Genomic DNA, 144,179 nt, shown 5'->3' with positions numbered 1-144,179 from the left:
GAAACAGCACTACAGATTTGTCCATCTTTTATACACAGTCTGTTTCAGGCTTTGACATTGTGCTCTCCGATTGAAATTCTGGGTCAAAAGTACCAAACACTGTGAGACGGTGCCTTGCAACAGCACCTTTCCAATTTGTTTGTATTCTGTATTATATAAAAATATATTACAAAGGATCCCTGTGTTGGATTAAACAAGCCAGATATCAGTTTCAAGATTCCTCTCGGTGCATTCGCTCTTACATGAATAACCCTGCTGTGGCGGGTAAAGGGAATCCCAGTCACGATAAGGAGGAGCCACGGGGGATATGCTGCACTCCGCAGTGAGTAATCATCTCTAACACCAGCAGGGGTCCGTCATGTTTCTCAAATAGCAGCTGAGGCAACAGGCAGAGGCATCTCAACCATGAGGCCCACGCAGGGCCACACACCCCTATCAGCTGGCTGACAGCCAGGTCAAACTCAAGCTGATTGGCCGGCTTAGATTTCCACTTACTTCCCATTGGTTGTTTCAGGAACCATATGACTGAATATGCTAATTATCTCTATGTGGCAGTTGAAATCCCTGAGTGCAGAGCAGCACAGGCACTGAAAGGCAGGAAGAGAGCGAGACAGTAGGAAGAAAAGGGGGAGTGACTGCAGCATGCACTCTTAGGAAAAGCTGCTCTGCAAACTTCAAAAGTCAAACTGAGAACTTTTAAAAACACTTTTTTTCCTTGGAGCCTTCTATTTTTATTCCATGAGTGCTACAAGGTAAGCCTAACTGACAAACAACAAGGAAAACATAAAAGAATCTAGGTTTTGCAAAAGTAGGTCACGCCATCCTTGTGAGGATTAAATAGATGCGTCGCTTTTTTCACTGTGCATAAAGTAAAGCTATTTTGAAACTGGATGGATTTTACAACCATTTTTGGCGACATGCTAACGAGTTTTATCAAACTAGAGCTGAAAGCTGATAAGTTAAGCGATATTTGTTTGGATTAGCCATCATTCTAATGTCGCCTGTCTTTCTCTTTTCATCTCCCTGAAACTTTCTCTAAATTTCTGAACTTTTATCCTCTCCCTCATCACCTCTCTTTCCCCCTTTTCCCTCCGTCAGTGTGCTCAGATCTTTCAGTCCATCAGCGATGCCCGGCCCAGTAATGCCGATGGATGTGGCTATGCGGTTCTACATCAGCCATTCTCCGCCTCCTCTTCGAGGCTTCCTCAGCCACTATGAGGACCTGCAGAGGGCCAAGAACCGGGTAAACCGGTCCAGCACCCATAACCGCAAACAGCAGCTCTACAAACCTCTGCGACCCTGCCTCAGCAACCAGCAGAAAGATGACAGTAACTGCGTGGGCTGGAACAACAGCAAGGCCGGCAAGAAGCGAGTGGTGTTTGCAGACACAAAGGGCATGTCGCTCACCGCCATTCACGTCTTCTCCAAATTCGATGACGAGCCATATCAAAGCAAGCACCTGGACGCAATCACAGACGAGCTGCAGTTCGACATGACAGACCTTGAAACGGCCACAATGGATCTAAAGATCAGCTCGGTTCGCAGCCTGGCGTTAGACTTCAAGCAGCCCTCTGCCGACTACCTGGACTTCCGGAACCGCCTGATCCAGAATTCGGTCTGCTTGGAGAACTGCTCCCTGCAGGAGCGCTCGCTCACCGGCACCATTAAGGTCAGAAACATCGGGTTTGAGAAGACAGTGCAGGTGCGCGTCACCTACGACTCGTGGGTCAGCTTCACCGACATCGACTGCACCTTCATGAACAACGTGTACAGCTCCCAGGACAACGACACCTTCGCATTCGTCCTGGAGCTGCCCTCCTTCATCCCGCCGCATAATCGGGTTGAGTTCTGCATCTGCTTCAAGACCCAGGGCCAGACCTTCTGGGACAATAATGATGGCAAGAATTATGTGCTCAAGCACATCGGCTGGAACGGAGAGAACCTGCACACTCGGCCCTCCCTCGGTTCTGCTGAGCAGAAAAAGTCCCCAGAGCAGAAAAACGAGGGGGTCAAGTTAGTGGAGCTCGAGTTCGATCAGTTTGGCAGCCCACGCATGTCCAGCGGACTGTTTCCCGGCTGGCAGAGCTGGGGTCAGATCGATAACACAGTGCCTTATTGGTGAAACCTGCAGCATGTTTGCTGAACTGGCAATAAAGCGCAATAAGACAAACAGACGGTGACAGGGCATTCAGTACGAGTCCAGCTGTGGGTTGACTCGCAGCCAGAGACTAAACTGAAGCTGTAATGTTCTCAACTGACCTGGTTTTTGCTGTAACGATTGAGGACGATGATGAATGATTGATGAAATATGAGTGGAGAATGACGAATATTTCGGGTTTCCTGTTGTAAAATATTCATGTGCCTTCTCATTGTTCCTGCCCACTAAAATACAAATTATTTGTACAATCCAAGAGAAATGGGGAGCCCCCTTTTGAGGGCCTGATGGATTGGGTAACATAAGCACTGATTGAGATGTCCCTAATAATGTGATATCTGTAAATGGAGCTGATCAAGTCCTTCATATTGAAGGGGGAAATATGGGGAGTGCATGGCGCAATGATGCTTCTCCACTACAGAAAACACAGTTGATTCATTGCTAATGAAAAATGCACACTAAACGTTTGGACATTAAAAATGGCCTAAACTGTAATATTTAAGTCATGCCGCCCTTTCTTTCCCTCCATGTAAATTGCACATACTTGTCTGCTAAAATGTTTGAGTGGTGATATGATTATGGAACTGAGCTGCTATTGTGTCTCAAGAAAAGTCGCTGCATGTGAGTGGTTGCTTCTAACTGGGAAGAAGTTTGGAAACGTCTGTGGTTCTGGTATGTCAAGAAAGAAATGATGTAAGAGCGAATGTTTGCTTTCAGAAGTGCAATTCTTGAAGATGAGTGTACAGTATGTGTGGCTGGAATCAAGAATTTTCTGTTTTGAAACAGCTTATGTTTTTTCTTCACTGAAGAAAGCTGTGTGCCCGGCATTCTGTGTATCACTTGAAGGCGTGTGTCGCCGACGCGCACCACGTCGTTATGTATTTCCTTTTTGAAATAAATTTCTATATTTGTGCTAAAATGTTACAAGTCCAGACCTGTCTTTGAAATAAACGCTGGTAGCTTTGACGTGTGTTCGGGAACAAACATAACCCCAGTAGCTTCTCTGTGGTTTCGTTTACAGTCAGTCTTTCATGCAATTACACTGAAGACTCCTAAAAACGAGGTTTACATGCAAACAAGTGTAAAATATAGTCTGCTTGTGAGCGGCATGCACCACAGGAATTCAAACCCTCAGCTCGTCAAAATGATTAATGGGCTGGTTTTAAATATCTCATAAATATTATTAATAGTTTAATACTCTATTCTTCCAATTACATAACTGATGTTTGTAAACACAGCAGCGAAAACAAGCGTGTGTTTACAAACGTTTGAGATGAATAATTTACGTGTGCCTATACCGGGAGTGGGCGGGGCTTTTATTCAATCAAAACAAGAAGGGAAAGTACGGCAAGACTTTATTATATGCAACATCGTAAATAGTCATGCTGAGTTACAGATTTTCTTCTATAGTTTTACTTTAAAAATCCATCTCTGTCACATCAGATGGATTTAACACAGGTCTGAAGGGCCTGAAGGCTTTTAGTCTCTGGTATCATGTCCCCTGTATACACTAAAAATCTTCCCATAGATGCAGTTTAGCTAAAGCCGGCTTAATCACAATGACCAGTCAGTCCTCACTGATCTACATAATGCATTCGTCCATGCATTATATCATACATGCAAGTTTCAGTTTCAAATAACAGCTTCCTTAATTTGATCAACTGCGTTCAGGACGTGTGACTCGCTTCACTGACTTCAGATGAGTTTCTTGTACATTCGGAGTGACTACAAACAGAACACGCCTCAGCTGCCTGCAGGAATTTGGTCTTTATTTCGCTTCCCTCCTTTCACTTGTCCGTGCGGCTGCTCGTGCTGGATTCATATTCAGCAGGAAGAATGGTGACCGGCTGGCATGCACAAAGGAAAGTCCTCAGGCTGGATCAGGATGAAGCCGGAATATTCTCTCTCTTTATCACGCTTTAACTCTTGGGGTGCATCTTTAGCTTTCATGTGTAGCTTTTACATAAGAAAACACATTACCGTGACATACCGTGGATGAAGGCAGTGATGTTTTTATCCCATGACTGTGTTGGTAAAAGCAGTAACTCAGAGCAGATTCAGCTCATCAAATTATTGTTATCCAGTTGTACAACTTATTTTAGCTTGTCCTCCTCAAAAAGTATCCAAGCGTTCCTCAGACTGTTACTGGAGGCCAAGGTGATCCTATCCGGAGTGAGTTTCTGGTTATACACCATGTTTCTGAAGTGTTCAAGGCCAAATGCTTTACATTTTGTTCTAAATTTAGGAAAAAATGCAACTTTGTGAAGTGTGAAAAACTCTTTACAAGACGTAGTTTATCAGATTTCTTTAAATCCTTTCTGTTAGTAATGAAACAATCTGAAACAAACTGAGTGGACGTGTGAACTCAAGCCCACTCTGCATGCACATGTACTGTGTGGAGCTTTCTTTTTCTTTGTGCTGGGTGATCTGTGCAGATTTCACTTTGACCTTCACTGCTGCTCCTACATTTCTCACTGTGGGGTTTACTGCATAAAAATTGAAAAGCTGATCCAGTATCAGCTTGAGAAGACGCTTTGATCGTGAAGTCAACCTGGCTTTGGGCTCCAGCTCTCCTCCACCTGCTGGCACGTGGATCCACATTCCTTTTAAACCTGTAATTTCCTGAAGGATCATCACAAAAACTCTTTCTGCCCATCAGCTTTTCATTCCGTTTGTGTACATATGTAGGTTCCTACGCTCGCTGTCACTGTGTTCCCTTTTATTGCACGGCCTACTCTCATTTCCTTTTCTTCATTTGGTTTTCCTGTTTACATTCCTCTGCACTCTGTCTCGACAGAAGTGGTAAATTCAAGCGAGCAAATGAAAATGAAAGAATTTTTATGAACACCGCGTCTGCACTTTATTATGAGTCTTTCTCCATCATTTCTAACTTCTGTGATAAATTTTGACACACAGTTACAGCAGAGCCCAAACAGTAAGTCCAGCTTATAAACCAAATGGCTGCATAACTTCTCTATAACACGTTTATTACCCTTCGGCACTAACTGATTACTCACTACAGCTTTGCATCATAGGTTTCATTGTGAGCGATGTTCTGACTGGACAAAAATCAACCATGTATTCAGGTGCAGGAAAGAGTTGTGATCAGATAGTGACTTACCTCCCAGAAAAATGCAAAGTAGACATCAGAACATGTCAGACAGAATTTGAAGTAAAGGGGAAAATGAAGCACCTATAGATTTTTTTATGCATTTGTTGCCAAACAATGATATAACTAAGGGAAGTAGCCTTCAACTGGCAAGGTGTTGTCTCTTTCCTCTTTCTCCTGTTGTCCCCGCTCTCCGGAGGTCCTCAGTGTCTGTCCTCCTGCCTTCTTTCAAAACATGGTACTACTGTCTCACCAAATATTATCATCAGTCTGTTATTCAATTCAATTCAATTCAATTTTATTTATATAGCGCCAAATCACAACAAAAGTCGCCTCAAGGCGCTTTATATTGTACAATAGATCGTACAATAATAAATACAGAGAAAAACCCAACAATCATATGACCCCCTATGAGCAAGCACTTTGGCGACAGTGGGAAGGAAAAACTCCCTTTTAACAGGAAGAAACCTCCGACAGAACCAGGCTCAGGGAGGGGCGGGGCCATCTGCTGCGACCGGTTGGGGTGAGAGAAGGAAAACAGGATGAAAGACATGCTGTGGAAGAGAGACAGAGATTAATAACAGATATGATTCAATGCAGAGAAGTCTGTTAACACATAGTGAGTGAAGAAGAAACACCCAGTGCATCATGGGAATCCCCGGCAGCCTACGTCTATTGCAGCATAACTAAGGGAGGATTCAGGGTCACCTGGTCCAGCCCTAACTATATGCTTTAGCAAAAAGGAAAGTTTGAAGCCTAATCTTGAAAGTAGAGATAGTGTCTGTCTCCGAATCCAAACTGGAAGCTGGTTCCACAGAAGAGGGGCCTGAAAACTGAAGGCTCTGCCTCCCATTCTACTTTTAAATACTCTAGGAACAACAAGTAGGCCTGCAGAGCGAGAGCGAAGTGCTCTAATAGGGTGATATGGTACTACAAGGTCATTAAGATAAGATGGGGCCTGATTATTTAAGACCTTGTATGTGAGGAGCAGGATTTTGAATTCAATTCTGGATTTAACAGGAAGCCAATGAAGGGAAGTCAAAACAGGAGAAATCTGCTCTCTCTTTCTAGTCCCTGTCAGGACTCTTGCTGCAGCATTTTGGATCAGCTGAAGGCTTTTCAGCGAGTTTTTTGGACTTCCTGATAATAATGAATTACAGTAGTCCAGCCTGGAAGTAATAAATGCATGAACTAGTTTTTCAGCGTCACTCTGAGACAGGATATTTCTAATTAGAGATGTTGCACAAATGGAAGAAAGCAGTCTTACATATTTGTTTAATATGTGCGTTGAAGGACATGTCCTGGTCAAAAATGACTCCAAGGTTCCTCACAGCATGGGTCAGAGCATCTCCAGAACTGCAGCTCTAATGGGGTGTTCCCAGTCTGCAGTGGTCAAGGAAGGAACAGTGGTGACCCAGCGACAGGGCTCACTGATGCACGTGTGGAGCGAAGGCTAACCTGTGTGGACCGATCCAACAGACGAGCTACTGGAGCTCAAATTGCCAAAAAAGGTCATGCTGGTACTTATAGAAATGTATCAGAGTTCACGGAGCATCACAGTTTGTTGTGTATGGAGCAGCATAGCACCAGATCAGTCAGGGTGCTCATGCTGGCCCCTCTCCACTACCGAAAGCACCAACAATGGGCATGAAAGAATCAGAACTGGACCACGGAGCGATGGAAGAAGGTGGCCCGGTCGGATGAATCACTTTTACGCTGATGGCCAGGTGTGTGTGTGTTGCTTACCTCGAGAACACCTGGCACCAGGATGCACTAGAGCCATCAGAGGCAGTGTGACAGTGTTACCTGGCCTCTTTCAGCAGAATAATGCACCCTGGCACAGAATATTGGTTTAGGAATGTTTTGAGGAGCACAGCAACAAATTTAAGATGTTGACTTAAATCTCGGTCCAATCGAGCATCTGTAGGATGTGCTGGACAAACAAGTCCGATCCACGGAGGCCCCACCACTCAGCTTACAGGACTTCAAAGATCTACAGCACATCTTTAGGGTCTAGTGGAGTCCATGCAACGATGGATCAGGGCTTTTTTGGCAAGAAAACCTTTGTACCAGGTTGGCTTTTAGTGTCAAAGGTGACCATATCTGAGATTTGGATTTACAATGATAGGCTGTATGGGTGTAACACAGATGTTTGCCAGGAAACATATACCCAAGTTTCATTCATTAAAACTGTAGCACAAACCGCTTCCATGGTCTGTTAGTAACCTCACAGCAAATCATTTTGTTTGTCAGATATTTCCATTTAAAATTGCACAAACAGTCAAAGAGTCTGGTTGTCAGTCAGCCTGTGTCTGTGAGAGCAGCCACATCTCTGACTCCAGTATCCAGGTGGTGTTACATCACCATCACCCCTTTACCGGTTTGATGAAGGGACACCAAAGTGTTTTTGTGTCAGGCTGTAAACATATTTTTCCTGCTGTAAAGTTGGGCATTTTAACATGGAAGTCAGTGGGGAATGATTCACTTTTAGTGACAGCATCAAGTGCCCACTCAACGAACTCCAGTTTTGGTCCTCCCACACTTGCGGGAGGACCGGCTTGGAGCAAATATGCGACAGGGCTACTAAACACTTAGTATGAGACGACTCTGTTTCACGAGAATGTACTCTCTGCCAGTGCAGAAGCAGCGTGGGATGTAACGTGTTTTATTATTGCAAGGTTAGAAAACAGCCAGACACATTCATAGGCTTATCTGGAGGTTTCAGCCATTCCTTCCCTTTGTCTTTCTCTGCTCCTGATAACATTTGAATGGTTGCTAATGGCGCAAGGAGGGGAGACAAGGCTCTGGACCTTTTATATGCAAATGTAAAAAACACATACAAATTGGCTTCTATCCACCCCGCCTGCAGGGTTTTTGTGCTGAAGACAAGTCAAAGGAGTTTGCAAAGAAAAGCGTCTGGACTTCTTTAAGTTGCTTGAAGACGTTTCACCTCTCATCCGAGAAGCTTCTTCAGTTCTAAGGTCAAATGGCCGAGAGTCCCAGATTTAAACCCAGTGGGAGTATCCCCAAAGAGGGACAAAGGACCCCTGGTGATCCTCTAATCACATGCGCCCAGGTGAAAGCGGGTGTGGGACCTAATCAGCCAGGGTTTCGGGTGAGCTCATTGTGAAACCTGGCCCCACCTTGTCATGTGAATTCCTGAGGTCAGATGGCCCAGGATGTGAGTGGGCGTTAAGGCGTCTGGGGAGGGAACTCAAAACTGGATTATAGATGGCAGACAGTTGGTGTCGTAAACCACCGCCTCTGTTCAAAGATGGTCGCTCACAGTGGACATAGATGGCCTCTTTCACTCCTCTTTCAAACCATCTGTCCTCTCTGTCCAAAATGTGAACATTGGCATCCTCGAAAGAGTGACCTTTGACCTTAAGATGCAGATGGACTGCTGAGTCTTGTCCTGTGGAGGTGGCTCTTCTATGTTGTGCCATGCGCTTGTGAAGTGGCTGTTTGTCTCTCCAATGTAGAGGTCTGGGCATTCCTCACTGCACTGTACAGCATACACCACGTTGTTCAGTCTGTGTTTTGGAGTTTTGTCTTTCGGGTGAACCAGTTTGTGTCTGAGTGTGTTGCTGGGTCTGAAGTACACTGGGATGTCGTGCTTGGAGAAAACTCTCCTGAGTTTCTCTGATACACCGCTACATAGGGAATGACAACGTTGTTGCGTCTGTCTTTCTTATCCTCCTCGCTGGTGTCTGATCTTCTTTTCTGTGCCTCTTTGCTGACTTTATGAACGCCCAGTTCGGATAACCGCATGTTTTCAGTGCTTCCTTTACATGTGTGTGTTCCTTCTTTATCCCTTCAGGCTTAGAGGGAACAAGTTCTGCCCGGTGGTGTAGGGTCCTAATTACTCCAAGTTTGTGTTCCAGAGGGTGATGGGAGTCAAAGAGGAGGTACTGGTGCGTGTGTGTGGGCTTCCGGTAAACTTCAATGTTGAGGTTGCCATTCTCTTCAATGTGCACAGCGCAGTCCAGGAAAGGCAAGCAGTTGTCCTTTGTGTCTTCCCTGGTGAACTTGATGTTTTTATCCACGGCGTTAATGTGCGCAGTGAAGGATTCCACTTCTTGTATCTTGATTTTGACCCAGGTGTCATCTACATATCTGTACCAGTGGCTGGGTACTCTCCCTTTAAAAGAGCCAAGAGCCTTTCTTTCCACTTCCTCCATGTAAAGGTTGGCTACGATAGGTGACACAGGGGAGCCCATGGCACAGCCATGTTTTAGTCTGTAGAAGCCTTCGTTGTGTCCATCTGCATCTTAAGGATAAAGGTCACTCTTTCGAGGATGCCAATGTTCACATTTTGGACAGGGAGGACAGATGGTTTGAAAGAGGAGTGAAAGAGGCCATCTATGTCCACTGTGAGCGACCATCTTTGAACAGAGGCGGTGGTTTACGACACCAACTGTCTGCCATCTATAATCCAGTTTTGAGTTCCCTCCCCAGACGCCTTAACGCCCACTCACATCCTGGGCCATCTGACCTCAGGAATTCACATGACAAGGTGGGGCCAGGTTTCACAATGAGCTCACCCGAAACCCTGGCTGATTAGGTCCCACACCCGCTTTCACACCTTGGCGCATGTGATTAGAGGATCACCAGGGGTCCTTTGTCCCTCCTTGGGGGATACTCCCACTGGGTTTAAATCTGGGACTCTCGGCCATTTGACCTTAGAACTGAAGAAGCTTCTCGGATGAGAGGTGAAACGTCTTCAAGCAACTTAAAGAAGTCCAGACGCTTTTCTTTGCAAACTCCTTTGACTACGATGACCTGGATGAATGAGAACCTTCACAGACGTGCTGAAGACAACTTTACTGTTCACTGAAACTGGTGTAAGCCTTGGGTTATAAACAACACGAATGCCTCGTTCAACCAGGTGCAAAGCTTTTCAAGGACAGTGATTATTCAATAGTGCTACAGGGGAAGGGAGAATGAAGACTAAAGAGGGGGACTCGGGCCAATCCGCATTACTGTATTATGTCTGAGGCCTCATCGTCCACCTGGTGAAAGCGCAGAAACTATTGTTCCTAATGATGCTCATTTCCAGCTTTTGGTTTTTAGGTTCTCCCAGACGAGAGACAGTTCATAGCTGATAATAATCCTTTTGTGGCTTATACCTGACATCATCTACATGAAACAAGTAGTTTTAGTTTCTGTCTCCTTCCTTTAGAGAGTGATGTGTTGTCTAGTTAACTAGACATTTAAATCTTTAAACATTGGACATTAAAGTTGCTAAAGATAAGAAATACTAGTTGGTTACACAGATTCATTCCTTTGAATTCTTCATTCTTTTACTAAAATTTTGATTTTGTTAATTTTGTTAATGCCACTGCGTAACTTTGTGTTTATTAAAACTTAATGCTCTTGTTACAAAATCACTTTGTTTACATTATCATATAGTTTCACTAGCAGCTAAGAAATGTGTGGCCGAGCTCACGTGCAGCTCAGAGTCCAGTGCTGGTCAAATATGAACAGAGTCCATGCCACATCCAGGAGTGGACAGAAGTGATGCAATGGACATGACGGGAACCTCCCCTGTGATGACAGTAAGGCCACAAAAACAAATCCAAACCTCTCAGATGTAAAGAGATGAAATCAGTCCTTTCAGCGTTCGGTTTCCACCTCGTCTGATTGTTCTCATTATAAATTAAAGACATTTGACCAACTAGCTCACACCAAAAGCTGTGGAGTCTCCTGGTAAACTGGGGCACCCAGATGTGGACTCTGCTAGCTCTCTCTGTGTCTGTATTGGCATCCTCCAACAGTCCAAAGACATGCATATTAAGCTAATCCCAGATTCTAAACTGCTGTGGGAGCATCATATGCAAAGTGTTTAGGTGGACAGGATAAACATCTGAATATCTTTGGAACAAGGTTAATGTAGCTCCTGGTTTAAATGCACCCTAAGTGGTCAATAAAACTAGAAAAGCTCTATATAAATGCAACAAATGCTAATCAAGGACAGAAGTGGCCAGTCTGAGGTGTAGAGACTCCAGGTGTTTGTGTTTCACGGGAGAGGGGGGAGAAAAAGCCTTCAGAACAGCCAAATAATGGTATAAAGCATGTAGAAACAGACAGTCCTTATCTCCTTCCTCTCGGTTCATTTCTATGCAGACGACACCCAACTTTACCCCCCACCCCCCGAACACCTCCTGCTTACAGGCTATCATCATCACATCACAACATGACAAACCCAAAGCCAGTAAAAGTAAAGTTAACCTTGTTACCTTGTTAGCTCAAAGGAATCACTTTCAGAAATTCACCCTAGTTTTTTCTCTGCAGATGGTCAACAGGTCCACACTTACAGACACCCACAGTGTCCCATAGTGGAGTCACCTGTTCAGGCTACTTTCACCCAGCTAACATTTCTAGACTGCACACTTTTCTTTCTCCTGGTTAATGCCCTGGTCACCTCTCATTTGGATAACTGTAACACCATTATCTCTCTGGTCTCCCGAAATTCCTAAATTGGCTCCAAATTATACAGAGGAGCTCTGCAGCCAGACTCATCACCCTCCCCACGTCTTAACCTTATTAACCTTATTCACATCCAGCTTCACTGATTCCCCAACGTATCCCCAAAGCTCTCACGTACCATGTACATGGGTGTTGTAAGTGACTTAGAGTGTCTCGTGTACCACTAGACATTTAAATGTCTAACTAGTAACTTAAACCAACAAAAGAAATACCAGTTGGTTACACACATGGAGTCTTTTCAGTTCTTCATTCTTTTCCAAGTAAGCATTAGAGGAACTGAAGAGCTCAGTATTTCTGAACTGGCTTCATTTTTGAAAACTTGCATATTATCAAAGCATTTACTCAGTTAACGTCTTTTTTGGCTACACAGAGTGCGTTCACTTTGATCATCAGGCTACCTGAAACCAGCCCAGTGTGCTACAAAAGAATGCTAAATCAGACTGCACAATGCCTTTAGAATTACAACAGCTCTCCTACAAACAGACGAATGAACAAGCTGATACAGAATAAGAAGCAAAGAAATATATAGTTATCTATAATTACTGTTGTGCGAGGAGAGGAGACAAGCCTCAGCAGAGATGAAACGTGCAGGCTGACATGAAAATGGAGAACAAAAACAGGAGGCACACGCTGCTCCTCCTCCACCAGAAACAAAACAAACAGAAAAAACTGGGTGACCAGGTGGGTGGTGATGTGGGTGTGTAGTTGTGCTCAATTAGAAGTTAACATTGGTACTGTACAGTGAGATATACAAGTTTGTGTGTGCATATAAGCATTCCTGTGTGTATTTGAATGTATTTTCTGACTGTCTGTAAATAGTTAGCATATGCTAAGTTTGAAGGTCACGAGATAGAACATCCCCACAGTTCAGCACGTGACCTGAAAGATAAGCAGCCAGTGGGAACGCACGGTATTAGGTTTGTTTGGATCGGCGTGTGTTTGATTAGTTTTTACTGATCGTGTTCATCGTTGGGGGATAGCAGGAGGGTAGCACGAGGAAAATGTATACAGAGGGCGAACCCAGGTGTGAGGTATTACATGCGCTTCACTGCGTTTGAAAACTGCGTCATTATCTCCTCCTCCTGTTTGGCCTGCACGTGCACGACTTCCACATGTATCAGTGTACATATGAATACAAGTGGAGACATCACGTACACAGCTTTGTTCATGAGTGCACAATAAAAGGATGGAGGCATTTCTACTACTTTTATTTTACTGTGACGCTGCTGGTGTGAATATTAATCACGCCTGCTGCTCTGTGATTATCTTCCAAACACTGATTTTAAAAGCTGTAAAACTTTAGCAGCAGAGCTGCGTTTATAAAAGAAACCATCTAGTTTTACAGGAACGTTTAGTTCTTCATTGAATGACAGGCTGGTACAAAGCTACCAGTTAATCAGGAGCAACTCAGGAACAAAATGAAAAGTTCAGTTTAAACTTATCACTACATAAGGATTCACTACTGTATCTTCCAACTGGATCCTTATCTACTATAAAGTCCTGGATCAGGAATTGTAAGGAAACCAATGTTTGACTCAATAACTATCAGAACATTCCTAATTCATTATTCCTCTATCTGCTTATCTGGCCCTGGTCACAGGAGGAGCCATCTAAGCACAGATGCTCACATCTCCTGTCTCCTCTGAGATCAAGTTCTTCTGGAGGTGCCACGAGGTGTTCCCAAGCTAGCCGGTGGAAATAATCTCTCCACTGTGTTATGGGGTCTCCTCTCATTTTGATGCCCCTGAAAGACCCAGGAGGCATCCTGGTCAGATGCTCGAACCACCTCAGCTGATTTATTTTGTTGTGTAGGATGAATGACCCTCCACCTCCTCACACATAGACACCCTTCAGACATCACCTTCCACCTGTTCCCTACTCTCACCACAGGTCTCAATGTTAGCAACGTCATAGTCCACAGAGACTCCTGTCTGACCTCAGACTGTCCATCCCCACCTTCATCATGAAGAAACTCTTTCTCATATCAGCATGGTATGGCTCACCCACTTGGTCCCTTTGGAGTCACTAAAGCTTTGACATCGCCATACTTCACAGCTGCACTCACTTCCTCCTCATTAATCCTCTGCACTTCCCAATTGGCTAATTGTCTTTCATGCTCTCTCTCTCTCTCTCATTTTCTTCATTTAGGAGCTCCTCCCATCTTCTCTACAAGCTCTTTTCACTCGTTAGCACATTTCCATCTCTATCCTTAATCATCCTAACCTGCTGCACATCCTTTCCAGCTCAATCTCTCTCTCTTCTCCTATCTCCTAAATCAGACTGCCGTTCTCCACTCTTGCTTAAAACTGAATCTCCCTCTTGTCCTGCCTCACATACAGCTCATTTTAAGCCTTTTCCTTTGCTTTTGAAATATTTTTTCCATGATCTCCTTGTTTCCACAACCTGTGGTCACACAGCTGATGGCCACAGACGAGGACAGAAATGTAGATTGACCTGTAAACCAACAGGTTTGTCTTAACCTCAGTTTTTTCTTACCAGTTGATATAGTATCCAAATCACTGCACCAATTCCTTTGTCAGCCTCCTGCTCTACCCTCCCCCACACAGCAACAACTCCAGCATACTTGAACTCCTGCACTTGACACAGAAACCCCTTCCTCATTTCTCAGTTTGCCCTTGACTGCAAACTGCCCCACTGCCCGATGACTTTCTCTCTTACTGTGAAGTGTTAGCCTTTTTGTTTGAACCAAAAGAAGCAAACGAGTCAGTTTGTTACTGTAAAGACACCAAAACCAACAAATGTTACTTCAGAAGGGATGCTGCTGAAGTTCACACTGAAAGTAAAGCTCGTGTGCTTTTAAAGAACAAAAATATAAAAAACAAGACATTTTCAATAACTACAGCAAAAGGAAGAGAAATCTTGGATGTGACCAAAACAACCTAAAAACAAACAAACAACTGTCTTAAGTTTTAGAGGTTTTAGTAAAAATGTTGCAGGTGTGCCTCGAGTTAAAGTCAGCACATACCCAGCACACAGAGCCCACTGCTGTGTATAAATATTCACAGCAGTGGAATATTTATACATATATTTATATAATATATTCTTTCCTTTCACTCCTCTTGTTGTTGCTTCAGAAATACAAACGTCCAGCGTTCTAAAAACAAACCTAGTTCTTCTTAAAAAATATGCAGTCTGCAGTTTGCTGTGTGTTTATGAAATGTATTAATGAAATGCATTTATGAAACATTGTGGTGACGCTTATCAGCTTTGCTTTGCTAGTTTCCTGTTAGTCTTTCAATGCAAAATTCCCACAGAAAAACTGCTCATTTAAGACGTTTTACTTTCTAAATGCTTATATTGAAAGACAAAAACATGGATTTATCCACAGGCAGAGATGCATGTAGGAGGTTTATAGGTGATTTTAAGGCCTAAGGTTTTCTCTGTGAGCGTCACAGTGGTTAACCAGAGAGAGCTGCTCGATGTAGCTGAAGCTCTGCCTCTGATCATGAAGGCAGCAGCGAGGTTGTCTCAACATGAAGAGTCATGTTCACACACAAGGCATCATATAAGTCACAAACACACATACAGGAAATGCTAAGATTAGCACAGCGAGTCGTGACTCATGTTACACTCGAGAGACATGACGATAAAAAATGAGGAAGTCAGAAATACACACAGTGGAATAAAAATACAACACACGACGTGTTATAGGTGTCAGTGATGACTGCAAGAGAAGTGTGTTTACACAAGAATCCAAAGCTTTGTGTAAAACTGCAGAGGGAACAAAATCAGAAACAATAGAGTCACTGTTGAAAATGTGCAGCAAAGATCAACAAACAAGAACAACACAAACGCACTAATGTGTGAAGATACACACATGCATGTGTGTCTTTGCAACCTAATTTCACCTCAGATATACATGTACTGTATTTACATTGTTTGTTTACACATATATGCAGGATGTGGATATTTTAAAAGTAGCAGTAGCCTAAAAAAATACATCTGAGAGTATTTTTGGCCACAGACGCTCATCATATAATCTCTGTATGATGGGCAGTAAAGAGTTTGGAGGCGCTGACAGAGGAAAGTCCCACTCTGCTGAAATCTGTATTAGGGAAGCTCGTTTTAAGCAATACTGCTAACGCCTTACTGTAATCACAACATAATGTTCTTCAGGTATTTGCATGGCAGGCAGGTAGAAAGAAAAACAGTCTAACAAATGTCCTGTTTGATTCCTGCGTGTTGGTGCTGCAATCAGGAAAACTGGAAAACCAGTGACTCTGTCTGAGCCACATTTCCTGAGGAAAACCTCGTCACACCAGCTAAATTCCACAAGGAGTGGGCCAGGATCATGCTAACAACGTGCTGAACCAACAGTCAGTTTTCCTTGGTTTCTTGAAGTTTTCCAGAGGCCTGGTAATGAACTAATCATGTGATTCAGGTGTACTGAAACAGGGTGATATCTAAAACCTTCAGGACACCGGCCCTCGAGGCCTGGAGTTCGACATCCCTGATTTACACCTTGGTACCTTTTTTCATTTTCACATTCTCTGAGCACGGCCTCCGCTGTAGTCTTCACCATCAGAGCACAGCAAACACTTAAACAATGATTAGAACATCTTTAAAATCCTTCAGCTGCACCGTGACACAAAGCAAAGTCACCGCTGTACCACACCCAGGATCTCACAAACACAGTGGGGTCTGTGTGCAGGTTTGGCTGTGTTGTCCAAAAACAGAAAAACGGCAACAAAGACCTTCTTGTTTCCTCCTGGCTTTGTCACAGAACCTGCCGGAGCAGTCATGGTGTTCTGGGTATGAGGGTCACAGGCTTTCCTTTAAGTCGACCTTAATGGCGACCGCGAGCTGCTTTCAGATTTAGGGAAACGCCTCCGGTTTGAAATTTGTTGCTTTCAAGTCATGCAAATTGAATCTTATCACAGATCAACTTGGCTACACGAGGTTTGTGGTCTTGAACAGTCACCAAATTCTGGTACAAAGTGTTGTTTTTGCTACCAGAGTAGCTCTGCAGCACTGAGTGTGGCTCCGTGCTGCAGATTTGTAACTGTGCTGGGAGTTTCAGAACTTTGCTGGCTCACACTCGAGGATCACACATGATAAAAGACCTCTGTGTTTGGTTTGTAGGCAGATATTATTGCTCCTGGCTTTTACAAGCTCCAGAAGAAGCAAGACTTCTTTGCTTAACAGTAATAACTTTAGTTTGCTTTTGCGATTGTGTGTACACAGTTATGAATTTATGGCAAACAGATGTTAATGAAATCTGTGTCAACCTCCCGTATGAACCCGATACAGACCTTTGAGTTTACCAGATGAAAGCAGGGTGGAAGATTGTTGCTGTGGCTCAACGAGCTTCTTTATAAAAGTTCAGTTACATAATGCACTTTTTAAAAAAGTGTGTAATGGTTTATGAAGCTCGCTGCTCCAAAGTCCTGACATCAGCATCGCTGTAATAAATGGGATAAACAGAGACGCTGCCTGGGGGATATTGAGGCACGCTGCTCCTGCACACAGGAACATGTCCCACAGCTGGAAGCTCCTCCACAACGCATCCAGTTTTTTTACAATGCACATTCATATTCAAATCAAGTCCAACACAGACACGGCATAAATACATTTGCACGAGTGTACAGTGGTCATTTTTACTGGATTCTAATGATGATTTCATTCGTGTGGTCTCGTGTCCCTGTTTGCAAAGTCAGGCTCGTACTCTGGCTGCTATCATGCTTTTTTCTTCTTCCTTTTGGAGCCAGACAGTGTTGGTCAAGTTACTTGAAAAAAGTAATTAGTAACTAATTACTGTTTACTTCTCCAAAAAGTAATCCCGTTACTTTACTGATTACTTATTTTCAAAAATAATTAGTTACTTTACTTAATTACTTAAATGGCCTGTATCTGTGTAGCGCTTTACTTAGTCGCTAAGGACCCCAAAGCACTTTACACTTCCAGTCATCCACCCATTCACACACTGGTGATGGCAGCTACACTGTAGCCACAGCTGCCCTGGGGCGCACTGACAGAGGCGAGGCTGCCGGACACTGGCGCCACCGGGCCCTCTGACCACCACCAGTAGGCAACGGGTGAAGTGTTTTGACCAAGGACACAACGACCGAGACTGTCGGAGCCGGGGCTCGAACCGGCAACCTTCCGATTACAAGACGAACGGCCAACTCTTGAGCCACGATCACTAGTTACTTTTAAAAAACATGATACACAAACTGAATACGTAATAAAGCCATAGAGCTTTCAGCCCAATTCTACTTTTTCTGCATAACCCATCATATAAAATTGAATCAAATGGAAACGTCTCTTTTTTAAAATTGTTTTATTAGTTTTAATCTTTAAACTTTATGCACATTGCATCAGGCAAAAATTCAATTATATGCAACAGTCTTTGACTCAAAGAAATTTGTTTAACATTTAAACCTATTGTGGCGAGCTCAGAGAAGAAGGACACAAACATACTTTGACCTGCTATACTTGCCTTAGCCGTAATGCAAAGCTACAGAGGCCTTTTATTAGGAACACCTCTTCACCTACAACAGCAGTGAGAGGTGGTGCACGGGCAGTCTGAATCATGGTGCTCCACTAACCACATTAAATACACAACACATACAGCTGCACGTACACACTAGCAGCAGCAATTTAACACACAGTAACCGCAGCAACCGTAAAGCGCTGCCACATAGAACAATGGTAACATCAGGTAAGTAGTCCCATAATCCCTTTGGGCCAGTGGCCCCTCCCTCTAACCCACTACACAATTTTCTGCACATTCCAGGATATAAAATAAAATCATGTTTTGTGTTTACACTCTTTCAAATAGGTGCAAGTAAAACACAGCAGAAAATAAATAAAACCAAAGACTCAGCAGCTCTTAAATCTATTGTCAGCTGTTTAGCAGGAGTGGGGCGGGTGGAGGTTTGCCCACAGCGGTCATGTCAGTGTGTGAACGTCACATTCCCGTGGCAGCGTGCTCGATGCTTTCTCACATTTGAAGTTCAATTTTTCGCTGTAGTTAGAAGTTTTCTCCCCACACAGAGTGAACAGCGGACGCTGATGTTTGTGTCACTTTTTACGAACTAAAACTTAAAGTAATGTGATTACATCCACGCTTTAAACGCTGCATGGTCAGTAATATAAGATAGTAATCAAATTACTTCTTTTGCAATACTAATCCTTTACATTACATTACTTGAAAAAAGTAATCGGATTACAGTTACGCGTTACTGCCCATCTCAGGAGCCAGAGATGAGAATATGTAGACACTGTGGTGGAGTAGAATCAGTGAGTGCATAGACTGTATGGCTGCATCACACAGGCAGGAGTCTGGCTGAGCTCTGAGGACCAAGTACAGCTGCTGGCTGTGAGCAGGCTCAAACCAGCAGACATGATTACACTCACCACAGGGATTATTGTGTGCTGTGGTCAGATATCTAAAAGTCTGTAAGCTGATTGTGTTATATCTGACAAAGTGAACTTTCTTAGTTCTTATTTGGACATAAACTGGATTTATTTTGTCATCAGCAACAACAACATTCACTCGTCACCCTTACACGGTGTTTGTGCACCAAACTTCACTGTTTTGGTTTCTTGCCCAGTCAACTTTGACCTCTGCCGCCCTGCAGCTTCAGTAACACCTGCGTTGCTGTCTCATTCCTATAAGAGTCTTATTTTTCCATTTTTGTTCTCACTGGAAAAACAAGAAGGATTATTTTTTTTAACCCTTCAGCCGCAGTTTTCCAGCTGAGTAAATTTCATCTGTTTTTTCAGATGGAAATATCAAACAATGGCCTGGGTACAAAGGGTTAAAGGTGATGTTATGCCAGTATTGTGTTTGCAGCTCTTTCCGATGCTCCCGTGAAGGTGCATGTTTGGCACAAATGTAGGTCAGCCTTTTAGCCAGTCTTCATACAAAAACTACAAGTTCTGCGACGATTTGAATGCTGACAAAATGATATTTGTCCATTTTCATTGATCTTTTTTCCTCCTCACATATTTTCTACAGTCACTGTTTAGTGGTCACACCCTACAGCACTGTAAAATACACACAGAGGAGAGTAACAGTGAGTCCATGCAGAAATGAGGAAGTTTCCGAGCTGTTACTCATTTATTGAGAAGCTTCTGGTCAGAATAGATAAGAGTAACATTACTGTTGAGTCAGAAACAATGTTTCTGTGAAAACACACCCTGTATATGAAAGATGGGCGTAGCCGTCACAATGTAACCCATGGGTTTGTACCTCAACGTTAGCACACTAACAGCCATGACGTATTGATCTTTGGTGTCACTTGGTGCCATTTAGTTTATGTGTCTTTCTGTGACACGAGCAGTTAGGGAAGAAAAGTAATAGAAGCTTACGCCCGTTCAGAAGTGGAGATATAAACATTGTTATTATTATTTCTAACAGTGCAAAATGCCACAAACACCTATCCACTGATGCTAACACCGTGTTTTTAATTATTATTATTTGTGTTTTTGCAGATTTTTGGCTCTTCGGCAACTTTTTTGATTGCCTGAAATGTATCACATGACCAAACTGAATTGCAGGTACAGTTATGGGCTCGCTTCCCCTTTGCCTCAGCACGTGCTGCCGTGCAACAAGCAGCCAGAGATGAACTCTGTGACACGTGCCGTGTTGCGTCTCAGTGGGGTCAGAGGTCTGCGTCGGCATGAAGTTCGCGGCCCGTTAGTGTTTGACGAGCTTCCTCTCAGGTGATGGCGCCGTGCAAACAGTGGATCATTTGACTGCAGTCACTATCTGTTAAAATCAATATGGCACTTCTCACCTCTGCATTGATCTCATGGAAAGGATTCCTCTGCAGCTCAGTGCTGCAGCTCTGTTTGACCATAAACACTCCAGTCATAAACACAAGTGTGTTTGACTGCAGACAGAAGTGTCGCTGCGTGTTTGTGTCGTCGCAGTTTTTACGTCATCGTGTGTGTTTGACCGAGAGATGATTCTGTCTCAGTTTCAAACATTCACAGTTTCATAAACTCCAGACGAAGATCAGATTTCTCTGATAAATATGTGTGAGTGTGGCATATGTAAACAAATCTGTGTAGCACTCACTCATGCAAAGTAGCCATACATCATATTTCAACATCCATAAAGCCGTTATTCACTGCCACGACCCTGATCTCCTGAAACATGCACGACCTGATTTCTACTCAAGCTTCAACATGCAGCCCTAAAGATTAAAGTTTCAAATGTCCAAGTCTGAAAGTCTGAGTTTATTTAATAGGAAAAAAGAATGAATAAACATATTAATTAGTGTGTAATTATGTAACATGTGTGTAATAATATCTCTATACTTAGCATTCATTAGCAGATATTTCTGTGCAGAGTCCAGTGGGTGACGCTGCATCTGTCTGTCATTTATTTTCCTTTAAGTGATCATTTGCACATGAAAAGCAGACAAAATGATGACGCGGTAACTACGACACAGCAAAGGAGAGATATTTATACAGAAAGTGAGACAGACTGGGGAAAGGTCCCAGTTTACCACTCACAAACAAAAAGGAGAAACTTTGATGAATAATAAATAAATAATACATGGAAACCATTAACTCTGCTGCCCGGGGCTGTTTAGAGCACACACACATCAAACATGACTGTTATTAGTAACAATAACACATCCTGGGCTTGACTTGCTTTGGAAAGTGTGTGTAAGCATTGTGCTCATTCTTTCTTTATTAATGCCAGTGTGTGTGTGTGTGTGTGTGTGTGTGTGTGTGTGTGTGTGTGTGTGTGTGTGTGTGTGTGTGTGTGTGTGTGTGTGTGTGTGTGTGAGGCATTTCTCTGCTACATTATCTCACCATGTCAATCAGACTGACAGACTCGAGACTGTTCGGATGGTTTTGCTTCTGCTAACAGGAACTAGATTCTGGAGCCATTAAAAAAAAAAAACAAACAAACAAACATAGGACCTTTTTTTTTTTTTTTAAATGAGGAAACACGTGACCGAGTCCAGAAGTGTTTTTCAAGGGTGTGTTTGTAATTGTTTTGGACAGCCGTCTGGCGTCGTGGCTCAGAGAAATGTTAGAGCGAATGTTCGTGTGATGTGACAACAGCAGAAAGCACCATGCTAGCATGAAGACAGCTTCAGATAGAGATAATTACAGTTTAATTTATTTGTTAAAGTAAAAAAACTAAAAGTAAGAGAATGAATCCAAAGTTCACAGTTTGCTTTTTATCTTTTTCAGCCTGCTTGAGAATCCACTTTATTCCAGCCACGCGTCTGCTCTCTAGTCCTGCTCTGAAACTGTTTTTATTTTTAAAAACTATGCTTCAAATTCTCAAACATTTGATCTCTGACCTCGTTTTTTACATTTCACATCTGCATTTTTTTTTTTTACTTCACCACAAACTACCTTTAAAAAGAAGAAAGAAAACAAAATGACTCATTAAAAATTGATTAGTATTCCCTTGAAACTCAACACTGCCTTGATGGAGGGTTGTGCTCTCAGAGTTCTTCTCGTTGTTCATTTTTTCCTGGTTCTTGCTTGTAGCTTCTTTTGTGGAATCAGAGTCACGCGGTCGTGGAACAGAAGAGATCATCGATTTTTTAAAGAAAGCGCCAGAAGATAACCAACCATTGATACAAAGTGGGTGGAGCTGTGGAGGCAATACATTTCACACATAGAAATGTCATCTGTGAATTATTGATGAGTGGGGTTCATTTTGTGGAGATATCATCTGAATTTCAGGAGGGGGACCACTCCTCCTTCACGCCCCCTCCAGCCTCAGGCTGTTCTCATTTTCATGCCCCCACCCTTCTCCCCCATTTTCCCTCTCTTTCCCATTTTTCCCTCCTTTCCTTCATTCACTTCTCGTTAGTACACGGAGATCTGCCCGGCCCGGGAGCCGTCGCCAGTCCCCTTCGAGGCCTTCCCCAAACCGCAGCACCAGTTCATACTCGCTCATCCCTCATTGCCCATCATTACCAAGGATGTGGTCCCTGCTAGTGAATTTCAGAGGTTGAAGCACACATGTTAAAGGACAATCAGCTCCTGTAGAAGACTCGCATCTGAGAGAAAACGTGAACCATCTCCTGTCGCCTGAAACAGATCTGAGCAGAGAGCTCACATCTACAAATCTGAGAAGCTGTCCTTTCACTAATCTGCACAGAAATCTGGTCACACATTCACTTCTCATAATTCTGATTTGAGGATAAGCACTTTATCGGAAGTGGAAGATACACAGGTGGGCTTTATAGTCTGTTCAGCTGGCCAAAGTAAACTGATTATCAGACTCCCCTTACAGTAAATCTCTGATTATATTTCCAATAAGCTTTCTTTCCGAGTCGCTCCTTATCAGATTTGACTGACAAAGAGCCCGGCTGATCGAATCATTAGTCACGGTCAGGGTGTCGACATAAACGCAGCGACAGCTGAGCAACATCAGCAGCTGCACTCACATCTACACTGGCGATAACCTAAAAAACACAAACAGTTTCCAGCTTTGAGACGTCTGCAGGGATTTATTTCACCCATGTTTGCTGTATATAAACTTTTCACGAATAAAATGCATAATTTATAATTGCAGCCCAATTATATTGATATTTTAAACCTAAACAGCGTTTAGTTTACAAGTGTCTGCTTATACCAAGACACACGTTCTGTCCATAGAGTACAAACTCTGGTGACAAGGACACCAATACGGACTAAAACACATAGTGACTAATGCCAGGGTTTCAAGTTGCTATACATCAATACAACCATTACATCCCGAATTATAATAATATGTCTGCATTAAGTCCATAGTAAATGCATAACTACATAAATTGCAAAAAAGAGCAATAAACTACAAAAAAAATGAAAATAATTTTTTGGGTTTTTTTTTTTTTTTTTTTTTTTACACACTACTTACAGAAATTTCAGAGGTTGATCCCTCAAAACTGTAAATGCAAAAAAGTTGCACAAAATAGTTTCCGACCACAGGAAATGTATTTCGAGTGTCTTCATAAATTAAGTTTTGAGATACAGAATTTTTTATAAACTGCAGGAAAAATGAAAATAAATATCATATCATCAAAATAAATAATTTCCAACATTGAAAAAGATACAGAAAGGCATAAAGTCAAGCATGAATTTCAAGAATACCAGGAAACCTTTGAACTACTGAAAAAACTAAGTTTACCACAAAAATAATGTCACTTCCGGTTTGGTGGACAGGGAAGACATGCGATGGTCCGCGCTGACCTTTATTCCAGCGTAGGAACTGCTATGAACAGCTGATCGGATCGGCTAAGCGTGTTTCTGGATTAAACTGTTTTTGTTGTTGTCAACGCTTTTTATGAAATTTTTTCAAAAAACTTTTGAAGCAGGCACACTTTCATCCAAATATGGTCACTTTTGGCTCTAAAAACCATCATGGCTGTGGCTCAAACAGTAAAATGCTGATGCTTTAATATGCGAAACCAATGGGTGACATCAACATGGCTACATCCATTTTTTATATACAGTCTGTGTGTAAGAGCAGTAATTGTAAATTAACTCAGGTTTGCTCAGCTGTGGATGTTCGATGCTCCTCTGCACTGTGAAACTAACTTGATGCGTCTTCACTGACTTTGTCCTGTCAATGCATTGCATCCACACCATAGTGCTATTTAAATATAGACACGGTCAGTCGGCTAACACTCCCTGGATCTAATAAAATGTAAATGACACCAGCGGTTTTTGCTGCATCTGAACATTTTGCACATCTTGCACATGTTCACGTGTCACCATGGTGGAACCATTTTTATCATAATGCACTGTCTCCTAAGCCGAGTCTCAAATAGGAATGAAGAGCAGCTATTCCTGGAGAGTGATGGCTGTAAAGGAAAAAAAGGCTTCTGCTGCAGAAGTGTGCGGCTGTAAAGCGATGCCCCGCCACGCCAGATCCACGCTGTGAGAGCGTGATCGGCTCGAGAGGAGAGGGAGGTAATGAGAGAGCGGAGAGTGATAGGAGGAGCAGAGAGAGTCGAGGTCTTGGAAAGGAAATGTAAGGAGAGGCGGGGAGCTGACAGTGAGAGTTTGTGACGCAGCAATAAAGAGCCTTTGAGAGCTGCGACCTCAGCTCGACCTTCGTTTTATATACAGACTCAGAGCAGCATGTGTAGCAGGGGTTTATGGGTTTTTTGTGTTGCTAGCCCTAAAATAGTTTGGCACAAGCAAAAACTATTATGTTACCCTCAAACACTAGGGATTTATAAAAGTATGAGCATAAAAGGACCACATTAGGGCATTTATTGCATTTAGCAGACTCAAAGGGATCATATTTTGCAGCTTGCTCTGATGAACTGACGCTGCAAACTGTAGATCACAGACAATGGATAAAAACAGGCATCCATTAGTAATTGTGCGTGGGCAGCAAGTGCGTGTGCAGCACTGTTGTTTGTGCATGAGAGGAGATTTTAATGGGGTCTTGTTGTGTCTGCTGTCCGAGATTCAGAGTCTGAAAAGAGTCCACGTGAGTTCGAACGGCCCAGAGAGGCGGCCATGAGAGCGGCATTCTCCAAAGGCCTCATCAAACCACTCAACGCCAGAATAACTTTGCATATCCACAATGTGAGCACTCAGTTTCTCCACAATACGTCATCAGTGCAGACACATGCTCACGTTACTGTCAGCGTTAAAGGTGAGCTGAGATAATACTTCTATTTAACTAGAATTTTCAGAGGATTTCAATTTAAATTTGCATTAATTTTTAACTGGATCTTTTTGCTCCTCCCTTCAGACGTGGAAACCCAGACACAAACACTGTATATAAAAGATGGCCATAGGCACTGTGTCATCATCCAGTGGTTTTGAAATTTGCATTCTGAACACTTCATCTCTGTTTCCTTCCACATCTTCCTCCTGTGACGTTTACTTTAACGCCAGTGTTCCCTGTTTTTGTTATTCATTTCCTGTTTTACTTTGCTAGTTATTATCAAACACAGGAGACACCTAAGCTGTTGGTCCATTTCTGTACTTTTCCTGATATTTTGTTTTCAGTTCAGTTCATTTTTATTTCAAACATGTACATTCACAATCATTACAAAATATCATTCCATTCTTTTGTTTGAAAAGGAGTAGGCAGCAGTATACACTTATTAGTCCCTACCCCCTCAAGTTTACCTCTCATTCATTTAATTTTCTTTTAGTCTTAAATTAAACAAACAACATATGAAGCAAAAGTAAAGCAAAACAAAAAATAAAACAAAAAATAAACATGCCCCACCACAGTAGAGTTACTTTCATGCAGATAAAGACAGAATGGTTACATTTGCAGATTCACAAATTATGAAACAAACTAAACTTAAAACACTATTACCAACAACATTATTGTCCTGGGTTTTCATCATTCTTATATTTGGTTAAAATTTGTTTTTTATATTTTATTTTAAACTGCTTTATGTCGTCAGTTTCTTCTGTTAGACTGTTCCATAATTTCACTCTATAGACATCATTTTTAAAGTTGTTCTGACACTTTGTATTTTTAAATTCCATTTCCCTCTTAAGTTATACCCACCTTCTCTTCCTATAAACAATTTACATATTTCTTTTGGAACGTCTTGATGCATTCTCAATCATCCAGGAAAGTAAATCTCCAAAAGTTGAATCTGTTCATCTGGACATAGCGTCCAGATGAACAGATTCAACTTTTGGAGATTTACTTTGGAAGCTTTTTATTTCTTACTTTATATATTATTTGCGCTGTTTTAAACTTCACAAAGTCTTGGAATTTAATATCTTGCATTTTGATAAAAGTACCCCACATTATTTAATCTAATGTCCCTTTTCTGTATGTTTTTACCGGCTTTTGGACTCAATAAAGGTTTTTCTTTCTCTTACATTCAGTGTCATGAATCTGGATTTGGGTTCTGAAATCAAACATTAAACATGACAGTTTTTTGGAGCCAGAGAGTTGATAAGCCCCTCCCACCTGCTGTTCTAACCACGATGAGGGGCCAGTCAGAGGAAAGTTGGCTAAAAAGAGGCTGGGCTCAAAGTGGGCGGGGCTAAACAGCTTCTTTGAGACAGGATATGAACTAAGGGAGAGCATCAAACGCTTAGCATGAAAGAAATAAAGTTTAAGATGACAAGAACAGAAATGCACATGACATGTCTTCTTATAAGAGACAGTTAATGGCACAAGTGCAACCAAATCAGTCGCCGCTCTGTATTCAGCCAACAAGCAAACCTCCTATCTGTGCACACACACACCAAGTGTCTGAACCTCCTTCATGTCCACACACAATATAAGCATGAAACACAAATCAGAGGTCAAAGGTGAAGTGCCAAAGGAGAGGGAGATCCTCCATCATTTTGTAGTCAAATGATTTGCACTAATGAGGGTGCTGAGGCTCGTACATGCGGCGTGTAGCGCTGCGAACAGTTAACGCTCTAACGATGCTGCCGGCCTCTGTCCATGTTCATTAGCATCACAGGGCCTTCACCTCTTCACTCTGCAGAAGATTAGGTCTGTGATTTCTTTGGCTTTGTTCACGAGCATTGAAGCACGACTGAGGTAAAATATATTTAAGCACTTTGTTACAAACGTTTTAACTTTCCGAACATACTGTAACCAGCTGACCATGAATATTGCTTAATATAACTCTAAGTACATTTCGAACAGTGAGCTTATTAGAGAGGACATTCAGCTCATTGTGATGGCTCGAGCTTTCTATCCTGCACAGCAGGTGCAGACTGAAGCTGAGTTGATTAAACGGTGCTGAAAGTCACACAACACTGTGCTGACACATGAGTCCAGGACACAGTGTAAGAGGACACAGAGCATGAAGGAAATTCAATGACAGGGGAACTGAAACCAAATCCTTTTCAATCAGTTTGATGCTTAAATATATTTTTATTGACATGAAGATCTGAAGTATTCTTTTTGGCTTTTGCTGTAACTTTTCAACAGTTTCAGGAAGATTTCCTTGAGCTCCACACGTCATAAAAATGTTTTTTTTAATGTCCAAACATTTGATCCGTACATAAAATGTATAAAGCAGCACGTGCTTTCACGTACGTTCAGCCTTTCGTGTAAAAAGAGACAGCAACACGCGGATATAAAAGATTCATGTGCACACAGTGCAGACTGTTGTTGCTGTCAACAGGTGATAAATCTGACACACTTTCAAAGAACTCAAACAGGTGGACGTGAGATGGAAACTGAGCACGTGACGAGGACTATTTGAGATAAAGGTCAAAAACTGTCATGGCACTGCAGAGCAGGTGAAGATAAAGGAGGTGAGAGGGGACGAGTTGGTGACGAAGAGCGTTAGACGGGTGAAAGATGACTGGAAAAGACAGAAAAAATGATGAAAACTATTTAAAGAGGGGGTGGGACAGATAAAGTGTTGTGCTGTGATCGTACACCCTGCTGTTAATGCCGAGTACTCGCTGAGCCTGTGTTTGAGATGCCACAGAGTCTGTACAATAACAGTGCATTTTATTCATAAAAACATTGTTTTATTTTTTTATTTCAGTCATAGACGTCTCGTCAAAACTGTTGATTTGAACCAAAAGCCTTTTGCTTCCTTAAGAATTCATTTTGATTTCAATTCAGTTTTATTTATACAGCACCAAATCACAACAGTCACCTCAAGGTGCTTTACACTGTAAGGAAGACCCTACAATAATAGATACAGAGAAAAACCCAACAATCATATGACCCCCTATGAGCAAGCACTTTGGCGACAGTGGGAAGGAAAAACTCCCTTTTAACAGGAAGAAACCTCCGGCAGAACCAGGCTCAGGGAGGGGCGGGGCCATCTGCTGCGAACGGTTGGGGTGAGAGAAGGAAAACAGGATAAAGACATGCTGTGGAAGAGAGACAGAGATTAATAACAGATATGATTCAATGCAGAGAGGTCTGTTAACACATAGTGAGTGAGAAAGGTGACTGGAAAAGAAAAACTCAATGCATCATGGGAATCCCGGCAGCCTCACGTCTATTGCAGCATAACTAAGGGAGGATTCAGGGTCACCTGGTCCAGCCCTAACTATATGCTTTAGCAAAAAGGAAAGTTTTAAGCCTAATCTTGAAAGTAGAGATAGTGTCTGTCTCCTGAATCCAAACTGGAAGCTGGTTCCACAGAAGAGGGGCCTGAAAACTGAAGGCTCTGCCTCCCATTCTACTTTTAAATACTCTAGGAACAACAAGTAGGCCTGCAGTGTGAGAGCGAAGTGCTCTAATAGGGTGATATGGTACTACAAGGTCATTAAGATAAGATGGGGCCTGATTATTTAAGAATTGTATGTGAGGAGCAGGATTGGCTTCTTGACAACCAGCTGACACCATTTTTGATGAAGCGTCAGTGAATATGGATCGACTGAAGGGCCAGATGCATCTGTCAGTCTTTGCTTGTCTCTTAAGAACATGATTTTCAGATAGTGTTCATCTACTGTAGACAGTTTTTTAGGCCTGTCTGACTTCTTTTGTGCAGAACACACTGCACACTGTGCTCAGAGATGCAAAGTTTTTGACTAATAACTCTTGGAGATCACCTTGTTGGTGAAAAAATCCTATTTCAACTTAAACTGCCTTATTATGGCTCTTTTTCATGGATTCAACTAAAGAAATGGGAACAAATGTTTTCCTGAGACTGGCTGCTGGTAACAAAGGTGCAGTTTAAAGCTTGTTCCTTGCCAAGTTGTCTCTTGTGTGCAGCTGTGACATTGGTTCATCTCAGCTTTTGGCTCCTTGGAATCAAACTATGAAGAGATGAGGGGGTGACTCAAGATGTTTGCACAGTACTATATAAATTGTGTTTTATATTTATAAATGTTTGTGGATGATGTTCCTCTTGGCTGTTCAAATGAGTTTTCCTTCCAGCCCATGAATCCTCGTGCTTGTTTTCCTCCACCTCCCTCAGGACCTGCATCTGCTGCTGCCTTGCAGCTTCCTCTCATACAGTCTGCCAGCATGAGAGGAAGCTGCAGTGATAAAAATAAAGATGCGAGTGCTCTGTGAGCTTTGAGCGGCTGCCACGAGCCACAAAAGCCGCGAGAGCCACAAGATTCCCTTTCCTTCAGTCCAGCTTTGGAACATGCAGAGTGGCTGCCCCCATCCAAGGACAGCCCACTGTAAGGCTTCCTGATTTTGCAGCCTGCTTCCTATATTCCATGTCTCCTCCTCAACCGTGCTTCCTGTTTCCTTCCTGATTTCTCTGACCACAACATCACTGAATCATTATACCTGATATGGGGTTTTTTTGTTAGATAAAATGTATTGAATGTTCCTTTTCTCTATAAAACATAGAACCTAAAACCCCCTCTCCCTGCTTTCTGTATTATTAATAAATGAATGGATAGATTTTAATGTCAGAGAGCAAATGTATGGATTCTACATACAGTAGATCTGTGGTGCAGAATGAGAACAGTATGTGAGGGTTAAAATGGTCCTTTAATGTTTCACAATTATGAACTTGTGGAGGCAGCTGAGTTTGTACCGACTTCACGTGATAGCAAACGGTGTTTTGGAAAAATTAAGTGTGCAGTTTTGGTGCATGCACTTCACTTAACGATGTTCCAACCTGCTCACATCAAAACAGGCAAAACCACAAGAGCTGGAACAAATGGCAGGCCAAGATCCACAATCAGGCCATGGAAGTCAAACGTGATGAGACAAGCTGCAAATGTGAAAGGGTTTTTATTTAGTTTTACCAGTGCAAATGTTCAGCATGAACAAGCTGCACACTGTTAAAAGCACATTTTCAAACCAGTTGTTTCGGTCCAGTCTTCACCACCCACGACTGCGTCAGGCCCGCATCAGGCCTCGTCACGACTGCTGAAGCATGTCGATTGGCAGCGATGATAAAAATGCCATTGTTGTCTGCAGGCAGTTTTCTCACACAGCGAGCGCCCGGGTGTAGAGTGCCAAACAGGACCAAACCCTGTCAGTAACGATCCTGTTACCACACCGACCAATGATTAATGAGTTCTAATCAAAGACAGCATCACACACTCAACTGACAGGACCAGTTTAGCCTGGGCTGCTGACAGCAGAGCTCTGACGAGGCTGCGACACTGTGCTGCATTACCAACCTGCAGAAGTCAGTCCAGGTCTACTGAGCCTGGAGGCGTCACATTTATCCACTCCGAGTCTGATGTGGAGCTCAATAACAAAACGTAATATGAATCCTACTTTTTTCCACGGGTAAGTAAATCCTACATTTCTGTAGGATGGTCAGTGTGGGTGAAAACAACTTACAGGAGAGAAAAAAGACAAGAAACCCCCAAAACACTTCACTTTGCATTCTGTCATCAGCTACAGCTGCACGTACAGGACATACAGGAGAATTTCTCTCACCTTTAAAGAATTATGGACACTTTATGTTAATATATGAAAGTCAAAACTATGTACACTAGTGCAATATGTAAATATATATAAATGAACAAACAGAGCAGCTTGTAAGTTGTACATGGACCGCAGTGCTTCGTTTAGCAGTAAAGAAGACTGGCAGTGTTGATTTTAGCTCTGACTCAGCCTGTGTGGAGGTTACGTACACGCGTATTCTTATAAACAGATTTTCAGTTTTAATTCTTTTTAAAAATCCCGTCCACACGTGCAATTTTGAAAATTATCTCGTCCACGTTTAAACGAAATAATCCTAACCGTGTAGAAATGTTGGCCAATCAGAAGTCTAGAAGCCAACGAGGGAAAGAGTAAACAAGATGGTGCATAGAAGCAGTCTGTCTAAATACAGGGACAGTAACTGTGTGTGAAAACTGCAGATAGATTAACAGCAGCAGTATTTTGTCTCTGTCATTGTAGAAATTCATCTCATGTAAACAATAACGTGGCGCACAGCTTTGACGTTGGGCGAATAAACCTCTGTTTTCTTCGTCCACACGTAGACACAAAAACTGAGTTTTTAAAAATCTCAGTTTTCTGTGATTCAAAACGTTGTTTCCGTGTGGACGAAAGGCCCAAACGAAGAAGCTGCGTGTAGGTGCGGATGTAGCTTTAGCTTTGAGCTCGAGCTAAGATAAGATAAGATAAGATAACCTTTTTTAGTCCCACATGTGGGAAATTTGTTTTGTCACAGCAGGAAGTGGACAGTGCAAAAGTCATGAAGCAAAAATTAGAATAAAATAAAATAAGAATAAATACTATATACAGTAGAATAAAATAGAATAAAATATACAATAAGATAAAAATAGAGTACAAATGCTATATACAACTGAGTAAAAATACAACGATGCCAGAAAAGATTATTGCACATTAGAACACAATTTATTTGACATGATGGATTTTTGGCTTGAAAAACTTTCTCATTAAGTAGAATAATTGTGGATCAAATTAATCAACCAGACAAATTAAAGTAATAATACTGAAAATTCAACCACAGCTACAAGATTATGGGGAATAAATTCCTGGTTTAAGAACGTAGATGTCATGATTGTAGATTACTTTGTTAAAATGTTTGATTGTTGGTGCTGTTATTGGGATTGAGAAACAAAAGTGCAGGACTGGATGATCAGGAAAAACCAAGACCTCAGTCACACCACATCAGGCTTCATGTTTAATCTGGTAACGATCCACTTACTTTTTGTAATGTGATTTTCTTGCAAATTAATCTCTGAAATTTTTTTTCTGCCAGAAATCCAGACGACATATGGCATCAAAATGTAATCACTGCTAAACCGATTACCGTCTGCTTGGAGGGACAAGACTCAGCCTGCGCGAAAGACGTTCAGTCTGTCTATGGTTACACAACAACACAGCCAGGCTCGCACGTTCCCCAGGTGCTGAACGCTGGTCATGTGAGTGACTTCTGTTTACTCACCTCACACACACCTGCTGATGAAATGGTGTGTATCCCAGAGGATGGGCAGAAGCAGAATCATCCATTTTCTCTCTACCAAGAGGAAAGTCTCGACTTTAATCGGCTAACGATTTATTTTTATACAGCAAACCCAGCAACAGTGATATGTCTCAGTGAAGCTCAGAGTAATGACAAGAACATCAATAGCCTTAAAAGGCTTCACACACACACACACACACACACACACACACACACACACACACACACACACACACACACACACACACACACACACACACACACACACACACACACACACACACACGCCCCTTTGCTTTGAGCACTGAGTCACAAACGATGAGTAAATCTCTTCCCATCACAACAAACTCATTCCATTCATTCCAGCGATATGAACGTTATTTCGCCCTCCTACATATGAACGCTCTGATCATCAGCTGAAAAGTAATGTTACCAACATGTTACCGCGTGGACGCTCAGGTAAACACACAGTCTGCTGGCTCCACAGCAGAAAGCTGTGTTTTTGGCCTCTTAATGCATCAGATGGCATAATTTGAAGTGAAGCAGTGATTAATAATATTATAAGTGATCTAAAGTTTGAAAAGGGAAAAGCAGCACCAAGGAGGAAGGATCAGCACGACTATCCTATCAGGAGGCTATTTTTCATGAGCTTTGGTTTCCAGTACAAACTTTAGAAACCAGGCGTGACCATCTTCCTGTCGTTCAAGTCGTGGATGTTCATTTTAAACATCAGCAGTTTCAAATATTGATGTGAGTGTCTGTACAAGCAACACTGCTGTGCAGGCGTCACACTGCTCCAAAGGCTTCATTTCAGACAGTGTTTCTACTCTTGGCACATGTCAGGCTAAAAAAGCTCACATCTGCTGTGCAAATTGAGTCAGCTGAGGGAGGAGGGGCTTAAAGGGGGAGGGGCTAAAATGTCATGACTATGAATGTAAAAATGACCATATACAGTAAAAAAAAGATGGAGCAGCTTTCGGATCTGAAAAGTGAAGGCGGTGCTGAAGTGTTTTAAACTTTCATTCTTAATAATGGAAAAACGTTTCCACAGGCAGCAGTCTAAGGACACGAGACCAGAATGAACCCCCCACTCATCAAACAAGAGATGTGATCTGTTCCAGTTTGTTCTAGGTCAGCAATGTAAGACATTACTTTACTTTTATAGCACTTTTCAAAATGACTGGAGCTCTCAGGCTCAGTGAGCAGGGATGGTACTGACTGGCCTCCTTAGAGAAACTGTCGGTTTTGCCAGGAGTGAGATCGAGAACATTTTTAATACATTGAATTATTAATTGCAGAGAAGCATTCACTGAGGCAGGAGAGGCTGTTGAATATAAGTACAGCTGTGTATTAGGGCTGCCACAAACGATGATTTTGATAGTCGACTAGTCACCGATTATTTTTGCGATTAGTCGACTAATCAGATCATGCATCCATTCGACGTAAAACGTAAAACTTTTTTCACCGGCAGCATCTGCTCTTATATAACTATTATTAGCTTACAGCTTTAAGTGTTTAAGGTGCTAACTAAAAATAAAGACAAGATGACAGTTTATTGAACCTTTAATGAAATTTGCAGATTGTCTTGGTGGAGTTTAATAAACTCGGCCGTCTGTTCTGTCTATCTAAAATATAACAGGACACTGGAGTAAACTCTCAACCATTTCACACTTCTGTTTAATCAGTTCTCTGTTTGACATTTATTCCGCTGTGTAAAAACTATAACTTTAATCTCAGCCAAACCGATTTACTGAGGAACAAATAAAACACTGAAAAAAGCCAAACAATAACATTTTCAAGTTATCTGAGTGACTTATATTTTATGTTTAACCTGAGTAACGAAAGACCGCGGGGGGTTTGAAAATAATGTGCCGGGAGTTTGCTGTTCTCGCCGGCTCTAGTGAGCCTTGAACCCGGCTAGCTATCGAGCTGGTGGGTAACAGACATCTCCAGAAACGTCGGAGCGCTTTTGAAAATATGCGATGTCTTGATAAACCGAGCAGATATTTGAAGTTTACACAGCTACTTTCTCACCTGAAAATATCTTAAAAGTTTATTTTGTGACCCAGAAAGATTAATAAGAGTAATATTAAAACTAAGTAGCTGCCGCCATTGTTGAAAACTGGAATTGGCTGGGCGTCGCTATGAATCCTGGGATAGGTTGGGCCATGAGGATACACCCGACATCCTTCAAATCTGGGGAAATGAAGGACGCATTTTTCGGCAGCATTTGGGGGAGTCTTCGAATTTGCACAGGCTTCGCTGCGTCGCTGTAACGTAATTGGCCTACAAATGCGGCCTCCGAAGGATGTGGCCGCTAAATTTGGACACAGCTATGAAACCGGACACAGCTTCTTCTTCTTCGGGGTTTAACGGCAGCTGGCATCCCTGGACATGCAGTGCTGCCATCTTCTGTTTCAGTCCGTTATTACCCTCTTAAATCCTACTACTTATTCCTGCGTCTTTTGGGATCTTACAAAGCTTCAAACGACGCGTCGACTATTAAATTAGTTGTCAACGATTTTAATAGTCGACGTAATCGTGACTAGTTGACTAATCGTTGCAGCCCTACTGTGTATCATCTGCATAACATTGGTGAGCGTTTCCAATTGAGATTCCATAAAACAATTAAGTACATGACCAAGGGCCATATATATGAAGACAAAGCAGACCTGGATTGGATTGAGCCTGAGGGGTCTCCACATGACGAGTGCGTATGAGAGCATACATGGGTTGGTAATATGAGTTTTAAAATATCTGTCAGATGATGAAAACCAGTTGAGAGCAGTGCCAATGATGCCAGCCCATTTCTTACTAAGAATGGCATGACTGGTATCAAAGACAACAGACAAGTATTCTCACCTTTGTCCAAGTGCATTACAATATCATTAGTAAATCCCAAGGATTTTGGAAATAAATGGCACTTTGAAAATTGACCTGTAATTATCTAAAACAGTGGTATCTGCCATGGGAAGGTGTCAGGTAGAACCACTTTAATGGATTTAGGTTGGCTATTATTGTCAGGTGGGCAAGAAAAGGTGTCTCTATGTGAGGAAATATCAGGAAGGTTTATTGTAGAAATCAGTTTAAACTCAAACAACTGACTGGGTCAGAAACTTGGGATGCATGATGAAAGTGTACAGCCTTGAGCTGTGACCTGATACTAAGAAAATTTGGGCTGCAGCACGATCCAGCATTAAGGATTACTTTGAACTGAATCATGCAAAGCTACCCTAGCAGTGTCCAAGAATAAAAAAAAGATCTATTCTGGAGAACAAGACTTAAATGGAACAGTTGATCTTCCAAATATACCAAGTTTCAAGCACGATTGAACCAAATTCAGAGAACCACAAACTGTTTAGTATTTTTCGTTTTTGCATTTTGCCAGATTGTGCATTAGTTCGTTGAACAGTGGACACAGTATCTGGTACAACAGTGATGCTACAAATCTGCAGCTCACAGATTTCAAAGTGATATGAATACCTTTAATGTAAAACAGTTTGTTTTCAGTATGAAACCAACCAGCTTTAGATGGCAGAGAGCGGCACCGTGAGTTTTGTGAAGACTGCTGCTCTGGTGTTGGATAGTATTGTTGTGTCGGTGCCAGGGTTTGTAGTTCATGTCATGTCCCTGTGATAATAAACCGAAATTTCACAAGTCTGAATGTTGTAATGGCAGAGCAGGTGTTACATAGTATCAAAAGTGCATATAAACCAGTGTGTGTGTGTGTCTGTGTATTTTATGATTGCACAGTCTTTGCATTGGTACAATGCCAGATGCAAACAAAGCGCGGAAATATACCGAGGGAGGTCTTGCAGAATGAAACAGACCTTGAGGCCGTGACCTTAAATGCACAACAACTTTTGCGTGTTGCATAAATACTTTTATTTTTCTCTCTGGTCCGTTAACCTAAGGTGAACCTTGCATCACAGCCAACAGTAAAATCAGCTGAAAGGTTAGTTACCTACATTGAACTACTTACCAATCGAGTCTTTGGGCAGTTTTGTTGGAGGGAAAACAGAGAGAAAATAATAAAGCATAAAAAAACACCGCAGGGTTAATTCCATCTTGCATTTGGTGATTTGTGTTTGATTTATAAAAGTTTACAAGCTGATCATGTCAACACAGTTACCGTAAACCTTGTGTCAGCATAAAGATTTATTGTGTCATCGGAAACGGCAACACTCCCTAAAGCAGAGTTTGTGGGGTTTTTGGCTACAAGCCTGCAAAAGTGAATCTGCAGGTTTCAAATAATGATGTGAAAAGTGAAAAGCCAGTTATTACACTGCAGATGGAGATACTGTATACTGGTTTTTTTGTCCATGAGTAAGGATAACAATCGTGGAAACAGAGGAATGAATAACTTTATACTGGTTTCTAACGAAGGCACACCAGCAGTAATAACCAAACAAACCTGAACATTTCAGCATGCAGCAGAAAACCAAGAATATTACTGTGTAATTCTTGACCCTTGATTTGTTTTAGTTCTGCAGGCGGCAGAAAAACTCGTGTTTATTCGAAACGACCTGACGAATACGTCACGTGCGAAAAAACCAGCGGACCTGCTTGTTGTCTCTGATTTTGATCTGTTTTGTATACTTCGATATAAAATGTAATTCTGTCTGTAAGATTTTGAGTGATATTGACAAATTTTAATATTTTGTTATGCAGTTCTTTGCCATTTTCACGTCACGCGTGGAGGAGGACGAGCGATTCTGTCACACCTGAATATAAACCACATCACCAACCATTGCTGCTGATGAGCTTAATTAGAAAAGAGCATGGTTATTATAGTAGAGAGAGGCGCGTGTGTGTGTGTGTGTGTGTGTGTGTGTGTGTGTGTGTGTGTGTGTGTGTGTGTGTGTGTGTGTGTGTGTGTGTGTGTGTGTGTGTGTGTGGCAGGTTATTTTGTCTTGATGAAGGTTGAGGTCAGCAGGTCAAGACGCCCGTAAATTCTCCCTGACGTCCATCATTCCGTTTGTCCTGCATTCATTTGACACACTGACCTTAAAGCTGCAGCCTGATTCACAGATGGAGGCAAAAGAAGGATTTAGTTTAGTTTACTTTTTTAAAAATTAGACATCAGCATTTCTTTTTCAGCATTTCAAGGCACTGCCTTGAAGAAACACTCGGCAACAGTTACAAAAGAGGAGGAGGAGGAAATGTGCAATATTTTATTTCTCTGAAGTGACAATAGAAGGTGGGGTGAAGGGAAATAATGCAACTTTAAAATGCTGTGGCATGCGTCTCCACCTCCGATGTGTGCAGCAGGTCAGATGAAGCTGAAGAAAGAAGAAAATCCTCCCTGACTCAGATTGCTCAGATTGCTCAAAAAATCAGTTCCTTCTCGATTCCCCAGAGCTGCAAATGAGACGGAGAAAAACTGAAACAAAAACATTTTCACTTCTTCATTTCTGTCATTTCCTCTGCGTCTCAAGCAGTGCCACAAATTTCTAAACACGTCTGAATATTGAAAATACCCCACCTGACTGTATTTCCCGAGCCTCTGAGAGAACTCTCACCTTACCTTAGAAAGGTTAAAGAGGTCGTGCAGTTTCATCTCTGCAGCTCTTTTCTTCACAAACATGCAAACAGAAAAGCGCAGTCCCAACGTCTGCTCGAGTTTAATCAACACATTCTCTTATTAGAGGTCATCTGCCCTGAAGCATAAGAATAAACAGTAGCAGCATATCATGGAGGAACACAATGTCTTTGTGGAGGAACAGCATGTTTGTTTGATCTGAGCTGACTGACAGACCGTCGGTGTCATGATTTTTGGCTCTGGCCTGATCAGAACACAGTAACTGAAGCCTGCACTTTAAGTGGTCATGCTTTACTTGAGCTTCCACCTCCTCCTAGCCATGAGCATTGGTAGCATGAATATAAGACAGTGGTTATCAGATTTTGGGGGGTTTGGGTGTAGAACTTCTCCTCATGATGGATGTAAACATGATGCCAAGAGAGATCATTACTTTATTAATTTCACTTTTCTGTGCTTGTTTTATTGAAGTACGATGCAAAGTTAGATGTTTTTACATTATATTTAAGTCAGTGAGCCAAACTCAATAGCACCACTACAGCGAGTCAGACGAGTTAGTCCACTTATTTATGGTCAGTGGTTGGACTTGATTAAGTTGTGTACATTAATAAACAACTACACTGGTTTTGAATCTTCACACATTAGTGATGGTGAGGTTAACTAGAAGAAAACTCTAAAATATTAAAATTTTATCCTCAAAAGTGATCAAATGATTCAAACTTGTCTGTAATATAAAAGACCCCCCGGTCAGCAGAGGCTAGCTGACACACTGCCATGACCTCTGCCTTTTAAAAGCCTGTCTACCTTCATTCATTCCACCCCTGCCCTCAGAGTCTGCAGTCCGAGTTATGCTCACTGCCGGATATTTGGCATAGATATTGTTTACATGAGGGGTGAGTAAGATAGCTCCCCTCTTGCATCAGATACTAAGATACTGATAATTTCTCGTGGGCGGGGGGTCAGGGTTGTTTGTAATATTGCCATGAAATGATGACACCTTACCTCTTTGAGGGGCTGCATTTGTTACGGTGATGAGAAAGAAACAAGAGAGTTAGCAGGTCTTAAATCAGAGCAAGGCCAAACACTTGAGCACTATTGCCAATTATAGCATGAATTCTGAGCTAGCTATAGCTTTGATGCTACCTGACAGGCTGTCTCAGGTTGTAATGCAGCTTTTTAAAGACACTGCATGCGTCATATCAGTAAATCGTTACTTGAGTGTTGGGAGTGAAAGGAATATGGTGACGGACACTAAGAGTGATGCTAAAATTACCAATAACTCCAATAACCCAATCACATTGTAACCTCATTTTAGCTCAACCCAGCCAAGCAATGTTGGTGCTAACCACAGAGAAACCACACAAGAAGTGCCACAAAACGGTAAATATCAGGGGGTTAAAACCAAAAACAGGACGTGGCTGATAAACCTGTGGTTTACTCTGTGCCATCCATTCATTTTCTCCCCCCTCTATAGTTTTGTCTGTTTTCCTGCACTTAATTATATAAACTCATCGTATCACCGAGACACCAGCAGCACTGAACAGTGTCCGACTTCACAGGATAAGAATGTGTAACGTACTCATTTTACAGAAGACTGCTGGGACACTGAACCCCACAGCAAGACATGTTATTTATTAGGTAACTGAAAATGCTCCAACATCTGTTGACAGACATGGTGAAGAGATTCGTTTCAGTTACTCTGATATGTAACCTGACATGAACTGGCACTGGAGCACAGTAAGAAGGTTGTGGGTTCCAGTCTCGTGGTGATTCGGAGCCACTCTGTGCAGAGTTTGCATGTTTGCTCTGTGGGTTGAAGTGGTTTCGGTAGTTTGTTCTGTACCTGCATGCATGGATGCACGTCTGGAGACGTGACTCGGGTTAGTTTACCCGTAACCATCAATTTAAAATGTCCTTCAGCGTCGCCTGCTCTGGCCCATCCATCCATGGTCACCATGGGTACTGGCGTCTCCAGCTTCATGTCTTTCGTTCAGTTTGTTCATCAGCGGCTGTGTCACCTAGTGGGGGAAAAATAATTAGACAAATGAACGTTTGGTGGTGGTGAACCGGAGGCTTCTGTTTAGGACTAGTCAGCTGGAGGTGTGGACTGCCCACCTGTCTAGGTCCTAAATGAACTGGGTGAGGATCATGAAGGGAAACGCTCACTGCTGGCCAGGAGCAACCCAAGCGTGCTGTTGGAAAAACAAAAACTGTAGCTCCACATGAACACATGAAGGACTTTTACTGTGCCACACAAGCCCTAACAAGCACTCAGTGCTGATCTCTGGATGTGACAGCACCCAAACCTGATACAGGTGTTATTAAACAATGTTAAACCCAATGTTTGAATCTCTGGGACTTTTTTGTTGTCTATTGGAAACCACTTAATTAACTGACGAGACTCACTGTCCAACCTAAACAGTCTGGAGATGAAAACGGTTTCTGCAGTACTCTCCCCTCAGTGTGATGAGGAAGAAGTGACGAAGCCAGAGAGCTGCTTGTGTAACAGCGCTCGCTCTGTGCCAGGACTTGTTTATGCTGCACTGAACCACATTGTTGAAGTCTGTGAATCTGTCGAGTCAGACCCTGAAAGCCCTCCAAACCACGGCTGGGCAGAGCCCTCGATGCACAACGCGGGCCGTGTATTCACATCTGGAGCAGAAACAACAGGAGCTTGTGGAGCTCTGGGCGTAGTTTCAGAGACAAACTTTATTGTGAGGAGGAGAAAAGTGGGTATAAAAACGAAAATGTTCCTGCTTTTTCCTGGACACCGAAAACTCATGATGCAGTAATCTGAACAAGAAATGAATAAACAGGTACACTTTTATAGATTTAACACAGTTTATTACAAGGTTTCCTGTCTAAGTTGTAGAGTTTCTACATAAAGTTCAAAATGACACTAACTGCTTCAGTGTTTCATTTTTTTTAATTTAAGCTTCTTCAAAAGGTGCAAAAAACTTTAAAACATTAGAAATGTTTTGTTCTATCAAAGCAAAATGATGTTTTTTCCATTTGCAAATCTTTTCCCATATAAGGAAATAAATGAATACCATTGTTTGGATTTCCGTTACACAAACAGTGCAGTTCATAATGTGCAGTTTTATTCCCTGCAGGCCCAAACGAGCAGTCTGTTCTCTTTGACACACATGTACACACACATCTGAGGCTGAAGGTTTCCAGGGTTAGCTGAGGACAGCTGCCTGCAGGAAGGAAATTTACAGCAGCTTCACAGCGAAAGGATCAGCAGAGCGTGTGTTGGTGGTAAATGTGCCCCCTGGTAAGAAGAAGGCTTCCTACCGCACACACAGCTTTCTGCATTTTACTGACTTTCTGTGCCGTTGTGCTCTTTCAGTTTTAGACAAGAATGGGAAACTTTAAAAACAGTTGTGGTCTCATGTTCAGAAACTCCTTGACTGAGCAGTAAAGAGCCTGTGTTGGTGCTACTGCAGGAGTTTCATACTTTAAGTAACCTGAAGGAGAGATCACAGCATGTACAGGGTACTCTGTGTCGCAGTGAATCCAAATACCTTTGGGAGGGTTCATATGTGCAGGACAACATCGCTCACTCCACCCATTGCCATCATCCTGGGAATGTGATCACAATGGCACCAACTGTAGCTCAGCCACACCTCCACTAACCTGTGTTCACCTTGAGTCGTTCAAGGTGAACACAAGGCTCACTGCGTGCACAGATGTGTTCACATAGTCAGAGGAGGAACAGCAGTCACAAAATGCACGTCGTCATGTGCGAGTAGTGAAATGAGAGCAACAAACAATTTTTCAGCCTGAAGGCGACCACGCCCTCTGCTGCTGTGAAGTTAGCTAGCTAGCTTAGAGCTACAACACTACGGTGTAAACAGTAAAATTCAAATGTATGATTTAACAAGTAGTCTCAGTTATTATGGAGGGGCTCAGAGTAGAGCCATTGATCCTCCTCACTGAAAGGAACCAGGTAGTTTTAGCTGACTAGGTTCTGGTGCTGACTGGGTTGCTCCTCAGCTGGGGTGTTTTGGGAATCTTCCACCCAGGATACACTGGAAAGGTTTCTCCCTGAAAGTGCTGGAAGAGGATAAGTGGCAGAAAACGGATTGATAGCCCATTAAAAAAGCCCACTGTAACCAGTTGCTGTTTTGTTTTTTGATCAGCTTCAATCAGCTGACCAAGTCTGCCGCCTCCTTTGTCTCCTTTCTTGTTGCCAGGCTGTGTTAGAATGGAGATCTATGTACAACTCTGCGGGCCACCTTGTCCCCATGACATGTTACAGCTCGCACACAGTGATCATAAAATATGATGTTGCCCCCGCCCTCACATGTTACCAGTCAGTGCACACTGACAGCTTCAGCAGATTGCACACCAATCGTCCTTCCTTTACCCACGAGCCCCTGAGGTACTCGAACGTCCTGCACTCGGGCGACTCCACTGTTACCCCGTTTAAACTAATACCTGCTATAAACCCAAACAGGTGATTCAGTAGTTTTCCCAGTGCCTTTGCAAATTTATTGGAAATCAGTATTTATTGGACTCATGATGCCCAGGTTTTATTTTGGTCTTGCATTTTTACCTTCTTTAGCTGTTATACTTGCTTTTATACTTTCATGCTTGTTTGTTGTATTTTTCATTTATCTCACTTTTTTTCATTATTTATTTTTTGTACTGTTGTAAGGTGACCTTGAGTCTTTAAGGCACCTATAAATAAAATGTCTTATTATTATTATTATTATTATTATTAAAAAACAAAAACAAACCTTTGCACATTTGGATCTTTACCTTTAATCCAGACTATTTAGTTTCCATTCCAGTTCTACTCGTCTTTGATTTCAGCCCTTCCTTTGCTTCCATTTGGTTGGTAACATTTTCATGTGGAAACATCTCTCATTGATAATTAATTACAAGTTATTCAATGTGGAAAAGTATAAAGTATCTCGGCACTGATGTTGTTACTAAACTGGTGCTTTTAATAAACTACTGAGTCTGTCGCATGTGTATGATGTAGCATTACTCACCTTGTTGACTATTTATTTATTGGTTTAGAGAAAAGGAAAGACAGTAAGACGACCATGGCATATCTTAGCTTCCTTTGAAAGTTATTTACATAATTAGAATGATTTTGTGCATCCTATAAACTAAACATGTAACTAAATACACAATAAAAAAACTAATGCACATCAGCCTTCAAAGTAAATCTCAGCTCTGACCCACTGTGACTGTACTCTGAGATATTGTTTGACAATAAAGGTGGAAGTGAATCATCACTATGGACGGGAAAGTCAGATATTGCCAGTCTACCTGGCCTGTCTGGGCTTCACACCTGAGTCAGACTGGACTGGAAATGAATTTATGGTTTGTTTCACTTGGCAAGGACTCAGGTATGTTTCACACAACAATAACAGGAGGCTCTCAGAACTCAGCACACGAAACATATTGAAAGTTTAGATTTGACTTTTCACATCTAATTTCAGGATCAGTCAGCAAACATTTACAAACAGTTTTATTGCATCATGTTTGGAGACCTCACTCCGGTCGGCCCTAATATTGCATCGTTTTGTGTTTGCAGTATGCCAGTGTGTTGAAACTCTAATCAGGGATAACAAATCAATGCTAATATTGATCCTGGCTAGCTGACAGTCATTATGTAATGCCAACATTGCCTAAAAGCTGTTTGTTTAAAGCTATAAAATACAGTCTTTATTCCATTGGATGTTTCTTATAGAAAAATAAAAAAAGATGAATTAAAAAAAACGCAGTGCTACACTCCAGATGGAAAAATAAACCACGATGAAAAAACAGGTTATATAATTATGTCATCTCTGCCAATGTTAACGACCCCTGAACTTTCTGGATTATTTTGCAAATGAATGTTGGGACAACGTGAGAAGAGTCATGTCGCTTCAAACAGAGAAAATTTTATGTCCAAGTGATGGAAACTTCCAAAACATCCAAAATGTTAGAATGGTGACGCCCGTGAAAACGGGGCCCACTCGGCGCTGTCGCGTGGTTGTAATCGACTTGTGTTAGTCGATGTTTTTATATCAGAGTGGTTGTGCTAAACTTTCTGACAGGTTGTAGGTCATCTGGTCTCTGTGCTGCAGTGGATTGATTTCTTTAGCGTCACTGTCCTTGTTTCGGGGACTTTCCACTGCTGCCGGTCTTTGTACCCTTCTAAAAGGAACAAGTTTACTCCGTGGGTATGAATATGGAATTATTTTTTAGGTGTCTTAATATATTTAAGAAGCACCTTAGGTTTCATTTGTAGAGAGTTTAAGTTTGGAATCTCTCTGTGGTTTTAATTGGCTCTTTGCACATAAACCTGAGTGACTTTGAGCAGATTTCAGTGTGTTGACTGGGAGTGATGGCTGCACCTGATTTACATTTTATATCCAGTCCTGCAAAGAGAAAGCCCCGACAATTGTTTTCTACAAATGTTTTCTTTAAATCAGACTTTTGCACCTTTCTACCAGTTAATGAATGGCACTTGGGCTCTACCTACACAAAGCAAAATGAAGAACTTTTACCCAACCAAAAAAACCTGGATCTTTCCATGTTTTCTTAACTCCAACAGGAGAAATCAAATCACAAGGCTCCACGCACAATCTCACAGGTGAACTAAGCCAATTCTTTGATATTATATAGCCCACGTGATAAAAATAAATGAAATAACCAACCTGCAGATATTTCAGGCTGACATTTAAAGCAAGTGGCTGGAAGCTGCTGCCAGAAATGACTCATTCACAAGCACAGCTAATGAAGCAGCTCACCTGCAGCTCGTTAAGAAAACCTGCAGGGAGGACTCGAAGCAAATCAATGCATAATTATAATTAAATAACAGCAATTAGAAGGATTTTCAGAGCCAAGAATGATGAAATACTAAATATATAACTGGCCCCATTCATCAGATGCTTTAACAATAAACCCTGATCATAAAAATCTGTAGAAATCCAAAGATCCACAGGCTGTTGCTGTGAATCTTTTCCATATATTCTGCCTTTCTGGACAATAAAAGCTTTTTATTTGGTAACACTTGACTGAGCTGAGCAATCGCTAACCAGATTCATTTCAGTGATAGTCATTCAATCACAGCAGCCGGCTGCCATGAATGAACTAATCTGGATGTAACTGAACTGTCAACAATCCCAATGTGCAAAATGTGATGCAAGACTTAAACTAAACATTATATGAACAGTTGGCGTCATGTGCATCCACTGAAGGTCTCCAAACTCTCATTCTACACGTCGATCCTAATAAGGCAAACTCACCTCTGTTATCTTCAGTCTAAAGAAGGAGCTGGAATGCGATCTATGCAAAGTTTTTCTTCTAATAATAGAAAACAGCGTCTGCAAGGCTGCAGATGCTCCATCGTTGCATTTTTAAAAGACTTCACTGTGAATGACCTCACAGAAACAAGAGATCAGAAAATTCTTCTACACCGTTTAACTGTTAAAACATCAGAATACGGACGGAAACCAAAGAAATCTGGAGAAGAATGGATGCTGATCATCGGAGTCAAAGTTCCTCTGGTGATAAGAGAGGGGACAATATACAGAAAACCAAAACTGATATGAAATGCAAATGTTAGTGAATAAATAAATATGTTCTAAAATCAATAACAAACAGGTATTTTGTCAATTCATTTAAATCTTGCAGGAGTTAATACTTCTTTAACTCACCTGTCCATGTGCTTACCGTTCCATCAGTCTCTGTATTTTTTTATTTAATTTTACATTATATTTTTTAACTTTTTAATCACCAGTTATTTACCAACCCTCTCCCCCTTAATGTGTTTCCAAAAAATCCTAAATGTTTCTCCTTTCCTAAATATGTCATGTGGATCTGCTTCTTTATGTGAATGACATGTTTTCAAAATAAATTTCTTTTATTTCTGTGAATATTTTTGGCAGTTTTGGTCCTCCACAGCAGAATCTCTACATAAAAGACACAGTTTTAGTATTTCTTGCTTTCCTGCCATGTTTAACTTTGGCGAGGAGTTGACACTGAATGAAAAAGGTCAGTGGCCGAGCAGAGACGATAAACAGGTCAGTGTCGTTTAAGCTCGCCGAGGTGCGCAGTTTTACCCTTCCCCTGTTTGGATGATCCAAAGGTTGTTTTCCTTTTTTATACTCACTCTGTGCTGAACAAAGTGTCAGCGTTTAGTGGGTGAAAAGCTGTCCACCTGCCAGAGCTCAAGTTCTGTTTGTAGCCAAGTTAAACTGAAATGAGCTGATGTCAAGCTGATCTGCCGTGTCTGCCGGCAGCTACGCTTCGTATCGAGGACTGTGCTCCTCCAGGCTCAGTCAGACTCGATGGGTTTTCTGCCCCAAAATAGCCAAAGATAAGAGAGGTGTTACTCCTAAACTGGACATTCAAGTGTGCACATCTCAGCTTAGGAGATAAAACTTGTTTTAAGGACTCATGTCTATTCATGTTGTCTAAGTTGTAAAAGGACTTTAGACATGGATACTCATTTAAAGAGAGAGTGAAACAGGCTGTTTTACAGCTGATCCAAAGTTTTTGCCTGTTTCAGTTTAAGCGTTGTTTTCAAAAAAATGTTTTGTCTCACTCCCATTTCTTCTTGTTGCATGTTGAAGCTCAACTTGGAACATTGTTTAGATCCAACCATGCAAAATATGATTTTTTTAAATTACCTTTATGTATTTCACTTTGTATAAATTTGCATATCTACTTTATGATTTAATTGATATTAAACACAAAATGACAAAATATGTATGAAATTAAATTTTTAGAAAGATATTTTTCCCAGTTGGAGCGACTGATGCTCTTATTTTATGCCGTATGTCTCCTTTTCTAGTCTTCATGTCACACGTGGCTAAAGTCTTCAAGAATGAAGTCAGTGTAAAGTAAAGCTACTCTGTGTCCTTTTTCTGCTCTTCACTCTGTGTGACCTCAGTGAGAGTGGATCTTTCTTTATGTGGAGCAGATTCGGATGAAGTTTTCCTAAAGGAGGACGAACTAAAACCGCTTGTTTCAGACAGACGATGAACTGAGGGAACCGAGTATGAAATAATAAGGATTATTTTTACCTGAGATTCATGTAAAGCTACTTCAGCAGAGCCTGAGAATAAAATATGGAGTTCAAATTAGGAGGCTCTCCTTTAACTTGCAGAAAGTGAAAATTGGATTGTGGCTCCATTTCAGTGACGGCTTCACTCGCAACAAAATGAAAAAATCTGTAGTCATGGTGCTCCATTGCAAAGCGATTGTCCCCTTTTGTTTTAGTTTTCTTTCTTTTCGGCCTTTTGCAACACATTTGGCAGCTTGACGTCACGCCTCACTCAAGTTTTTAATTTAATGTCCTGTATCAGTGTGAAGAGGTAATTATTGTCAGTAAGAAATGTTTCATTTCAGATCTAAGCTAAATCACATCATCACAAACAAATCTGTCGTATTACAGTTTCTGAATGTACGTTTTTACTGGGAGAGAGCCACACGACATCAGCATGAAAGTAGCCCGACCCAAAGGAGTGTGTGCCCTGATGATTAACCAGGACACAGCAGGAATTTATAATGTGACCCAGTTACCGTCTGACACAGGTATCATTTAGAGTCTGGACACCTAATATTCTGCAAAGTGCTCCACTTTGAACTTTGGCTTGAAGCTCGTTTGGTAACCGTTTAATGAATCAATGCTATTCCATGTTGCTCTGCTAATGGCACAGGGAACAAACTAAGGAAAGTAGGCAGAGTGCTAGCCAGAAGCTTCGAGCGCTACATTGTGAGTGAGCTACCAATTAACCTTGCAGTGTCAGCGGTTTCCCATCAGCACCTTGACCGCCGGCGGAGCCTAAACTGGGACAAACCAGCCGGGATAATCCGCACGGAAAATTCCGAAACAAAAACAGAGAAGCGAAGACTGACTTTGAAAAAAAGGGTTTGTGTCAATAACAATCCACCAATGACTGCACCGCCACAGCCACTCCTCCACTGCTGTCTTGGAGTTGTGTGGAGTTATGATGATAACAGATCAATAAAAAGATGAACTAGATTTGAAAGAAGGAATCCTCAAGGTCGCTCTGCCGATCCACACAGGAAGCAGGGCTAACATAAAAAAACAAAGGACTAACTTAAGGTCATTGTCGAGACACTTGGCAAATTTGTGTGATTATTTTTGAACATGAATAGGGAGAAAATTGCAGACTCAGCCAGACGGCAGTCCTATTAAAAAGTATAATGGTGGACTGTTGTTTGGTTATTTAGTAACAAAGCCGTGCTGGCCATGGCCTACATATTTCTGTTTGTTTAGCAAACGATAAGATCTCTTGTTCCCGGCATCAATGTGGGCCGCCTCACCACAGCGGAGAGGCACAACAAAATAAAAAGGGGAGGAAAAAATATGCATGAGAAAAAAGCAATGTCAGTGCGAAGTGGTGTCTAAAGATAAGGAGAGAGAAGGCGTGCTGGTGTATTTGGGGTGTGGAGGTGACGCAGTGCATAAACAGCTGCTTGTTCACCATCACGCTGTATGACTCTGAAAGGAATTAAAGCTTCGAGGCTTCATTTTAGTCACAGTTATAGATTGGTTCATATGTTTTTGGACAATTACATCATTTATTTGTCATTTTAAGTCTGTAAACCAAGTAGTTTTACCAAGATATTAATTTTTGATTGATACTGACGCTTATGAACTTGGTCGTTTCTGTATTTTAGTTTTTACTCTTTGATTGGTGTGTATGTACTTGTCATGATCACACTGCTGTCCTTCTTGGCCAGGACACTCTTGAAAAGGAGATTTTAAATCTATTCATTTTCAGAGGCTCAAAAGTAACTGCTTGAACACTAAGAGCTCCAAAGAGACGTTGACGATGGTGAGGGAGACCATGATTAAGATGAAGAAATAAAATTAACATATCAGACATAAAGCAGAAACTTCAGGAGCGGCCAAATCAACAAACTGTACATGAAAAGGCCTGAAAGATGATGACCTGAAGCTGTCGAACACAACAGGAGGTAACGTTATTTCATAAGCACATGTCTGCCAGTAGTCTGAAGAGAGGACATGCATCATTTGGTGATGTCCATGGGCTCCAAACTTTGATGCATTTTTTTGTTAAAAACTCTTGAACTAAACTGAAAATCTGCACTTCAGTTGTTTGATTTAAACCCTGGTGGACCTGGCGCATATCTGAGAGTTTCAGACTGAAGCTTTAGCCAAACTGAATGCTTCACCACCGCCGCTGATGAGTCAGGTTTGCTGGTATCCTTGTTCAAATTTGAAGTAGAGCTATTTGCGCTCGCCTCAAGGTGAGTCTTGATCTGCAGCTCCTCGGGTGCAGCCACAAAACCTAAGCTAAACTAATCCAGCTGCCCAGCGAGAAGCTGCAGGAGGCTGTGGTGGTCTGTGCAGCTCCCAGCTTGAACACCAGGATGTGCATCAATTAAAATAAAACCGGATGAAAAACCAGAATAAAACAGGAGGCCAGTTTTTCTGGATAGGGACGAGCCCTCATCGGCTTTTACTGTAAATACTGGAGCAAACACAGCGTGTTACATAAGATTTGGGCAGCAGAAAAGCATAATAGGTTTCAAATATGAGTCATGCAAAGTCAACCCATGATAAAACCCAACAAAACAAAATTATTACACCGCAACAAATCTTTGAATCGGTTTGAACTATTTTCAAACTGATTTTCAACAAGGTCTCTGCACTGCCATCTCCACTGCATAACCTGACACAGCTTGGTCCTATTCACATAAAACAGACCCGGGTCAAATCAACATTTCAAGAAGACACTTGAGTGACATCACATTACCCCCGACGTCCACGTTCCTCCCAATTCATGTAAAATGTGTCTTTTTTTGTATTTAGCAAAGCGGCTGATGTGATGCGAATGTGCCACGGAGGCCTTCTCCAACAGATGCTTGGAGACGGGCTGCCTCTCCTGGCTGCTGCTGCTGCTGGTCGTTAAATGACAGAAAGGACCCATTGTTGCGTCAGGGGCTTTCTCAGACCCTATAGCTGAGTGTGAAAGAGTGACCCAGATTAGGTTGATGTTTGGATGGTGCATCCATACGGCTTGCTCGGCTGTTGCTTGGTTACTTCAGTGTCTCTTTAGGATTTCAGACATTTTGCCATGGTAACATTGCATAAGAGAGCGCTAGGGGTTTGGAATTACCGCCGCCCAGCTGTAGAGAGAGGAGAGAGCGGCTTCGAAGCCAAAAAAGTTCGACAAAGTTAAAGAAGCAGGGAGTCTGAATGCCAACCGGCTTTATACCCGACTGACTGAACTCTGCAGTGAACGAATTTTAAGGCCTTACAAAGTAACTTTGCTCCCTTGAACCGAAGCTACAATGCAACAACTGCAGAGTCATTGTCACACTGTAAACACCACTTTGGGGAAAAACAGCAGCACTGCACTCGTGATGGAAATGATGATGGCTCTATTTGATTATGCGGGGAAAAAAAATTGCATTATTTTCTTTCAAGGAAGATCAAAAAGTCTTCAAAGAATCTCGTGTGCTGTAAATTTTAAACATAAATCAATCCTCACTGCTCTGAACAGCCTCTGGAGCTCTAAATGGGTCACTTTCCACTACTGATAAAGTTAAACTAAACATTTTCTCTGAAATACCTGATTACTCAAGGGCATGTGAACACAGTGGGTAAAGCAGTGTCCCATTCCTGCTCCGAAAGCCTCAAAATAATCTCATCTCAACTGCAGAATGAACCCTGAAATCCTGAGAACTTGTATAAAACAGAAAGCTTTAACAAAGAATCGCCTAATAACCAGTTCTTCACTAAGGTGGAGTTTTTTCAGTGAATCTGTGTGTCTGTCAGCAAGATACTGCAAATGTTGGGTTAACACAAATCTAGGTTTTGGTGTAGACCTAAAGATTCGTACTAATCTTATCAACAGTTACTCTGCGTTTCTCAGGACCCGACTGCAGTGCTGCGTTTGATTCTGTTTGATGATGGATCTCATATTTTGGCTCAGAGTGTCTCTCTGTTCCTGCTTTCCCTGACAGCCACTGCTCCACTCTGTGCGTGGGTGGAGGGGCATGCAGTTTCATTGAACTCAATGCTTTCCCAGGCCTCTTACCCCCAAGTTTAACCCACTGGATGCCAATTCTTAACCCAACGATAAACCTAATTCCAATTTCTGTTGAATGTGGAAACAACAATAGTGAGTCGTAAAGTTCCAACTTTTTGAAACATTTATGATGCTGGTGGTAAGAAAGGATTTTTTTAATCAATTTAAATAAGTGTCCGAGATAAGTCCAATAAGGAAAGTAGCGAGCAGTGCATGCCAGACAGAGGTGCTTAACTCGAGTTGTTTCTCTCGGGCACAACGATGATATTGTGATAAAATCTGTCAGCCCTCGGCTACAGGCCGGCTCTCAGCCCGAGGGCAGCCGTCATTCATGAAAACCAAAAAAATAAAACCAAAATTAAAAAAGAAAACAAATATTAATCAACAGCTCAGCTTTAACTGCGTCATCATACCAAAACATTTCAAAGAACTGCTGCAGCCTTTGTTCCATAAAACAGGAGGCAATGTCAAAAAAACAAGCAAAACACTGTTCACAAGACGATCGACGTACATCTCACGGTAGCACTCTTCATCCAGCAAAGCTTTAAGTCCTGACAGTGCAAACCAAACAAAACCACATGCAACATGTTTCAAATGCCTTCATCAACAAAGAAGTGACAGAAGTCAGGACTGACACCAATCTCCCCTCCGGAGGTGTTTCTGTCCGAAACATTCGCCTCCACTTTCTACTTTTAACTGATTTAAATGAAAATGTTTAAACGATGAATACTCAGGAGTGTGACACTGCCAAACAAATCCTCAGTGAACTTCCCGTTAGGCCAGAGCCTCTCCAAAGTAAATGTTCAGTGGTGGGCAAACAGTGGGTCATTGGTTAAAAATTACTTGATTTGAATATTTACCCAAAGAAAGCAGCAACCTTTAAGAGACATTTACTTTTTAGTTATATAAGGTTTAAGGGAACAAATATAACCGGGTTTCAGTGGCACGGACCTACAAATATCTGAAATTCTGTATAAATCATAACTTTTCAAGATAGTTCTATTTCGTTTTGTATGGTATCTACAGGATTGTGTAAAAGTTCTGAAACAATGCAAAATGATTGTACTTATAGATCTACAGCTGTCATTGCCTGTCCTAAGGCATAAGGATGGATAAGATTACTCCATCTTATCCTCTAGTTACAGCTTTCCCCTTGGCAAATACACCAAGCTCCCAGCACCCCTTTCCACTGCCCTGCACAGGTATACCCATCCCTGAAACCTCAACACCTTAACTGCAGTTTGAGACCATCTGTGATGGCACATCCATCCATCCATTCTCTTCTGCTGATCCAATTCAGGATCCCGGGGGGTGTATGTGGCTGGAGCCTATCCTAGCTACCAAAGGGCGAACCAATGTTTTTGCTCATGTGGCTTTAGCTAATGTGGAGTGAGGGGTCTGAAAAATGCTTTTGCCATTATGTAATCTGTAATTTCCACAAAGTATGCTGATCAGTGTAATTTTCAATGATTGAACTGTAGTAGAGACGAGCAAACATATTGGTAGATCTGAGAAGAGAGAACTTTTGTTATGAAAATGATTTTAATCTTTTACACATGATTGCATTTGAGCTTATTAAAGAGCTGTGGCTCCTGGTCAAGTGAAGGTCAGAAACTCTTGGCAGGCGTTAAGGATCAGCCAATACACGGTGAGGAGGACAGGAGCTCTGAAAGGAATGGCAACACACCTGCTTACATGACAGACGCCTGGAGTGATTTTTATCGTTTATTACTTATATCCTTTAGAGTTAAGATTTAAGTTTTTATCATTTACACCTTATATCCTTTTGAGTAAGTCTTAAGTTTCAGTTATGTTCAGTTTGAGTAAGTTTCCTTCATGGTTGGAGTGTGACATTTAGCCTAGAAATCACACAGAGTTCAGCTGTGTATGTGCACAGGCCTTATGTCTGGCTAAGACGAGAGGTGTGAGGTGAGCTGGGGTGCAGACGAGGTCATGACACATACATAGCCTACACAGCAGGCACCCACATACACACACACACTCACACACACACATACACACCATAATAGATCTATTTTGGTAGGTAAGAAGTGAAGATGTGTTTTTGCTGCAATTGCAAATTGTGCCGGCAGATTGTCAGATGCTTACAGGAAGTACACCTGCTCTACAGGGAGATAAGGAGGTGCTCATGGTGCGACACCGGGATGGAGATGAGACGTAATGTTCTTAAAACTATGTTAAAGTTAGCAGGAACATTTTGTGGTTTAGACTGACGTAAGCTGTATTTTGTCTGTTTTTGCAAAAGAGGGGGCTTTGTTGTTGTACCCATATAAAACCTTTGTCTAATTATGGTAAGTTCAGTTCGATTGCTGACTTTGCCCAGCTTCGGACTCCACGCGTGTAATCAATAAATCTTTGCTTTGATCACATCTTCTGGACCAGAGTTATTATTTGCTTGTGAACCCTCCGTACTCCTTTTCTCCAACTTTTGAACCTTAACAGGAGCCTGCTGGCAGAAACATGGGACTAGTTTAACCACACCATCCCTTTCAGGGGCTCCAGCACACACAGCCTTACATCTTCTGGGTCAAACCTAAAGGTGACCAAACATTAGCCATTAGGACCCCTGAGCTTTAGAACCACCTTGAATGCTCGAGCGACTTGCTTTTATGTGACTTTGCCCATTTCATCCTGTTTTTTTATTGGCCTTTTATCATCATTATTGTTTTTGTCAGTAGTTTCTGTGTCATTTCTTTACTAGTGTATTTTTTCTGTTATGTTCACCTGTATTTATTGCGCTTTGTGATTTTCTGCAGGACAGTTTCTTCTGCACTTTCTTTTGCCCTGCCTTTTGTTTAAATTTAGTATTCTGCTGCTCTGTAAATAAAAGCTGTTCTTATTGTCACAGAGATCAGTATCTGTATTTAAAACATAACCAGTTTTTTCTGCGTCCATTTACCCAGCCACTCGGCAGGTCAGCTGTTCCAAGCATCTCGGCCCTTCGTGTAATCCCAGACTGACTCCGTGGTGTTGACATTAGCCATCATCACCCAGGACTCTTTGTTCTCTCACTGTCTAAAGTTTGTTCTTTATGAATCTGGCTGAATGTTTGGGACTGTTGTGATGAATTTAGGTTTGAACAGACGCCTCCTTCACTGTATTCTGTGGTGGGTAAGCATGCAGTAATCTAAAGTGCTTAAAGAGTTTGTGTTGTTGGTGTTGTTGAGTCCACACACAAACTAGAGGATTTCTGGAGTTTCTCTGCAGCTGTTTTCCTGGCAAAGCTTCCGTCTCGTGCACCGCAGATTTGAAGCATCGATGAATCCATTTTCATAAGAAAGTTGCTCAACGTGTTCACTCACAACGAGAGACTTATTTCCTCTCTGATCTCAGATGCGTTGCGGAAAATGTGTCAGATGGCACTGCTAACAGTCTGTGTGTATATGTGGGAGTTTGTGTGTGCAGATTAGTCACTCAAGGCCAAAGCCCTCAGCATTGGAGATGGCAATGGTCAGTTTCTGTTTGAGCTCCTTCCTGGTTCGATACGGAGGCAAACAGATCTGATTGAAACAGGTGTGAGAGATCGGCAGCCTGCAGAGAGAAAAACGAAACACAGAGAAAAGAAAAACAAAGTTATGCAGTGAAACATAAAGAGGTGCCAGTGAAATCACTCTTTCATCACTCCTTTGATTGAGGTTGCATCACTTTAAAATGATTGCATCAAGACAAAAAGTCAGAGATGTTAACACTGACCACTGAAGCCTCATTGAGGCTGCAGCTGCTGCACAGAGTGATCAGCACAAGCCAGAGCTCCTCTGCACAGCAGCACTGCTCATGCATTCTTCACATGATACTTTTCTGACAAAAAAACTTGACAAAGGGAAGTTAAACGCAATAATTCCAGACGACAAAGTCTCTAATTAACAACTACAAAGTGTGACAATCACTTCTGCGAGTGAGCCAGAAAAACCCACATGCCCAAATCATTAATCCCAAAGTTGATCATTAAATGCCTCCATAATTAATATTATACAGCCCAATATATACAGAGCTGTTAGCATTTTCCCACACAGCTCAGCTTTATTTATCTATCAGCTCCCAGTGCTTCAACAAAAGGAACAAAGAAAAGGAAACAATTAAGGAAACAGTTTAGAGTGTGTTTAGTGAGAGTTTAAAGGTGTGTGTGTGTGTGTGTGTGTGTGTGTGTGTGTGTGTGTGTGTGTGTGTGTGTGTGTGTGTGTGTGTGTGTGTGTGTAAGCAGCAGTGGGCCAGCTTGCTCATTCCTGACCCAGATCCAGAGTTTGTTAAAGTTCAACAGTGAGTCTTATGTAAACAGCTCCACAAACCGAAACCTCCAGCGAATCAGCCGAGGGAGTTTCAGCCGAGCGACTCGAATGCTTCCGAAAATCTAACCCGAAAAATGAGGATAGAAATGAAACTATTTTGTCTGTGCAAGACACTTGAGGCATTCTTAAAGACTGATTATGTAAACTGTTCAAACTGTCTGTGTTTGTTCCCAGAGGCACCTGCAGTCAAGTGTGCAGACCTCACACAGTTGCAGGCAAGCAGCTCTGAGGACTGCTCTGGTCCGTGTGCATTATGTTTCAGAGCTGACAGAGTGCAGCCCGAGTCCTTGTCTTAATATGGCAGTTTTTTAAAAACCTACCAGTCGGTCGGGACATCAATCTTGGCGATTTTGAAGTTGAGGTCGGCCATTCCTCCGACTGGAACGCGGTCGCTCCCTGTGGCAAAGTGGAGGAGCTTCTTTTGCAGTTCCAGAGGGAAGGCCAACACCACGTCCCAGAAACATCTGCAACAGCATGAAGATCATATAATAAAATGAACAAATCAATTACAGAGACTCGGAGAGGGGAAGTGGATTCTCTAAGGGTAAAAACGAGAAAAGAAACACTTGGACGCTCGCTGTTATTCAAGCAGTAACTACAGAGAGAGAAAAATCAACAAAATAAAAAGGAAAAAATGAATATCATGATCACTGAGAGCCCAGCGACAAACCGGCAACCTGTCCAGGGTGGCAACCTGCCCCCCCCCCGACCCTGAAGTAGTCTACATCTGGTATTGCTCCCATCCAGAGTTACTTGCTTGCAGCCTTCAACTTTTCTCTCTTTGCTACCTTTTAAAGGTCAGTTCGATAGTGTGACATCATTTATACGATTGTTGTAATCTTTATTTGTGTGGTCGAGACACAAATATTAGCTGAAAAAACAATGTGCAAAATGAAACTTTAATCAGACAAAGACTAATAAGAAATTTTGAAACTGTTGGCATCACAGCAGGCAGACAGCACTGAAGTTGTATAACAGGCCTGCAGCTGCTTGTCAGCAACACGCTGAGTTACAATATCTGCGGCTCACATGTGTCGGCATTTTCCTCCCTCGCCGTCAAAAACAAAAGGCCTGTGTGTGTGTGTGTGTGTGTGTGTGTGTGTGTGTGTGTGTGTGTGTGTGTGTGTAAGAGAGAGAGAGAGAGAATAAACAAGTGAGAATTACACCCTGCAAGAAAATGAATCCAAAGCAAACATTTGCAACCTGCACACGTTACTTCCACCTTATTTCAACAAACAATCAGAGCTGAGGAGAGACAAAAAAGGACCGTAATTCCACTTTATGGTCTGGAGCGACAATAAAAGTCAAAGGAGCCGAGCAACAGTAACATTTTAACGAGTGTCCTGACCTCATCACATTATGCAGTTTGTGCATGGAAAGCTTACAGTGGGGTCAGCCTAAAAACAGAAAATGTACAGAGGTTCACTGTCCAAGCAGAGAGTGTGAGGTATGTGTGGACTTCCTGCACAGCAGTTAGCTAATGTTAGTAAACAGGAAGTGCTGGGGTCGTACCGTACGGTGGCGTCGGTCTTGCTGTATCCTTCGTACTGAGCAGCTTTCTGCAGGGCGCCCATGTCGAGCTCTGGACTCCCGCACACCAACATCTCCACCTCCTCAGGCCGCAGCAACTGCAAACACCAGAGGATAAAACACAAATGATATACAATTCAGAAAAAAACCTCAGCCGCTATGATTGTTTTCCCACATTAATGTTCAACACAACACCAATTATTCACACATGTGTGGGGCTGTAATCTGCAGCTGTCTGGTTGGTGGGTAGTTTCCTCCTTTATAACAATTCCATAAAGGGGATTTTGTTTTGTAAAATATCCATTTTGATTTGTGTTCAGGCTTAAAGTTACTTACAGTTGGTGTTGGCTGAACAATACAAACTAACTGACCAGAAGGTTATTCTGTTCATGATGTTGGACAAGAAGTCACATTAGGTCAATAACCAACATGTCGCATTATCTTCAAACTGTATTCTGACGTGTCTGAGGTGCAATGATTCGGCCAACTTTAGGCTACAAGTGTGAACGTGTTCGGTCTAATTCTAGTTTCATGCAGGCTCCTCCAGACACAGCTAGAGAAAGACTGGAATTTTTTGATCACGAGGTCTATCTGTTTTATTTCCTAATAGAATAAGACTGCATGAATTTCAGTCTTATTTAATTAAATCAATTGATGCAGTCTTATTTCTGGAAATCATATGAATGTGGGCTGGAGCACACTGTTCAGCTGTTCTTATTACTGCACTTAATGCAGTCTGAGCTTATGTCGAACTCGGTTTCTTCAGTGCTGTACAGGTTACACAAAATATGTACTGAATGGAAACGGTCACTAAATTACCAATAAATATAAACTAAAGACAAAAAAAAAAAACAAGTAAATAAAACCGTGATTACATAAAAATCCAGGATATTCTGCTCAACTGAACCTGAGAGCACGCAAGAAAAAAAGGTTTTAAGTGTTTTAAAATGACTGAGAGACCAAGCGGCTCTAAAGTTGTTCCAAAGATTAGGAGCCACCACTGAAAAGGCTCACCTGGATCTTGGAACCTCCAGGAGCAGCTGGCTCCTGGACCTCAGTGCTCTGGTAGGATTATAGGGTTTAAGGTGGTGCTAAACCAGGAGTAGGGAACTCCAGGCCTCGAGGGCCGGTGTCCTGCAGGTTTTAGATGTGTCCTTGATCCAACACAGCTGATTTAAATGGCTAAATTACCTCCTCAACATGTCCTGAAGTTCTCCAGAGGCCTGGGGATGAACTAATCATTTGATTCAGGTGTGTTGACCCAGAGTTGACCCACTTACTGATATTTAAAAGTAGTGATAAAGTGCAGTTTCATGCTGATGTGGCAGTGAAATGGATACATTTCTGTATCTAATCCTACAGATCTACTACTTTTTCTATCTCTAATAACGAGTTATGGAGGGACCGATGGCGTCTCGGTGCTGGAGTTGTTCCAGCGATCGTTGGCTTTTCGGGCAATAAAATGGACGAGCTGATTGGACCACAGTGAATGGAGTTTGATGTGTTTCATACAGTGTTGCAATAACCCGTTCACACTTCCCAGACTACCGTGTGACGTGTATTAATCTGCTGTTAAGAAGAAAACTGGAGGGATTAGTAGTGACTAGTTCTGACTAAAAAGTGGTGTAATCGCAGGCCAGTGAGAACAAAGGAACACCTCTGTGGCCTGAATGTTGAATTACCTGCTGCTGGAATTAATCCATATTACTCACTGAAGGGAATTTGTCGTTGCTGCTGCAGTTTGAATCAACACACGGGCTGGATTCCTCCACCAGTTGACACAGAGGCTTTGAAAGCCTGCAGCTGTGAGGAACGGTGGTGGATAATTAATGGATGCACTGATTGCTGCATCACTTTATGGACATGCAGCTGAACACGTTTTTTAATATATGTTTATTGAAGCTTTGATTGATTGACCGCATCACATTTTTGTATGCAACTGGCTGATATCACACAATAACTTTTTTGGATAAATCAAGTATTTCTTATCTTATTTTACTGAGTTTAATGCATTTTCTATGAAAAAAAAAACGCAATAAAGTTATAGATGAATATAACTGATAGAAGTTTCAATATTCTTATGGCACCTTTTCATCAGCCACAGTAATCTTTAAGTAAAATCTGATATTGTGGTGGCCGTACTGAATAGTCAGCCACATTTTCTGTGGTTGGCTGCAGCCTGATATGTAACATAAAAAAGTTTGCAATGCAGTGAATAGAAATTACCTCCTAAAATGTATGAAAACTACAGCAACACCGAGCTGCATAACTGTAAATGCATTCACTGCTTTCGCTGAATTAAAAAAAAAAAACATAATTTCACCAAATCTCTATAATTAAAAACAGATTGCCATTTAATAAGCAGAATTTGACATTTTAAGCTTGGAAGTCTAAATGTTTTAACCCACAGAGCTGATGTCATTATACGGAAGCTCAGCAGCTGCTGCAATATCAGCCTTGCTACATACCAGCTTCTTCTAAATTTCCACTAAAACATAACACCACCTAAACACAGAATCGCTTCCGCTGCTCGGTAAACGAGGAGGAGAAACAGGAAGCCTCGTCAGAGCTCAGCAGCTGATAGCATCCGATGTGTCAAACAGTCAATTTCACAGGAATCCAGTGAAACTTTCACTTTATTTTCTATAAATGAAAAATGAACTGCCTGCAAGGTGAGAGCAGGTTATGAGCACGCAGCCTCATTCTGACCCATCTGTGCAGGACAAAGACTGAAACAGCGAACTACAAAGAATGAAGGAAAACAAATTGATCTTGAGACATCTGACCCTGTTTCTCTTAGCTGCTAGAAACTCCATCAATACTCAGCACACAGACACAAAGTGTGAAACCCACAAAGTCAAACACGCCCCCATCAAAAATACTGTAGGCCTGTCTCATCACATCTTGAAACGTCAGCGGGTGCGGACGTGACTCAAGAAGCGACAGTAAACGGAAGAGTTAGAGTCATGTCAGAAAAACTGAAAAAAAATGTATTACTCAGAAAACAGAAGTAGGTCAAACTCACGTCAGCACCACACATCAAAACATCACTAGCTGCCTTTTAGGAAGTCAGCTCAGAAAGACGGCGAGGCTTTTATTTTTACTTTGTCAGGATAATCGTGTTGATAACAACAGCTTAAAGAAATAAAATAAAATTCATCATGCCGGGAAAATAACAGATGCTGAACAAATTGTATTTACTTTATTTCTTAATGTGAGCAATTTGCATTGATCAGGATGGATGTCGATCAGCTTATCCAACGCTGTGGTCCAAAGAGAGACGTTCTGATGTTCGGACATTCTCAAAGTTACTAACGAGACAACGTCAAAACTAATTTTCTCCCTTTATTCTACTCGGAGAACGATTGAGTCCAAGTGACGAGGCACATGTACAGTGATATATTCTGCATAATAACCTCAAAGAAAACCAAGTTTGGTTTCTTAATGCCCCTACACAACTCAGCTGGAGTGAAGGAGTATCTCTGGGTCTTATTTATGACAGAATAGGCGTGTGTAGTGAAAGACTGACAGGTGGATTATGGGTGCAGTCTGTCATCATACGGTCTGTTATGGTGACGACACGTGGTCCTGTAAATAGTGGCCAAAAGAACAAGATGACAGACACCATCAATGGAAATAAGCTCTCTCCAAAAGAGTGTCTGGGTTCAGCTTTACAGAGTGAACATGCTTCTCTGCTGTGTTGGTGGACAGAGGGCTGCGGACAGCCCTTTCAGCCACTGTCTGTGATTTTCATGCTTTATTTTTCATCTTTAATGTTCATCTCTTGACCCTATTCCAGGTGAACTCTGGACCAGGAGAGGAGTGCTGCCCCCGTCCCCGCTCTGGCCACTTTTGACCCAATCAGAATTTGACCTAAGCGCAGTCAAGCTACGTGCTGTTGTGTTTTTGGATGACTCCATAACAGGATGTTTGCATAGGCTGAAAATCCATCTTCACTTGGAAACACCTACGCAAACCGACACGGCCACGATAGCATAAAATAAGCATTAGAGATAAGGTGACAAGCTCAGTCATTCGGCTGCTAGTCCTTCACATCCAAAGAGAAAGACATGATGGTGTAGGCATGTCCACTCAAGAGGCAGGCCAAGGACACTGGACAGTTTGTGTGTCTCACCCCCAGAAGAGCTGGAAGCGCTGGCTCATCTGGAGGTCTGGGTATCTCTGATTAGACTGCTGAGTCTAGGAATAGTTTGGATGACTTGTTAATGTTTTATTTTAAGTCTAAAGAAGACACGAAGAGCTCTAGACTTTTGGTGTACTTGTAAAATTAGGTGCAGAAGAAGTGCAGTAAGCAAAGATGAGTTAGGCCAGTGTGTCCACATCAGTGTGTGTAGATTCCCAGTGATGTAAATTTCCTCATTGTGCACTCCGATTTGTTGTAATGCAAAAGCTACTCCAAAAAAACCCAAAACAAAAATCCTGCTCAGCCATCGTGTCTGCAGTCGTCTGCATCTACAATCACAAGCAAGTTTAATCCAGCCTTACAGTGACCAGTGTTAGTAACTGAGTTACAGGATTCTAAAAGTAATTCATTACTTGAAAAGTAACTATTGCGTTACTTTTAAAAAAAGTTTAACCCTCTGGGGTCCAGGGTATAATTGGCTATTTGACTACTTTTGATGTTTCCTCCACATTTTACCTTTAAAAACTGTTTACTTTGCCTTGTTTGGCATCATTGTTTTCAGCACAACCTCACGTGTCTGAATTTACAGTCATGTTTTCATGTTGACATACTGTATTAACACAACTGATCTAAAATCAGACAAAAAACATAAAATCTGAGTAGAAAAAGTGATATTTTTACTGTAACAACCACAAACATGTTTAATGAATCATATTTCATAACTTTAAATGCAAATATTAATTGTCAATTTTAAAATCCTATGCACAAGTTTTGCAAACAACAAAGTTATTTGCAGCGATTTACCTTTTACCCTTTTTAAAAAATAACCATTTCAAACTATTTAAAGAACAATCAGCTGTTCTTCAATCAGATGCCACACAAATTATTTGTGCCGCTCCAAAAAAATCATTCCTGTCCACTATAAAGGAGAACATCCCAGCCTGATACCTGCAGGTCTGACAGCAGCAGGTGTATCACTGCTGTTTCTACCTGGAGACAGCAGCCGCCTCATTGTTCTGACACACAACACAAAACTATCCACAACACTACACACTAACTACACACCCCAAACACGCTAAACGTCACAAATCTCACATCTCAAAACTCGCTCTCTCTCTCTCTCTCGCTCTCTCTCTCTCTGTCCGTCACTCCTAAATCTTCCCCCTCTTCCTAAACAACCAAATGTCATGTTGCCATATCATTTCTGATTGGTCGACATGGTGCATTTTTCCACCAACATGAACGGGCTGTTTTTTGTTTTGTTTTTTGCTCATAAGCAGAGAGTGCTCGCTGCGCTGTCCTTAGACAGTAAACGTGACGAAACTATTGAGGAAAAAACGCCGCGTATATCTTGTTTATCACGACTCTGGTTTTACGTGGCCTATCAGCACAATTTAAAACTGGTATATATCACCTTGTTGCTTTGTCTTGAAGTGGTCATGTGATCGGCTTACCACGACTACTTTATTCTTCCTCAGTCAAACAGCAGCACTCATGTGATTGTTTTGCCCCCTGAGCTCCAGGTGTTGTGCTACACAGTGATCGTGATTACCGTCCGCGGGAGCGCGCAGCTGCTTAAAGCTGTAGCGCCCAGATTACTTACAGCTGCTTCCTGCAGCTGATATAAGATGCGGTAAGCTGAACACAGCTTCAGCCGTCTGTTTGTTGAAAAATAGTAACGGACCGCGTTTTCTTCTTAGTAACTGTAACGGCGTTGTAACGATAGGAATAGTAATTAGTTAGATTACTCGTTACTGAAAAAAGTAACGCTGTTAGTAACGCCGTTACTTGTAACACCGTTATTCCCATCACTGACAGTGACTGTAAATTAAAATGTATATATCATTAAACTAATCATAAATGATCAAAACCATCATAGAGACGTTCCTGGAAAAGCACACGGACATGGTACGCATGCTGATTTTTTCCAAACTGATATAAGGAGGCCAGTGGAGCGAGTTATTATCAGCAAGCCTGAGACCTGCTGCCACTTTACTCTTTACAGTTTGATTGACTCGTCTTTTGTCTGACCCAGATTCAGACTCGGCTGATAAACGGGGTTCAAACTGGGCAGCTTTATCTCTAACTGTAAGAAAGACTGTGGGTTTGACTCCATAATCTAAAACGTCCTACTAACACAAAAACAATTTCAACACATGAGGGTTTTCTTTCCTTCACGGTTGCTGCTCAGGAAGCGATAAATCTTACATGACTTGCACTATTTGAATTGTTTCTCCAGCAAATTTATACTCAGTTTATCTCGAAACAAACAGAACTGGTATTTTGAGAAGCCCTTCACTGGATGGAGTGCACAGTTTGGCCTGTTCTATCTCCCTCAAGTTTAATTTGAATCTTTAAAATGTGACAGGGAAATATTTTAAAGGTGTCATAATCAGGTGGAAGGGAATGGATGGGTGTCTTTGCATAAGAGTCTATGTTAAGAAATGCTTAAGAAAAGGATAAAGCATATTGGTCTTCAAATAACACATTTTGTAGCATGCTTTAGAAAGAAAGTAATGAACAAACCCACAACTGCAGACTCACCATGAGTGCATCCGATGCACACACACTGTGGAAGCCGTGGTAGAACGCAGCAAACTGTTTATAAATGGATTTATTCAGCAGGAAGTCGACATAGAGCTGGACATATTCTGTGGAAAGAGAAAAACAGTTTGATTTCCATTACAAACATTTGCCCTTCAGTCTTGGCTCCTCCGTTCAGCAAACACAGCGAGAGGGATGCTGGTAACGAGTGGGCCTGGACCCCAACAAGAGCCACTGGATGGAAAATCAAGTTTAATAAGAGAAGCAGAGTTGATGTGCTCAGCTGGACTTTATCCCCCCAGGAGGAACAAAGAGGCTTTTTACCTGAGCCAGGTTTCACCGCTCGCATGAAGTTAAAGAGCACAGAAGGAGCAATAAAGGTGCTCCTCAGGATTACACACTCGAGACACTGTTAAAGACTGCAGGACAGTAGCTCTCTTTACATTAATGAGCCCAGAATGATCAGCATACATGAGGACGTTGGATCACAGAGCTGATTTCACGCTGGAACAATTTCGTCACTAAGTGCACTGCATTAAATGAAGTTCAGAGACTGCAGAGTGTTATATGAATCCATCAGCCCAACGCTGAAATATCTTTCCAGCTATTCAGCGAACGCCGAACCGATCTGCTGACTTTACATCCAGTTTCTTATGCTGCATGCTTATCCGATGATGGTCTCAGCATCTACTGAATTTGCTGCCAACACTAATGGTTCCCACGTGGTTTGCCACTGCAGTTTTCTGGGAGATCATGAAGACCGTAGGGAACTGAAGACAGCCCGTCTACCTGCAGAGAGCATCTGCTGCGAGATGGAAGCTTTGGGCAATGTGAGTCCCTCTTGCTTGTGTTGTTGGTCCATCAGCCACAGAGAAGAGCACAGTCACAAAACACACTGTTAAAATAAGTGAAAGAACAGGAGAGGAGTGTTGCCTCCTTCCCTGTTCTGGCAAATGCCATGTTTTTGTGCTCTAAGAAATACAGCTATCAAAACTAAGTCTGATAATAAATTTTGTATCTTAACTGTGTAACACTGCCATCATCTCATGTCTTGATGTTTCCAAAAGCCTTTTCATTTGTCTCAATTAAAATTCTCTAAAATGACTCCAACTCAGCTGACAGGACAGCCTGAGCTCTTCAGGCAAAGGTCCAGAGAGGCACCTACAGGTGACTTTGCTGTCAGGTAATGAACTAAAGATACCTGATGAACGTCATCAACAAAGTTTTATTAGAGAGCCGTTATTGACCTCATGTGATTATAATGATTTGCCTTTTTGCTCTAATACACCTCACCTTAAATGATTTTGTAGCTTACGTGTTGAACTGTATTATTTGATTTGATATTGCAAATTAAATCTGCATGTTTTGTGCTTTGTAAAGCACTTTGTAACAACAGCTTGGAAATGTGTCCAGTAGCTGTAGCAGCAGAAATGTGTACTAGAGGTGTCCTGAAGATATTCCTAGGATCCCTACGAGTGCTTTAGTTTGTAGCTGTGTAAAAGGTCAGATCAAGTGCAGTGACTCTGCACATAAAAGGTAAAAACCACATCTCCTCTCAAGGTCATCTTCTTGTGCACCTCTGGATTGCTTTCAGCAGTCTATTTGGATCACTCTAAATGTCCTGTTTTGATCGCTGCGTGGATGTATCTGTGATCTCAAGGAACCAGTTTAAGTTCAGGGCATCAGGTCAGGAGTGCAACCACCACCCTTTTATTACTTCCAGAGTTCAAAGGCTACGCTGTGTACTGTTTACTATGAATTTGTCACCTAGGGTCAAACTGCCAAGTTGTACTTTAACTTATGAAGATACTGAACTCTAAACCCTAGACTCCGTCTCAAATTTACTACTACTACTTAATACTATTTATTATGACTGTGCCCTTCAGTGTTTGGCTGTCTGATTTTCTGTTTTCTGTTTTATACTTCAGAAGGTGAGCATCCATATGCAGCACAGTTTTGCAGTACAGTTCATCCTCAATTAAAGGTACTAGTACTGCACTGCAGTTAAGGATGCAGGTTCATACAGGTATAACATGCCAGTGAGAATATTTGTTGACTTGGAGGTGAGTTACTGGCAACGGTGACTGTAAGTGTGGACTCACCCTTCCTGTTCTGCTTGGTGACGGGAATTTTGTCTCCTCCAGGCTTAAGGTTGTAGGATTTGACCATGCCCATCTCCTCCTGGAACACCTGAAACACACAAAAATCAACATCACATACGCGATGGTGCACAAACTGTTGTAGGCCATCAGTGAAGAAAGCTCCGGCACTGAAATCAAGTTGATTCTATAGTGTTTAGGTCATGAATGTGTTTCTGCTTATCTTCAAATCAGCGGCCAAGGCTGCCAAAAAGAAACAACCACGTAGTCATGGCGTGCTCACCGATCTGGCTCTCTTACTTTATTTTTCAGATAGTGGCTACTTTCACTTAACCAAAGATTAACAATGAATTTCCTGGTAATCTGCGAGGACAAGAATCCAGGAAGTCAGCGAGCTGCGTCAACAAACGGCACACAAACAACTCGTTGTCTCCATGTTATGGTTTCATCGTGGATCGCTCAATACAAACATCATCAAATCGAAGAAAAGTTCCCATCTGATCCAGAATCAGATGATTTTTGTCCAATTACATCAACATATTTAATGAAGTCAATGTCCTCAGAGTACACGGCAGTGGGTAGATTGGCCCTTTTTTGAACCCTCATAACTTGTTAAAAAGCCTCTGTTAAAACCTGTTAGCAAATCTATTTAATTTCTATCATGGGATATATCATACAGTGTCTTCAACAGGAAAACTTGTTAATGGCTTTGCTTGTTAAGACCATGTTAATGGCTGTGCTGTAGAGGATATGAAATAAGTGCTGGTACCCGGGATGTTTGATTTGGTTCTGATTATTAACTGGAGAAAACTTAGAAAAGTACATTTTGAGTAAGCCTTCAGGGTCACATCACCATGTGTGATCAGTGGCTGATAAAACAAGTTTCAGAATATTAAAGGTCTCATTTTTACCTGCTTTTTCAGACCAGGGTGCACCTTCACCCGCAACTTGTTTTTCCAGAATATCCGACAGATGCTCAGTCGGATAGAGCTCTGGGGGATCTGGACACTGCGTGAACATGTTCACCTTTTAGTCATGTTCTCCACATCACTCCTGAACAATGTGCAGAGTGTACCCGGGCACATTATCCTGCCATCGGGGAATAACGCAGCCACAAACCGGTGTACGTGATCAGCAGCAATGTTTATGTGCATGTCAAAATAGCCAGGGCTCAAGGTTTCTCAGCACCTGACTGTCCACATGATAAGAAAACGTGAGGTACCCTTCATTCATCGCTCCACTCTCACACTCACATGTCCATTGTTGTGGCTGCAGCAGCTCTCAGGTCCGATAAAGATCCTCGGGCACAAATAATCCTCGAGCTCAGTGTGTAACAGTAAGACCTACAACACCTGTCGCCTCGTAGACGCTCTGACACATTCACAGTGAGATTGTCAGAGTTGTTCAGACACTGATGATGGACATTTTTCCTGGTTCTAACACATCGACTGTGACAGCTGCTTTTGAAATGAAATAACCACTGTGATGTGCTGTTACTTCACCTGTTGATGCTTTTGATGGGTGGATGAGTTTTTTTATGTTTTGGTTCCCCCAGAGAGATTTTAAGAAAAGCCAAAAGCCAAATGAAAAGACAGGAAGCTAATAAGGTAACACACTCACTGCCTTTACGGTATGTGTAATAATTGTGCTTGTGTGCCTCATCATCCCAGAAAGGCTCGTTCAGAGCCAGGGAAACCCCAAGCTTAGAAATACACTTTCATTTTGGGTTTACAGCTATGGTTACTGTAGGGAATTTATCATTTCAGTGTAGCCTGTAGCACTGCTTACAGAGGGGTATAAATGCAGTGAAAGGAATACATTGAAGTAGAAACATACAAAAATAGGACACAGCGACTCAGAGCTAACGACACTGATCCAGCAAACTGTAAGTCAGTGAGTTCATGTGTACCACACAGAGGTGCGACTGTGACCAGCCTGTAGCTCACAGGGAGCTGACACACTGGGTTAAAATAACACCTCCACTCTGCTGTTTGCAGACTCTTTCTATCCACACATGCTCCAGCTTCACTTTTAACCCCGACAGGTAGCACGAAGCAGCCTGATACAACCAGACTGTTCGCTAAAGATGCAAGATGCTACAAAATGCAAAGTTCAGCAGGAAGAGCTCATTTTAAATTGTTTCCACAGGCTTTTAAACTTGCACTGCAACCTCTCTGTAATCTGTTTGCAGTAATCTGATATTTAAGTCAGTGCGGAAACTGTCAACCAAATATACTATTTTTGTGCATATTCCAGGAAAATGAAAGACCTGCTTTGTCATGAGTGATGCAGTAAGTTGTGAGCATCCTGTTAGTCAGCAGGTGATAACATAAACAGGAAGAGGGTTCTGAGGTTATTTTTCATTTGAATTTAGAATAAAGGGTTTTTTGCAGGAAATACATCAATCCTGCTGAAGTAAATTAAATTATTTTATTGAATTTAGTTAATGAACTCAAGCTAAAGAGATGCCCAAGAAAATGAGCAGTAGAAGATAATTTGACCTTTGAAGTCGGGGTGGACAATTCATACACATGTTTTACCTGAACTTTGCATTCAATGTCTGAATTGAAATAATAAATTTGACTCTTTATTTAATAAAAGAGTATTGGGGTTCATTGCCTCGGGGCAACATTACACAGCACTTTTCTTTCTCTCGCCTCCAACACACTTCATTCATTCATTCAGCTGATCGTCTTGTCCTGAGGCAGCTTCAGCATTTCACACCCAGCTGATCACTTCAATCGGGTGATTGGGGGCCCAGTCCCTGCTCCCAAAGGAGAACCTGCGAACTTTAGGATATATAAATATTCAACTACTAACTTACAGGAAATGGAACTTTGAGGGGAGGAAAGAATGTGATTGGTCAGTCGGGGTCATTCCTTGTGACAGTGAGGAAGAGTGGACCACAGAGTCAGGTCTGAGGAACCCAAGTAGGTCAAGGGTCAGTGAAGGTTTAGTGTGTGTGTGTGTGTGTGTCAGGAGCATGGAGAGAAGTTTGACACATTTTAACAGAGCACCAGGATGCTGCGCTGCTCCAAAGTCAAATGTCAGAAATGTGATATCCACCTCTGTTTCACATCCACCAGCAGCTGCTTCACGAGGTTCCACACAGAATGGCTGTCAGTGTCAGACACACACACACAGAAACACACACACACACTTACTTGGTTGCTGGGAAATCTTTTTTGACATCTACAACATGAGTATGCACAGAAAACAGCGACATTGTTGCCATGAGGCAAATATATCGTAAAAATAAATGTTTTCATTTGTATGGACATGTGTTCATTTAACCTCTGAGACTGGGGGATTTTAACCAGCGAGCATATGGGGGAATGACCCCGTTAGAGCCAACCTCTGGTGGCTATTTAGCACTTCTGTGTTGGTGTTTGTCATCACAGGCTGATGCTTTAAAAAGATCAATAATCTGATTGAACTCTGAAAACCAGGTTTCCAAACTATTACACAGTTTCAGACACATCTGTACCAAGAAAGCACTACATTTTTTAATTTCTGTTACTCTGATGTTGTTAGTGTTCATTCGTAGTTTGTGTTTGACATTTGACTTCCTGGCTGGACGTCATCGGTGGAACCGATCCAGGTCACCCACTGCTCTAAAATTACCAGAGCAGTCACAGCTGTCTGTCGCCACCTTCATACACTTTAATCTTGATGTCTGTGGTGTGTGACTGTGTGCATATAACAGTTCTAACAATAGCTGCTTGGAAATTTTCCATGTAGTGAGGTCTCTTTCACATCATTAACAACCGGAATCAATAAAATCCTGCAGTCAGGTAATCAGTTACACCTTTATTCAATTACAGTTAACAGCTGAACTCAAACCAAGAGGACAACAAAGGAAGGTCTTTGTCAGATTTTATACAAGTGGCATTTCTGCATTTTCACACCTTTTGCAGGAGTGGAAACATGTGCGGAGCAGAAGCTATTCAATATCACAAATCTCTGAGGTAAAGTAAGTCTCCTATCTGGGCTTCAGGGCTGTAACACAACAGCAAGTAACTTTAACGGCTTTAACGAGGGCAAATCACATCACTTTCATTACCACTCCCCTTTTTTTTCAAAGCCCAAGATTGGCTTTTTATAACTTGGGTTGAACCGTTATGAGTGCTGAAAGCAAACTGAATACAATGCTGTGCAGCAGGAAGTTAACGAAGTAGCTAACTAAGCTAAAGGTCAGCCATGTTAGCTCATTTTCATTGTCCGAACAACAACTCGGATGATCGTTGGCTGCAACTGGTTTTCTTTGTTGAGTGAAATTTATTTGCCAAACAATTTGCCGGACCCAGACGCTAAACTTGCTGCCTTTTTTCTTAGCAGGCCGAGACTCCGGTGAGAGACCAAACAAAGGATGCTTGGAGTAGGAACTGCTCTCTGGTTAACCACAATTATTCAGAGGAAAAAATAAATTCTGACAGAATGATAGCTTTTAATTATGAGCCAAGTAAGCCCATTTCCACCGAGGATTAGCCTCTAGCTAGACATGTTGATGGAAAGAGAAAGCATCTGCTTCTCCACAGGTTATTCTGTAAACTGAGCTGATGAGGCAGTTCATTATAAAAGCTGTAAAAGCAGTTTGTCTGTTTACTGTTGTTTTCATGTCCAAATTGCTAGCCTAATGTAGCAGAACCCTGTAGTTATGACTGGTGGCCACAGAGGGCGCTGTTGACTCTGCTCAGCAAATCCTACACAAGCTGGTTTAAAAGAAGAGTTTTACCTGGAAGGTGAGGTAGAAGTCCTCTTCCACATTTCCCTCATAGCTTAGCAGCTCTCCCAAACCGTGAGCCAGCTCCTGCAGACGGACACGAGAGGTCGAGAGGTCAGAATCAGGAAACACATGAATGAGTTGCAGCATTTCTCATTTCTGTAAGTCACAGCTTTTGTTTGGTATTGATGGATTGGAGGGAAACTCTGTGACTGCAGGTTAGGAATGAAACAGCGTTTTTAACACACCCTCTTCTGACAGAACACGAAGATGACAAATGTCTCACACAGTTCGCCTGAGGTCAGAGCTCTAATGAGTTTAGCCTGGCTATGCCCCACCTCAAAACATCGACATACCCCAGAAGCAATAAATCAAAGCTCCACTGAGCTGCGAATAATGACTCTGACGCTGATACCTGAAATCAGTAATGTGGGGACAAAGAAGACCCAAGATGGCACGGAAGCAACTAATCAGTACATTTATTTGTGTTTTGTGTCGTTACGTCATCGTCCTTCTGACTTACGATTGATTTTACAGTTTTAAGGCCCTCTGAGGCAAACGCAGTGAATCCCACTGGTGTTTGGATAAAGTCTGTTCCTGGAGAGTTTCCAGAGTTATGGTTCCTCCATCAACTCTAGGCCTCAAACTATATCTGATTTCCTGCTGTTACACAACTACAGGGACAGTTATAGCACCCGTGTGTGTGTGTGTGTGTGTGTGTGTGTGTGTGTGTGTGTGTGTGTGTACTACAAAGGAGAGTTTTGACCTTCATGAGGACGAAGGTGTTGGATGTGAAGCAGCTCGTGTATCAGATAACTCGGACTGACTGTCAGGAGATGTTTCACGATCTTTCTGAATGTCTTCACGTATGAATGAATGAACGAATGACAAACATCTTTATTAGCTAAACTGCACGTAAACTGCAACTAAAACAACAACTACAGCAACTCTGGTGGCTAACAGGGCAATTTCTGCAATGAACTCAACCATTAAAAAGTGCAGCAATATAAGCAAACCACAGCAACACCTGCAACTAAACATGACACCCCTTCAAACTCCAGCAACACCTGGAACTGTTGTGGCAACAACTGCAAGCAATCCAACTACAGGGAACTGCATCTGACATGGTGACTATTGCAACTGAATCAACTCAGCCTATGCAAATACAAGTACACGTGCAGCTACTGTGGCAACATTTGCAAATGAACCGTTATCTACAGCAGAGCTTTCAACCGAGCACGGCAAATTCTGCAACTAACCCAACCACCATAAACTACTGCAACTAAGCAAACTATTGAAATTGCAGCAATACCTGCGAGAATAGTGCTGGCAACTACAACTAGTGTACACAAAACTACAGCAACTTCTGTATCTTAACATATCAGTAACTCTGGCGACTCGTGCAACTAATGGTGGCTACTGCAACTTAATCAAACAAACTAAACAGAGGAACATCTGCAACTTTGCATGTCTACATCTGCAAAAAAGCAACAAGTACAGCTCCATTAACTAACACATTAGCTATTGGAAACTAAACTAAATCAACCACTAAATTAACCACCAACCACTTGGTGGCTGTAATATTTTGTATGTTTCGTATCTTTTGTGATTTAGTTGCCACGCTGTGCGTTGTGAACTGTTTACAAAGAAACCAGGAAACCGCCTCCGACAGCACACGGATGAAGCCACAGACCCTCGATATGCTTTACTATCAAATCCAAAAGCTGTGTGTGTGATAGACTTTATATAAAAGTGTGTGTAAGCCAAAGAGTAATTTACTAACTAGGTGTGAGAGAAACTGGGGGAGTGAAAGTGGCTGGATTAGTTTCACATATGGAAGCACTCGGCAACTGAAACTAAAGTTTCCAGCTATTTGTTACATCAACAGTTACATGTGAATTTTAACAAATCAAACAAAACACAGGGAAAAAAATGTTGAAAATCTCTGAAAAATGAGCATGCACAGCTGTGGGCTGGCACACTGCATGAAAAGACAATCCAGCACTTTGTGAAAATTACACGAGGGAATGTGAGTAGGAGAACACATAAAGCTCGGTCAGAGGAACGCAGGGCACTTAAATCACTTGACCCCAATCTCACAACAATGCATGGAGTTAAATTTAGACTCCTCAAAGAGAAGGATTATGGGAAAGAAGAGGGTGAAAGGCGAGCCAGACAGTTAATAAGTTTAACTCTGGCGCCCTCTAGTGGCGGGCAAGAGAAATGTAAGCGTGAAAATGGTTTTACATTACAAGATTTTAGTTTTCCAGCATAATTTAACAGGTCCTACATGTGATTTTAAGAGAAGAAAAACCTAAACGTGTTAGTGTAGTGCAACCCAACCAGCATTCCCAGCTTAAAACACGACTCTGTGCCACTGTGTGTTTTACAAAAAGTACCGTTGGCACAGCCCATATGTGCTGAGCATTTACCTTCTTTTCCAAAGCATGAAAAGAAAGAGAAAGATGATCCTGTCCAAACACAGGACAGGTCCCATCAAGCACAATAAAACTGACCGATGAGAACATAAAGACAGTCTTTTCGTAATTAAGCTAATTTGAGTCTCTAACTAGAGACCAGAAGAGGTGTAAATGAAAACCTACCGGCATGATCTGCTGCAGGTCGTCCAGGGTGGCATTTGCCATGCCAACGAGGGCATTTTGGTCACATGGTACAGTGGGTGGTGTGAGGAGCTTCCTGTAAGAACAGAAGAATAACAATTATTAAAGGTTACTTCATATTATTCCCTCTAAATGTTGGATTGTTGCGTCTGAAACATGAGCAAAAGTTTCTACAGCATCTCTACGATTAGCTGCTACTCGTGCAGAGGAAGCTTTTGCAGCTGTGAGGTGATGCATCGCTGACAGCAGCGTTACACTTTAGATTCTGCAGAAGAAAAAACACTGTCGAGGTAAAAGGAATGGAAACACACCCACCTGTAACAGTAGAGAGGGAAGTGGATGTCCAGTGCGATGCTGTTGTAAACAGCTAAGCCCATCAGCTGATCAGACATGAGGTTAAGGAGGAAACAACACAATAATGTAACGCAAAGTAAAAATAAGCTTCTCTCACTCCTCGGGGGGAGACTCAGAATAATTTTGGGTCTTTTTTGTTTTAAGTTTATTTTCATCTTTATTATTAACTTTAAGTTATCTATTATTGCATATTTGTTTTGTATGACCAAATTTTTCTGCTCTACAAATGTCACTTAATTAATAGATTGGCTGATTGATATTTCCACTCTTATTAAACATCCTGTCCACTTCACCCGAAAATAAAAACAAGTTAAAATGCGTAGTTTAGTGTTGAATGTGGGCAAAACTGTGAAATTACTGTAAAAAAAAAAAAAATAAAACCAACAAATTGAACTTATGAACAGTCATCTAAATTTTAGCAGAAGGGAAATGTAGGTCAGGGAAAACCAAGCCAACTGTGGCCCTTCATTGTTTACTTGTGAGCTCTCATCATATTACTGCAAATATGCTAATGGTTACACGAGCCTTTCATATAACAGGAAACAACTTTTGGGGTTCTGAACCTGGAGGGAAACGTACAGAAGGTTCGAATTTATATTCCCAAACCAAACGAGAGCACTTCTCTGTTGGAGGAACTGCCCTCTGGGCCAGCACCAATATTAAGTTATATTTCAGTGACAAACAATTCACTTTTAATCATAAAACCCTGATCTGCCAACTGAGAGAAGCATGCAGCTAGCTAACACTGCAGCACAGATGGAGGCGACAGCGTGTAATCTGTGCCGAGCACGAAGCTCTGAGACGCACACTTTCATTTATGCAGTGTAGCGCACATTTACAATATCTAATATCACAATTAATCTAATTAACAAAAGAACAAATTTATTTCTGTTTCCTGCAGAGCAAACGATACGATGTCAACCTCTGTGAGTGTGTGTGAAGGTGATGGAGAGTTCACGTTATGAATGTCACATGGTCATACAATTTTTTCTTCATTTTCTATGTGAAGGGCGGCGGCCTAACACACTCAAACTGCTCGCAGCTGCCACATGTGGCGACCAGATGTGGTGTAATTGTGCGTGTAGGCTGAGAGTGTGTGCGTCTGTGATGTGAAGACACTGATTACAGGTAGGTGACACACATGTATGCAAATAAAAAACTCCCTCTCTGCGCACACACACACACACACACACACACACACACACACACACACACACACACACACACACACACACACACACACACACACAGGCCCCAACATGAAAACAAACATAAACTGCACCATTAGCGCAACCATTTAGGAGGCCATTAAGAAGTCACACACACACACACACACACACACACACACACACACACACACACTTGGCACCTTAAAGCATTTAGCAGCCCTGGTTCATAAATCTACACTTTATGGGACAGGCATGAATAAAGCTGTCTCCCTCTGTCTTTTATCTCTTTATCCACCTCTCCTCACTCATGCTCACTCTGTTTCAAGACCCCTCCCCATCCCTCGCTCTCTCTCCTTCCTTCTTTTTGCTTCTCTGGTCCTTAAAGTCGCAGTTTTCTCATTGCCGCCGCAGCAGAACGAGGCACAAAGTCACGTGTAAAATCTGCAAATTAATTCTGCTACCGATTTGCTTGTCACATGGGATGCGCTGGATAAACGAACAGGTTTTTTATGTCATAGCTCGTCACAACCTTGACGAGGATTACTCCCAGCACTGTGCAGCATCGCTGCTGCTCTGTGGTAACTTCATTACAAAACACAGATCAGAGTACGTGACGACTAACACAAAACTTTGGAGCTTCAATTAAATTAGCACACACCAGCTGACACAGAGGCCGCCTCGTGGAGCCGCCCCCTTCGCATGCTGGTCTCCTTACACAAAGACTCTCAGTCTGCAAACAATCTCTTTAGAAAAGTTTACGGGGTGTGATGATGGCAGCAATATTAGGGCTGAACAAAAGACATTTTGCACGCCAAAGCCAGGGTTAGAAAATGCTGTTTTAATTCGTTCACACAAACGGTTCAGTTTGGCCTCTCCCGCTTGCCTACATCTCTGCTCTGATGTTATCCATATCCACGTAAACCACATATGCACATAACTGCTACATCACACATCCTCCTGGTTATGAATTCCAAACCAAAAAAAAGAGAGAAACAAAAAACAAACAAGGAAAAAACATCATAAAAAATACATATTTGAACTCTGTCACTGGAATGCCTAATCTGCAGCTGGTCTCCAGTCCAAATTAAACTGAAAATGTTTTTTTGTGTTATTTTTACTTAATTTCTTCTTGCAGGCGTTTCTGATTTTTAGAGCAATTATTTTGTAATTATTACAACATGGTACCAAAGGTAGAATACTGACATTCTTATGGTTTTAAGCTGCAAAGCCATGAAAGGCTGATTGCAAAGTAGATATGATTTTCCTCCAGTTATTAATTATTCTCTTTTTTGGTCATTAAAAATAATAATTTCACCAAAAACATGCCGTACTGACAATACAAAGCTAAAAACACGAAACAAAACAAAAAAACAAATAAGCATTAAACTACAGAGTCACGTGACTTTCCCATCTGTCTCCTGAATCCAAACTGGGAGCTGCCTCCCAAAGGTTAGAACCTGTGGCCTACATGATTAGTTACCACATATGGGTCTTTTTTTCACCAAATTCAGGCCTAAATAATCTCTGCCAAACATTAGATTAATAGCTCTTCTCATGTTTGTTATTCAACCCAAACAGGAAGCCGTCCTCAGGGGATCCCCGTTCCAGGCTCTCAGGAACCCCCAAAGACTGTGACGGTGTGCTCGTTGGTCTGCACCATGCGACAGGGTGAAAAATGTCATTTTCAGCTCTTATTTTTATTTTCATCATCTCTCTCCCTCTCTCTGTTTGTGACACACTGTGCCCCATACAGCGCACCGTTCAGGAGCACTGCTGTTATTAATGTGTGAACAATAACCCCAAATATGGGGGCTAAGTAAGTGGCTGACGGTCGTTACTCGCTACAGAAGTGCTTAGCACCTCTGCGACGTGGTTTTCACTGTCTGTGTGGCCAGAAACAAAGACTAAACACAACATAAGTGAAATAATGATCTGAGCACTGATAAATTAGGGATGTGAAGTAAAACTGCAGTTCCATTAGTCTTTGTGATTGCTAATACACACAAAAGATTTTTAAATAAAACAAGTATATATAGTATATATAAAAGCACATGTAACTCAACAGCTGATGATTTTACACACAGAGCGCTGGAAACATTGCAGCTGGACTTTATTTTGGCCTCGTGTTCTGGCTGATAAATTGGGTTTCGTCTTTCCGTGTGTCCCACTTCATCTCTCTTTCTCATCAATGTTTATTCCACTTTGTTTACATCTGTTTATATTCTATCATTTCATTTTACATCCCCCACTGCACCACTTTCCTTTTCACTTATCTCCCTCTGTTTAGTCTTTGTCTCTGTTATACATTCTGTCCCTACCCTCTGCCCCATATCCATAGTGATACAGTGCTGCCATGGCGACTACACAAGAACCAGGGAGACAGATAAATTAGCTCCCAGCACAGACACACATGTGGAACATGCAAAAAACACCCAGCAGCAAACACACATGTGTAAGTACACAGATTTCCACTTCTTTCTTCTTTTGCTCGCTCACTGATTCGACAACTGCACATTTATGTTTCCCCCATTTACTGAAGACGTACTCTAACCTTAACCGCCGCTGTAACCGAAACCTGCCTCATCCCAAAAATTTACGTTTATGGGAACTTAATGTTGAACGCTGGATCCCCAGTGTGCAACTCAATAAACAGATTTATGTTCACACACACACACACACACACACACACACACACACACACACACACACACACACACACACACACACACACACACACACACACTAACCTGGCGAGGAACAGCAGCTATTAGGTTATGTAACCTTTTGACAGTTCCCAGCTGGCTAGTAACTGAGCCCGAAGTGCTGAATCACTTTCTGGCCACATATTACACACACATGAACTCTATGAACACACACACACACACACACACACACACACACACACACACACACACACACACACACACACACACACACACACACACACACACACACACACACAGCTCTGGAAGTACGTTTAATAAACAGCAACCATTGAAACCATTAACCGTTGTATTAGATTTTTACATAAACGTTCATTTAAAGGAGAGAAGACTGATAATAATAACACGGGCCACAGGGAGGCTGTGCTGTGCATGAATGTGTAAAAAGTGAGTGAAACAATGCAAAAATATGCAGGTCTGTTTTAGGTGGGGCCGAGTCAAAATGAAGGAATGTCCACATAAACTGAAAATATTTTAAATTGAGTGAAAAATTGAAGCTAATCTCAGCCCTCAGACTGGAGAACAGGCATTTTACATTTCTGACCACCTGACTATCATTTCCTTTTCCTGCATGTGGCAGCTTTCAAGCTACACACGGTGCAGTTAGCTCCAACAGCCTGAAAGAGGGCGAGAAGGTGCAGCTGAGGCATCTTTAGTTAGAAAGCTTTCGGATACAATGTAGTAAAAAATTTATTTAATTTTTAAAGTTCACATTAACACACTAACACCCAGTGCTGCAAAACAGCATCCAGATGAATTTACTGTATATAATACTGTATTCACATTATTTATTTATTCATTGTAGTTGAGTTTAATACAGGAATAAATGGCGTGTTGTATTTACTGTATTTAACCCAGACTGCAATCCTTCCCTGACCTTAACTAAAGTGCTTCTGTTGTTAAAACGTAACCACAGAGGGGACTTGCAGTCTCTGGACTCTGCTCCCACCATCCACCCGTCCACCTTCCTGTGACTTCTGCGTACTTACTCACAGTGAATGGAAACTATGATGCTTGCGAGTTAAACCCAGACAGCAATTATGTGCCTGAAAACTCAGCGAGTGGTTGAGTTGATGCATGAACAAATTTGTAGGAGACAAAGAAGTACATTTTGTAGTAACTCTACTACAAAACTCTCCAGAGCAGATAAAAGGGAAAAGAAACTGGACCAGAATCTTTGAGGACTGGGTGCCAGTTTAAGGAGCCAGTGTGTGATTAATGCAGGAAACATAAAACCTTTCAATAGTGTTTGTAATGCGTCTGCTCAGACGATCGTGGTTTATGTTCAGAATTGTCATTTTTGGGTTGGTTTACTTTATGTTGTTGCTGTTAAATTTCCTGAGCTGAAACTGAAGACAAATGTTAAGTTAATCTTGTTTCAGATTGACCTGTATGATGTTAACTGTGGATGAATGAAAAGCTTGTAGTGCGTCTGTACTTATTGCACTTACATAAAAGCTACCAAAGGCCGCCTATGCCCTGTGAGCCACACTTTGAGAACCCTGACACAGCAGGAACAAAACAGCTGATCTTTGGTGCGTTTCAGGCTGAAGCAGAAGGATAAGTGATGAGCTTCACTGGCTGACTGAACGTTTGCATTGATTAAATGGCACAGACTGTATATAAAAGACAGAAGTAGTGATGTCTAGTCCTGAAGCCCAAAGCTGAGCATCCTGCACACTGCAGTCTTGGACAATAAAGCATACCATGCTTTATTATCGGTTACAAAATAAGTTGTATCAATAAGACTTCAAACTAGCAGCTGAACCATAAACTCAAGAGGGAAGTGTTTACTGAGGTCAAAGATTTACAACTGGAAGGCAAAGGAATCACCCCCTGCTGGCCATTATTATAACTGGGCTGCTCATGTACTCACACTAACGACAAATATGACTCAAACCTACTGAGAGATCACTTTCTCATAAACATGCAAACAATCAGACTTCCTTTTGCAACGTAAGGCGCTGCCCTCTGCTGCCCAATGAAAAGAATGCAGGTTTAAGGCATTTGTGTATTAGGCTGTGTCCATTTTTGGTTTACAGTCTGTGATAAAAACATGCTAAAAGCAGTGAAGCATTTATTATTTAAAAACATCGAGCACACAAACCTGCTGTAAAACTGTGAGTCAGGATTCTATTTGTATTTGTTATGAAGCTCTTTGCTGAGGTCGTCTTGTTTTGGAAAAATGATTCTGACCGCGTCGATTCAATTTTATGTGCTGCGCTGAAAAAGCCTCCAAAGAGCGAGGAGTATTTGTTACATGTGCAGACCCACGGCCTAAACACACACATTATAGTATCTTTTTCTCCTCTGCGGTTTAAAACGGAGGAGTGTTCGTTACGTCAGAGGGGAGTGGACGAGGAAAGCTCCTGTGTGTGGTTATTTGTGCCCATCTGCACATTACATGCATTTAAAGTCTGACCCTCCCTGAAACACTCAGCAGTTTTGTCTAGAGCAGAAAAGCAGCTATAACAGATGCTGTGAAACTGCTCTGCAGCTACAAAAATAATGCATTAAAACGCTAATGTGGGAGGTCCGTCAGGTGCTAAACAAACTGCTCCGATGCACGTTCATTCAAAAAAAAAAAAACCCAAATATTATTCTCCTTCCTTTAACTTGAACTGGATAAGGTTGGCAAGCTCGTGAGGCTCATTAGGACCTCCAAAGAGCTCATTTATAAAGTGCTTAAACAACTTTTAAAGTTTGCACATACCCTGATGTTTGTTGTTGTTCTTCATAAAGGATACAGTCCCGACCAACTGGAACTCAGAGTAGTTGTCACACTTCCAACTGCTGAACCAATGGCAGCGCGAGTCCTTCATGTAGGTAAACATCCCTAAAAAATGAAAGTACTCCATTTAGATTGAACATATCTCTTTTATCTAATTTGATACATTTGATTGGTAAAAAAAAGGATACAGGAAGTGATGGAGGCAAAAAAAGAGGAAAGATCATTTTTACAACAAACAGAGGGTCTGAAGAAGAAAAGACAGAAGAAACAAATAAGAGACAGCAATAAAAAGACATGTGGTGCATGTAGTTGGACTTTTCCAGGAAACAGCGAGTCCCTGTTAAATTAAAAAGTGTCCACATAAAGTTTTCAACTCAGGACTTTTGATCAAGTGTCCAAACTTGGGGAAAAAAGGGATTTAGGTTGAGTTGAATTTGAAAGTAGCGGTAAGACTGCATTGAAATCAAAAGCATCCGGCACTGCTGTTACTCTGAATACAAGCGGAGATAGAAACCAAACATGTCAGCGAGGTTTGGGAAAGTATTTCAGATGTTAAGGCTGTTTTATTACAATCGACTGGACTGCCCTGCATGTTGCAACGCGATGCTGAAAGAGTGCCTGGTTCATCACTGAGATCACTGAGCTATATCAGAGTTGGAGGCTGGTTCACATCTACCCCTCATATGGAATTTTTAAATGCACACTTGGAATTTGAGAACCACAATTCCCTTGCAGGTGGTGCACACCCTCTGATCCCCCTTCTCACAAAGGGTGACCGCCTCTGCAGTTCAACAAGGAAAGGACACTGTCCCCAACTTCCATTCAATATTTAGAGGTGTGTCAACTAGGACGGTCCAATGGCATCAAAAGCCTTAAATAACTCATGGAGAATCCCCCCAAGGGGCACAAGAGACGTTTTTAGCGAGCTCCCCTCCAGTTTCCTCTTAGATCTTCCACAATCAGCTGTAAGCAATATTATTGCAAAGTGTGCATGATGTTAAAGGTCGCCAATGCTCTGCTGACTCGTCCCTGAACCTGTCCAAACCTCCTCCGGCATTAACATCAGAATAAAAACTGTGTACTGGGAGCTTCATGGCATGGCTCTGTGTGGTCAAGCAGCTTCTGCAGGTGTAATGTGTAGGTGTGTACATAGCACATGCTTCTTTAGCCTCCACCTGAAAAGCTTTGTTGTTTTACTGCTGATCTGCTGGATGTCAGTCACATCACCTCTTTTCTGATTAGAGTTTCTCAAAGACTTTGGAGTCAGACCTGTTACAGATCGTCAACTTTTCTTTAATGTCAGGTGTTTTCCCAGAACCACTAAAAACTGCTGTAATTAAACCTACACTGAAAAAAGACAATCTTGACAAGACACAAATGAACAACTACAGGCCGATCTCAAATCTCCCATTTTTAAGTAAGATCATTGAAAAAGCAGTTTCTCAACAGCTCAATTACTTCTTAACACAGAATAACTGCTATGATGCCTTCCAGTCAGGTTTTAGACAGAACCACAGCACTGAAACCGCTCTGACCAAAGTGTTTAATGACATATGTCTGAATACAGACAGTGGAAAAATGTCAGTCTTAGTTTTACTGGATCTCAGTGCAGCATTTGATACAGTTGACCACAGCATATTACTCAAACGACTGGAGAACTGGGCAGGTCTTTCAGGAACTGTACTAAACTGGTTCAAAACATACTTAGAAAACAGAAAATACTTTGTATCAATAGGTAACTTCACATCTGAGCAGACAAGTATCACATATGGAGTTCCCCAAGGTTCCATCTTGGGACCCCTTCTGTTTAACATTTACATACTTCCACTGGCACAGATTATAAAGAACAACAAAATAAACTATCACAGCTATGCAGATGACACACAAATATATATCACAATGTCACCAGGAGACCGAGGCCCTGTACAGGTTGAAGACTCACCTGTTCTCAGCTGCATTTGAATGAAGCACCAAATCCGCACTGTTTTACTTTTAAGCTTAAATTTCAAAACTTACATTTTAACTACTGATTTTATCTACTGTTCCTTTTTTTCATTTTAAATCATGGTTTTATTTGTTTTTGTTTTTTAATGTCTCTGTAAAGCACTTTGAATCACCTTGCTGTTGAATTGTGCTATATAAATAAACTTGCCTTGCCTTTCTCTGCAACAGCACCACCTTGTTGACACCCTAAGCATATTAAATATTTAATTAAAATAAATAAATACATTTAAAAAAAGGGTAACACACAAGTTGTTGAGACTCGAGTGCTGCTGAAACTCTTCCAGCTGTGACTGAAAGAAACAGCAGTAGTCTGTTCAGAGTGGAGACTCACATCTGGACCACTCACATCTCTGAACACAAGAAACCGAAACCACCTCATGTATAAAAGAGCCTGTGTGTGTGTGTGTGTGTGCGTACACCTGTCTGTGTGCATCTGGGAGTGTGTGTGTGTGTATCATGTGCAGAGGTGGGGATTTCCCCATGCTGCTAATGAGGGGAACACAGCTTTCATTGAGTGTGTTGCTTTGGGCCGACTTCCCCCTGGCACCGACAAACACAGACGACCGCGGAAAGATGGAACGACGATGGAAAGAACAACTTAAACCAGAGCGGAGACGCAGAGAGCAGAAAATGCAGATGCACGGGCAGACGCTCGCTTGGTTTCCACTCGAGTGTATTTTATGCAAATTCCAACATACTGAACTACAAAGGCTGAACGGACGCGGCCGAAACTTGGAGAAAATGCTATAGCAATATTGCAAAAAGTTTTTTTTGCCCAGACGCGATGTGAGTATCGTTTTGCGGTTAGGGGAAATGTTGGAGCGGCAGTGATGGAAACACACTTGTTGAATTGAAAAATGGAGGAAGAAAGGCTTGAGAAATGTTTTCCTCACAATTCACAGAAATGCAGTTTGGCTTGAGATCTAAATCATTTCTGTCAACCACCAACTCGCCACCATTTGTGAAATGTGCAAATCAGCATAGCTCAGCTGGAAAGCGGTGAATAAAATAACTGTTTGTGATAAGTGTGTTAAATCGAGACTTCACATTAAAGGATTTTTTACTGTCTCCCCAAAAGAGCAAAGCCAACAATGAAAGTATGGTGCTATGAAGCACTGTGTATATATTTAAAGGCTGATATAACCCATGCATCTGTGCGCTGCTGTTCTCCAAGAACTATTAAAAACACATGGCTGCACTATGCTGTGCAACATGCGCTTTAATTACCACGAACATACACTGCAGTTTGTCCTGAGTGAATCCCACACACGAGGCCCCACAGCCGCTCAGCTTATCATCAAACGTGTAGTAATCCACCGCTGAAAATAGTCCCCAAAAATGTGCCGTTTCCTCAACTTTGTTTCATGTTTGCTTAAAACTAGACTTTCCAGCTGTTTTAGGAAACTATTGAATTCTTTCCAAAGGGAAATATTTGAGCCCTTTATTTAGGATTTATTTATCCACATTACCAGCGGGCATGGAAGTGAGAGTCTTTAGCTGCGTTTCCACCAAAGGACCACGTAATCTTAGGTTAATGTGCGAAAACTTGCCAAGAAACTACAGGTTCCTTCAGCTGTTAGTGACTGTCAAACACAGACCCTTGTAAAGGAAAGGCAGAGCAGCCAGCAAGTTCAGCTCAATCCAGTTTTATGTATTTAGGGCAAAAACACAACAGCAGGTCAAAACCCAACAATACCACTGAGAAATAAACTCTATTCAATTCAATTCAATTTTATTTCAATGCAATTTTATTTATACAGCGCTAAATCACATAAACAGTCACCTCAAGGCGCTTTATATTGTAAGGTAGACCCTACAATAATACAAACAGAGAAAAAACCCAACAATCTGAAAATATGACCCCCTATGAGCAAGCACTTTGGCGACAGTGGGAAGGAAAAACTCCCTTTTAACAGGAAGAAACCTCCGGCAGAACCAGGCTCAGGGAGGGGCGGGGCCATCTGCTGTGACCAGTTGGGGAGAGAGAAGGAAAACAGGATAAAGGACATGCTGTGGAAGAGAGACAGAGACTAATGGCCCTTTTATAAGTATAAAAGGAGGACCAATGAATGACCAATTTAGAACAATGTGAAGGTAGATGCTAAACGTGTGGAACGATGGGGAAGAAGTGGCCTCGAGGAGGTTGTTTGTTGCGGTCGCTGACTCTACCTTGACCGTGAAAGACACTAAAGATATTAAGTGTGAAGAAGTCTACGCTGACAGTTAACGACTATAACTTATGACACAAATACAATAATCACAGCAGCACAGCAGAAAGTCAGACCAGTCTCTCCTCTGTATCCTCCGACCAGCCAGGCAGAAGACCCAATTATGTCTACGCTTTTATAGAGACTTGGCTCGGCCCTGACATCTTGAATCTGCCGCAATTTTACAAACTGAACTACTTAAACCAGCTTTAACGGGCATTATAGGCCTCAGAAGTGCTCATCTTTCTCCAGAATCAGTGTTGAACTATAAGGTGAAAGTGATACCTGCAACATCAGTCAAGCACTTTTTTTGCATTACAGAGCTACTGTGTTCAAAATGATGGGAGGTTCTTGGGTGTTTAAAAGAAGAGTATTGGAGAAATACTCATATTTAGAAATAATAATGCAGTAAACCCTCTTATGTCCAGGATCTCTCTCCGTCCAGTCAACGCCTGCCTGAGGCCTTTCCTTCTCATTTGACTGTATTTTCAGTTTTATTGCCTCTTTTTTGTGGCGAGTTCTTTCTTTTACTGAAAGAAAAGTAAAGTTTCCACAGTTTCTCCAGCTGTTCCATTGTCCAGCATTCTTGCTACTGGGGAAAAGTTGCCAATAGCTACTGGGAAAAAAACAAGTTCTAGCTGAGAGACAAAACTGGGCTGCACACAGAGCCAGTCAAAACTTGGGACACACATAAAAAGCAAGGCTTACACTGAACCATCTAAATAATAATGGTGTCTTTATTCTAAAGCTGTCACATCGAGCAAACGTCACATCAAACACGAGCAACTTTACGTGTGATAAGTTTACCGGTCGTTGTAGAGCCTAACGCAACTGTTATGTGAAGGAGTGACTTAGCCGTGTCTGGCTTTAGATTTGTAATAAATCGTGTAAACAGAGGTAAAGGAGTTTAAAAGACTGAGAGACCAACACTGAGAAAGAGATAGGCACAGTGACAACAATGGCAAACGGAGATAATTACAGTCAGGCAGCCAGAACAGAAAAAAAGGAAAAGAGAAACAAGAGAAGAAGACCATCATAATAAGAACTCTTCCAGACTGAAATGACAGTTAATTATATAGTTGCCAAAACCAACACGGGCCACTTTTCTCAGCCATCTGACACTTATTCCCGCTGCAGTTTCACTGACCCGAAAACTCACAAAGCACGTCCACCGAGGCCTCCGTCTAATAAAAATGTACTTTCCGTTTTATCCAATAAAAATATGATTTTCTTTCCGCTTGACTTCAATAATAAAATACAGCTTCACTTTCCACTGACTTTGTATCAAACAGGATTTACCTTCCAGATTCTCAACCTTATCTGTTATTCTCAGCTGCTCCCTCGAGACCTATTCAAAGAAAAGCTTTTCCATTTTTATGATGAAGGCTGGATTGTGGACACTCACAGCTCAGCAGCTCATATTTCAGTGTGAATGACCTCCAATCTGAAGCCCTGACTCACCGTAGTCTGTGTGAAAGATTTGTCGGATGAGTAGCAGGAACCACTCCTTCGTCAGGCCGCCCATGTCCAGCCCCGCCTCCCCGACAAAAGTCACCCGCAGCTTCTTCTTCAGATCGCATCGCTTCCTCGTCAGCTATCGGCGACAAAAAGGGAATACAAGATGAAACCAAACAAACACATTTCGTTTCAGTTTGCATTGCAGAAACACTTGTTGCAGAAACCTTTGTGCCCCTTGGATGGGTAAGAGTTGCAGCACCTGAAGCGTCTGATGTGGGGTTATCCTGGGTGACACACCTTGCCAATATTGTGTTGTGATATCAGCCAGGGTTCTGTTGGTGAGAGTCTACTCTACCGATTGAGAGTTTGTCAAACCGCTCTTCATATGCTTTGTGGAACTGCTGTGCGATTGGTCTTATGGTGCCCTGTTGGAGATGCTTAAGAAATCTGGGGTATTAGGCCCATTATTATGGGTTATTTGGCTCCTGTACAGCACCAGCGAAAGTTTTGCATTGCTAACAATAAGTCAGCAAATGCTGCCCTTTGTTAGCAATTCTTTTTGAACACAGATGGTAAGAGCAGTACCGTCTCCAGGTTGGGAAAGAGCCCAAGAATGTAGAGATCTTGTTGATGAGTGGGTTAAGAATGAAGCAGGAAATTGACAGACCAGTGGTTGTGGTGTCTGCTGGGATGCGGATGCTATTTGTTCTGGTAAAGAGAGATATGTCCAAAGCGGCTGATTTACTGGTCCATCTACACTCCTACCCACATCTATGGTCATGATGAGGGAAGGAGTTATGAAAGGAATTATGAAAACTGCAAACAAGAGCCTGCTGAGGCACTTTCAGCTCTGCCTTCCAGACTAGGTGAGGAGCTCAGTTGTTCAGGAGGCCCTGAGAGTAGAACTGCTGCTCCTCCACATCAAGTCAGATCGGCTGACCAGGTGCCTCTGGACGCCTCCTGTGGAGGTGTTCCGGTCACGCCAACATGGGAAAGATTCCAGTGCAGATATGATGGAGAGATTATGGTTCTCTTCTGGCTTGAGAATGCCACAAGAGCTTTAGGCACAGGTCAACGAGAAAGAGGACTGGTCTGCTTAGACTGCTGCCCCAGACAGAAGCAGTACAAAATAAGTAGATGTGGAAATATTTTCTGGATAAAAAAAAACCTTGGGACATTGGAAAAAAAATGGCATCCTCTGCTATAATTTCCCATAAACACTGTTACTTAATTTGCAAAATGGTTTCTTCAAATGAAAGTATGAAAATGCTGTGATCATGTATTTCTCAGTGTCTGCAGACTGAATATCTTCACAGGGACAGACCAGCAATTAAAGACCAAAATTAAAGACATTTGGTCTGAACCTCACTGCAGGAAGAAAATAACATTTCACATAATTTAGACTTGGATTTTAGTGTTTATCTCAGATTTACGGTTACATTTCGGTTTGACGGAGGTTGAGGGTGACACACGACTGCAAAACATTAAAGGCATACTTGCTGATCCTCATGGCAGGGTCTGTATATTCACTGGCCGATATTCCCAGCATTCCCACATCACAAGTTTCCAATTCTTCCCCCCTTGCTTAAAACAACATTTTAAGAAATATTTTTGGTTGTTATCACACTCTCAGATGTCCTAAAAACCCAGTTTACACCCATGAGATTATTCTCAGTTCCCTCTTTTTTCACGATCTTTGCTCAGTACTTCAGTGGAGAAGGCACATTAACACATCTCATTTTTCATTAAATGACACTGAACCTGAATCTGGGCTTGTGTATTTCTAAAGAACATATTTTTCTGATTGGCTTTCTGGTATAAACTAAAATTGCATTAGGACATTTAAAACACACTAAACATAAATTCACAGTCTGTTATAGCTCAAGGTATGCAGTCACTTCAGATATCTGCATATAAATATGTGTAAAGATGGTAGACAAAGGATGAGTTTTTACGGACATGAATGTTCCTGGTTTGTCTTAATTTTGATAACCAATCATGTCTGAGCAGGTACTAACCAGGTAAACTGATAACATGGACAGCAAAAAACAGGTGCAGGAGATTTTTTTATATTTTTTTTTAAAATAAATAATCATCATGGCAGTTTTTCATGCATTAAAGATCCGACAACATTTACATTATTTCTAATTAATAAACGCCCCGATGACACCGGTCTACACTGCATGCTTTAACTTGCATATTTCACTTTAAACAGTTTAAAAAATGTTTAAACATCTTGTAAAATGATTATACATCAAAAACTGAAATTTGTGAATGTACTAACCTCATCCAGTGAGTCGCTGAGAAGCTGTGCTCGTCGTACTTTAATGTTGAGAAACAGAAGGTTCATGTCCACTCTCTGCCTGCGAGAAACTTTACTGACCAGACTTTGCTGTGAAGCAAAAACACAGAACTCTAAACTCAACAGACAAGCATTTGTTGCTCATATACAGCTTCAGCAAATCTGCCTTCTCTGTGTTTCTTTATTACGATACTTTAAGGCTGGAATCAGGCTTTGTTAATGTGCGACTCACCCTGGCCTGACTGATCATCTGTTGCTCCGAGTCTTTCTGGATGATGGCTTTCTTTACCACCGTTGAGAGGATGAAGGGAAACTGACAGAAAGAAAACCTGAAAAAGAGGAAAAAATTAAGAATCGTTAATAATTCTCAGGCAGAGTGTCTTACTCTGTTTTTCTATCAGCAGTTTCATAAATATGTCTTTCTGTAACTGCATTCCTGACCAGCTTTCAAGTGTTTTCAAAATTCTATACTTTACCCTAATGAGCAGGCTCTGAAGTCTACACCCTCCAAGCCACATGAGCTCCACAAATCCCCCACCACACCAGCCAGAGGCTGTAAGAGCCGATCATTTCAACTGTAAACTCCAGATCCATTTTCTTTGTGAGACGTTAACGAGCCGTGACACAGCGTGAAACGAACTTCATGGCTTCTGCAAGTCTTTCCATAGTTCTGGATAAACTGCAGCTGTGGAAGCGTTACTTCATTCTGCTTATAAGGAAATACTCAATTTCACTTCCAGGAATCTTCAAAGGGATGTTAGATGACTTTCGGTCATGGGTAGCACTTACTCAGAGTAATGTACTGTAACATGGAGGGACAATTCTAGTAGCAACTTGCAGGCAAGTCTAAAAACTTTTTTTTTGACAAAAATCAGTCATCACTGACTATTTCATCATCCCATCATTACTACTATACTGTACTATACTTTACTACACTACAAAGTAGTACAGCATTTTATGCTTTCTATTTATTGCTGAAATCTGTTGACTGTTTAGTTTACACAAAACTAAACTGATGAAGATTTGAATTATAAAAGTGAAGTGAATCAGAGTCATTTAGGTTTTGTATTATTGGTCAACCAATCTGAATCCAGATTACATTGATTTAGTCTCTTATATAGAGTAACCCAGGGTTATGACTGGATTTGAATCACAAGTTAAAGTAGAATATGTTACCTTTTTGGTATTTTCAGGAACATATCTTTGTGGAAAAGTTGTGTATCCATGAGAAATGAGCAGCTCTAGCATAACCAGCTACTGCAATCAAACATAAACTTGTTACATAGCAACAAATCAACTACCCACATGCTGACTACCATGTTCAGTGATCTACAAGAAAGAAAATAAATGCCTAGTTTATACAAAATTACAACAGGGTCTTGTTTGCGCCCGTTTGTCACCGAAGAGGTACGCCCCACCAAAATGAGAGATGTCAGCTATTTCATTATATGCAGCGGTGTAAATTTAATGTAAAAGTTTCATTAGTTTATTATGCTGCTTGAAAGGATGTAAAATTGTGGTAAAAATGCTTGATTTGAACAGAAATGCATCTATGCTAGCAAGAAATTATTCCTACAAATCTATATGGTAATACAACATATCTCAACCCATAACAATAAATAAAGAAAGAAATATTCAAAGTGTTCTGGTACCTAATATTACTTCAGTTTTGCCTTATTAGCCTATGCATGCATTTAAAGCCAGATGTGGTCAGAATGGCTGGCTTTGGTGTCGACTACAGTAAGCCTTGGTCCTTCAATTTCTTTGTTATTTAACAAATAACAAAGCGATCATGGCTCAAGAGTTGGCAGTTTGTCTTGTAATCGGAAGGTTGCTGGTTTGAGCCTCAGGTCCGACAGTCTTGGTCGCTGTGTGTGTCCAATGTAGCTTGCCATCACCAGTGTGTGAATGACTGAATGTAGTTTAAAGCCCTTTGGGGTCCTTAGGGACTAAGTAAAGCGCTATACAAATACAGGCCATTACTTGAGTTAGAAGATAAAAGCAGTTGTACTTTTTGGATTCAGTTTTAAAAGTTTGCTAGTTAAGAAGTTAGTTAAGAAGCCTGAATCTCGTTCGAACTCCTGTTCGTGTTTTATAATTATATTTATATCATTTAACATTCATAGAATTACAGCAATATGGTGCCATCTTATATGCCATTAGTTCCACTACATCATAAATTTATGGACTAAGAAAATGTTTGGGGGCTCGTCCGGGATTTTCACCAGGACAAGCCCTCTATCATACCCTTTCTATATAATGTTTTTTTTTTAAGTAAATCTTTTAACCAAAAAGGTCATGTCCATCTAAAAGTTGATTATTTTTAAATTGTAAAACGACTCAAATGACATCCTGGAAGTAAAATGTATCCTGTCGCCTTTGGTGCTCTAAAGAATGGTCTAAGTGAACAATAAATTTTGTGATTAAATTGAAAATCATGTCCAGCTAAATTTCTTGGCAGGTAATTTGTCCAGTATTGGCTGAAAGAAAACAAACCTAATTGCAAGATATGTGTTTTAGGTTTACTAATGATGAAAGCATATCTGGAACAGGATTTAGCAGGATTAAACCTGATGGAAAATTCATAAAGTTTAATGTATACAGAAAAAATAACTGACCTATTTGAGTTGCCATAGTTCTGCCAGGTCCTATAATCTTCCATAAAATCTATGTGTTCAAGAGTAATGTTGTAAAAGTCAGTGAAGGACATGATTGGAGCAGAGGAGACACTGTTGGCTGCATCTGAGGACAGGGAAAAAATAATAATAGTCAAATGTGATGGAAATCATCTGCAGCAGACATCGAGATGTTATTAGTTTGTGGATGTAAGAGACTCACTGAAGAGGCTGAGCACTTTGGTTGCGGAGGGAATCCACCAGGCGCACTTGGACAGAGGAGGAAGTTCATCTGGTTCTGCTGGAAACAGGCGAGTGGAGATGAACTGCAGGAGGCGCTCTACCAGTTGTCTGAAACGCCTTGCAGACAGTCTGACACACACACACACACACAGATACATGGAGTTAATACTGGTGGCTTGGCAGAGTCAAATTGCACCCTGAAATATACATGTGCACAAAAATAGATGCTTACACTTCAAGGAGGAAAAATAATAGCAGCTTTGGAAAAGTTTGGTTTTTGGATCTGAGCAGAACTAAACAGAACTTCTAATTTGAAGCAGCTTGCTAGTAAATCATTACCACAAACAGCATGAATTCAAATGTTCCTCATTCAAGCCGAGAGGGAGACGAACAGAAGCTGGATTACATTTGTACTTTCAGTCTGTGTGTGATGTTTAAAGTCTTCTAGCTGGACAAAGTTTATATTTGGACAGTGAGTAACAATGTAATTAAATAAGATAAAGAAATGTATAGATTAACCAACATGTTTTTTTTTTTTCTATCGGAGAGAAGTTTAATATTTCATAAGCCCCATAAATATTAATCTCTTACTGTTGATTACTGTGTTGACATTGTGAAAAATTTCTTTCATACTAAAACTCCCAAACAAGCTTCCAGTCTTTGCTTTCACGTCCAGGGTTCTTGCACCATAAAGACTGGATCTAAGACTTTTTTTACTGTCATTCTGCATAAAATTTTGGATCACAGCTTGTTGGGTTTTTGCAAGCAGATTCTCAAACATTAAAAGAAATATGTCCTTGTTAGCGTCCACAAAAAGCTGAAATGAGATTTCCATATCATCCAAACTTGCTCGTATAGACCATTTGATTAAAAATATATTTATTTGTGCATGCAAAAATTCACAAACACACCCCCACCACCACCACCACCACCACCATATGCATGACAGATTCACCAAACGTGTTCTTAGCAAAACAATATATAATGAAAGATGACCTGAGAAAACTTTTCTAGGATGTTTTTCCATATTCAAGCAAAAGCAGATAATATGTGTACAGTAACAACAGCAGCACACAATGTTGTAGCTCACCATGAGGTTTTTTTTTTTTTTAACTATTTAACATTCAGCCAGTCACTAGCAGCCCACCTATGGTTAGGGATAGGGTCTGGCTTATGTTGACCCCTTTTTTAAATATAATTTTTGCCCATTTGGAACACTCACATAGAAAAAAGATGCAACAGCTGATGTATGACTCTTTATTTGAAAGTTTTGCCAGAAACATTTTGCCAAAACAAAACTCAAGCCGTGGACAAATTATTGGTGACCTGGTGGATGTCAAGTAGTTAAGCATACTCTTTTAAGTAGAACAATTCTATTATACTTGACAGTTAATCACAAATACACGTTTGAACTTTTTATTCCAGATGGGAAAGTGTTGGCACGCAGGTCGCACTGTGTGGGCTGATTAGAGTGGGAAAAGCAAAGCAGAAGACAAAAACCAAGCTGAATGTAAAAAGAATGCGAGTGCTGTATTTTGTCAAATTTTAGGGTTTGCACCAAACGACAGCAGAGATTCATAAAACCTCAAAACTGTGTATGTGATATGCATTAAGAAAGTGAGACTAAGCAGAGTAGTTGCCTAATTTATGTTCTCATCTCACAATTTATCACCTGCTAACCCTGCTGCAGAAACAAGATGACAAGAGCCAATCCGCCCACACATCCACGAGTTATTTAAAGCTTCAGATCCCACATTTTCCACAGGAGGCTGTACGATCTCTTTAACATACAACATCCTCTCTCCTTAGATCCAGTGTGGATGACAAAAATCAGTGAAAGACAAAGCAATTCAAATATAAAGACAAAGAAAATATTCTGTAGCTTTATAGATGCTGTAAAAGGACCTAAATCACAATATGATACCTGACATTTTTATTGTTTATTTAAACTGCGGTGAGGTCCATTTGTTACTGGCTGCGAACCAATATCAAACTGGTTAACACACACGCACACACCCACGCACGCGCACACTCACACACACACGCACACACACAGAGTTTTGGACTTACTTTTTAAACCAGTGAACCAGGAAGTGATGGTCAGCCTCAGACAAAGCTGCGATCTGCCTGAGCAGGTGAGCATAGATCACATAGGTGCTGGTGCTTGAGTACTGTGGGTTCTACACACACACACCCACACACACACACACACACACACAGCAGAAACACATAGTTAAAAAGCCGGAATTCAACATGTGAACTGAGACGGAAATCATAACACAAATGTCAAATGTATTGCATGATGCTACCAACAGAGACCATGACAGGACAAATTGATAGAGCAGCAACTTAGTGCCTGAATGCATGTGAACACACATGCCATGGTAAAGTACACAATTCAAGTTGTCCTCTGCTTAAACATTTATGAGGGCATGTACTGTCTTGTATTAAATAGTATGTGAGTCAATATATACTACAAATAACTGTTATTTATGCTGGGAACATGCTAAGGTAATGAACTATCTGCTCATTTTACTTGTAGTAGTTAACCATGCTAACCATTTTTGAACTTCACTTTTTTTAAACATGTACTTTTCAAAGAGTTTTTTTACATGTCCACTTAGGTGGACAATATACGTTTTGACTGGGTGCAGGGTATGGAGTGACACGTCAGTGTCCAATGTAGTGGTTTATGTGCAAGTATACCACCAACACAAATACAAGAACACAACCTTTGAATAGCTGTCCACTGTAGTGACCACTATGCGTGAAAGGGTTAAATTGAGTTGACTGATTAAAGCATGCTCGTCTGGTGAAAGCTGTCCTGGTTAATCTGAGTAAACAGTTTTTTGATGCCTTTATGGGCTCATTTACTCATTTTGAGCTATATGGAATAAAACAGTACATTTGTTAATAATTTCACCCGCTGGTTTCAAAAGCTCCATTGTGAAGCATCAACATGAGGATTTTAGTCATCAGAGGCGGATGTGACTGTTAAACTGCATTCTCATTGGTTCACAAACTGTCGATCACAATGGATTAGCCGATGAGCATGCCCCATATAAGCCTTCTTTCTGAATCTTAGAGTTAAAGGCTACTTCTACCTTTTATACTCTAACAGAAAGAGAAACTTATCACATAATGAAGCCAAAGACAAGACCATAAGAGGACACTTTTCAGTGTTGTTTTCATTGACAACAACAGTCAACCAAGAAAAACACAGAATAGAAATAAAAAGCAAAACATCACACTTGAGCTACACCAATTACTGGATGGCTGCTTTTTAACTATGAACACTATGGATGAGCATTTACATGCAAATTCTGTCTCCGGACCTTCTCCAGTGGACTGCTGCTTGTTTAGTGTGTTGTTCAGATCAGCAGGATAAGACATGAAATGTTGAGCAAGAGTCTGAGTCTAGTTTGTGGAACATTAGTTTTCATGAGTTTCTTATTCTTTTATTACTTGATAGAATAAAATAAAATAAGTTTAAGAACAACATGAAATGGAAAAATATGACTGATGGAGTTTATTTTTTATTCATGTTCTAACCATAACCAAGTGGCTTTTACCGCATGCTTGTCATAAACATATTTTTTCCCTGTTTTATTTCTTATTCATCTCCTTATTTCTGTTGTTGAGTGCATTTTTAGATAAAATAAAGGGACCATAAATATCTCATTAGTTTGCATTACTAAGAAAATACCTTTTTTTGAGGAAAGTACCCCTCATTTTGATAGTTTTGTGAATGATTTCCTCCACTTTTTAGAACATTTACTCACCAACCTTAAACCTTTCATTTGGGATTACAGGAACATGTGTTAAAGGGAATCTGCTGGGTCTCCCACAAGCATCCAAACAACCCTTAAACAACCCTCTAGACAAATTTGTTTAGATGAGAGAATGAAAACAACAGTTAACTGCCCTGGTGGACTTCATTACAGCCTCATGTCCTCAGCTCTTATTAATTAACTTGGAGAGTACAACATTATAACATAAAGAAATAATGGGCAGAACTATGAAAACAAAAACAAGTTGAAATAAAACAAAATTATGGTTCAGGTTGAACATAATGTTTGAGTTTTCCATTGAAAATGCTTCATGGTCAACATACGGTTCATATTTATAAGATCCAGAGAAGGCTGGTTTACAGCAATTCCTTAAAAATCTGTCATTCGTTCAACTAACTGCAGGGCTAAAGGCTGACTGAAGTAGGATTTAAATGCTTGTTATTACTTTACTTTTTTCCTCAAGTGTGACCCACTTTCACTTTGACCGCACGCACATAAGTTTGGATGCAATAAAAGTAATAACAAATGACAAAATGAGTGAGATAATCCCCAAAAGCTCAATTCAGTCTGAGAACGGTTATAATGCACAGATGAAGGGAAAAAGAAATGAATTTGTAGCAACCAGAGCCCATAAAGGAAGGAGAGTCATCATCAGGCAGGAAACCAACAGTCCTCAACTGCAAAATGACCTCATCCAGTCCCAATCTGTGTGTTTGTGTGTGCGTGGTTATGTTCTGATGAGAGCTGAAAGACGAGGCAAGTCCTCAAAGTCAAATGGGGCAAAATCAGAAGTTTGGCTCGGCTCTGTGTGTGTGTGATGGAGGGTGGAACCACAGTGGGACTACTGTAGACTGCTGTCTTTATCTGAGTCTGATCCCCAAAACCATATATGGGAATCAGACTGGACGGAGAACGAAAGACAGACTGAGATGAAAAATAGCATCAAAGAAAGTTACCCAAAAAGAGCAAAAGACAGAAGACTGGAATGAAAACAAGAGGGAAGATTAAGAAGAATAGCAAAGGGAAATTTCAAAAAGAAAACAAAACATTTTGATAAAAATGTCTTTGTTAAATAAGGATAAATATGGGCAAAAACTACCAAATTTAACCAATGTTCTCAAGTCCCAGTGATGTAAACGTTAACTGTTTGGTGAGAGGTTGTTTGCTGACTGTTGTTACGTAAAACTGGTGGCAAAGAGGTAAACAGTGCTGCACCGAAAACCTTGTTGTTTCGGTAGCTAGAAGGCACCAACAGCTTATATGGAACACCCCGACTTGTCTGCAAACACTCGTGAGACTGAACAAACCAGAAACGGAGACCATTCACCGTCAAAGTAAAAGTTAAGCCTTTTGAAACATCTTGGTTTCAGCGGAAAGGGACAACTTTTACTTTGAAGGTCTTTGAGGTAATTTGAACAGCCTCCTTTTACTGTCGCAGTTTCATAGTCACTCAGTGGTTACTTAGCAAGTGTTTGCAGACAATCCCAAAAAGCAGATTCTGTTGATTTGGATGTAGCAGATAGTGAAGAAGTCACTTGGATGAGTGATGAAATGTTTCTCCCGCTGAAAACTCTACGTCCAAATCAACAGAATCAACTTTTGGGATCTACTTACCTGGATGATTGAACATGCATCAAGACATGATGCATGTTCAAGCGTGAAGTTGCCAACAGGGCGCACTGTTTTAGTCTGTCAGCCACTTTGCAACCCACCTACACTCTAGCTCCTCCTTTCATGCTGTATCTGACGTACTATATGTTCTCATTTATTTGATTTCTTCACTGATTTCTCACTGATTTGGGACGAAGATTAGTTCATTGTAAGGGGCCTTCTGGGTACACCCCACAATCGTACCTGAACGAGAATGAAGTAAGCTCGCAGATCATCTTTTGTCCGAGGCCTGAAAAAAGAACAGACAAAACCCAGAACACAGTGAGACACTCTCAACAAATAGTCCCACAATATAACAAATAACTGCACCAGCAAAGAGGTACAAGGCATTACTTTAAGCTGAGCTGCACTAATCATATACATTTTACTACAATTTAATATAAATGAACAAGAATTCCAACATCAGTGAGTAGAATGGGAAAAATACCAATGAAATGTTAATAATTTCCTTTCATAAAAGCATGTATAGTAAACTTCATTAGTGGAACATGATAATAGTGTACACAAAGATGCATTTGTCAGAGAGCTCGTCTCACCCTTTCCACTCCCTCAGCAGGCTGTTAATGATCCCTTTCAGCACTGACTTCTGGATGTCCTGAGGCTAAAAACACAACCGAAACAAGCTCAGTGTGCAAATTCATGAATGTCAGAGGCTTACAAAGAGAAATAAAAACACTGAATGGCAAATTTATCTAACCTTTACCACAACAAGAAGGTCGCTTGTTCTACTTTTAAATTCAGAAAACGCTCACCAGGTGGGGACTACTCCAGTACTACTGCGAGGAACCCTGGAGTCAGTTTTGACCAGGATATATCTTTTAATGCACATATCCAAAACATCTCTACGACTGCCTTTTTAATCTGTGCAATACTGTTTAAATTAGAAACATCCTGCTTCAGAGTGATGCTAAAAGCTAGTTCACTTCTATGCTGGAGTATTGTCATTCCCTATAGTCAGTTCCTAAAAGCTCCCAGAAAAGCCTTCAGTTGACCACAGCAGTTGATCAACTGCTGGGATTTGCTCCAGCAGTTGCACACAAGGTGTTGGGTGATGAGGCCCCATCAAATGTCAAATATTTTACATTCAAAGGTGATTAAAGGAAAACTATCGTGATTGCAAACAGCCAACAGAAGAATTTCAGAGTATTTTCTCCTCATTTCTGAGCTTATGTAAGCGTGTCTGAGGGTGTGGTCTCACTGTGTTGAGCAGTGCGTCGTAAACAGCGTTGACAAACTTGGTGTTGACTCCTGAGTCCTCTATAGTGTTAAACAATCCATTCGCCTCTCGCTGGGAAAGGAGTGATGGGGAAAACGAAGGGAGAGTAACACACGGAGAGAGTTAGTGAAAACTGCTTTCCCATCGCACCACATCGTAAAACAGTTCTGTGAAATTTTATCAGCATTTAAAAGTGTTTTCTCACAACAGGCCATTCGCTGAGAACCAGATTCTGTGTGTGATATACCTTGAAGGCAGCGTTGATTTCTATGAACGAGTCAAAGGTTGTCAGGTAAAACCCCCGGACCTCCCTCCAGTCTCCTGATTGGAGGGCACGCTCCATGTCCTCCCTAGCAGCCAAAACACACAAAAGACTTCACGGAAACCGACCTCTTTACCTTTGATTTAAGGATGTTTCCTGTATGCTTAAAGTGTGTTTAAAGCTCCAGCGAACTGACACTTACTGAAACTCCTTGGTAGTCTTGGTGCGCAGGGGGATGATGGGGTCAGAGGGGAAAGGAGCTTTGACCTCTGGAGGAAGAGTGTCGATGGAGAGCCGCTGCTTTTGACGAACATCGCTGCATATCGGAGGCAGCTCTCTCCCTGCAGGAGAGGAAAATAAAGAAGAGGAACCAGGTCAACTATAGCACGCTCTCAGTAACACTGACCTTCTGCACAGAAAACATGACTTAAGGAGTTCTTTAAAGAAAAAGAAGTTTTAAAAGGAATCTGGATGCCAAAGTAGAATTTTACAGGAAGCCACATCCTCTCATCTTCCCAGCCTAGTGAGCTACACAATGAAAGCTTTCTCAGCTATAGCAGCGCTCACAAAGACCTAATCACAGTCATAATAAAATATCAAGTCTGCTCGTTAAATGTTCATAATGTAAAGCAGATATCTGGTTCAAGACAGATTACTGTGCAGAATATTATTAATTATGCAATGCAATCTCTGTTTTGGTTTAATATGTTTATCAGCACTCTCATGAATTAACAAGTAGAACTAAGAATGAAGCTTTTGTGTAGATTCAATAAAAGTTATATCTTCCTTTTTGTGATTTGTATTATTCTTGCTGCTGTCTTTCCTTCATTTCCACCTGATTTTCCACACTGTCAGATTAACCTCATTCAAGACTCCAGAATTCACCTCCAATAAAAACCCATGTCCATGTCCTCCAACTAATCAGACTTCATTGTGTTCTGGAATTTGGCCTTTAAGGCTGTCGTGCAACCCTCCTCCTCATCCAAAGGTTTTCAACGGTGCCTCATCCAAAAATTGCTATCAACCATTTGCTTGCTTGGCTCCATCACCAGCAGCATGTAGACTCTCGGGGATTCTGCCTTGCCTTTTGACCTCCTTTTTTTTTTTACAAAACATCTCTCTTCTCTTCTTCTGAGATTCAAACTGAATGTGGTCCCTTGCTAACAGATTGTGCCTGATCACATGTACTTATCTGTTTACAGATAAAATCAATAAGTCATCTGTCAAATAAATTTGGTCTTTAATTAAAATATTAGCCCTGCAATAGACTGCCAACCTGTTCAGGGTGCGCCCTGCCTCTCACCCAGTGCCAGCTGGGACAGACTCCAGCCCTGAATTGGATAAGAAAACAAATGTGCATGGATGGATGAATAAAGATGGATGGATAGATAGGTGAAGAAGGATGGATGATGGATGGATGGATGGATGGATGGATGGATGGATGGATGGATGGATAAAGAGGGATGGATGGATGGATGGATGGATGGATGGATGGATGGATGGATGGATGGGTAAAGATGGGTCGGTGGGTGGATTCAATAAAAACATCAAACTGCTAATTACTCACAGCTGTAGATCTGCAGCTCGACAGAGTTTAAACTGATACATGGAGTGAAAATGAGAATAAAAACAACAACTGCAAAACAGACACTGGACCTGTTTTGAATGTTTCTCAGAACATGTAGGTGTAGGGAATATGTGCTGGGAGTAAAAGAGGTCCACAAACAGAGAAATGAATCAACAACAGCTATTAACCCCAATCAGTGTGCAATCACAGAGGCCAGGCTGCACTGCATAACACACATGCATTCATCTATCCTCCCACACTGATGACCATCCATCCATTCTCTTTATAATTAGCCTCAATCCCAACACTAACAATAGGCAGGCGCAGCCGTGTCCAGGTGCATTGTGGATGCTCATTCTGCAGAAGTGGAAGGATTGTGCAAGCAGAAGATAAAAGGGACACAAGAACAGAAATGGGCAGGTGTTATATCACAGAAAAACTCCTCTCATCCACCAACAGAACAGCTAAATGTCTGTATTTTGTCCCGAGGATGAGGAAAGATGCTACAATGATGAAATCATTGTTTTAGAAAAAGTAATTAATCCAATAGTGAAAAAAAAAATGTGTAGGAGTAGATTTTAAAAAGAAATTTCAAGCCCCTCACCCGGGGTCAGTTTGTCTTGGGAGCCCCTACGAGGGACTGAGTTCCCTGACAACATATCTCCTGGGATCACCCAGGTGCACAAACCCCTCAACCACGACAAGGTGGCAATTCACTAGATGGCTATTAAGTCACACTGTAATGTGGAAGCTATTTTAGATGCTAATGTTGTGGTAAGTCTCCAACAAGCAGTTCGTAAATTAATATATTCAAGCAAATGACTTCAGGGGGAGACCCAGTAGCTCTGAGCTCAGTGGGCATGGTGCACTTGTGTCAGCAGGCTCCCAGTTTGGTGCGGTATTGGCTGAAGATTTAGTACCTGGTTTACCTTTTACTTTTCTCCATGAGTCCAAACATCTTGTGCTGCTCTTTGTGTATCTGATTGCACACAAAACAAGACATTCTGAACCATGAAACTCTGTCCATTAATGAAATCAGACAGAAATTCATAATCAAAGAGGAAACAAAGCTGCAATAAGGAGAAGATAATATTCTTTAATCTCACCTTCCTCCTTCACACCATCCTAATTATCACTGCTTTGTCAGCTCGTATATCACCGAGCGCAGGGCTGACAACAACAAGCATCCGTTGTCATGACACCTTTTGATCATAAGAGTCACATTCATCTTTTTCCTCCTTCTCTTTCTTTCTCCAGAGTTTACTTTGATGTCACTTGATGATGGGTGAGAGAGATCTTCCCAAAGTGTTTTCAAGTGCTTTCCATTAAATCCTGCTTTCTGAACATAGCAAGCATCAGACTGGAGATGATGTGTGCACATGTAGCCTGGTTTGTGGGGTAAGTTGCACAGTGATAGTTTCTTATTCAGTCACATCACAGCAAAATATGATTGCTAGTTACCTGCTCTATATGTGAGCACGTGGCTACATGACTATTGTTCATTATAATTATGCATTTTGTTTATTCTGTTTAACTTGGTCATAAATCAAGTGGCAACCTTTGGGGCTGAAAAAATGAAGTCAAGCGCTAAAAACTACTGCAGTCAAACACCAGTGGATATGTATACTTCTTCACTGGTCTTCCGTGTATATAGTTTCCACAACCTTTTTAAGGATTCTGAGACATGGCAGCTAAAGTTCTTTGGAAATCACCGCATTGGTGCAAAAATGTTGTTTCAGTCACACTGTGATATCTTTGACATTTTTCATATTTTCAGCAAAACAAATAGGAACACATGATGTATTTTTGCCAGAGGCTACAAGTAAAACAGTTCCTAAAGATTTGATTTAAAATTTGTGGGGTTTTTTTTTTTTTTTTTTTGCTATATTGTCTGTTAAGTGTAGACACAACACTGGTTCATCCCTTTAGTTAGCTACCATTTTATATCTAATTGGTTCAACAGACACTTCTCTGAAAATGATCACGTGCCATGCCGGGACTGAAAATGTGTGCAAAAGCCAAAGAAGGACCAAAGAAGGACTTTGAAAGACCTGCAGAAGCCTCGAGAACTGCTACTCAAGACCACTTTTAAAAATGACGAGAAAGCTCACCGGAAGTACATACCAAGAAAATAGTGGTGGTTCAAGACTTCTGCACTTCGTACAACCAATTTAGCCATTTTATATATTTACTGCATTGAGTCATTTCATGCTGCTGTGCAACAGTGTTCCTTCTGAGACCAAACTCCACTTTTATTTTGACGATTCTCTACTAAAACCCGTAACACGTTACAGATGAAGTAGCAAATTGTGGTGATTATCCAGCAGGCCGGCCGACTGTAACGGACCCGAGGAATGCAACAATATCTCATGTGTGTGTCTTGATGGTTTTCACTTTCATATGGTTTTCATTTGGGGCGGAGGTTTGTATAATTATTCTGGCATCAGTAGCCGTGGTGACAAAGCGGGCTGGTGAGTGCTCCGCCGGGTCTCTGTTCTCACGCGGCACTTAGAAACAACCTCGCCTTTAACAGGAAGCAGCATCCCCTGTACCGTCAAAACACTCATGATGAATAAATAATTAAAGCAGTGCAGAAAAGCTCGCAATCTGATAACTGCAGTCCTAATTTAATAAGAGAAACTAAAAAGCTTATCTAAACACATTTTTATGCCACTTGTCCAAAAACGCTTCACGTGCAGGAGAACAAACCATTTGTAATTATTACTTGCTTCCAGCTCTTGAGTCTAAGTGACTTGAGCTTCAACTGTGAGTCAGCTGAGATCTGAATCACCCCTTAAAAATGTCTGCAACTGTCTCGTTATTAGTGAAGGCGTCTGATCTTCTCACACTGCGGGATGTTAAAATCCACAGCCGCAAACAGCTTTTTCTCTTCTTCTTCCTTTTCAAAGCTTTTCATTTCAGAGTAGCGATGTCATCATTTGCAGGCAGCATAAACAGAGTGTGAGTGCATACATCAAGCACACTGTAAACAGAGGAAGTAACACATCATTACATCGCAGATGAGGATGGGGATCGGTGCTTCCAAGAGAACAAAGAGGCAGCGAACAATATTACAAAACACTGAGCAGCTTTACTGCTTTGGAATGAAGCAGTACCGATTCAGACGACAGGAAGTCGGAGCAAAGCTTGTTGCACAAGTAGAAGTGAAAAAGGCACGATTTCAATTTGACTAAAGATGCTAAAGGCAAAGTGTTTCCATCTACACATTTAAAACCACAGAGAAGCCTCACAATTGCTTTTATGGTGAAGAACCTAAACATCAAAAGCTTTACGAGTTTCAATGTTTTTTGCAGTAAAGTGCATATTGCACGTAATCAAATATTTAAAGTGCTTCTGGAAGCAAGTCTCAAAACTTAATCCTATCTAAATATGCCAGCAGAAAGCCAAACCTTTCATTTCAGTGCCAATACTTCAGAGGTTTGGCACCTCAGGTTTTAAAAGCTTTATTCCATTTGTAGCAGCAGCAGCATTATACTGTGCATACACACAGTTTCACAACATCACACCGTCTTCATTGTTTGGGTTTGAGTGTCATATCTCCTGATCTCTGTATGATGTCTATGGTAAAGTTCTTATTATGTCAGTTCAAATATTTTTCATTAATATGAATCAGTTTTCACAGTGTCAGTGGGACAGTGGTGCAGTGTGAATGGGTGTGTGTCTGTGTGATGGACTGACGTCCTGTCTGGGAAGTACGCAGCCTTTTTCCCAATGACAGCTCAACAGTCTAATGCAGCAAACACTGGTACGCTTCAGCATTAGTGCAGTAACATAGATGCACATTACATGTTTTTTTTTAAAGTCTGGCTAAAAATAATGTAAAAAAAAAAAAAAATCAATGTAAAAAAGGGAGAATGGAACAAGTAACTCCAAATAATTCTCCTATTAAAATCCTTTTAGCATTTGGGTTTACAGAGCAGTGTTTCTCCAGTTAGGTTCTTTCAGCAGGCAGATTTTGTCAAAACAGTTTTTAATTCGCGCCTGGCTGCTGATGGGCCCATGTCCCCTTTTTGGGCTGTGCCCGGCCGGGCCCTATGGACTATGGCCCAGCCACCAGACGCTTGCGCTCGGCACCCTTCCCGGGCCTGGCTCCAGGGCGGGGCCCCGGTAACCCTATCCCGGGCAGGGTGAACTGTTCCCTTGGTGTTCTACTCATAGGGGTCTTCTGAATCGCTCTTTGTCTGGTCCCTCACCCAGGACCAATTTGCCATGGGAGACCCTACCAGGTGGCAAAAGCCCCCAGACAACAAAGCCCCTGGGATCCCTGCGACACACAAACCTCTCTACCATGAAAAGGCAGGTCTGGGCTTCTCTGCTTAGGCTGCTGCCACGCGACCCGACCCTGATAAGAGGAAGAAGATGGATGGATGGAGTTTTTTTTAACTGTTTTTTAAATTATGTTTTATTTTTACTCATAATGTTTTATGAATGCTAGCTCGAGTCCGGTGTCATTTCCTGAAAGCCAAAGCTCTAATCTGGTCTTGGACTAAATGCACGAACACAGAATGGACGACAGAGAGAAAGACAGAAAAAAGGCAAAACCACTCTGTTTGCTGAAATAATAATAAGTCCTATCTGAACTCACCGTGTCTGAGTCCGGGGTTACCGGTCAAGTTGCCCATGATGCCACCAGCCAGTCCACGTCCAGCCATGTCCCTCCTCTGGCTGAGCGTGGAGATGAAGGTGCCCAGAGATGGAAAAGGCTGCTTCGCTCCTCTCCCAAAACCCTACCACACAAAAACATGATCATGAAGACGAGTGGAGAGAGGTTTTTTTTTGCATGTACACACAACAGACCAGTTATCTCCTCCTTTGTTTTATCTGTTTTGAACCACTGCAAAGTCCTCAAGTCTCAAACGCTTCAGTCTGTAACTCCATCATCAACGTCACCAGTCTACTGTGAGAGAAACGTGGAGAATCAAAGTTGAGATGCCAGCTTTAGTGAGAGACTACCGGACATGACTTCAGCCACACACACAAACCTTTTACTCCAAACCTTTATGGAAAACCAGCTCTGTTTATTTTCCGAGATCCAATCACATACAAACTAAAACAGAACTAAAGAGGCCTTTGAAACCAGACACAACCTCCGTCTTCTCTCCTTTTTTCTCTCTCTTCTAGACGATCCAGGTTAGGACTTCAACTCGATTGCGAACATTTTAAGCCTAGATTTCACCCATAACACCAAGGAACCACCACTTAGTGGTGTTCTAGCTCTTTCTTTTCTCTAGAGTCAAAACCTCTAAATGAAATCAGGTTTTCAGCTGCATGAACAGACAATGACAACATGACCTGAACCGAATGAATGAACTTAATATTCACTCAGTCTTCTCTGTGATGAATCACACTTATAATCCTTTGGTATTTCATGAGTTTTGGGTGTCTGCGAACCACAAGTGCAATCAGAAGAATGCTGTAACAAGATGAGAAGAGGGACGAGAAAGCACGTTGAAAAGAGAGAGCAGGAAAGAAGGATAAATGAGGGAAAGTGAAGTAATGCAGAAAAGATGGGAGAAAGTGGGGGAAAATGAAGGAGGATATGAGACAGGAAGTCAGTGAAGAAATGGAAATGAAAGAACAGATGGAGAGAACAGATCGTAGAGGAGGCTTGAGAGGTGGAAGGAAGAGGAGGTGGGGAGTTCAACAGATGCACAGCAGCCGCTCATGACAGCCGCAAACACACCACGCTCTCTCTCAATGGACACACACACACACACACACACACACACACACACAGCAGCACCAGCAGTGTTGTGTTCAGGGGATGGAACGGGAAGACAGTTAATCATCCATTCAAAATGAATCAGTTTCAAAAGAAATGAGACCTTGAGGGATGTTGTGAACAGAATTTTAGCCCTGACGACAGCCCACACACACACACACACACACACACACACACACACACACACACACAGTTGTTTTTCCATGTTATTGTCTTGTTTTCTCTAAAGCACTATAAAGAACAGAAAAACAGTCAGTTACATGCTACATTTTCAGAAAAAAGGATTATGATGATGGCATAGACGATCAGCCACATTATTAAAACCACCTGTCTCATTTTGTGTATGTCTCTCTTGTGCTACTGAGGCAGCTTACAGTCCTGTGGGCTGTGGGTGAGGCCTTTAATGCATTGGGTTTTGCTTTTGTTCATGCAGAAACCTCCAGGCTGAAAAACGAAGCCAAAGTGGGAGTGCCAGTAGCTGCAGTTCCTCTAACGTCCACTTGAGGCTGCTTCCAATGTCAGTCCAAATAGACCCCAACGTACAAAATACCCAACTTTACAGTAGAAATACACACGTTTACAGTCTTACACACAGAAAAATGCTCTATGGTCTCTATGGATAGTTTCCCCTTTCATCACAACTGGATAGTGGTTGAAATTGTTATAACTAGTCCATTTGAACAGGCTCAAAGTTAGGAGGTCTTCTTCATTGAGATTGCATTGTAACAAGGTAATTCACTTAGCATTCCTTTTAATGTTGTGGCTCATTTGTTTATGTGCAGTCTTATGTGTCACATGTCACATAGAGGACAATTAGTACAACAGATACACACACACACACACACACACACACACACACACACACACACACACGAGCCGACATGTGCCCTTTCATCTCATCTCTCAGCACAGACGTTCCACAGTGTTAATGAGATGCAACAGGTTTTTCATTCAAATCAGATCAAACAGTTTTTGAAAACCAAGAATTAATGCAGGAATACAAAAGCAGACACTGAAATCATTCAGTAAATCACATTACATGTCGAAGAAGATTCTCATTACTTCAAATTAAAGTGAATTTAAATTTCACTCAGTGCAGGCAGTAAAGCAGTTGCTCCAACTGAGTTTGTTAAATCGCCGCAGGTTGAGAAATTCAGCAGAAAGCGTTTAATGGACAGCTTTCTAACTCGTTGGCTTTTCTTCTCCAAAAGTTGAATCTGTTCATCTGGACGTAGCATTTTGTGGGAGAAACGTTTCGTCACTCATCCAAGTGACTTCTTCAGTCTCAGCTGACTGCAGGTTTCCCCAAACCTTATAAACAGTACATTTGCATAATGACTGAAACCAGCCCACTGAAGGAACAATGGGCTGTGAGGTCAGTTCCTTAATCTTAATTATGCAAATTCCCATGACCATTGATCAACAATCACTGACCAAAACCCACTGATCAAAGAACACTGATCAATGACCATGAGTCCCATTCACAGAGAGTTGGGGAATGGCTGCAATCACAGCGTTGTAAGATGGTGACAGATGTACCCTTAGGCCCCCTCCTCCATTCAGAGATGGTCTTTCCCTTTTCACATAAATGGCCTCCTTGACTCCGCGCTCAAACCAGCGTTCCTCCCTGTCCAGGATGTGTACATCCTCATCGTTGAAAGAGGCCTGGCCTGATGAGGTTGCTCTCCTGTGTTGTGCCATCCGCTTCGCTAGAGGTTGTTTGGTTTCCCCGATGTATAAATCCTGGCAATCCTCCTGGCACTTAACAGCGTACACTATGTTACTCTGTTTGTGTCGGGGACCCGATCCTTGGGTGGACCAGTTTTTGGCGCAGCGTGTTTTGGGGTTTAAAAGCCACAGAGACCCGGTGTTTAGAAAAATGCGTCTCAACTGCTCCGATACTCCTGACACATATGGGATCACTACAGGTTTTCGCCTGGGCAGCAGTTGTCCTTCTTCTCTCCTGGATTGGCTGGAGCTTTCTTTAGGTGCCTTCCCAGCTTTGACAAAAGTCCAGCTGGGATAACCACATTTACTCAGGGCCTTCTTGATGTGCTGTTCTTCTGCCTCCCTGGCCGCTGTGTCAGTGGGGATGGTGTTCGCTCTGTGTTGTAGCGTCCTGATGACACCCAGTTTGTGCTCCAGTGGATGATGAGAGTCAAACCTTAGATACTGATCCGTATGCGTAGGTTTACGGTACACGTCAGCTTTTAGATGTCCCCCATTACTGATGGAAATCTCACAGTCTAAGAAGGCTAACCTGCCACTTTTCATATCCTCCCTGGTGAATTTGATGTGTCGGTCCACCGAATTAATGTGATCCGTGAATTGTGGTACGTCAGGGGATTTGATTTTCACCCAGGTGTCATCCACATATCTGAACCAATGGCTTGGTGGTGTTCCAGGGTAGGATAGCAAAGCCCTTGTAAACATACACAGCAGACCCAGGGGCATTTTGATCATTTTTATTAATACTTTGAGGGTTGCTGTCCACAATACACACAGAGCTGCAGCTCTCCCGCTGCTAGCTCAACATAACAACCACAACAACCCCAACCACAGGACCCAGTACAATATTTAAGTCGGCGGGGCGTGATTGCTGATGCCGTGCAGGTGCGTCCGCCTTCCCTGCACGGCACCGCAGGCCTCGCCCTGCCACATCCCTCTTTTCCACTTCTTCCATGTACAAATTGGCCACGATGGGTGAAACTGGGGAACCCATGGCACACCCATGTTTCTGCCTGTAGAACTGATCCTTGTATGTGAAGTAGGTGGAATGAAGACACAGTTCCAAAAGCAAACACACTTGGTCGATGCTGAGAGTGGTCCTGTTGCTGAGGTTGGGGTCATCCTGTAAACTCTTACGGACTACCTCCAATGCTTCCGTGACTGGGATGCAAGTGAAGAGAGATGTAACGTCGTATGAGACCATGGTGGTTTCATGTTCAGAGCTGCCCACCAGCGGGTTGAGGATCGAAGCCAGAAACTTGGAGATGTTATAGGTGACCGAGTTGATCATGCAGACATTCGGTCTTAAAGGTGCACCCTGCTTATGTATTTTCGGTAAACCATACAGACTTGGTGTAGACTCCCCTGGGTACAGCCTGTGGTATGAGGTCCGGTCGATAGCCTTGTCTTGTTCTAACTACTTCAGACAGTCTATGACCCTCTTCCTGTAGCCACTTCCAGGGTCTCGTTTCAGGGGCTCATAAGTATTTTCATCACTGAGTAGTGACAAAATTTTCTCATGATAGTCTTTCTGATTTAGCAATACTGTGCACCCACCCTTGTCTGCCGGAAGGATGATAATGTTGTTGTCATCACTAAGTGATGTGAGTGCCTTCCTCTCCTCCATGGTGATGTTGGATGCTGGGGGCTTTGCATTGCTGAGACAGGCCGAAACCTTCGTCCGTAGTTGCTCTGCTTCCACTTCTGCAATATTGTTGTTACGAATCGCTGATTCTGTGGCTGTGATCAGCTCCACTAGAGGGATTTGTCTCGGTGTGACAGCAAAATTCAGCCCTTTAGCAAGGATGTTTTTCTCTGTTTGGGTGAGCTGTCTGTCAGACAAATTCTTCACCCACTTGTCCACATCCTCCATGTCGCATCCTTGTCTCTTCTGGCCACTGAGGACACTCTCCGTATTTTGCGGTGGTTTCTGACGTACAACAAGTAAGTCAAACTTCCTTTGTTGCCTGGTCTTAGACTTCTTGTGCTGTGCTAGACGAGCCTTCTCAGTGAAGTCAAACACCTTTTTAAGAGTATTCTCATCTAAAAGCATAGTCAGTCTCTGTCGGATCTGCTCCTCTTGAGATTTTAGCATGTCGATGGTAAAGTCTCAGCTGACTGCAGGTTTCCCCAAACTTATAAACAGTACATTTGCATAATGACTGAAACCAGCTGGTTTCTCCCACAAAAACGCTACGTCCAGATGAACAGAATCGACTTTTGGAGATTTACTTTCCTGGATGATTGAGAATGCATCAAGACATTGGCTTTTCTTCTTGAGACTTTGTGAACCCGGCATTTGGTGTTTTAATTACAGCTGTTGAAGGCATTTCCACAAAAGTCAGGATATACATGTTTCCTCAGTATTGAGTGTTTTTATTTTGCATTTTTTTGCAAATTTACATTCAGACTCATACAGCTATTTGACAACAAAACCAGTATTTAACATCCAAATAATCACAGCAGATCTCTCCTGGAGATTTCTTCCTCGTAAAAGGAAGTTCTTCCTCCCCGTCGTCTCCAAGGGATCTTCTTATTGTTGGGTTCTCTCTAGAATATTGTAAGGACTCTATCTTATCTATCTTGAGAGGACAATCTGGTTTTAAAAGTTTTTAAAAACAGATACTGATATGCATTTCCTTAAATCGTTTGCAAGGTTCATTTAGACCTATTTTCCCCTTTAATTAGCAGCAAACCCCAATAAAACAGGGGTGAGCCAAAAAGAGCACCCGAGAGAAAAATGTTGTGGCCACAGTGGAAACAGATATAATGCTGCAAGCCTGACTGCTCATCACTGCTTTTGTGCCCAAAATCAAAAACGATCTTAAGTAAGCTAAGGGTGGAGGTGGGCTGCAAAGCAGCCGGCAGATGGGCAAGAACTGTGGGCAGGCTAAAGCAGCTTAAGTAACACAGCCGACATGCAGTTTGTGATATGTAGAACGGTATCAGCTGAGCCATCAGCTGATGTGGGTTGGCACTGTCAAGATCAGCCACAATCCCAGTAAATCTCAGGAGCTGGGATTGTGGCTGAGCTTGACGTTGATGTCTGAACTAACATGTTTGATTTGGAACTGTCATATTACCATCCCATAACTGTGACCTGTAGAACAACAACACTGTTGAGATATTTTATACATTTTTTACTTGGATTTATTATCATTTATCAGCTCAGCTGGTTTCCATTACGAACATTTTTGTTGATAAATGTTCATGAAATTAATGACACTGACATCAGTTTGCTGTACTTTATAAATGGTGCTAATTAGTGCACTAAAAGGCCAAACTAAGATGCTAAATATCAACATGCTGCCACGGTGTTGAAGACCTCACAGAGACTGAAGCGCCGCTGTAAACTTCTTCGTTCTCTTCATGCAGAGCTGCTTTCCTGCATCACTCCCTTAGAAGTGATGTGTGTATAATTACAGTCCTCTTCCAGTGAAGCCACATCACTCACTCTTTCATCATCGCCACAGACCCGCCCGCGCCAGCTGATTGACAGGTGATGTCCGGGAAAGCGTGCAGCATAAACAACTCGATCAAGGAAATGAGGCTGTCAACAAATGATTCCTGCTCAAGTTTTCTCGATAACTAGGTCCCGCTTCACATCTGACAATAATTAAACGGCTTTAGCAGCAGTCTTGTGATTTCCGTCGTGTCCGGCTCTGCTCAGTCATTTAGTCTGAGAGGAAATGCTGTCATCCAGAGAGAAACCACGCCATGAAGAGCTCAGCATCTGACTGTCTCTCACACACTCTGCTCAGCCTCTCCTCTGTCAGCTGCTCAGCTGCTGTACTGCATATAAACATGAAGCACTGTCTTTACACCAGCTATAGATGCTTCAGTTCACGATCTCCTCCAGCAGATTGACCTGCAGCTGATGTACAGTCTGCTTCCTGAACAGAAAGACTCAACAGTCTGTTAAAAATGGTTTCCAAATACACAGACATTATTCCTCATCAAGTTTGAGTAAGTACGGCTTAATGATACCAGATCTGGCTGAGTTTTGGAAGCAGAGGACCAGATGTGAGTCTGACTCTGGATCCCAGATTTAAACTTGTGTTCAAGTCAGCTGGTTTGGGTTGATTTAGGCTAAAATCAGCTCCAATGAGCAGCAATACGGCCAACATTTATCTGAGATGGCTCACAGAATCAGTGAGCTCATTCTGGTGCATCATCATCAGTATCATCACCACAAGTCTGGCATCGGTTTGGAGACCGGTCATGGCAAAATAAGGCAAGCATTAGTCCCATTAGTATTTTTCACCAAGCGCCAATATCTGGGGCTGAAGAAAAAGTCCCCAAACCACTGACAGAGTAGCCCAGTGCCAACTGAGCTGGCTCTTTTTTTTTGGTTTAGTAATTGTGCACAGCTCCCGGGAGCCTCGTTATTTAGTACCACCTTGCTGGGGATGTGAAGCAAGCTGAGCTTATACCAAAAAGTGAGGTGAAAACACTGCAGGTTGCACCAGCGTCACATGCTCTGACGATCAGTCCTGCTTATACTGAGGACGTGCTGTCCACAGTGGTAAAGCAAATGAAGTTGAGCTCTTTCTTTAAGACGCACTTCACAGTAATCAGAAGCTCATCTCAGAGCCGGCATGTAGTGTTCAAAGTCAAAGGAAAGCCCTGATGTCACCCTGGACAGGGGAATAAAGGGAAACTAGGGGAAGACCAAGAGTTTCTGTGGAGTTCTGAGTTTAGTCTAAAGCTGAGATGAACACAAACACAGACACACTCACTGAAGCACTGCTTCTCTTTCAATTTCTAGCGAGCTGTCAGCTAAGATTCAGTTAGCACGCTGGCTGTTTGCTGTGGATAAACACGAATGTCACCCAGGCAATCTGTAGAAAAAAGCATTTCTGTCTGATAAACATTCAGATATTTGGAGTTATTTTCTCCTGCAGAGAAACTGCGGATCTCATCTTCAAATCTGCACATAATTCATTTAAACTAAATTCACTGGTTATGGATTATCATGGATGGATTAGATGAACGCGAGCCAATTACAGAACAAGGTCTGTCAAAGGCATTCTCAGAAAGTAATCTCCAAATCAAATCGTGCTCAGCTTGTGCCACTTAATTTATGCTTCAAGGCTTTTCTCAATAGGCTAATCAGCAGGTACTTGAAACATGTTGCCATGGCAATGGTCAACAGGGAAAACATGAAAGTGTAAAGTGCCAGGGCTAGCTGCTTACCGGCGACTGAACTGCCAAACTAAGACAAAGGGGGACTGTCCAGCATGGATGATGAAAATGCTAAAATATACCCATGTGGCTACATGCTGGGATACTGAGATGCTACTGTGAAAGTTTGTGGTGGAGTGGAACCATATAAACAGAAGTCTACCAAAGATTTTTTTTAAACCTGGAAGCAACGCGTTTAAGAATTCCCTGAGCCGAGAACTAAGCCAGCTCCAGGACAAACCTACACGGGAGAACAGGAGTGTCCACCTGTGAGTTCACAGTGCTAAACTCTATTTTTATTTCAATCTCAATATAACAATTAACACAAGGCTCATCTGCTGTGTGTGATTTCTTCTGTGTCAAAATTATTTTATGACACAGTCATATCCTAACACTTGCCACATGTAAAGGTCGAGTTTCTATTTAGTCAAGGAATTAAAACCTTTAAACCAGCTTTATTTCAGATTTGGCTGATTTTATATGCAATAACCCACAATTTAAATACTTTCTATTTAGAACAGCAGAGAAAAACAGCAGAACCCAACAATCAAAACTTGAAACCAAAAAAATGTTTGCCATGAATCTGCTGAGTCAAGTTTTATTTGACTTAATCTTAAGTAACCAGACCATCAGCTCATCAAACTCTTGGAGGTCTGGAAAAAGTCTTCCAGATAATAACATGTTTTCTCATCCTCGGGCAACTCTCAGAAACAAGAATTCTGGATCAGGTAAAACAAACAGGGAGCACCAGCTGCCTTCAATTGGTCTATTTTTACTGGTCGGTAAAACAATGGCAGCCACTGTCTCCAGGAGCTTTTTCTCCAAACTTGAAGCCTGAATCTTTTCAGCTCGCACTGAGCCTGAGCAGCCAGAAAACTTCTGAAGAAGAATCAGAATCAGTCCGGCCAAAGCCCCGGAGAGAAAAAGCGCATGCGGCCACTTTATGGCATTTCCAGACAGAGCGGGTCTCAGCAGTGACAGACTGTTTATTAGCCCCAAACCTTCTGATCTGCACATTCCTGCTCCCTGACACAATGTAGATGACATCAACCGAGCAGCCAGCGAGCCCGCCAGTCTGCTCCAAAGTGACACAGAGAACCAAACCGAAAACAACGCCGGTGAAAAGCCCAACAGGCGAGGCGAGCGCCCGGCTCGCTGCTCTGTGTTCGAATGATTACATCACTGCTGGAGAGCTGGAGTCAGGCGTCATTATGTAAGGCAGGGGCATCACTTTTTCCAAAAAGCAACAAAAGTGCAGTCTTTCTTTTTTTAGTTAAATGTCACCTTTCTCTCTGTTCAGTAAGTTTAGGTGACTTTACACAGGTTCAAATCCATGTACCTGATTCCTGAAGTAGAAGATTTTTGTCTTATTACAAAATGATTTTAGATCAAGTGGAACGTGAATCTGTATTAAAAAAGATGCATGCTGAGAGACTCATGCAGTGATGACCTGCAGTAAAATCCTATGCTCTAATTATGGTGGTTTGTGTTGCATAACGTTTTTTACTATTATTTCTTACAAAATTCTGTGTGAATGCAAAGCTGCCTGTACAATAAATGCACAATGATAAATACAGAAAACGCCTGATATCTATTATTACACAGTAAAACTCAAACAATCAGTTCTGAATGTAACAGTATGGACACACAGCACCAGCTGCTGTTCCTTAACCTGCACCAGTTGCAAAGATGAATTCTTCCTAAAAATCTGTCATTGGTTTGTCTTTTTAAAGCACATGCATGAAAAACCTTAACCTGAATTCATATATTGTCTTTTTCAAACGGGATAATGATTTCTAACATTTCTACCTGTAATTTTCAAACATTGCTTATTATTTTTATAACTTTTTAAATATGCCTGATTATCACCAGAGCAACCAGTAGCACGTGAAACATGTTTTCTGTACAACAAACAGAAAGGGACGACGGGGATCGCTCTGTTGTGGAATAAATGAAGACAAAAGGCGGGTTTCTTACAGCAGGAGGGGAGCTGTTGTAAATTGGTGGAAGCCTCTCTCTCTCCCTCTCAACTCCTGACAGCGCAGAATGTTCTCCATCCATCCTCTGAGTGTGGAAGAGTGGAAAAGTTGTTTTGCGTTTTGTCCCCGTCCCCTGGAAAGACTCACTCCTCTACAGCCTCTGTGTTGCTGTTGATCACAGGGCTGCACATGTTTTAACCAGAGCCAGCTCTGACCCCGAGTCCCCCGGCTGCCTGCTCGCTCTGCTCCGTTATTTCACAAAAATCAGGAAGATTCACATCCTACGAGAAACGGAGTGAAATCTACCTTCGTCGGACAGGTGGGCTCTCCGTTACGCGCACAGCCTGACGCGTAAACGTCTCCAAAAGCGGCGCGTAAAGTCTCCGATGTACTTTAAAAAGCACGACGCAGTCTTGGTTTTAAATGAAGGTTTTTTTCCTAAAGTTTGGGGCGAGTTTCTACCCGCTTCTTCCTCTCTTTCTCTCCCTCTCTGCGTCGTCTGACGGGGAGGCAGCACAGCTGCGGGCCGGCGCCATGTTTGGAGAAGGAGGAGGAGGCGCCTGGAGAGCACAGCTTCTCTCTCTCTCTCTCTCTCTCTCTCACTCTCGCTCTCTCTCTCACTCTCTCTCTCTCTCTCTCACACACACACACACACACACAGGGGAGAGAAAGAGCTAGAGAGAGGAGGAAATAACGGCAAACAGTGGGCAACAGCAGCTTTAGAAGAGAGAACGAAAGAACCTTTGTAAGAATAAACACACGTTGGTGCTGAAACTTTCACAATCTATGTGAATTTAAGTAATTCAAGCAAATATAAACGCAACAAGAATCAATGAATACCTGCAAAAAAGGTCCAATCAAAAAAGTAAGAATAGAAAATATGTAAATACAAATAATTAGTACATAAATAAAAACATTGATTAATTTTTTAAAATCACATTGCTTAAAGTTAAGAAACCAAGAATTTAATTTATATAACATAAAGTGATCATCTCAGAATTGTGACTTATGTCAAAAAATCTCCATCTGATATTTCATCAGCAGGTGGGAGGGACGTGCTTGTTGTCCTTTTGCTTGGTAGAAACAGAAATCTGTTAACGAGAAAGAAAAGATTTCCTCGTTTTGCTGTATCATTTTTGGGTTTCAAACATTTTTAAAGGCATTTTCTTTGTGATATATAAAACCTGTTGCCTACTCTCTCCCACACTTTGTTTGGTCCTGTTTGTCTGCTTTTCTCTCTTCTCTTTCCTCTGTCTCTCTGACCGGTTGATGTCGCTGGCGGTTCTTTCCTGATCCTGGTTCTTTTGGAAGTGCCAGTGAGTTCTTTCTCCCCACAGTTGCCAAGTTTTGCTCATTCGGATTTTCTTATTATCAGAATTTCTGTTTTCTGTGAGATTTATTTATGGACATCAAACAAGTGGCCAGAAAATAATTGGTACACTGTGAGCACTGTGCATCTGTGTCTCGGATGATAATTCTAAATGTGTTGTATACATGTGTTGTTTTGAAAGGAAGCTGAAGGGAAGTAAGGAGCTGTGATTCCTCCTGCGTTGACTGTGTGGAGCTGCAGACTCTGCGTCACCGCCACAATTTAACTTCTGTCCATAATTAGAGAAACTGGATCTGGGCTGCAGGCCAACTCTCACTGAACATAAAGAAACTGAACAGCTCCTCACAAATCTGTGTGTGTGTGTGTGTGTGTGTGTGTGTGTGTGTGTGTGTGTGTGTGTGTGTGTGTGTGTGTGTGTGTGTGTGTGTGTGTGTGTGGTTTTCTCTGTAAGCTTGAGATCATCTGAACTCTCCGTCTGGTTTCCTAAAAACAGCTCCAGTGTCTCTGCAGGTCCTGGAAAAGCCTTGAACACATTTTTAGATCAGATATTCTCATAATGCAAGCTCTGCTCTTTTGCATTCACTTTTATTCCAAGGCCAATATAAAGTCAGACAACTGAGGCTTGTATCAAACGAAGCAGAGCTGAAATATATGGTTAGTGGTGACAATGTGCTGCTTTTGCTGGTACCTCGCAGTGCCAGTTGCAATTTAGGGGACAAGCCGAGTGCCACAGTGTGTATTTTTGTCTTGTATTTATAGGTTAATATAGGTTTAAGTGTACACTAAGTTTCAGTGGATATAGCGCCAACCAATCACATCTTCTGTATCATCCTTTTTTTAGTTGGTTAACATCTTTATTTGGTGAAATGTCAGCTTGAAATGCTGCAGCTGACTGTAACACACACCCAGACCTACTGCAGGGTAACGAAGGGAGGATTCAGGGTCACCTGCTTGGCCTCGAGGACCTCCATCTCTGACTGATTCAAAGAGCGCTGAACCCGTACAACCCCTCCTGTGGGTGGCGGGCACACATAGCTTTTTTGGGCCACATGGGCTAAGGCCGGTTGAAAAGCCCCAGAAGTCTGCAGTCTTTCTATGTGACTAACTAAAGATGTGTTTGAGGTTTCAAAGATTTTCAACCTTCTCAGCAACAACTACAACCTGCTAAAGGAGAACAATGATGCTCGAGGTGTTATAAATCTGAATGTAATAAAAGTAATACTTTGGAATTGTATTGACTTTCACTGGCAGTGGTTCCTAATATTGTGTCCCCATCTTTGACTTACCTGTGACAACAGAAAACCCTGAGAAACACGTGAACATGAAGTGGAGAACTTTCTGTTGAGCCTCACTCATCACACAGAAGTTTTCAGCTGCTGTGTAAAAATGGACTTTTTGGACAAGCAGTTTGTTTTTGTAGAGGAACCGAAAGCAGCTTTCAGGCACCAGCTTTTCTAAAATTGGTCGAGTCCCGCCGTCGGCTCGAGCTCTGTTTGTTTTCCGAGCTCAGAGTCTGTTCAGCACCAGGCGCTGAGGGTTGCTGTAACAGCAGATGTGTTTTGCGTCAGCACCAAGTTTTTTATGGCTTCTGGACCTCAGACGTTCATTCGCTCGGGCCTCTCTGCACCTGATGGTGAAACACAAAGCTGCTGGGAGCTCTCGTGTGAGCCTCCGGCCCACGCTGGAGACATCAGCTGTAGTAAACAGACATGTTGTGTTTATGTCTGATGACAGATCAGATTTGTTCTCCTTTTTGTTACATCGGGGCGTGCTGGGATTCAAGGCAGCAGACTGAGGGACCAGGCACTGTTGCATTATGGGAATGTTACATAAGAGCAGTTGGACTGCGGCTGACTCATGGATTTATGGGCTGCGGATCTCTCCTTAAACAATTTGGGGATCTGACACAGATCTGGAGAATGAACGAGAGAGGGGAGGTGAATGCATAAAGAGTGAAGGAATGAGTGCGCAGTCAGCTGAAGGACTGCTTGCTTTTTTCAGCACAAACATGTGTGTTTATTCTCGCAAAGGTTATTAAACGAGACCTTTCTGGCCTTTCCTTATGTTCTGTCATATGTAGACTATTACATTAATGGAGCCTGATATCAAAACATAGCTGAAGTTTCAAGCAATTAGGTCACTGCATACACAAATAATCCCTGTGAGCCAAACCCTGGGCTGCAGCCTGCTTTAAACATTCACTTTAACATCCCTAATATGGGGATCTCAGGTAACCAGTTTCTGTCTCTGAGCAGACGTGGACTGGATGGCAAAGAGGAAACCGTACAGTATTTTGAAACCACCTAATGCGAACCAGCGAGTATTCAAAAAGTAAAAATGTTGCAAGAAGAACCGAGGGGTTTGTGAAGCTTGATTATAGGTTATTAGTTCGATTATACGTAGTTATTAAAGGTTTATCTTGCTACCAGCATCAGTATAAAGATCAGGTTCAAGACTGTCCTGTGTTGGATGGGGCCCTCGTCTTTTTAATGGGCTTTGGTTGTTTTTATCTTCTTTATTTGAACAGATACGAGCATTCAAACTCTTGGGTGGTCATTCTCAGCTTCTTCAGTTTATTATCAGCACTGTCGATGTGCAGGGATAGGTTGTCTGTCTTATCCAATGGGACACTCTGGCAGCCTGGCCTGGATGTACCCTCCTGCCTTTTGCCCTATGCTAGCTAGGATTGGCTCCATCCATGATCAGGTCAAACACATCTTTAAGCTCAGTTTTACTTGCGGTGGTCCAGTATGTATTTGGGTGCAAGTTGGGCCGACTCATATTTTTGAGAGCACACTGAGCTTAGAATCAGGACTTGTTCAGAGTGAGTAAACAAAACCACAGAGCAACATAATGATGACTTTTATTGAGAACAACTTAAGCCTCATCCTCCATCTTCCCTGTGCCAATGTGTTTTTATTAGCCAAACCATACCTAGCTACCAGGTAGCACGCCGTTTGTCAGCTAGCATGACTTCACTAACCCTCAAAATCTTACTTGTATTTAGATCTTCATCTTGGTTTGTATTCAAAGTTGTACAGTTTGCTTCTTTAGAAATGTTCATACTGTAGTGTATCATCTTTAGCTAGCCAGCTAAAGTCTTGCTAGCTTCTGACTCAACTAAATATTGTAAAATAATTATTTCACAGATACCAGGATGTTAAACTTTATTGTAACAGCTGGGAGAACAGCCACGCTGATCATTTTATTGGAAATGAAAGAATCTGGGCCACTTTTAACTCCCAACATTTGGGCCTCAGAATTGCTAATGACACGAGCACAGCCAGGGATCAATGCTGGGCAAAGTGATTGGCGATAGCTCACCAATCAATTTCTGTAATTTCCCCACTGATGCATTAAGTTAATAGGGAGACAGATATAAATTCAATCCGCCAAGCTGTAGTTTCATGTTGGACCTGCTCATGTAACCAGCACTTGCAACACAGATGTGTCTGGGTGTGCACAGGCACACAAGCTAATACCCAGATTTCCGCACGCTTTGAAGTTTAAGTGTGTGTGTGTGTGTGTGTGTGTGTAGCAGCTACACTGATCCATCACAATCATCACGAAATGAAAGAAAATAGGAGGATATTTCTGAGTGTGACTGTGAAAACTCTTTGTGTGGGGAGGGGATGGAGGAGAGTGGACGGGACACAGGTTTGATATTTTAAAATGAACAAATCTCCAAATGGACCATATAACACAACTATAGGTCTAAGTCACAGAAATGAAAGAGCAGGCAAATGTCACGACTGTGTTCAGTAATTACTGAAGGCTAAATCGTTGTTTGTCAACATGCAAATGTTTCTTCATCCTGGAAGTCAGAAACAAACTCCCAGCCTGCCTGCGTCTCTTTCAACAGTGTGACTTTTTTCAAATGCACATTTGGGCCACACATTGTAGTTTACGGAGGGCGGATGGTGTTACCGTGACGGTGGGCTCCTCTGCCGCCTGGTGGCAACGCTCATCTGTGATGTGACACGGGGGTGAAGGGACCAGAGGAATGTGAAGCAAACTGCATAAAAAAAGATCTTTATTTGTTTATTTGGTGGATAACTGCAAAATCCAAGTATATAAAAAGTTTTCCAGAATGTGTTGAATTTGAATAGAAACACAGGCACAGTGTGTGTGTGTGTGTGTGTGTGTGTGTGTGTGTGTGTGTGTGTGTGTGTGTGTGTGTGTGTGTGTGTGTGTGTGTGTGTGTGTGAAAGGACGGCGGGTTGGTCGGTTCATCCTCTCTGATCGCCGTCAGTTTGTGCTGATGTGAGAGCACAGAGGAGCCGAGAGGGTGGAGATGCATCTGTTGTCAGGAGGAATATTTGGTTTGATTCATAGCAACGCCTCAAAGTGTGGGACAGAGAGAGAGAGAGCAGGAGCAACATCTGGGAGAGCGAGAGGAGCAGAATCCTCAGCTTCAGACCGCTTGGCAGCGACGCGCTCGCACACGCCTTTCCCCCAAAAAACAGAGGAGAGGGAGAGAGGTTACTGGAGTTCAGAGGAGATTCAGACAGGAGGAGGAGGAAGAGGAGGGCGAGCGGTGCAGCTATTTCCTGCACATGATGATGTTTCTGATCCGGAACGAACACAAGCGTGTTTCTGAAGAAAGGCTGAAAAAATGACGGAAAATTTAACAAAGGACGAAAGGATCGGAAAAGGAGTTTGTGTGTTTAGATTCTTGTCCGAAATGTTTAATGAAATAAAAAAACAACAATTTTTTTCATGAAGGATCAAAAGTGCCAAAATCTACCCAACAACAAACAGGCAGTCAGGGGAAAAATCAACAGAGAGCAAATAAATCAATTATTACATTAATGTAGAAGATGATTTTAAAAATGTGATGTGAAATTGCTTCATTTCTGCTTTGGAGACAAATAAAAAGGACGTCACGGAAAGGTACTTTTTACAACTTTCTGTGCTTGAAAAATAAACAGCAGATAAGACATGTTATTGTTATTATTATTATTATTATTATTATATTCAAAAGATTCTCACTGGTAGTCTTAAGAGTTTGAAAAATGAAGGCAAAGTTTGTGAGGGTGTTTCACCTCTCATCCAATAGGCTTCTTCAGTTCTTCAGGGTCATGTGACAACTCGAGCACCTCCACAGGGGCCACTACCTGGGACTCGCCACCTTTTCCTTTTAGAACTGAAGAAGCCTCTTGGATGAGACGTGAAACAGCCTCACAAATGTAAAAAAAAAAAAAAAAAGTCCAGTTTCTATCTTCTTTTCAAGCTCTTAAGATCAGTTTTTACAAAGAAAAAAATGGTTCGGGAGTCAGGAAAGTCATTAAGCAGACATCTTTATTTACAGTGGAGGCCTGCAAAGGCAAAGCCTCTTCAGGAGATGGAGGGAGGGCTAATTTATGCAGCGTGGGTTTAACTGTACGACTGCTGGTTGGTTGAAAACAACAAATTGGCTGCTGAAAGTAAAACTGTGGAAAGAAAGTAAAGAAATGGGGAACTGATGGTCAGATAAATGATTACAGAAGCAAACTGAAACTGAAATAATTCATAAATAAATAAACAAACAAACAAAGAACAACACAGTAATATCTCAGTTTGCTTGCTTTAAAAATTGGATCTTAAAACTGAGATGATGATGATGCGGTTTGAGTCTTAATCTTTGATGAAATCACGCGTCATTCCCTCCTCTGAACACAAGAGTGTGCTGTTTACCCATGAACGCATGGTCTGCATTCATTTCATGGAATTCTTTTAAAATCTCTTCTCATTCTCTCAGACTGAACTGCTGAAAAGAGTCAAATGAGGCTGGTTCCGGAGAATAGATCATTTTTCAAAGTATTAAATATAAATATCTTTGATGATTGGCGGGAGTTTTCATCCATTCACTGATGTTAGCATAGAGCCGACCACATGTACATTCATTTGTTTCGTCAGTTTTGCAAATTTTTTCCATTTCACCTTTAAGATTCGGAGCTAACAACAAAAACTAAATTTAAAAAAATAAAAGCAATAAATTAAATATCAGCATCAGCTGTTAATCAAATATATTTAAGCCCAGAATTTTACGAATCAGCAGATGTTTTGATGTCAGTGTCACAATGCCAGCCAATGAGAGCGTTCTGAATGATCCCGTGCTGCAGGATGCTTCATTACACCAAAAGTTGATGTGGAATAAGTTATTTTTCCACATGCTGTGATGTGTTCTCATTGAAATAAATGAAAAAAATAAAATAGTTTGCTTCTGTTATGCTTTTCTCCAGATATTTCATAAGCTTTTCTCTACAGTTTAGTCATTTGAATTACAAATACTAATGTAGTATTAATTTATTTAGTTTTTATACAGAACCTCTTTACAGCAACTGTTATGTCAAGGTCATTTTATTATAAGATCAAGACTGTGCAATATTAAGGATCAGATAACCACACTGGCAGCTGTGGAGAGGAAGAACTCCCTTTAGAGAAGAAGAGATCTTGAGCAGAACTAACCTCAGGAAGGGCGACAACCTGCCAGGTGAGGGGAAAGATTAACGGAGCTCCTCACCCTTTCTCTAAGGAACAGAGGAATCTCATTTGTGGCGCTCATAACCACAATCTCATCCTCCCCACAGCTCGAGGTCATAGCTGAGGGTAGGAACACAGAGCAGACTGCGGCTGCAGACGCTGCACACATCCATCCATCAGTCGGCTGCTCCCTTCTTCCCTGACTTGTGAAAAAAAACCCAGGGTACTTGAAATCCTGCACTTGGGGCACCAAGTCACTCTGAACCTGGTGTGCCAATTTCACCTTTTTCCCACTGAAAGCCTTGGGCTCAGACTTGAACCTTCATCACAGTTGTGATGAAGGTTAAGGCTCTAACTGACTGATCTGTGCTCCTGGCTTTATGTAGGAGGGTATTTCCAGAAAAGGAATGTTTGTTCATCTAGAGATCAGCCGTTTCAGAGTAGAGCTCGGTGGTTCGGGCTCCTGACTAGGATGCCTGCTGGACACTTGCTAGGTTACATTTTTACAGGTGTGTCCAACCAGGAGAAGACCCTCAGGCAGACTTAGGGCACACTAGAGAGATTTTACCTCCGACTGGCTTAGAAACACTTCAGTGTCCTGTCAGAAGAGCTGATGAGGTAGCCGAGGAGAGGGAAGTCTGGACATGAGTGCTCAGACTGCTGCTCTAAGAAAATGGATTTTCCACATGTCACGTCTACCTGACACCGCTTCAACAGGACAGCTCATTTGGTAAAATCTTCCAAAGAATAATCACAGAGGCACGGCACTTTTCCCTCACAGGTTTTCCCCTTTTCATTTTATTTCTGCTGGAGGTTCCAAGTACACAGCTACGTCTGCCTTGTATTCACTGAAACCTTGGGACTGAGGACGGAGGAAATTCTGGATTTTTCGGTCAGGATTCCTCTTTGTGTTGTCCTTGCAGTGTCTCACTATGGTCCTCACAGATGTATCATCACACATGTGTGTGTGTATTTGTGTACTTTGTTGTCAGTGTCCCAGTCTGTCCCTCAGACTTTTACTGCCTCACATTACCACCTATTTACAGCCCTGTGGTCCTGCTGCTGTGGAAATGTGATCTAATTAATCACACATCACACTGATCTAATGTTGGATGCCTGTGTGTGTGTGTGTGTGTGTGTGTGTGTGTGTGTGTGTGTGTGTGAGGGAGATGCACCTGCTGGATAATCTGAGAGACTGTCCTTTAGCTCGTGTTTATGGCCCAGCACCAAAGTCGAGTTCATCGTAACAAATGAATCAAATAATAAGAATAATTGTATCTGTGCTGATGTCTGTATAAGTCTGCTGTGCTGCACATGCACCTGTGTAATACTTGCAAATTAGATTACCCTTAAGTCTTGTTCTTAAAGGTACCTTTTGTAACTACCCTCTGCAGTACCAGGATCAAAGTGTTTATCCAGCAGGGGGCAGTGTGACAGTGTTATAACCTTTGATAATTAAATTAAAGTGCTGCCATTTCCTCAGGAGGCTTTCCTTCTGCCAGGTTGGCACTGTAAATAACAAAAAGGTTACAAAAGGTTTTTATTGAAGTGACTTTTTATCTAATAATTGCTCATAATATTTTATAAACTAAACTGACTGTTAAAGGCACGATTTCCTCGTAACAGTTAAATAACAGGGTAATTCACAGAGTCTGTAGGAACATCTCAAGACTGTTCAAAGGGCTGCAGCATTAATAAGGAAAAAGTTATCTTTTATTTAGGCTCTTAAGCACAAAATTAAAAGGTCAAGAGAGCAAACATAGTCTCTTCTCACTAAAGAGACTATCCCGAACTCTGAGAACTTACTCTATTCGATGTCTCCAATAAACGTCAGAGGATAAAATCCCAACAACAGGAAAAAATCACTTCTTAAAGGTTATGTACCCACAGGAATTATAATTGAAGCTGCGATTGTTGCGGTTGTTTTCCATGATTTCAAATAGAAGACGTGAGGAGGCCATACTTGATAGTCTGTTCCTAAAATCATAAAACATGTGGTGGATGTTGTCTTTTCTTTACCTTGAGCTTATTCTTCTCTGTGTCTCTTTTAGTCTGAGAGTCCTTCCATCATGCTGCGTTTAAAGTCAATTTTAAAGTTGCTCCTTCCCAAGAAAAACCTGTCAACTTTTCACCTCTTCCACAAGGATTTTTAAAATAGCAGCTGCACAGGGAGCGTCTCGGGTGTGACTGTTGCAGCTTTATTTTGGTGTAAATGTTCACTCTCACCATGATTCACAGCCAGGCACGTGCGGGGGGGGCAGAAGGGGCTTGAGCACCCGCCCCTTTCCTGATGGGTGCCCAAAGTGCCCTTGTGTTGAGGCAATTTTTTTTTTAAATTTTTAATTATTTTTTTTTTTAAATGTGTGTGTGCGTGTGGAGTCCTGTCTGTGCCCCTCAACAATAATATTTAACTATTAATCACATTTTTGCTAAATAAAAGGATCTGGCTTGCATCAGTCACATGATCACCATTAACCAATGATCGCCCTTGACGGCAGAACGCGCTGGTTACGAGCCGGGAACGAGCTCACAAAGAGCAAGCGCATTTTTTGCGGTCCGGAGCTGTAGGAGAAACACAAATGACCTCAGAGACACAGACTGATGCGACAAAACCAGTAAGTAGGTGTACAGCGCACACTGTAGTCTGCAGCACACAGGAGTATTAGCTTATTACGTACACGTTGGTAAGCTGTCTTGTTGCAACTGACGAACTGAAACAAATGAGCGTGCTGTGTGTGCAACAGCGCGACAAACTTTACCTGTACTTTTATTAACTACACAAGTAGTGCTGGTCATAGCTGCTGGCTCACTGGGTAAGGCTGTCATGGGTCTGTAGCTCTGTCACCGTTTTAGGGAACATATTTAGTTTTAAAGTAAGTTACAGGGCTTTTCCTGCCTTTCTGGAGGGCTTATATTTCACTAAAAACGATCTAATATGCATGTCCACATAATAATGGATTATTATAATTATAATATTTATAAAACACGCTGTATTTTAAAGAACATACATTAAGAAACAGATTATATTAGATTTATATTTTAAATAAGACAAAATGCTGATTTTACAGCAGCAAATATTGTATCTCTACAGTTTAAAAATGTAATAAGCTTTCTGCCTGCACAGAGTGGATAGTGAAATAAATGGAATCATCATAAATACATTATTATAAATTTATTACTTTTTTCCCTCATTGCTTTATTATTGTAGCTCTAGTAATAAATAATAGGGAAGGATTCTGGATCAGCACCATGATGGAAACTTGTGCCCACAGTATATACAGTATTCTGAAGAAGGTCTAAAATGTCACTGTGTGTGCATGCATGTGTGTGTTTTATGTATATGGATTTTTGAATTATTACTCATAATATAACATTGTCCAGACATGGCTGGTAAGGAATGAGGAGAAACAGTAGGAGCTGTGTGAGGCTACTAAAGGCAGTGGATCCCTCAGCAGCTGGATTACAAAGAGCACAGGTAACATTAACACATGTACCAGTTGTTGGAGAGGTATTCCAGTATAAAAATAATAATAAGCACAACTGAAATGTTTTGCTTCTATAACATTTTTCTGTCATCATTTTATTATAGATTAAGTGTAAGAGTTGTTAAGTGTGGATAATTAAATATTAGTGTATTGCAATAGCAAGTTGTGCCTTGTTCTCAGATGGACAGCAAGTGGAGAGTGATAGATGAGATGAGGGGATGGAAGGAGGAAGAGAGGCAAAGAGTGATTCACAGGCAGAGCCTTGTTTATTTCTCAGTTTTTGTTGCCTTATGGTTCCAAGCACTGTCACCAATCTTTGCATTTTGTTATTATCTCATGACACTTGTTTAGTCAGCTACCATCTCTCCTATGGACTTTTTAATGTCTACAGTCTCAGATCAACACAGCCCTGCCCTCCAGCACTATCAGCAGCAGGAGCAGCAGAAACCCTCAACAGCAACATTGTACCCATCAGGTAAAACATAGGCTACGTTTGCTTTGCCTCACAACAGTGATATAGTATGATGCGATCCCATATTAGATTCTTGATGAATGTGTGTTGTTGTTATTCACCCTGGTTCAATGTGCCCCTTTTTAGCTTAGAGCACCCGCCCCTATAAACGTCTCTGCACGGCCCTGTTCACAGCTCCTGTGACCTGAGGGAAAGGGTGCATCTGAGTATGCTCAGATCTTGTAAAGTGACCCAGTAACAGTTGATAATGTGAAAGACGAATCTCTGCTGCAGAAACCTGATAACACAGCAGCCATATGTCAGTGCAAACCTCCGTGTGTGGAGACGGCGCCGGCAGATACAGCTTTGGACACTTGAAACATTCGCTCCAAACTTTACTCACAAACTGTAACCATCAATAAACTCTGAAGTACATATAACATCTCACTTTTTTGCAGCCTAGAGGTAAAAAACATCAATAAAATGCAACAAAAAAGCAAAAATAATTTAAAAATTAATAATAAATGAAGTCAAAATAATAAAACCATAAACAGTAAATGCTAATCATACCAATCCTGACATATGCTTGTTGTTCATATTAGATAAAATGCTACCCAACACCACGGGGCACATTACTATACTGACTTTTAAAAATACATGAAACCACCTTGGATGTGAATAAGCCTGCAGTTCCTCTAATGTCCAGCAGAGGCTCCAGCAGTGAGTCCTGATTAGCCAAATCAGGGGCGCGGTCACAGGTGCCGACTGTCTGCTCTCTACCTGCTGTAGGCTTCACCTTAATCACAGTGTTGGTACCTTTGGAGCTTTTTTGTTTGTCTGACAAACAATATGTATGCGTGATCTAGACTGTATCCAGCAAACAAAACCGTCTTTTAGTATTATTCTTATTTTTTATTCTGTTTCCAGTTTCTTTTAGATTCAGTTAGATTCCAAAATGTTCTTTTTAGTTTAGGATTGATTGAAAATGTTTAGTTTGAGTTAATTAGTAATGAGTAAGTCATGATTACTATTAGATAAAGGGCTTTGTTAGGAGTAAGATTTAAGAAAATCAGAATAGGTATTGAAATGCATAAGAAAACTGACTCAGACGTTCAGTCTAATAAAAAAACATAATAAAGTCTGATTGTGTTGCTCAAACTGACAAAAACTAAAACCAGAAACATTTCCTCTGTTTTTATTTGATCTTAGTTTGTTTCGTCACAAAATTGTTCCAAGAACTACTTTTTTAGTTTTATTTCAGTCAGATAAAATGTTCTATGACACATAGTCAACATTAGCATATTAACTTTGCCTACACACACACACACACACACACACACACACACACACACACGTTCAAGGGCACAAAATTACACAGACAGTGAAGTAACTGCATATTTCACATATGTGCAACATGCTGTCACACACCTGCTGCCATAAAACAGTTTCACTCACACTGACTCACACACACACACACACACACACACACACACACACACACACACTGACAGCGTCCTATGGATCTCTCATATAGAACGTTCTCACTCTTTGTTCCAGTCCAAATAAGTCCTTCACACACAAACACACAGAAATACACATGAAGCAGCGAGTCAGAGGATGATGTCATCTTTCTATTTCAGAAAACCACCTGTGGTGAAGTCACCCCCCCCCACCACACACACACACACACACACACACACACACACACACACACTCAAATGTTAATATATAATATTTTCACAGAGAATCATCAGGAATCTTTTCAGCGCCGCACTGATACACTGACCGGCTGTTTTTTAGTGGGGTTTTTTTAATTTATTTTTTTTTACTTCAACTGGATATTTTAATTAATTCATATTTCATTCCATTGTTTTTGCTTGACTAATTTTACTTCAAGTCAGGAAAATTGTAATATTTTTTTATTTGTGAAGTGGCTTTATTCTGAACATGTAAAAAAAACCCACAACAACAAAAAAGAAAAAAACGGAAAATTAAAGTATTTAATTTCACAACTATTCTACGATTCAGTAACTACTCATCATTTTCCTTCCTGTTTATGCCCAATTCTATTATAAGTCCTTCCTCACTGTTTATTACATGTTTTATAACCTCAGTTATGACAAGACATAGACATATTTACAGATATTTATACAGCAGGTAAAATTAGTATCCAACACGTCATCAACGTTCTAATACAACATATTTATAAATGTGCTGCTGACATGAAATTCTCACCAGATGTTGATAAAAACCCATCCAATCTGCTCATGCAAAGAAATCAAACCATAGATGTCCATCAATTCAGTCATGTGAGAAATGACACGGGGGGAAAGTATTGAACACATGAAGAAAGGGAGGTGCAAAAAAGCATATCAGTTGGTTCAGTCCCAAAGCCTGCCTCCTCCTCACACCTCACACTGCTTCAGGTCCTCACTCAGTCTGTTTCACTCCACAAACAGGGATGCAAAATCAGTGAATTTATAATTTTTGATTTTAAGATTAAAACGTTTATTTGATCTCTGAATGGAGAATTATGCACTATTGTCTGTGTGTCTTGTTTTGGCTGCTATAACAGAGGAAATTTCAAATTACGACGATAAATAAAGCGTCTTAACAATTTCAAAAATCTAATATATTTAATCACATATTGGCCATCGACTGCGTCTCATCCCTCCCACTCTCTCTGTCCCTTCCTGTCATTCAGCTGTCTGATAAAAAGCCAATAAATATTAATGTTAGGTTGAATGATTTTAAGTTTCCTGCATAAGCATCATCACTGTTTGTTGCTGTTATTTCATTTCTGTGCATTACTTATGGTGACATTCACACACAGAGAGACTATATCAGTGTAATGCAATGCAAATAAGTTTCTGTTTGCCATCTGTGCCCCACTTTATTTAAATCCTCTCTTTTTCCTCCCTGGATATCCTCTCACACCGACCTCAGTAATAAAGTGCTTCTTTGTGCTGCCAGTATTTCTCTCAATGATGATCTGAAAAACAAATTTCGCCACACAAAATTTGCTTTAAAAATAGGATAATTTGAGCAAAGTTAACTAAACTATTCATGCAGAATAATAAATATGGATAATATTACACGGGTAAAGTGCTTGACATTTTTCCCCCCTGAGCTGCTGGTCCAGTATCAAATCAGCAGGTTCACAGGCCAGACTCATTTACATTTTGCAAGGACAGCTCCTTATTGAAGCTGCCACAAGGGCCTTTATTCACACTTTACACCCGCGAAGAGAGAGCAGCTCCTTCACCCTTAAATCATCCTGAAGCTGCTCCCATTAGGCTGCAGCAGAATACAGAGAGACACTTTTGCATAATTTATGTTCAGCAGTCAGGACAGAGAGAAAGTCCTGACCAAAAAACAGCTTAAATGACATTACAGCAGATAAATAAATAGATCTGACACACAGCGATAGACTGAATGTGAATGATTGTTTCAATTCACAGTTGAGTTTGGAGTCTTTTCTTCAGCGTAACAGGATAAAACAAAAACTCGGTGCACCAGGAGAGCCGATCGCTTCTGAATGAGTGACAGCTTTTCTGTTTTGGTGCCCCTGCAGGCGGGCTAACATCCTGCACCTTACACTTTGTTCACAGAGTATTTGCTGACATAAAAGGCACAAACGCAAACTTCCAACTGCAATATCATTTATCATATCATTTATTCGTACCCTCTAAAACAGGGCTCTCAAACTTAAATGAGCTGTGGGCCACTGCTGGCACTGTCATCTCACTGAAGGGCCACTTTAGTGTTCAAGTAGTCCCCAATGTTTTTGGATGTGTGGGTCTGTTGTTTTACCTTTGGTATTTTTTGCTTTGTTGTTGAGACTTTATTGTCTTCTGTATGTGTGTGCATTTTAATGGCTTCCATCACTCGTCTTCTTTTCTTAGCCAGAAAAACAAACAAACAAACAAACAAACAAACAAACAAACAGAAACCTTTTTACATACACTGAGTTAGAACATCTTGCTCTGCTTCCAAAGCTATTACCAACATGACAGGCTTTCTTAAATGAGTAATTCAGAGATGTAATGCATTATTTAGAAAAAGTAAAGCATTAACTGAACGGTGTCCTCCAGAAGATGTCAGAAAAACCTTGAAGATGTCTAGAAACTAGTCAGATACCCAAACCACCTTAGATAATTCCTTTTGATCTGGAGAAATGGATCGCAGTATGTGAGTTAAGGTGGAATCTAGACACCAGAGTTCAAAGGTCATTTCCATAGCCTGTGTAAGTGAACTTCAGTCACTACTCACAGCTGGTGACATTTGACCAAATGTTACGACAGTAATTTATTGCAAAACCTAAAAGAAAAATCCACCTAAATGCTGCGTGAACATTTTGCCAAATGTCTGCTATCCACCACTCTGCAGGTCACTGATGAAACCCACTGCATTGGCGTGGAGTTAAAATAGCAGGATGCACTTACTGCAGTCATTCGCCTCACCAGTACTGCAGCTTGTCTTATATCCACTGGGTCATTCTCCCTTTACGATGTTGCAATCATCACTGAGAGGGTCTGCAGCCTGGTGCTTTGCCCACATGATTCATAGAGGGCAACTTTAACTGTGAGGTCATTAATCACGGCAAATTACATTTAACCAATAAACTACACGGCAGTTTCTCTTTTTTTGGAACCAGTGTACCAAAGGGAAATTTATTACAATCAAACTAGTTTTAGACTGAATAACAATCGAACTCTATTTTGGGGCATTTTGGGCATACCTTGCTCCTTGAGGCAATAAAGTGATGAAATAAGAACAAATCCTCAGTACAAATAGGCGAGCAGTTAGAAGTGAGTCAGCAGAGTCAGCTTGTCTTACAGTTGAGCCATCAGCAGCACCCAGACACCAGTTACCTACATGACTGGCAAACTGAGCAGGTGGACTTGAATGTTCTCTGATATCTGAAGTCTTGTTAACAAACCACACACTGAGTAACTGGAATAAAACAGTTTTACTAATAATATCTCAGTGTGCTTGTATGTTTATGAGCCATAAAGAGAGAAAGCTCGTTCACACCTCTGACATAAGCCAGTCCCTCTTTGGAAGCCTTTGCTTCTTCATGATGAGACATGTTTGAAAAATTAATTTAAAGGTGTCACTTTCATCTTTGCCATCAAGTTAAAGTTCTTACTGGCTGCTTCATGCACTCTCCATCTGTCACACTCAGTGCTATCAAAGATCACACACATGGCAGGCTCACTCATACACACCCCTCCTAAAACCCTCACGCCCTGTAAATCTGAATGACCTCTGACCTGCAGCCCCCTGCAGTCACACAGTCACTACTTTGGCATCCTAATGGGTCACCAGTATATCAGCATGACATTCCGTGCTGATGGCTTCGGGCCATCAGCACGAAGCCATGCGCTGAGTGGGCAGCAGTGCATGTCATCATCATTACTGCTAACACTCTTAATATGTCCAACAAGCCCTCAGAGGTAATGAAGTGACCATTTATAAAAGAGTATATATGCAGCTGAGTAAATGACAGATATGGTTTTATTAGTTGGAAGAGATAAAAAAGACTTCTAACGGTTTAAAAATGGTTAATGGTTTTAAACACAAGCAGCTTATTCAGGGTCCCGGTTGCCAAAAGCCTGACATATGTGGACGACGGTGCTCCAGAATTGGCTCGGCCATATTTGAGCTGCTTCTTTCGGTCATCTTGCAACTAAAGCTGGCCTGAGCACTTTTAAGTGAGGCAGATTTCTACATGCTGATCAGCTCAGGTCTGAGGTTAGGGTCCAGATTTGGTGCCACAGCACAGCTGAAGTGATGATGCTTGACTCATATTACTCCTGCCTGGAATTTAACCTTGTGAGGCCCGAGTCAGCATTGGTATTGACCTTAATCCTAACTTATCAGAATATGAACATGAACTTCTCCAAGGTCCTGGAAATCAGGGGATAAAGAAAGTAGTTGTAACAGAAACACATGAAATGTTTTTATTTTTTGCCAGTCTTCAGAATTAAGGGGCAGGGTTCATAGCAGCAGTTGTGGCTCTCGCTGATGATGACTGAGACCTCAGAGGGTTAAAGGCAGCCCCAAAAACTAGGGCAGAGTTGAAGACCGGGTTGTCAAACGGTGATTAACCTGCAGACAGCGTAAAGATAGAATTCTCTGTCTGAAAAGTGAAGCTCGGAAGCACAAGAAGTACCTTACCTGGATTCTCCTTATGATCCACCAGGGGGCGATAACTGCGATTCTGCATTTTAAAAAGCAGGATTTTGTAGGAAATGCTGTGTAAACATGCAGCTGACCTGAAAAACAAAAACCAACCAAATAACCCTCAAAGCCCATTCTGCTGGAGGTTCTTCCTGTTAAAACTGAGGTTTTCCTTCCTACTGTTGCCAAGTGCTTACTTTTAGGGAGTCATCTGATTGTTGGGGTTTCTTTCAGATATTGTGGGGTCTTAACGCGATATAAAGCATCTTGATTTGACTTCATATTGATTATATTGATTATATTATATTATCAGCCACCATTAAACAACGACAGAACAAGGTCATATTAAGGAAGAAGGACCAAAGACTACTACAACTGTCAAGATGTATATCCCACTACTCCAAAAATACACAACGATGTGCTCCACCACAAACTCTGTCAGATAAAGTCAGGATGACACAGTAAGGAAGCGGGATCAACAAATAATTGATTTATGACAACTTCATGCCCCTGCATTGCTTCAGCAAAAACAACAAACAACTTTTCCACTTTAGTTGAGTCACTGTTTAAGAACCTTAATTAAAATCAGTGGAATCAAAGGTTTTATTGGCTGCTCTGTGCAGCGGCGACTGCAGCTGCGTGCCTCTACATGTGACTCAGAGGAGGCGACGAAAGGCAGAAGGTGGAGCTGCTGCTTTAAATATTTCAACACATACGTTTATGACCTAAACACACAGGCACATACGCAACATGCCTTACAGATGTAATCACACACACTCTGCAAACTCATGCACACGTAACAACCTGGAGACTTACTCTAAACTTTAAACCAAGCTTAACCTTAAACTAACTTTACCGTAATGTGTAACCTTATCTGTAGACTGAATCACACACACACACACACACACACACACACACACACACACACGCACACTTGTGTAAAGTCACTTATAAAAAGACCATACACTATCATAGTGCCATCTCTCCTTTGTGTGACCTTCCTTCTAAATCCAATTAGAATCATATTAATAAACAAATATAAATACAGAAATCAATTTAAACAAAAATAGTCGGGTGTTTGTGCACCCTGAGACCGTCGCAGTCAGCAAATATTTACCACGAACCCACATCAGGGTCTCCACTCTCAGTCCAGCAGTGTGTCCCAGCCTGTTCATGACTGTAGACATCCTGGAGACTTACTCTAAACTTCAAAAAGCGAGCTTAACCTTAAACTAACTTCACCGTAATGCATAACCTTATCTAAAACCTGATGAAACCAGTGACCACAGAACTTTAGACAGAGTCATGCTGTTTGGAAAAGCCTTTGTTTTACGTAGCAGATGAAATCTTTATTCAATCCCACAGACTTTCATGTTAGAGCGCCCAGTTTGACACCACAAATCAATACGTTTGATCTCTGCTGGTCTCTAACTCAGCTTTTGTAAAACTTACTCAGTGAAAGTAGTGTAAGGGAGAGGTATCAAACATGTGGCCCTGGGGCCAGAAGTGGCCCACCAAGCGGTCCACTCTGGCCTACTGGATGACTTTGGAAAGTGAACTCATTAATTACTTAAACAGTTCAATAAAACTTACTGCTGTTCATTTTGTGGTGATGCCTCATTGCACAGAAGTGAACATGGATGGAAAATGAATCTAGACCGAGACCAGTTTGAATGATTAAGATGTTCAGCTAAAAAGAAAAAGACAAACTCTACATTTGAATGTTCTGTACGTTGCCACTGTGATCTGTAATGCACAATGACAGAATGTGTTGGGGAAAGGTGAAACATGTCTTCAAACTTTTCTCAGATTTGTAAATGGATCACTCGTTTAAGAAGGACTAACAGCTTCTGCTGTCTGAAAATTTTACCGGACTTGAGTTTGATTTCAGCTTTTAAAAAATCTTTGCTAAACACGAAAAACACTCTGCCTCTCACTGTTCGGTGTGTAGTGGTGAGTTAACTGCCCAGATTTACATTTGGTGGCATAAATGTGTTTGATCATGTTAAGGTAAGTGATGAAAACTCCTTTCATGTTCTGCGGGAAGAGAAAGGCGAATGCATTTACAGCGGGTGTCATGAGATATGTGGGTAAAGGAAACTGTTGCACTGTTGCACAGTGTGAACATGTACTCTGATGCACATGCAGACCCTCTCAGCAGGGCTCTGCCGGCTGCTGTTTCTCTAAGCAGCCTCGATGTCAGCTCCACGCTCGCTGCAGGACGTCCCGCACCATCTGCTGTTTGACTTGGCCCAAACTTTGACACGTGGAAATCTGTGCCGGTCACTGATGCCGAATGGTTGGATGGTATCAGGGTGAGGTAATATGCTGCATCCATGACACCTGAGGCTGATATCAGACTGGGTCACATTTCTTTCAGTTCCCAAAAGGTTGATTCTGTTTTCAGTGGAAGAAACGTTTTGTCAATCATCCAAGTGACTTCTTTACTTCTTTCCGTGAAAAGGAACAGACCGTCTCTGAATCGGTTCAGTTCAAAGCAGTAATGGCACATGGTGGCAAAAATTGTTGCCATCTTAATTTTTGGTACCTCTAATGGGCAAATGTGGAAGAAAGTGTGGAATGCCAAGTGTTCAGTGTTCATGCTAAGCAAGCAGAATAAGGAAGTGAAGAGAAGAAGAGGCGGGCGAACCGAAATATCCACAGTTTCGATACCAATGCTGGTATTGGAATCTAATGATCCTAGCTCAATATGATCGATACTTTTAGTATGCGTCCCGCTGCAATGTGTTCATTACATTTTTGGAAATGAAAAACAATGAAAAGTGTCACGTCTATTTAATTTATTGCCACTAACACATTCAAAAAACAGAGTCGGACTCAAAGTGCCTTAAAAACTAGTTTTTGTGAAAAGTAAAAATCAGTTAGTGGCGATTTAGTGGTAAATAATGTTCACAACTCACTGATGATTCATCCTATAAATCATGACACACTGCTCTGCCCCTATATAAGCTACTTTAAACGTGTTGGTATTGACAATCTGGCACTGTATTTACTTGGTATCAAAACATTTCTTGAACTGCCTAGATACAGATAGTAAAATGGAATTACATGAACTGTAAACCTAGAAATGAAAAATGCAATAAAAACACTCCAACAGCAACAATGGTTCGGTGAATGAAATTAGCCGGTGAGGCGTAGCAGGAAAGTCATGATTACAGCCGTCAGTTAAAGTGAAAATGCTGCTAATGAGGCACATCTTCAAACCCAGCTTTAAATATTGCATTTGTTTTGCCTTGCTCCCAAACACAATGGCACAAAATGTAAATATGCACTAAAACAGGTGATGAGAAACAAACTCGGTTTAATGTCTGCAGTTGATATTGATCGTTAATGAGTTGAGAGCAATAAACTCCCCTCCGCTCAATAAAAATTATTTTGTTTACAGAAATGTTCACATGTCTGTCACATCACCTGAGCCAAACCGATGCAGTGAGTCCAAAGAAGCACAATATTTACCTCATTATTTCCTCACTGAAGCTGTGTGTGCTGCACCCTGCACAAATCAGCCCCTGGAAGCCAGTGAAAAACCTCCAACAGGTAAAAGTTATAAGAACTCGATGAGATCCGCAGAGAGAGAGAAACAGCAGATATAAATCTTTTGAACTGTTTTTATGATAAGCTGGCAACAAACCTTATAGAAGTCCATATTTTCATGTCTACAGATACACCACAGGCCTCACCGTCCATTCACGTATGATCTGATATTAAAATACATACACAATAAAAAGGAGTTCTCCTTTGAGAATAGCCGTGAAATAACGGCAAACAGACAAGTAAATTCTAATATGTCAAATAATCTCATTTTGCCAGACACTGCCTGCTTTTCTCCATTAGCTGAGTCTGTGGCCATGCTTTATTTTAGAGGTCTGTGAGTCAGGGCACCATGCCTCATGTGAACATTTGTGTTTTAGACTAAGCTGCTGGTTGGTTATATTTAGCCATTTAAATCACACAGGCCTAGAGACTGGTTGGCAACCCCTGGTAATCTCTGGTTGCTAGAGAAAAATGTGTGTTCTAGCTGAGTAGTTAAGATCAGTCAGTGACCCCTTGTAACCACTGGTCACCAGTTAGCAAGTAAATGTGGGAGGTTGCTGGAAGCTGGTAGCATTAATGTGGTCACAGTGGGGTTGTAAATGACCACGGCAGACCTGATGGCATAAACATGCTTTTCAGCATACTTTATTAACACTCACACGGTTGCTGTACATTCACACACAGCTGCAGCTAACCCGCTGCCAGCTCAGCACAACAACAACAACATTGTTAACCAAATCTCCAAACTTAAGCAGGTGAGGCGTGATTGCAGATGCCGCGCAGGTGGGTCAATCGTACCTGCAGCAGCATTGTAAACCATGCCCTGCCACAGGGGTACTTAGTGCTGGACTAATAACCTCTGTGGTGTCCTGGTCGCCTGTAGTTGGGTGTTTGTCTGCAAACTGCTAACCTTGCTCCAGGCTTTGAAATGCTAGCCTTTGCTCTGTCCCTCCCTGAGCCTGGTTCTGCTGCATGTTTCTTCCTGTTAAAAGCGAGTTTTTCCTTCCCACTGTCGCCAAGTGCTTGCTCAAAGATGGTTGTCTTGAAGCAACTAAGTAAATAAAACTGAATTGAACTGAATTTAAACTAGAAACTGATATTCTTCACCTTCAGAGTAAAAGTTGCAGTGTGCTGGTTATGGCACTACAACCTTCAGTTTAAAAGTGATTGCTCATCGTAAGCAGTTTGCATCGCACCTCTTCAAGTTTCACTGCAGCTCAGAGAGTAAATGGAAAGTGTTTGCACACAAATCTGCATCTTCCATGCAACCTATGGGCACGGCAATCATTTAGTGACCAAAGCAGTATTTGCAACTGCAAGCCAGAGGTTGCCAGATGTTGCCAACTGGTCTCTAGGCCTGTGTGTCCAAGACACTTAAAAACTGCCTGTTTAGGTTCAGGCTTGACTTGATGGTGGTCCTAAACAGAAAGTTACTGGTCACTTTAAACATGATGCATCATCCTTTTTAAATCCTTTTGGTTAAAAAATACATTAAACAAGACAAGAATCAGCCCTCAAAAGCACATTCATCAGTCACACAGAGGCTTTTCAGCCTCATACTGTGGACTCCACTGTGGAGAGTGCTTGAAGGATAATATATTCTTAATAAAAGCAAAGAGTTTGCTTTCCAAGGTTGAACCTTTGGTGTGGCTGTCAGTGAGTCTAACCAGAGCTGCAGGTATAGGAGGCTCATCACAGTCTCATTCCAGACGCCGTTTACCTTCAATATCACTGATGTCACTTTGTCTTTGTGTCCAGCGCACTGGCAGCAGTCCAGAGCTGAAGGACTCAGAGAAGGATGTCTGCAGAAACTAGACTGAATTCAATCTGAGGTATAATTCTATTGAAGTATATCAGTAAGGTTATTCACAGGTGAAGATGAAACTGATGTAATCAGTCTGTTGCTCTCATCACCTTTTTTTTTTATTTTATTTTTTTTTTTTATTTGTTCATTTCAGGCACAACAAAATACATATATTAAACATAAAGTGCACAAAAACAAAAAACAAAATTTACCTGAAAAGGAGTGGGACGAAGAAAACTTATTAAATCCCACCCCTATACTCACTCATCAACAAAAAACAATAGCTTCCCACAGCTACGCCCATCATTGCAAACCAAACAACACATCAACAGCCCCGGGCATCTCAACGGCAGCTCGCAAACCTTCACATGTTATTGTGTTATTCAGAGACAGAGTTTGATGCCTGTTCAATCTCATGCAAGAATCAAAACCACTTTTTCCTTTGTGAAGGTCTTTTCGTTTGCTCATTTATAACCGTGCATCACTAACTATTAAATGACTGTGTTCCTCGAGAAGGCTCTAGAGAAAATCATGCAAATCAAAAGTCATTTCACTATTCCTGTCAGACTTTGGGAAGGCGTCAGACAACATGCTATTCTCAAACCACTCTTTAATTCTTGCTTCACTTCCACAGTATCTGTCAGTGCTGCATGACAAACTATAAGTGAAGTGATGTCATAATGCTGTAAAAACCCTGAGTGTTAACAATGCCCTGCTCTGCGTCATTGTTACGACTCCCTTTCCTTTTTTTCACCCAGCCTGTTTGTTTTCGCCTAAACAGCCTGTAATGAATCTAACAGAGGAAGGAACTGAAACTCATTTGTCCTCCCACAGCGGTTTCGCTGAATTAGAACACAGGTTGTTCTCAGAAACTCTCCTTTTTTACTCAGAGGGGAAAAAATATATTAGTTTCTCGCTCTTTGATTATCACTCTCTCCACCTACACAGATAAAAGAACCGACAGAGGAAACACAAGTTCACACAGCCACTGCACTGCAGAGGCAGTCGAGCGGCATGCTGGGAGATGTAGGATCTGATTTAGGAAGAAAGAATGAAAAAGAATTTAGAATTTCAAGTTATTTGATAAATTTCAGATAAATCCATGTAATCCAAATCACAGCACATTGTCTAAAAATAAAGTATAGATCATAATTTCTAACTGGCTTAAAAAAATTAAATATAACTTAACAAAATACAGATTTGGACCTTTATTCACAGCTATGATCGCAGAACGTCCTTTGAAAGTTGAAGCTAAATCCTGGTAAAGAGTCACAATGACTGCTGGGAATACAGCCAACTGAATGGACACTTTAGTCATACTGATATTGTAATACAGATCTACAACATATGAGAAAACGGCTTAAAACTTGGCAGCTTTAAGTTTATTTTGAGCTGCACACACAACCTGCCGAGGTGTGTGGAAATGCAAAACACACAAGCTTTGTTCAAGTGCAGCAGGATGGCTGTGAATACAGACGCTCTGACTGCGACTATAAGAGAGGCGATCGTGGCAGAGAGGAGACACCTGAGAGACACAGCTGAACTAAATCACAATGCAGGGAAGTAAAACTGAAACAGTACCAGAGACAGATGACTATCAAAGTAAAGCAGGAAGTCACAAGACAGAAAAGCCACAAAGATCAGAAAGAATAGAAAGAACACAGGAAGTAAAACTGAAAAGGATAAATATGAACTGTAATCTTGAGCAGTTATATTACCTGTACTAATACTAACAAAGCCAGAGAATGTAAAGAATCCAATAACGGCTGAAAGTAAAATATTGCAAAAGTCTAAGTACAAAACTCAAACTCACACTTAAAAACAACAATTTTATTCTTGTTTTTGTGGCTCAGGTAAAAGTTTTATTCCCTTTCTCTCTCTGAGAACATTCCTGAATTACTGAATTACAAAAATTCTGATTCCTTGCTGAAAAACTCTCGAAGAGGATTGAGTGTTTTGAATATGAGCAGAGCAGAGCATAGAGTCAGGCTGCATTTTAACCACATGCTAAACAAGCAGAAGCTGGAAGATGTTACCTTTCAGATCAGTCTTTCATGAAGTTTGGCCTCACACTTCTTCTCACCTGGTTGAAATCTCAGAATCGTCACACTTGGATGCAGCAAATATGTTTAATTACATTATTTTATTTAATGGCTTTCTTTCTTTCCAGATCAAGAAGACCAAAAAACACGGGATTAATGAATTACAATATATGCAATCATCAAGAAAAATATCACAGCTTGGCCTCTGTTGCACATCCTTGGGCCTTGTTTGAGAAATGAAAAGCAATATTCTTCATCAAGCTGATTCCAGTTTTCTCAAATAGAGGCTGACAGATCAGCGTTGCAGGATGGAGCCTTGTCATGGATCATTTTCTTCCATTTCCACCTTTAATTTCGTAAATCAATCAGAATGAGATCCGGACTTTTTGCTGGTCATCTCACGGCTTTCCTCTTTTTTCTGTGGAAAGACGTATCATCATCCTGACGTGATCGTCATCGCCAAAGCTACACTTCGTCCATGGATTGAGAAAACTTTCCATGTACACCTGTTTGTCACCTCACCTGGTCTTTTAGCTGACCTGCATCATCAGTAAGTGGGGAAATTTGATTCTTCTCCTCTTGTTTTTATGCTTCTCTGAAATTTAGCACACAAAACTTGCAGCATCATCCCCGGAGCCGATGCAGATTCATGACTGAACTTTCCTCCACCTTCTCCTTTAGCCGCTCTAACCTTGTTTTCTTCTGTTTGCTAGTTTGTGCTGGTTGCTGGCTGTTGTGTTTTCTGTTTTCACAGCACTCTTTCAGTCCTGACACTTTGTTTGAGCTGACAGCTCTGGTGCTGGGGCCAAGTTTCCAGGGGCAACAGCTTGTTAATGTCTGACAACATTTGCACATTTACATTTGTGCAGGTATTCGTCTTAGAAACTGTTGCTTAATATATTGCTCAGTTGGTCTGTTTTTGCTTGCTCTTTTTCAGATGCTAGTTAACACCTCCTCCCCTCCTCTTTGGGAGCTTATAAGGAGGCTTCCTTCCAGGATGGCGCTCTCTCCTTTTCATGGCACCGATATTTGTTTTCTTACTCTTTTCCAGCTTTGCTTGTGTTGCAGCTATCTCTAATTTCAGCCACACGTTGGTTATAGGTTAGCAGCTAGTTTTCATTGTTATCCCTTTTTGTGCATCTGTCTTCTTTGTTGTGTCTGGAATAAGCTGGGTGTAACAACACGTTTCCACAGGTGTTTTTTCCTCAACACTGAGTGATTCAGCAGTTGACTTGATAATTTTAGCCAAGAATTGTATACGATTCCTTTTTCTCATATAAAATAGTTTTAAAGAACTCTTTATAACCCAGAGATGAACTGTAAGCTGATCATTGGCGACCTGGTGGATGCCCAGAGGTTAAGCATCTGTATGTTTTTCCTAGTGTTATTATTATTTGTGAGATACCAAGCATTCACAGGTTTATACATTCTGTGTCAGCTCAGGTTTTTCATCTGCTCACCATTAATGCTGTTGCCTCCGATTCATCTTTCCTCATAAAGCTGAGGTTCATTACAGTGTTGGTGGGTCAGCAGCATCAATGTGAGTCATAAAAACCACAGGGACCTCTGGCCTACATAACTCTGACCTGAAAAAACAACTGCAAGGGCAAAGAGAAACAGCTGGAAGGGCGTGTGTGAGTGTATGTGCATGCAAAACTGCCAGAGAAGAAGCCCTGTTGATGATTTCAGACACATTCATACGGATGCAGGCCCACTCTGTAACTCTCTGTTTAGATGTTTTCATGAGGCGTGTCTGTGCATTCACACAGATTCCTCTTTCTGTATGATCAGAAGTTCAAATGCAGTTCATCAAACTGACTGTTTAGTAAGCAGCACATGGTTCGCGTGACCCTGACTACTGCAGGGTGTGTGTGCTGGCAATGATGAGCGATCAAGAAAGTATTTATGGTGAGGAGTCCTAGGAGCAAACCTTGTCGCTAGGCAGGTATTTACAGCCTCTATATAAATGAATGAAAACAACATTAAATTCTGTGGACGCATGAGGAGAATCTGATAACATCATGTAAGAAAATAAACATGAAATTAAATAAAAAACACTTCCTCTTATTTCAAAACAAATATTTAAATCACTTTAATTTAATGCTTTTTTTAATGCTGTGAAAATACGGCCTTTTTATTTTATTTTGAAAAGGGATTGCCTTGGAGTTTTTAAATATTTAAGCCCATATGTGTCCGGTCCAAAGAGCACCTCAGATATAAGGACTCCTCTGCAAAAACAGTTTGAATCTAAGATCTAAGCAGCATCACTTCCCCTGAAAGAAATCCTCCTTGTGCATGTTTCCTGTAAAATTACACAAAATTCTGACTTTTATTAGAGTAACTGTGTCTCTGCTCATCACTGAGGAAACACAGCTAAGTGACAACACAGAAGAAAAATCCCACTTACCTGCATGTTTATGATGAAAATGAGTAGAGAGACATGCCTGTCACAACATGGCTACATCTATGAGTGAAACCTGATATTTTTCCTGTTTCAGGTATTGATTAGCTCTCCCACAGATTTCTGTTCCTGTTTCTTTGCTCGTCGCGTCTTTATCGTTTATTATTTCTCTGTCATTGGGTAAAAAGTCAGAATCTGTAGGCAACAGTAAGACCACCAGGAGCTTTCTGATCTATGTTTGTAGTCACGAGTAGTCCCAATTCTACTGGTTCATCTCACATCTGATCAAGCTTCAGTTGGATGCAGGTACAGAGTCTATGTGGAGACTGCAGATGTGCCAAGAAGTAGTCAAAGCGAACAGTGTGGTGAGATTATCCAAACCACTGTATTTAAAGGTCACATGCAAACACGGTAGGTGACTTGAGTCCTGCAATTCTTGCAAAGTAAGTAAAGTTTATTTATAAAGAACTTTATACACTTTATACAGATATAACAACAATTAAAAGACATTATTAAAAGAGAACAGAAAAAATTTAAAAAAAGAAATAGTAAAAGAACGTCTGCAGACGGTCTGATTAAACTGAAAGTTTTTAACGGAGTGGTGAACCGATAGATTTGGAGCTCGTGAGCAAAGACAGCGAGCAGCAGTGTGTTTAACAAGAAGCTGAGATAAGTGTGAGAATTTTAAAGTGAATTCTAAAATCGGAGCCAATGCAAAGAGAATAAAACAGGGGTGATGAATTTTGTTTTGCTTGGAGGCGTGACAGAGATCATTTATAATCTGGTTAAAAGGGCATTGCAACAATCTAGGCCTGGTCATTTCTCTAGTTCAGAGGAGAAGATTAGCTCGCAATTTAGAAATGTCCCTCTTATCAAAAAAAAGCAAATATGATAGATTTAATGTGTAAAACCTTTAAGTCCAGGGAAGAATCAAAGGTTCAAGGAAGAAGCTCCTTCTCTCCATTCAGGCTCTGCTGGGATGTTTGGTCTCGTTCTTCCTGCCTGTCAGATCCTAATGCATTTAAACCCAAACAGCTCTCAGTGTCTTTTTAAGACTTTAAAGGGAACTATTGGGCACATTTCCAGCAGAATTCCATAATTTTATTCTTGGACTCCACTCGGGTAGTCCACTCATATTACAGCCAACTAACAAAGCAGTTTTAGTTCCTTACCCTTTAGCCAAATCTCTTTGATGTCATAAAGGTTCTTCATCAAACTGTCAGAAACAGCAAATGCTACACTATCAGGGTGTGTGAGTTATTTATCTCATTTTAACTTCTTCCCCCACGTCTTTGTAATTGTTGGACAAAAACAATGTGAACTGTAATAATCTAACTAACACACATCGGTGGTTATTCAGGTTTTGCCTCCAGGAAGTGCTTTTTGCTCGTCTCTGTAACACTGGCTTGGGTTTCAGTGTTGGGGCTAAGATGAGAACATAAGACTTCAGAGGGTTGCTGCAGTCTGAAACCTGAACTTTTGGCTCATGCGATTCACTTCTACTTACAGTGATCTCATTTCAAATTTTCACCATGTTTGTTATGGACACTGGCCGCTGAAACAGAATATACATGACAGAAAAGCACTGTAGTTCCACCTTAAATATCCTTCTGAAACAAGCGATGGTGCAGCTGTCCGCCTTCCTGTCACACTCTCATCCTGTAGGATGATCTCAGTTTTTTCATATTTGAGCTTAAAGGTGAAGCTGTAGCTAACACCTGTCTGTTGAGTGTAAATAATTAAAATATTTTTCCACAGAACTCCACTAAAGTGAGGTTTAAATAACTATGTGGTATATTTTCATTACATTAGTACCATGATGTTCCTGCATTTCTGAATTTATAGAAGCAAAACAACAATTGAGAGCAAAATGAAACATTGATGATCTGAAAGGGAAAAAGACCTTTCAAACAGAGCAGCTATGCAAGCCACTTTGAACCCTACCTGGATTTGTGCAAATAAATCAATTAAAAGTAGCATATCTACAGTACTTTTTGGTTAGTCCTTTTTGCAAATCGATATATTTAATCATATAAAGGAGATAAAAAAATAAGGCTGATAGATGGTTTTTATATCCTGAAAATGGTTAATTTTAGCTTGTTGCTATGTGGTTGCTAGGCATGTAGAATTGCACTTCTTGAGATGTTTTTGTCCAGAAATTAAACAAATAAGACATCTTTCATAGAGGTTCATTTTGGTTTGCTGTTAGGTGGTTGCCAGGCAACCATATAGCATCATAATACCTCAGTTATTAACTGAAGTTTTGCAGTTGTGGTGAAATTAGAATGATACCACGCTTTTCTGAGGTGTTATAGGTTCATAACTGCTAAAAACAAGGCGATAGCTGGAAAATATTATAAGATTATAACACCTGGCACATATGTGAACCTCCCAGGGCCCAGGATGCATCTGTGTGCCAAGTTTGGCTGCTCAGCTCCTGATCATGTAGGA

At 41.5% G+C, this 144,179-nt stretch overlaps 2 protein-coding genes and 1 long non-coding RNA gene across 3 annotated transcripts; 1 reads left to right on the top strand and 2 right to left on the bottom strand.

The window, feature by feature from the left end:
- Positions 1-566: 566 nt before the first annotated feature.
- ppp1r3cb (protein phosphatase 1, regulatory subunit 3Cb) lies at positions 567-3,079 on the top strand. The gene is made up of 2 exons (XM_031754263.2): positions 567-752; positions 1,099-3,079. The coding sequence occupies exons 1-2, from the start codon at positions 739-741 to the stop codon at positions 2,120-2,122; spliced, it is 1,038 nt and encodes a 345-aa protein (XP_031610123.1). The 5' UTR covers positions 567-738; the 3' UTR covers positions 2,123-3,079.
- A 35,036-nt stretch (positions 3,080-38,115) lies between these two features.
- LOC120443273 lies at positions 38,116-44,759 on the bottom strand. The gene is made up of 3 exons (XR_005615299.1): positions 44,717-44,759; positions 39,898-40,072; positions 38,116-38,175 (listed from the first exon to the last, which is right to left on the bottom strand). It is a non-coding gene; the product is annotated as an uncharacterized LOC120443273 (long non-coding RNA).
- Positions 44,760-53,366: 8,607 nt separating this feature from the next.
- hectd2 (HECT domain containing 2) lies at positions 53,367-114,533 on the bottom strand. The gene is made up of 22 exons (XM_031754261.2): positions 114,008-114,533; positions 103,982-104,123; positions 98,011-98,149; positions 97,794-97,896; positions 97,529-97,618; positions 96,867-96,931; positions 96,514-96,559; positions 92,939-93,048; positions 90,849-90,997; positions 90,629-90,752; positions 88,243-88,339; positions 87,993-88,100; positions 85,712-85,844; positions 80,056-80,144; positions 73,378-73,442; positions 73,045-73,138; positions 70,454-70,528; positions 65,722-65,809; positions 63,620-63,726; positions 56,914-57,029; positions 55,722-55,865; positions 53,367-54,646 (listed from the first exon to the last, which is right to left on the bottom strand). Exons 1-22 carry the CDS (start codon positions 114,089-114,091, stop codon positions 54,526-54,528), a joined length of 2,289 nt encoding a protein of 762 aa, XP_031610121.2. The 5' UTR covers positions 114,092-114,533; the 3' UTR covers positions 53,367-54,525.
- Positions 114,534-144,179: the final 29,646 nt, after the last annotated feature.

The sequence above is a fragment of the Oreochromis aureus genome, linkage group 13 (assembly GCF_013358895.1).
Source record: "Oreochromis aureus strain Israel breed Guangdong linkage group 13, ZZ_aureus, whole genome shotgun sequence".
NCBI classification, from domain to species: domain Eukaryota; kingdom Metazoa; phylum Chordata; class Actinopteri; order Cichliformes; family Cichlidae; genus Oreochromis; species Oreochromis aureus.
This window is presented reverse-complemented; position numbering and strand designations above follow the sequence as displayed.

Excerpts from the sequence above, each read along its gene's own strand:
- hectd2 (XM_031754261.2), bottom strand. The coding sequence starts at position 114,091 with ATGGATGGAGAACATTCTGCGCTGTCAGGAGTTGAGAGGGAGAGAGAG. Across the intron at positions 88,340-90,628 it reads AACTATGGCAACTCAAATAG|GTTTTCTTTCTGTCAGTTTC; the intron begins GTCAGTTATTTT and ends CCTCTTTTTCAG. Across the intron at positions 85,845-87,992 it reads TCAGCGACTCACTGGATGAG|CTGACGAGGAAGCGATGCGA; the intron begins GTTAGTACATTC and ends TGTCGCCGATAG.